The sequence below is a fragment of the Patiria miniata genome, unplaced genomic scaffold (assembly GCF_015706575.1).
Source record: "Patiria miniata isolate m_02_andy unplaced genomic scaffold, ASM1570657v1 HiC_scaffold_5, whole genome shotgun sequence".
Taxonomy (NCBI): Eukaryota; Metazoa; Echinodermata; class Asteroidea; order Valvatida; family Asterinidae; genus Patiria; species Patiria miniata.
In genome coordinates this window covers 12,797,426-12,930,395 of record NW_024037072.1, presented here as the reverse complement: position 1 = coordinate 12,930,395, position 132,970 = coordinate 12,797,426, and the positions used below count along the sequence as shown (strand labels likewise).

The window sequence follows — 132,970 nt, the reverse complement described above, 5'->3', positions numbered from 1 at the left end:
GCTGACTTCATTTTTGATCATATCAATGAAAGTGGAATTATGCATGGATACAGATGGATGCATTTGAAATGTCTGCAAGCTGGCAAAGTCGTTCAACGAGACACGGTTTATGCCGTTATGAAGATCCTAGATCCTGATGGTCTGCAACTTCGGAGAAGAGGCAGGCTCATAAGAAGGGAATACTTTGCAAGGGGACCCAACTACTTGTGGCACCTGGACTCCTATGACAAACTTAAGACGTATGGGTTGCGCATCAATGGGTGCATTGATGGGTTTTCGCGTCAGATAGTTTGGCTAAACGTATATCGCACGAGCAGCGATCCTAAGGTAATTGCTGGATATTACATGGAAGCAGTGAGCGCTATGGAGGCAGTGGCGTCGCCAAGGGGGGCCAGGGGGGGGGGGGGGCACGTGCCCCCCCTGGAAAACCTAGTGCCCCCCCCGAGTGCCCCCCCATCTGAGATTTGGGTTGGTAAAAAAATATATATATATTTTGTTATATTCAACTCCCATCATCTGAGTTGGTTAAATAGCAATTTCTGGAGATATCTTCAGATCGAATTTAGCATCAAATGTGGCACCATTTTGCATCTAGCCCATCCTCCGTATGCGAAAATTTTCCAAAGGGGAGGGGGGCACCCCTTAGACCCCTCCCCCAGGACGGCGATCCGTATCCACCTAAGTGCCCCCCATCAAATGCTGGTGCCCCCCCTGTGCCCCCCCAGACTGAAAAGTCTGGTGACGCCACTGTATGGAGGGATGTCCAAGTATGATCAGAGGAGACATGGGAACCGAGAACGGGCGTGTGGCGATGATGCAAGAGTTCTTGTCGGAGCAGAATAGCTTCATATATGGGAAAAGTACTCACAATAGAGGCTTTTTGGTGTATGCTGCGTAAAGAATGCACACAATTTTGGATTGATGCTCTGAAGACATTGAAGGATGTTGGCGATTTCACAGGAGACTCTCTAGACACAGGTCTTGTCCAATTCTGCTTTATGAGTTTGGTCCAGGTGTGTTGAATTATTTCAATTTGCTGTTCGTCATCCTCATGCATGTATGCCGAAATTAGGTCAATGTGGAAAAATCTAATATGGTGCAAAGCCTGTCTTAACTGTGAGGACGGTGTAAAGTAATGCCGTGCACTTTACCCTTTCCATATGACTGGATATCCCTCTCTCTCTCTCAAAAAGGAAAATAAATATAGAAAACCCACTTAATACCACTAAATGGAGTTCCAAAATTATTGATTGTCATTGTGAAAGTCTTAAGTATGTGTATGGCTGCTGCAATTTTGACTACTTTATAATTATAATTCTAATGTATAATTCAATCAAAAGTTATGATGCTCGAACATACCGAATGTGAGTAAAAGATGTGATATAGCCTAAATTTCTTATTTGTCATTTTTTTGTAATAGAATGATCTTGATAGGATGTCGTCTGTCTGGAACTGCCATCGCATACGACGTTCAAAGAATCAGAACGTTCCCAACGGAAGACCTGTAGTTCTCTTCTCCATGCCAGAATTGTTTGGCCGACGTGACTACTTGAAGCCAGTTGACCAGGAACATATCGAAGCCTGCTGCACCGAGTGTACCTTCAGGGATGGCCTTCCGTGTGACGAGGAGTTATTTGAACTCTTCATTATTTACATGACTGAATATTCTTTGGAACATCCTGGCAATGTAGATCAGGCACTGCAGCTTTACCACGCGCTGCGTGATGCCATTCCACAGGATCTGGAACAGTAATATATAGACCTATATAGTTTCTCACAATACTGTCAGTGTCGGTGATACGTGCTGCCCAGAAACGACTTGTGGATCAGTAATGAGATGAATTATTGATGTTATATGAAAACCTCCAATTTGTAAAAAAGAAGCACATGTCACGAAGTAGACATCAATTACAAAAAGGCCATTAATGAACCTCTTAAAGTTGAAATTGGTGTACTAAGTTGTCAGTTTTCTGAAATCAAGTACATGGAATTATTGAAGTAATTGAGTAGGATAAACAGCCAACGTCAAGGATAAACAGCCAACGTCAAAAAAAAAATAGCCGATATCCCACTCAGCCCAGCCAGACGTTATTAAAATATCAAGCAACAGGTTTCATGTGTGTTGGTGGTGGTGAGGGACCTTCTGCTGAGCAACCCCAGCAAATAAGGCGAAGTACACCATGTCTGCACCCCTGGACCCATTCTTAGAACATAGACTCGAATGCCATGAATGACGTACAGACAAATCTATGTAGATTACACTACTAATTACATTCTTACCTATTTCTTAGTTTTGTTTATGTATAAGTCTATTTTCAGGGTTTTTTTTTATATATTTGATTGCAGCACTTTTGGAAAACTGCATTGTTCAAAGAATGTTCAAACTAACCACAAATGAATATACAGAGTGAAACCAACATTTCTAACGGAAATTTTCTGTGATTCCCAGTTTAATTGCCTGGCAAAAACTACTTTTATTACAATCCACGTCACTTTTTAATTAAAAACGATTAAATAAACACTTCACTTTTTTTATAATTTCAACGAGCAAAACCAAAACGCTATATCAAAACTTCAACAATATCTAACACGAGCAACTGCCTGCAAATGTAACACCTCAGTCACCAATATAATTATGCAATGAAATTTGGGACAAATATAATCTAAATGTGTGAGCAAAACGTCTTTGGAAAATCGAAAAGGTACGATTTGCTTTTCCTGTTGAATTTGTATTTCAACGGAACTAATTTACATTTTGGGCGAGTTACCTTTGCACAATTTGTACAGGACGCGGAATATGCATCGCCAAATTAAAGTGCTTTATAATTAGGATTTTGTGACGTATGTAGAATCTACAACTAAATCTCGTATGAACTTATTTATGAGGGACACATCATTCAAAGGAAACCTTTGCATCGTAGGAAAGAAGCAATATCAACAAAGTATGTTTTGTGGGATGGAGAAAAAAGGAAAAAAAATTATAACAGTAGTGCCAGCCTTTGGGATTAGCGAATCTTATACAGTAACAAAAAAATCATTTCAAAATACTACAACTACAGAACACCACATAAAAGAATGTATATCCCATGAACAGAATTTGGGATTTAAAAAGGTTATTTCACTACAATACAAATGGGAAATGTCACTGTTTATGAAGAATACTTGTCCTCGTTAAAACACATAAAGAACAAAATGGCAACGCTATTGAAAAATACAACTGTTACTGAAGGATATTTCTCTTAAAACATAAAAGAACAAAATGGCAATGCAAATGAAAAATACAACTGTTACTGAAGGATAGGCCTACTTAAAAAAGAACCAAAATTATGGCAATACAACTCTGACTGAAGGTTATACTGAAGGTTACTTCTCCTCAACCAAAATGGCAGCGCAAATGAAAAAAATACAACTGTTACTGCAGGATACATCTCCTCATAATACATCATGAACAAAATGGCAGCGCAAATGAAAAAAATACAACTGTTACTGATGGATACTTCTCATCATAATAGATCATGAACAAAAATTATGGCAATGCAACTGTTACTGAAGGTTATACTGAAGGTTACTTCTCCTCATGATGATACAAAAAGAACAAAATGACTTTTCGTTTCAAGCACGTACATACTACAATATACATGTACAAATCATGTATAACATAAAGCACACTTCCAAATCACCTAATTAACTACTACTACTGCAGTGAAACAAGAGTGCATGTATGGGGATTGATATAGGTTGCCTGTTAATGAAATAGAAGAAGAGTGACACGGCTTTTAGATGATGTCCATTTGCCAGTATCTGTTGCGAAGGAGGGTGGTGAATTCTGACTTCAATCTATATATATAAGAGAGAGTTTAACTCGGCCTCCGAGACGATGTTTGCTCATGAAAGGATCCGAGACCGCGGGCTCCCGCTGCGCCAAAATCGCTCCACGTCCGTGGAAAAATACGGAGGGTGTCTTCCGCCGGGTCGGACACTTCGGGTCGTCCTGATTTTCCCGTACGGACCGGCGATCCTTTTCGTCTATTTTTCGTGACTGCATTTTGCGCAGGAATTTGCCGTCGTGTGCGCTTTCACGTTGACTGCCTGGCCGCCCCCTGTGCTGGCTTTTCTGCGAGTCTAGACTGTGCGAGGTCAGCGAGGTCAACGTAGGGGTTTCGTTTACGTGTTCTACTCAGCTGTTCTGCAAAAGCGTTCCCCAAATTGTGGTGTGGGGTGACCTTGGTAAAATATTTTTTCTCCATGGTGCGTGGCCACCGAGTGCCCCTATTCTTTCATATGCTTCGCTTGCCGCCCCTGCGCCGAGTGCAACGAATACTCAGAAGGACTTCACATTAAGTATGCCTTGCGCGGTCTGACCAATCGAAAGTCTACACTGCGTAGTATTTCCGGGCTATGCAAAACTGTCGATGGCAACGCGTACTGCAGCCTGCTCCACACCCTGGAAACGAGGTTGGGTCTACCGTGCTCGCTATTTGCATGATTTGAAGCACAAGCATGTGAGTGACGTGTATAGTGCTCTGTTGCTTCCATCGTGTGTTAATACAGCTCCATGCTTCCACCAAGGCTGAGCGTTGTGAGTTCGCTGCCCGCCACAGTGTTGCGTTATAATTTCGGGGGCCTGTCTGGGATCAACGAAGGATCGATGCATTGCTTCAAACATCGCGATCTTAAACGCAGTCACACAAAAAATCAACGAAAATGTGTCCGATCCGGCGGAAGACACCCTCCACATTTTTCCACGGACGTGAAGCGATTTTGGCGTCGCGAAAGACCGCGGTCTCAGATCGTTTCAGGAGCAAACATTTCTCGGAGGCCGAGTAAAATTTGCTCTTATAAAGATGGTTGCCCCAAGTTGAATAACAGTTGACTCGACAAGTTCCTCGCAGACAGTCTCGCAAATTGTAAGACGTTCAAGTTTACGTTTGTTGAAGAGTCCAATATACTGAAACTTAATTATGACCTTCTTAATCAGCCTTCGCCTGTGTACTACGGCAAGCCTTTCAAGTACGTTTTCTCACAAATGCCACTGCCTCACAAAATGCCAATTTAACAGACCAACGGGAACATTTACAGACTGTTGCCATGGTACATAATTATCATGGGCGTCAATCGGTGGGGGACGGGGAACCCCTCCACCCCCCCCCCATTTTAAAGCGGTGGAGACTTTTTGGGTCCCCTCCCCCCCCCCCCCCCCCACTTTTCTTCCCCGAATAAAAATTGTAGCTACTACATGTATAATGATTCTATTACTCAGAATAGCTCATTTTAAGGACACCAAACTCAAAAATGATGTTTAAAAGATGATCTTTTGCTAAAAAAAATTGTTTTAGTGGTCAGAAATTGCCTCAGATCGCACCACAGAAATTGCTTTTCTATAACTGCACGTCTTCTCAACTAAATCCCCCAATTACATTCATCTCCCCAAATTTTCATCCCCAACTCTACGCCCTACCCGATCTATGATCGGGTAAATCAACGAGGGATCGATGCATTGCTTCAAATATTGTGATCTTTGAACTATGTTGGGTTGGAATAACGAAGAGTGCATAAATAATAATATTGGCGGTTGTTGGCTGTTTGGCCTTGCTTATATTATGGTTGAACCATGCCAACCTGAATAAAATAGTTAAATCGACTTTTTCCTCGCAGGTCTCGCAAATTGTAAGAAGTTCAAGTTTACGTTTGTTGAAGAGTCCAATACTGTACCTTCATAATGACCTTCCTCCATGATTCAGACTATGTAATTTTATGGTAACACACTCAACATTTTTATTGCAAATGCCACCTTTACGTTTTATTCCATTATGATTTATTGTCAAAACAGTACAATCAGCCTTCGCCTGTGTACTATACGGTAAGTCTTTCAACTCAGTTTTCCCACATTAACAAACGCGACTGCCTCACAAAATGCAATTTAACAGACCAACGGGAAAATTTACAGACAGTTATACATGCCATGGTACATAATTATCATGGGCGCGGCGTCAATCGGTGGGGGACGGGGGACCCCCACCCCAACATTTTAAAGCGGGCAATATCGTTTGGTTCCCTACCCCCACTTTTTCTTCCCCGAATAAAAATTGTAGCCTACTATAATATTCTTTTGCTCAGAACAGCTGATTCAATGACTCCAAACTCGAAATGATGTTTAAAAGATGATCTTTTGTTTTACTATCGTACGTGGTCAGAAATTGCCTCAGATCGCGTCACCGTAAATTGCTTTTCTATAGCTACATGTCTTCTCAACTAAATCCCCCATTTACATTTAACTCCCCACACTTTCAACCCCAACACAAATACGCCCTACCCGATCTATGATCGGGTAAATCAGCTTGTGTGATATAAGGCAGTGCCGCATACGAGCGCGGAATGTTCAGAACACACCCACATGTGTGTGCTGTGGGGCAGCGAATCTCTGACTCGGTGAACCTGGTGGTGATCTTCTCTCTGACCGCGAGGTCGGACCCTGTGCAAAATCGCAAGAACAGGCCGAGCAGATTCTGATCCATCTCCCTCACCAGTCTCTTAAGTGAGGATCTCAAGGCGCCTTCTTCTGTGTTCATTGGTTTGGGAAATTCCAATATGTTCAATACCTTCCTGGTTGATGGCTTCAGGTTGTCATAAATCTGACGGAGCTGGAGTCGTGAGAGGCCGAGAGATTTCAGCTTTGGTCGCCAACACAGCGCCACAAATAGTGGTACTTGAAGCATCTCCTTATTTGCCATCTCGGTAAGTGATTTCTCGATGTTCTCGTCTGTAAGGTTTCGTCTGGCATCGTGTCGTTCCATGAAATCCATCAAGTCATCTGCATCGACAGATGAAACACTCCTCATTGCATCTTCAAGCAGCAATCGGTCGACATCCGGGAGCAACTGCATGAACGCGTCTAGTGGGTCATCGGGTGTCCCAAAAAATGCCAGTTGCATGAAAGGCAGAGCAAGCCTGACCGGCAAAATTCCCTCCTGTCTGAATGCTAAGCGGATTACTTCTCCCACTGCCGACCAATGGACCTTGGTCATGTCATGGCGTAATACCGGTACGGCTACCGAGTTGCCGATTGTGTACTGCAAATAAAAGCTGTCGAAAAACTCAGTAAGTGCATCCCTCAAGACTCCTCCGTTGTCTTCAGCCATCTCTGTGCTTCCATCTGACTTCAGCATCTTCACTTCGAAGGTTGTTCCTCTCAGGTTGACGTTCTCCTCTTTCGAGAAAAATGTTACCATTTCTTGACAAACGTTGCCACGGATTTCTTTTACCAATGGCTGTGTTGCATTTAAGTCCAGTTCCACTGCTGCTGGGAAGGGGCCAAACTGAATGATACCGGAGTCGTCGTCGTTTAATCGAGCCAGTTGGTCCTCTTGAATGAATTCGTCAGGAATGTTATAGGTTGGTGGAGTGAGATTCACAGCATCCGAGTCCAACGTTGCAGCAAATACTGACTGGACATCTAATTCAACGCGGTCTTCAGCAGCTTCGGACAACAGTGGGTTGTTGGAGGGCGATGAGTCATCAGCAGTCTGCACGATGACTTCATTGTCAACTGTCATCTCATCACCTTGATTCAACGGACGGTATCGCTCCGAGTTAGGTTGCCCATGAGAAATGTGGTGGCCGTCACTTGTTCTCGGTACCTCCTGTTGGCTCGAATCAATGGCTGTTGGCATGAGGTTTTCCTCTCCTCTCCGACGTCTGTGAGCAAACATATCAGGTAAATCTTCCAGGCTGTCTTCTGCAGGGTCACTTGCTGACTTATCTTCATCCAGGTCTACTGATTTGGCCAGGAGATAGCATCGTACGTGTTTTAGACCAAGTCTGTCGATCAAATGTTGAATAGTCTCGTTCTCGTGAACGGGTTGGCTACCATGCACATCTGTGGAGACATCTAACTGGAAGTCCCCGAGCGAACCATGACAGTTTTTTCCATCTTGAAAAAACAAGGGGCAAAGGGTATGTAGCAATTTTCTTTTGGGTGTATTTTTGTCGACAGTAATGTGACGTATCCCCCCACCCATGGGGGCGCGTACCTGCTTGTACCTGGACTCTGTAGCCTCGTAAACAGAGAACCCGACTATTAGGGACCTTGAACTTGTTGATGCCTCTTTCGCTTTCTTGCCTCTCGGGCCCCTCTTTGTTTCTGCTGATTTCTGCGTGCTGTTTGACTGACCGCCGTCACTTGGCCCGGGGGCAGAACTCTCATATTCTTCCTCGCTGTCACTTACAAGTCTGCCTGTTTTTTCCCCTGACTTTCCTGCCATTCGGGACCTCAAGCTCTCGAGCAGTGTAAACTTCCTCTTCTGAGTTTGAGTTTCACTGTTCTCCTTCCGGACGAAAGCCTTAACGACAACTCGGTCACCCTTACGAGGAATGTACTCGCTGAGTTCTTCATCCGTCATTTCAATAATGACATCCTCGTCAATCTGAAACATACAAACAAACAAACAAACAAAAAGTAAAAACAAGAATCTTTTCTAGGCATTGATATACTCCGACTAGAAGGACTGACAAGGAAGACTTAGTCCCGTGACTTAAGAAAAAAAATGTGACATGCGGAATTCAAGCACAAATTGTGTGCTGTGGGTCCAAAATAATCGACAGCAGTTGGGTGTCAGGTTTTGGTGGACTAAATTGAGGTCAGGTCATAGTCAAAGTTTGCGCAAAGGGTCTCTGGTGGTTTGCTTTTCTGATTGGGCGGTCTTAACTGCCAGGTATATAATATCCTTTGATGTTATTCCAAATGTAAAATGTCACACTTTTATGTGTGGAAATTCACTTCAACCATAAACAGTATAGTTGACCAACTTTGACCTTAACCTAGACAACAATTAATATGAATTGGCATTCAAAATTGCGACCGGGTCGTACCCGATCACTTTACGAATTAAGAAGAACGGTCAGGACAGCTTTAAGAAAATTCTCAAGAGCCACCGTTGAGGAAAAGAAACGTCTTTTTTTTTATCAAGACTCAATTAAACAACATACAGGGTGTCCCAAAAAAATGGTGCAAGTGAAACGCGCCACGTTACCCAATAACCATTCAATATTTGCTACAGATGTTTATATCATCTTCATGATTACTTCATTAGCTTCGAAATGCCGCTTCTTTCATCGTATTTGCTTTAGTTCATGTAGAGATATGTTTGATTAACCACAAACACCTAAAATCAAGTTTGTGCCACTTTTAGAGTATGAATGCTTCTAAGCCCAAACGCTGCTAGTAGTTCACACATGAGAAGAAATCACCCATGTGTGAACTACTGGCACTTGCACCATTTATTTTGGGACACCCTGTATATTTGAATGAAATTAATGCCCCCCCCCCCCCACACACACACACATTTTTAGGACCATATACAAAAACCCTATGGATATCGTCTAAAAAGGTTTTCCTAAGAAACGTAACATATTTTCCACGTTGATATCATGATTTCTCATTAGAATTTCACTTTTGTTATAAGGAAATAAAGTGGAGGTATTAAAGTAAAATCTATACCGCTTGGATAATTGGATTAGGTCCCTCCAGGAATTCTGCTGAGCACCCTTACCTTTTCGTTCTGCATTTTTTCCAATGTGTCACGCTGCTCACCTCGGGCTTTAAGTACACCCCACAGCCGCTCAGACATGCTGAAATGTGCAAACAAAATTAATTTTGCAAACTCGCATTCTTAAATTTGTATCCTTGTGGAGACATTGCTTTGTTTGTTCTCGTGTACAAATAGAAAATAGTGTGGAAATCGAATTTCAAAATGCTCCTGTTCTAACCAGAATCACTCTCCTGGGTTGAAACTTCGACCCAATGTCCCTTTAATATATAAAATACTTCAATTTGCGACGGATCAACACACTTGAAAATTCCTAGTTTGTGAGTAAAATCAAAATAATCTATTTCGTGAAATCCTGGTGGATACCTAGTCACCTTTAGAAATTTCCTTGTGTCGACCTTTACAATCTTTTGTTCCATATTATACCCGGGTCTCCACTAGGATACAAATTTCAGGTCATGAAAATCAAAATAAGGGCCGGAAGCCGAAAGAGGTTTACAACTTAAACTTGGTAAAGAAAAAGGAAACCTAGCTGTCAATAATTACAAGAGCAAAACAATGTGCAATGAAGGCCTACAGCTACCTAGGCCAAGTGCCTCAATTTGACTGATGACACGTACATTTACAAGGCACATCCAAAATGCCTGGTACAAAACGAATTTAAGATGTTAATGTTAGTAACATACACTATGGGCTTGATCTCACCTGACGAGGCTTGCTACCAAGTGCAAATGTACGCGTCCCCAGTGTCGCCTTTACATACAAGTGGTAGCATCAATACGATCGATCGGACAGACAGACAAGACCGTGCACGCCCGGTCCCCGCTGGCTGTCGAGACCACGTGGTGAACACGAGATATTAAGTTGCGGGCCGCCACATAATAAGTTGCGGGCCGCGACATAATAAGTTGCGGCCGCCACATAATAAGTTGCGGCCGCCACATAATAAGTTGCGGCCGCCACATAATAAGTTGCGGCCGCCACATAATAAGTTGCGGCCGCCACATAATAAGTTGCGGCCACGACATAATAAGTTGCGGCCGCCACATAATAAGTTGCGGCCGCCACATAATAAGTTGCGGCCGCCACATAATAAGTTGCGGCCGCCACATAATAAGTTGCGGCCGCCACATAATAAGTTGCGGCCGCCACATAATAAGTTGCGGCCGCCACATAATAAGTTGCGGCCGCCACATATTAAGTTGCGGCCGCCAGTTATTAAGTTGCGGCCGCCACATATTAAGTTGCGGCCGCCACATAATAAGTTGCGGCCGCCACATAATAAGTTGCGGCCGCCACATATTAAGTTGCGGCCGCCAGTTATTAAGTTGCGGCCGCCACATATTAAGTTGCGGCCGCCACATAATAAGTTGCGGCCGCGACATAATAAGTTGCGGCCGCCACATAATAAGTTGCGGCCGCGACATAATAAGTTGCGGCCGCCACATAATAAGTTGCGGCCGCCACATAATAAGTTGCGGCCGCGACATAATAAGTTGCGGCCGCCGCATATTAAGTGGCGGCGATGTACAAAAAAATTCTGACGTGTTTGCAAAAAATATATTCATCCCTTAGTATGGAATTCCATCTCTGCCAAGTTACACGGCGCATATTTGGGAGATCACGGCGCATAGTCGCATAGTCGCATAGTCGCATTGTCGCATAGTCGCATTGTCGCATAGTCGCATAGTCGCATTGTCGCATAGTCGCATAGTCGCATTGTCGCATTGTCGCATTGTCTCATAGTCGCATAGTCGCATTGTCGCATAGTCGCATAGTCGCATTGTCGCATTGTCGCATTGTCGCATTGTCGCATTGTCGCATTTTCATTCATTAATTTTCCAGGGCTTCACCAAGAGGGCGCTGTTGTGCGGTGTTTGGGTGCAACTAATTTGATCGTCCTCCCCATATTCCAGTTGCTTTCGAGTTAGAAATCGTGCCAAAAGATGAATAGGCTTACATCTTCAGAGTATACATTAATGAATCCTTTTATGCGTTGCCAAGAGAACAGTATCCTTTTGAAATGCATGTACCCGCAAGCCTTAGGCCTAACGCTATATAGTCAATCGCCCGAATGTATCGATCGAAACAATTGGAGGGTATAGCTCCTATCCAGAACTAATAATTAATACAATAGATGACCGCGGCAGGACCCGCCCGTCACTAGTGTGATGCACCTGATTATGATAACAACGTTATGTTAAACGTACCCAGAGTGTTCCTTACCAAGTTGGTGATGTAGTATATTTGTATATTCCTGCTACTCAAAAAGGACTGTCTAGGAAACTTTCTCAGTTTTGGTGTGGCCCATGTTTGTTGGTTGAACAAACTGGCCCTGTTGATTTCAGAGTTCGAAATCTTGAAAATAACAAGTCACTCAAAACCCCTATCCATGTCAACCTAATGAAATTTGCTTATGATAGATTTGAGCGACCAACCAACGCAGAAACACCACCAGATCTTGAACAACAAAAACCAATTTACGATTTGGAAGATAAAGATTTGCCAGAATCATCTTTTGCACCTCTAAAAGCAAACCAAACTCAAGCTAATAATAATCAGATTCCAGGAATTCCAAGTTCTACTAAAGTCCAAAAAGAGTATGAAGTCGAAAGGATTTTACGTGGAAAGTTTCTAAATAACAAATTGTACTATCTAATCAAATGGAAAGGTTTCGCAAAAAGTAAAAATACTTGGGAACCAGCTGAAAACTTAAACGAAACTTTGCATGATTATTTGAGAAGTAATCCAGTAAGGATTACGGGTAAACCCAATAATTAAGTTGTATGTATATTTTTATGATTGCGTATTGTCCACGAGGCCTCGGCTCCACGTAGTACTACAACAAGACCCGGCCTGGAGCAGTGTCTGATGTCCTACCTTAGACGTTGGAAACCGATGAACCGCGGCATCGAATTTTCCATACGCGAAGGATGATGAAATATCAGCAGACGTGTTGGACAACTGACAAATATTAATTGATTTATATTGTATAACTGATATTAATTTATGTTGTATAACATTATTTAATGATTGTCCTTTAATGTGAAATTGGCAGGAGCCAATTTTAAAGGGGCGTATGTGATGCACCTGATTATTTTACAGTGCCTTCATTTGATTATTTACTTACGTAATTGCGGAACGAGTACATGCGCTTCCTAATCCGAATTCACTGTATCCCTTGGAATTTGATTATAACCCAGCTGTATTAATTCTGTATAAAACCCACGGTCTAGCCCCACGCTGGTTGTCCGTGTTCCAGAGGCGTGTGGTCACCCTAGCTCCCTGTAGACTGCAGTTTGTGTATTTATGGATTCGGTCTTGTTCTGTTTAATTAATAAATTATTTGAGTACGGAAAAAGTCTGTGTTCACCGTCTTTAATTTACCAAGTCCTTCATAGTAAATTGTCAACTTGAATCCTGGATGGCCGATTGAAGTTCGTCCATCACACTAGATACACACTACTAGAGTATTGGACACGGTCCACCGTACTTTTATTTCCATATTCAAACGATAGCCTGCCCCCTCCGACTGTTAATTTGTGAATACATATTTTTTAATTGACTTGTTGTAGTTGTAACTATTGCTATTATCGGTCGGATGTGATGTCACAAAATGGAATTCTGGCACCTGATTGGTCAGTTTGGCTTCTCCATGTTTCTCTCTTGAGTGAAAGTTTTCATTGGGTATGTCTATGACTATGAGTGAGCTTGTCAAATTCAACAGCTCCGACCGACTCAATACTAGAATAATCAGGGTTAGAATCCAGAAGAGAATAGAATAAATTTTAGCTTCTCAGAACTATGTTAAATGTTGCATCCTGTTTCATCAAGATCAAGTTGACGTAAAATATCGTCCATGATTGAAGCACAGCCTCAGCTTAGGCTAGAAAGCAGAGAAAAACACCAAGGCCGATCGAGCGCACCCTCATTTGAACTCAAGATAGGCCCCTATAAAATGCGACAATGCGACTATGCGACAATGCGACTATGCGACAATGCGACAATGCGACTATGCGACTATGCGACAATGCGACAATGCGACTATGCGACTATGCGACTATGCGACAATGCGACAATGCGACTATGCGACTATGCGACTATGCGACAATGCGACTATGCGACTATGCGACAATGCGACAATGCGACTATGCGACTATGCGACTATGCGACTATGCGACTATGCGACAATGCGACTATGCGACGGCACGACGCGACTATGCAACGGCACGACGCGACTATGCGACGGCACGACACGACTATGCGACGGCCCAATTCTAACAGTACAAAACAATGCGACGGCACGACGCGACGGCACGACGCGACTATGCGACGGCACGACGCGACAATGCGCCGTCGACGGCGCATGTTTGGGACTTGCTTGGATCTCCCAAACATGCGCCGTGTAACTTGGCAGAGATGGAATTCCATACCTTAGGGACTGGCACTATCCGGCTTCCGTAGAGTAGCACTCTCAGTCTTCCGTGATATGTTATATAATTGTTTTTATTTTTAAATATGTTTGGAGAAAAATATAAAGTTACTGTTAAAAAAACAGCAGGATTTTTTTCATTCTGGTTTATTTTCACAAATTTAGTGCCCTTTTGCAGTTCTTTGAACTAGATCATCAGGTTTTTTGTTTAATTTTTATCATCAATTTATTTGATGGGATATTGTAATTTGCGTGGTCATGGTTGCCTGTTTCTGCCAATTTGTGTTTGTTGAATAGAAGGTTCTATGATTTATCTTACAAGGTGATTAATTTGTATACTTTGTCAATCGCCCAACGAAGTGAAATGTAATGGATAGTTGCCGCACCACGAAATGACATATAGGGCCTACATGTAGATGATGCATCACTCGGTGGTGCAGCAAAAAAAATTATATAAGTCACTTCATGGTGCACTATTTACATGCAGCTCATTGTGATATAGACAATTTGTAATGACAGTGTAATGTAAGTAACCATTTGATTGACGATGGTATTTCATTACTATTTTCCTGACAGGTGTATTGAGACTGAGGGCTCCTAACTACATCAAGTTCACTGAAGGTGAACGTGCTCGCTTTGAGTGCATTGCTTTTCTTGAAAGGGAGGATCCAGAACCCGACTTCTCTTGGAAGATCGACAATGTGCGTGTCGTCAGCGACGTTGACGAAGGGGGACGCTTTGAGATCCGGAAATCCAAGTGGGATATCGGCTCCGTGCTTTATATGACCAACGTGGTCTTTAGCGACACTGGCAACTACACATGCACAGCAGTGAGCAGTGTGACAACAGTCCAGCATACCATACAGTTGAGGGTGAGAGGTACGTAAGAGTGTTGTTTCTACGAAAGCCCTGTAGTGCCATCAAGTATATATTTTGAAAAAGTGAAGTATATTTTTTCCAAGTTCGTTTTTACGAGATATATTTTTTCAAAGTTCGTTTTTACGACATACATTTTTTCCAAAGTTGATTTTTAAGAGTGGTTTTTCCAAGTTCGTTTTTACGAGATATATTTTTTCCAAGTTCGTTTTTACGAGATATATTTTTCCAAAGTTCGTTTTTACGAGATTTTCTTGTGTGCAAAGTGTCACGTGTGCGTTGGCGCTCATCACTTGTAATTTTGTGAGGACATGCGAGTTCTGGATCGATCCTAGCCTAGGCCTAGCCCACAGTACAGGCCCCTGAGGCACGCGGGAACGAAGCAAAGTTTAATTTGTGGGCTAGGCCTAGGATCGATCCAGAACTCGCATGTCCTCACAGAATTACAAGTGATGAACGCCAACGCGCACGTGACACTTTGCACACAAGAAAATCTCGTAAAAACGAGCTTTGGAAAAAATATATCTCGTAAAAACGAACGTGGAAAAAATATATCTCATAAAAACGAACTTTGGGAAAAATATATCTCGTAAAAACGAACTTGGAAAAAATATATCTCGTAAAAACGAACTTTGAAAAAATATACTTCATTTTTTTCAAAATATATACTTGATGGCACTACAGGGCTTTCGTATGTTTCTAATAAATATACTGGAAACATTTCTTAAAGTTTATTGTCTTAACCCTTACCACCCAACCCTTCAAAATTCAACTGCATGTTTTGTTGGAATCTGTTGGAGCGAGTGCTGCACTAGTGACGTATGGTTACAGCACTGTCATGTGACTGAAAGCACCCATACGTGAACGCAGTATGCATGTGTACTTGTACATGTACATAACATTGGAGGACAACTGGACGTGTTGAGATACTTGTGAGAAAGTACTTTTTTTGCAAACTTATACAAGTATTTTAAACTTGCATTTCAAAATTCAAATCAAACTTTAAACACTTATCTCAAAAAGTATGGCACGTACAAGGCAAAGTGATATATCACTTTAATAATCTTTGATTGACCTTTTCAGAAAAAAGCCCAAAACAAAGCATGAAGCGCAGAGAAAATGTGTAATCAAATGTACTTTGACCTGATGTTTCGAAAATAAGTCTGCTTCAAATTTGGTAACTATAGAAATACATGGTTTGTAACAAATGAAGATATGGCACTATGAATAAATATAAAGGTAATACCAAATCTAATGTTATTGTTGTGAGGTGAGGAAAAAAATCCATCTCATTTGCAACCATGAGCAGTTGTGTTCAGAAATATCACCGAAAAAGTCCAACATGTCTGCCCAATGTCAATAAAAAAAAAGTTCCAAAAAGACTAAATCATGACGATCATTCAACATGCAAATCTTTGCAGTTAACTTCAGTTTAAGTTTCAGTTGTTAAAGGTAAAGTTTTTCTGTTTTATTTTCTATTGGAACAATTGCCGACATGGCCGACAGGCTCAGCAAGTGGTGCAGGATATGCTTCCGCAAGACCCCTCTCTGCGATGATTGTATTAAGGTGTTGCATATCATACATATTACTGAAGATGATTTAAATGTCGGGACCCGCCTTCTGGTTGCCCGCCGGAAAGTGCTCCATTGGCTTCCCGCTTCAAGAGACTCATTTACAAGATTCTTAATGCTCAAGCATTTATATATTAATATTCTATGTGTCACAGATGACGAATTTTGTTTGTAATAATCTTATGGGTTAAGTTCAGTTGAAGTGGTATTTGGAAATTATTATTGTATAAGACGATTTGTGATAATTGTATAATTCTGGCGTTTATGATTGTATAAAACATCCCGGTGTATATTGAGCAATATTCGGAAATCCAAAATTGGTTTAAGTGAAACGCGAAACTAAAGGTATGAGTTGCCACTTTAAACCAGGGGTATTCGGATAAAAAGTATTTTGTTAAAGTTTCACACCTGACAGAGTTTTAGACATACTAGTACGGCCGTCGTGCCTATGTCCAGTATTTGGGTTAAATATGCAAATAGTTCAAGCGTAAATTGTCACGCAGACTACCACGCACGTATTGTGATGTATGGGATTGGTCGCCCAGTACCCATGCATGGGTGCGGCACATTCCAATTAAATATTTGTGGGTGTATAAAAGCAAGGTTTAGGGAGTGGCACGTCACTTAGTGGCAAGCAACTCAGCTCGAAGTCTCTTAGGGCACAGAGGCCCTTTTTGAATTGGATCTCCAGTTTTGGGGAAAGCCGACGGAAGTTTATGGTGCCGGCCGATGCCGATGATTGAGGACACCCGTTGGGCTGTGGGTTTTCCGAGGGAGCTCGTAATGCCACTAAGTCACGAGCCTTAAAAGCTAGATTTATTCTGTAAGTTGTGATTTCTTTAATTTAAAATCATCATTGAACACTTGTGAAATTTTGCGTGGTTGCAACTGAACTGTTTCAGGTTTACATAGCCTGCATGCACATAAAAACCTATTGATTTGGTGTTTATGTCAAAGATGTCTTTTCGCTAGAATTTTGAGGTTTCTTGGTGTTAAGATATTTCTAAAATTGCGGTTTTCTGACACTAAAGTGAACTGTATTTGTACGAGTGTATTTATTAGCATAAACACATGAAATTTCAGGGCTTTTTCGGTTGGGATCGGGACACCGTGATTCTAAGCCGGGAGTGCTGTGCCGACCCCCGTCCAAGCATGCATCAGTGGACCTGACGTCACCCGCTGGAAGCCGCCGATGCTCCCGTGTGCTGCTGTCCCCGTTCCATTTGTCTGTCCCGGTACCGCGATGGAGTTGGTGATGGGTATTTTATTTATATTGTATTAATTTCTCGATGTGTAATGTAAATTGAAACTATATTAAGTTAATTGTAAGTTTGGTTTATTTAAGTTTGGTTTATTGAAATTAAATGTTTTGAATTCGTTATAACTTGGTCGTGTCTTGCTTTCCTTTGTCGGTGTTGTACATTTCTGAGGTTTTCCTTAACTGTATCCTCTCGCATCGTCCCGATCATGGCGGACCTTGTGACACTATGCAATAAAAGTGATTAATTTAAAAAAAATACCCATTGATTACTCACTTAAAAAACAAGCCGACTAATTACTATGCCGACTTTTTTTTGATACAGATAGTAAACTGAGATCTTAAACTTCAAAGATGTACTGCAGTTACAGAATAAGAGATTTGTCTGTTCGTAAAAACTCAAAATCCCACGCGCCTGTTTCGGCAAATTGCCAATACCGTTTGCGCGAATTCATCTCTCTGTGAAAATATAAAATCCCACACGCGCGCTGTTTTTGCCCCATAGAAAACGTGATAAAGTTCGAATTTCTCTCTTCGTGAAAACTCAGAAGACGATTCAGGTGAAATTTTCCCAACATTGATTGTCATGATTTCGTTGATTTATCTGATTTTGCAAAAAAAGAATTTTGATTTTTTTTTTGGGGGGGGGGGGGTTGGGCGTAATAATAAGTCCCTTCGTGAACTCGCTCAAGGGCGGGTCGGGGGGGGGGGGGGCAACGGGGGCAATGGCCCCCACCGGCCCACCCCCAAACCAAACCATTTTGTTTAATGACGGTAATAAAGGCAGGCACTGCAAACACCATCTTTTTCTAAAAAAATGTGGTCAAAGTGGTCAGAAATTGCCTCAGATCGTACAACAGAGCATGTAGAATCCAATTTTTTTGGGGGGCCCTGAAGTGGTCAATTAATACATATTGTATGCAGTATAAGTAGTGTAATTTGTTTTTGCCAATTTGTGTTTGTTGAATACAAAGTGAGTCAAAAAAGCGAAACCCAAATGTCGGGACTATTGTTTTAGTAAACTTCTGCATGTAGCACTTTCAAAATCTAGGATATGAAAGCCCAAAATATAAGCTTTCTTTTAGTACTAGAATCGTTCAAATCACTTATGTTCTTTTCAAGTGACGGAGTTTTGAACACAACCACCGTTTTAAATTTCTGTCCACGGATCAGAAAAAAAGGCGTGCGTTCTTTCAGCAAATGGCAACTATATGTAGGGCAAAATGTGTAAATAATAAACCATGCAATAGAGAACAAATTTACTTAAACCAGTAAAACAAATTAATTTAAAACAAATTGTAGGAAGTTATAACAGAAAGAAATGGGTGTCAAGATAAAACTCCAAATAACCTCTCAAATAAGTTAGGTAGATGGTGGATTTGAATGGGATGGCTCCTCATACCAAAAGCCTCTAGCGCAAGAGATAATATTGCAGATTGACGTTTTGAAAGACAGCAGTCATCTTCAAATAGCAGGTCATGGTAGTCCCTGAACGTCAAAAGAACCATTCCAATTAATTAAAAAATGATATCTTATATGTCTAATAGATGCCGTTTTTTTTTCAAGATGGCTACCAGCCGCCATTTTTCCGAAACGTAATGAATACCATTTTAGCAGATTTGTCATGCCAGAAAACGTTGGAATCGACACCTCATTTATCGTTATGGCTCATCGGGTTCCCGAGATATCACTTGTTATGTATTTCAATTTCAATATGGCGTCGGCGGCCATTTTGAAAAAAAATGCTATAAAAAGTTTGCCGTCACTTTGGGGAAGTGTAGGAGCTAAATCTTTAAATTGGTCCTATTTGTCAATTTAAATTGGTCCTATTTGTCAAATCCATCAAGAAAAAAGGGTTTCCGCAACATGGTCTTATTCCAGAAAGATGACTGTACTACACTGATCAGTGAAGCATTTCACTGCCGTTTTGAGTATATGGCTGTCACCGTTATGCGTAGACATGAATACCAATGTATTCATTAGGTGAGCTACGGTGACGTCGCATTTAATTATTACTTTTACCGATAACCCAGGTGGTTCCGTTAATTCATTCTTTGTTACTTATAAATAAATACAAGCCTTACTTAATTTTCACTGGCAAAAATACTTATTAGGCCTATTTATAGAGAAAAGCCTGTGTAATGGCCCTTTTGGCAAAGTACGCCACAGAAACATATTTTCTTTTTAATTGCGTCTAGCGCTTTTATTTCTCGCAACATTGTTTACATTTGTAAGCAAACATACGTATTAATTACTGAATTACTTAGTTACATTATAGTACATTAATCAAAATAAGATGTTACAGAAACTTTTTCCAGAAGTTTTTGTTTTTCTTCTGTAGTTTAGCTCTCCAATAAAGTTCTCGAATGAAAGTGTCAAAAGTGTTGATCCACTTATTGTCTTGATATGTCTTTAATCTTACTTTAAATATGGAATACATTGCTATTGTTATAATTAATTTTATTTCAAAATCGAAGTCAAGGCTAGTTACTAAATTAAACATTTTTGGCAATTTAAAACAGTGTTTCGTTATCACTTGGTGACACTGTGCAGATTCATTCCAAAATTTTAATCTATGTGCACATGTCACAAAACAATGGTCGTAGTCGTCAATCTCGTTACATAAGCAACACAACGGACTATTCACAATTTTCCATTTATACAACAAGTTTTTAGTTGGTAGTATACGGTGTAGAAATTTGTAATTAAAGTTTCTTAACTTAGCTTCTTTTATATTTATAATTGTTTGTTTCCACACAGAATTCCACTGTATTTCTTCATTTGGTATATCTTCCCAGCGCTTGTGACTAACTGGCGTTTTACCCCTTTTATCAATTAAAACCTTGTATATATTTCTTTAGTTGTAATATTTTCTAAACTGCTTAAAGCATCATTAACGTAGACCTGCCTTTCAAAGGGAGTTTTGTTTTTATTATTTGCTAGGGTTCTCAACCATTCTTTTGGTATGGCCTTCTTTAATGTGTACATTTCTGCTAACCAGTATGTAGGTGAGACTAAGAATACGCTCAAGAAGCGTTTCTATGCCCATCGGTCAACGGTCAACACCAAGAAACTAGACACCCCTGTTGGTCATCACTTCAACCTGCCTAACCACTCCATTTCTGATATGATTTTGCAGGGCATTGAATCTCTTGGCCATCGCAAAGAGTCAGTTCGCCTCAGCAGAGAGAAGGTGTGGATGAATCGTCTTCGAACTATTCAACCACATGGTCTCAACATCCAACTTGGAAATGATTAATCCTTTTCTTCCTCCATTGTCCTCTGTTACAGATAATCCATCTGGTCTTCCTTGTTTGTGTTAACACATCTCCCACCATCTTTCATCCCTTTCCACCTCTATACTGTCCCCCCCCCCTCCCCCCGCATCATCCCTTCACTCTCACACTCTTTTGTCCGTTCCCACTCCCTGTGACCTTTGATCCTTCCCCTTTCTGGTCCCTCCCCTGTTTACACCAGACCCCTTGTGGTTTGCCATCTCCCTTTGTTTCTTTGTTCTCTCATCCACCCTCCCCTGCATCTTTCCACACCTTTCCCTCCTAATCCTCCTTTTGTGTTTCTTCTTTCAGCCCTGCATGTTTGTGTGCACCCCCATGTTAATGTATCTCTGTCATTTCTGTTTTAGCCTCTGAAGAAGAACTTGCTAAGTTCGCAACGTCAGGCCACATTAATTTTAAGATTTATATATTTCAGGTCCATCCAGTCAGTAAGCAGTTTGCAGCAGTTTTACTTTTTTTCATGTTTCTGCTAACCAGTTATGGTTTCTTAACGGTTTGATATACTCAGTTGACAATTCACCATTTTCGGTCAGAAGGTCATTAATGTAAATGATGTTGGATTTAATCCAGTTGCTTAAATACAATGGCTTGTTTTTATACTTAATATAATTATTACCCCAGAGTATTTGTGCTTTTATAGTAGTTGGCTGTAAATCGATTTGTACAGTCTTTGAGTTTAGTTCCTGCCAACAGAATATTAACTCTTTATAAAATTGTTCAAGATTTAATGGTGTTTCCGCAAACCTTTCATTATTTAGTATGTCCACCATGCAAAGCCTCAAATCTTACTTAAGATTTAATGTATTACATGAACAGCACTTTGCTTTTTTTAAATTCATATTGAGGACTGAAAGGTCTGGGCAACATGAGTTTAAACATAAATTGCAAATGATTTTCCATTTCCCAAGCTAATTGTTTAACAATTTAAATATCCAGTAACATTTAAGCGCTATATTATGAGATTGGAAGTCAGTTAGGTTAGGACCACCTTCGTTTAATTAAATTGCGAATCATTGTTTTTCTTGAAATTTTGTCTGTTTTGCCATTCCAGATAAAGCCACAGAAACATAATCTTTTAGGCAAAGTTAGCTACAGAAATTATTCAATTTAGTATTCAATTAACTAATTTGGCACTAAAATCCCATTGTATTGTATTGTATTGCGTTTGTATATTGTGTTTGTAATGTATTGTATTCGTATACTTGTTTGTAGTCATTTTTTATTGTATGCAGGACCCCAATGGGAACCAGTTTTTGTTTTGAACTGTTTGGGCATACCCTGGGTAAAGAAATGTAATGAATAAATAAATGTATTCGTTTTCAAATGAACCACAAAGCCTTGAAACTGACTACGGCTGGATAGCTCAGTTGGTAGAGCACCGGAACGGCAATCCTGAGGTCGCAGGTTCAAACCCCGCTCCAGTCAATATCTTATCTTCTCTAAAAACAAAACTAATTTATTTGCTGAGCAACCTATTTAATAGAATCATCAAAACTGAATTCACAAGCAATACAAAACTTCTTGTTTTATGTCAAAACATGTGTTTTCTTGTTTTATAAAACTGTGTTTTATGTTTTAAAAGCAACTTTAAATTTAAGGGGCCAACGATTACAAGCTTAGCTTCTTGGTGGGTTCCTCTACAGTTTCACCATCTGTCTCTAAAGTACCTTTTTGTATCATGATTACTATAATTAAAAAATGTGACACTGTGGAAAATAAATGAACAAATAAATGAACAGTGAACAATATCCTCGTCAGTTTCTCTGCTTAGCCGGGGTTGGCAGCTTTTGGGCGCGCGCGGGGCACTAATGAAATGTAATTGCTGTTAGTGCCTCCATTATCACTTCTGTTCAGACATTGGTTCAGATGGGTGCACACCGGTAAATCGATCCGCCAAGCTCATGAATAAAAGTCAAAATATTCTATATTAGAGAGTTCTGAGCGCCGTAAAATTGGGGAATTGAAGAGATATGGTAATGAACCTCTGGCCCGGACTTGGGGCTTCCAATTCTGAGCATTTTGGATGCTATTGGGCTCGAAAGTGGCGCTATTTTGCCATGCTGTGGAGGGATCGTTTTTCAAGATGGCTACTTTTCCGCTTTGGGGAAAATAGGGGTCGTCTTCTTTGCGTGAAAATATCTCGAAAAGTCAATGGTCAACCCACCAAAAATTGAAAAGAAAATGAAAGATGACACATTGATCATCATTTTTCTGTGTAGCTTGAATACCTGTGAGAGTTTTGAGTATTTTTAAAATAATTTTGAAGTATGGGCATTTAGCACTAATGTCTATGGGAGTTTATTTGCAGGTATGCATCCAGATAAGCTACGTCACACCAGAAGACATAATCAGAAACTGGTGATTGACGTGACATATGGCAATTTTGTGACGGTCCATAAAATAATGGATTATGATTGCTATCCGAAATCAAAATAAATTAAATGCCCGGCAACGAACACCCCACCATGACGGAACACAATTTATGTTGGGACCACAGAGCTGATATACAGTTCTATGGTTGGGACTCACTTCAACATTTCATTCATTGTTGTCCATGTACCTAGTTTAATTGCTTTCATTTTGTTGGAAGTTGTTTCCTATTCATGTACTCTTGTGTTATGCTGAGCAATCGAATGTGCCTGTAATTATGACTGGCCGTCGTTTGTTTTCCGCGGCGGCGCTGGGGGTGTGGGTGTGGGTATTTGTCCCCCCCCTTTTGTCCTTGCCCCCCCCCCCTTAGTCCCCCCCCCCCCCCAGTTTTCTTCGAACACTTTATCCACAAGCAGATTAATTATGTTTATTTTCTTCGCTGTTAAGATTCATACAATTTGGGGCAAATGAAAGCATTCAAACATTGGTACTTCATGACAAAACTCGCCACACTTGCATTTTTTATAGCCCCCCCCCCCAATTTCCCCCCAAAATTTTAGAGCCTGGCGCCGCCACTGTTTTTGTTTGTTTGTTTGTTTTGGTTTTTTTGCTTCCCGAAATCATCCCAGTCTGTAAGCTTAGTAGATGGCCAAACGTAACACAACCCATCCCGACCGCGGCCCAGACCGACCCGGACCCGGACCCGTTAACCATGCAGGGCGCCCTCATCAGCTAGTCTTCGCAACATAATTATGGGTGTAAGTTTTTGGTTGGCAATCTTTTAGGCCTATCAGTGAATAAATTAATTTTAAAAAAATCCTAGTTTAGTTATATCGTTCCAAGCTCATCGAAATGTGCCAAAGACACAACTCTTATAAAAAAGGAGAGATGATGTGTATACTAATGACGATCAAAGAAAAAAGAAGACGGGCCTTGGGGGGGGGGGGGGGAGGGAGGGAGGGGGAGTGTCATTTACTCTCGATGAATAAATAAATGAAACAAACAAACACAAAATACAGGTGAAAACCTGACACAGATAGAGATGCATGAATTTTGCCAGTTTTACGGTTCTCACAAATTAATCAATTTTGGGGTCTTTGGTAATGCGTTCAACGCATAGCATGGAAAATGCTAAAATACAAGAAATAATTTTCATAATACTTCCTCCGAATGTGGAAACACAGGCCTATATCATGCTTACTTTGGGCAATTTTGCCACTGCGGGTTTTTTTTTTTGGGGGGGGGAAGTGTCAAACTTTTCCGTTGCTGTTAATGTTCGGGCAGTACACCAGTTTAATAAAATTTACATAGGCAGGTGACCTTGTCTATCCTCTTCCAATACTGTCATGACTGTGCTTCGCTGTGGGTACCTGACTTTCAAGGTTCTGGTCTGGTCATGGCCTCTTTTCATTGCATCAAGAATAGGTCTGTGGATCAGACTATTTGATGTAGATCGATTCTTCATCATCCCGGCCCGGTGCTCTATCTTTCTCGCAATCTACATTTCTACTTCGTCATCTAAATTAGGTCGTTGGTTTTGGTCCCAACTTTTGACCTAAAGGTAGTTGTATTTTGAAGGGATTAAGCATCGATTCGGTGATTTTTCAGTCGCAGACAGAACTCTGGAAAGATGAGATTATTGGTGCTATTTGTAGGTGTGTTCGTGTCGCTCTGCACCACTGTTCAAGCAGGTAAGTCAATGTATTGACACAATTGAATTGTGACTGTACGTACATACATAATTTCATAGTCATACAGTCCAATTTAAATGTTGCATCCTGACTCCACTTTTTTCATCATATATATCTCAATGAACGTTAGTCATTGCAAACATGTTGAAAAGACATGTAGGCCTGTCTGGGACTGCGAAACATTTCCAATTTTGTGACAAGATAAGCCAGTTTGGTATCAAGATTTGCTGATTTGACGATATATTTCGATAAACGATAAACATTTCATCGTATGCGTGAAAAAGCATAGCATGTACCGGAAAGAATGTTGCATCCTGATGCTACTTTTGAAACAGAAAAAAAGACATTTTTTCGCTTATCTTGTACCTCAGAGAATATACTTTCATGTGAGAACTGTTTAGGAATAGGCCTTTGTTGATTAGCTGGAGTTACCCAGCCCTGAGTTTTATCATTGGGTTGTCATCTAGGGCTGGAGCGCATTTTTCTCAAAACTTGTAGTATTTGCAAAAAAAATTTGGAAAATGTTCAATTTTGTCCCCGTTACACACTAATTGCAACTGCAACTCACCCCAAACTTGCCTGGAATAACCATTACACAGGTCCTTGAAGTAAAAAACGATCCACGATGAAGATTCAGCCTACAATTGCAGTGAAAACAGGAGGAATAACCGCTAACTTGACAACCTTGCTGGATTGGCCAGGACCGCTATTGGTTTGTGCACAAAAAAAATTGTGTACAATGAATGGCGGTCGATTAACAGGCACAGAGAGCGATCGCTGTCAACTACTCGTTTTGCCGGCTGCGCTGGCTGTTGGCGCATGACGTCACGCGGAAGCATAACACCCGATGACTGTTTTATGCACTATTGGTTGCGGTTCCAGTACCAAAGCTGTGATGCGAGTGGTAAACCTTATACTAGTGCATGAAACAGTCATCGGGTGTTACGCTTCCGCGTGACGTCATGCGCCAACAGCCAGCGCAGCCGGCAAAACGAGTAGTTGACAGCGATCGCTCTCTGTGCCTGTTAATCGACCGCCATTCATTGTACACAATTTTTTTTGTGCACAAACCAATAGCGGTCCTGGCCAATCCAGCAAGGTTGTCAAGTTAGCGGTTATTCCTCCTGTTTTCACTGCAATTGTAGGCTGAATCTTCATCGTGGATCGTTTTTTACTTCAAGGACCTGTGTAATGGTTATTCCAGGCAAGTTTGGGGTGAGTTGCAGTTGCAATTAGTGTGTAACGGGGACAAAATTGAACATTTTCCAATTTTTTTTTGCAAATACTACAAGTTTTGAGAAAAATGCGCTCCAGCCCTAGATGACAACCCAATGATAAAACTCAGGGCTGGGTAACTCCAGCTATTTGTTGATAAAGTCTTTACAAGAGATATGTAGGCGAATGTGTTGCCAACCTAGTGAATTTTTACTACTCCTAGAACTATAGTTCTAGGAGTAAATTTTTACATGTCATTGCATGTTGAAGCCCTCAACCGACGCATGACATGTACAAATTTAGTCCCACTAACTGGGGCGCTAGAATGCCTTTTTTGACATTTGGGATGTTAGTCTGTCGTACTAGCGTCCCACTAAGGAAGAATTCTCAATGTTGCAATTTCCAAAGTTCACCACAAAAGTTGCCAAAAATCACGCAAAATACTTGACAAAAATATATCTTTGAAAGCACTGGCTTGTCCACATGTCAAAGACGAAGTAATGGGGCATCAATGATACTCACAATTATTTTTTGGGTTGCAAATTAATCCGTGAAAATTCAACCACTATAGCACAGATCTAGACATACAGTGATCATTCAATAAATGTACTAAACCATAAAGTATGGACACAAACAATATTTTTGCTTAAAAAACAGGAGGTTAATTGCAGGTTTTTGTTCAAGAAAATGTGCCTCTCTGTCCAGCTCCAAAATTGGCATCCACGTTGCCTCAGCAGGCAGCGAGGCGAGGATAATACCATTATGAGAAATGTTTGATCTTTTTCGAAATTGGGGGTGGGTTGGTCAAAGGAAATAACTGAATATCGAAATTCAGTTTTTAATTAAAGTTATTGGAAAAAAATACAAGAAAAAGGGGTAAAAATAAAATACACAGCAGCCTCTTCGAGATCGTCTGTCATGTCTGTCGTTGGACACAGCAAAAGCTAATCATAACGAAGCCGAAATAACCCTTTATTTTATTTTCATAACCCTTTTATATTTTACATCCATTTTCCATGAATGAAGTTACACCCAAAACTGATGAAAATTTTCTTTTAGATTATGCTTTACAGTTCTATGCCAATCTTGTCAATTTAGAATGTGTTTTGGGGGTGTTGACGGTGTGTTGACGGTACTATCATGTGTTGACGATGTGTTGACGGTATACATTCTTTCTAAATCGACTGTCAAGTTATTTGAGGATAGGCCTACTACATTCTTTCCTAATTGACTTTTAAGTTATTTTTAATCTCCAAAAGTGCTGAGAATCAAGAATTTTTTTTTTTAACCCTAACTGCCCTGAATCCTCCAAAATCCTTTTTGCAAATTGGAGGAATTTGCAGGATTGAGGTTACATGGCAAAAGTGCGTTGCTGATTTCGGAGTACGCACTGTGTCAAGGTCTTGGGCCGGACCTTGTGTTGTTTATGCTCAGCCGTGCATAAATTTAGTCCTTGATTATACTTGACATCCTCCGCACTGCTCCAGAATGTCACTGCCTCTGCCTCAGCCTATTGACAGACATAGCCGGAGGATTTTGCAGGATTCAGGCAGTGGTCATCCCTCCATGCACCATATTCAAGAAATAACGGAGGAATTTGCAGGATTGAGGCTATATGCTATTTTTCCATGAGGCCAATTGGAGGATTTTGCAGGATTGAGGCTACATCCTAGCAAAAAGGCCTAGGGAGTTAGGGTTAATGTTTTAGAAATGGAAAAGTTTCAAGGGGGAAGACGGTATCTGACTATGTAGAATGAATTAAGTTTGTGTGCAAAAATGTATGAGGGTGTATTTGGCCAGTGTAAAAATAGCTGTAACGGCATCCGTAACGCGATTTGCAACTGCTATCATTACAGCATTGCAAAAATACCATTGCAAATTTATATCACAAATATAACTGCCCTTCCAACCAGAGCGCTTTTAGTACTTTGAAGTAGCTCAGTTGGTTGAACGTTGATGTTGGACAAAGTGACACATTAGAAGACGCTTCATTCTTTCCCAACTTTAAAAATTCTGCATTTTTGTATACAGCCTATAGGTTTTAAATTTTTTTGTAAAAATCTTTATATTGATACCTTTTTGATGATTTATTTATTAATTTAAGCGTGGATTCTGTATATTTTTAACTTGAATACACATAATAATGCTTTCCTTTTTTTGGGGGGGGGGGGGTGGTTTCCACTCATGCTTTTGATTCAGAGCAGATGCTGTTTAAAAAGTACAGTGGCTCGATCTTTGAAATATCCAGGATTGATCATTTGTTACTTAAACCTAACCGCCCTGAATCCTTCAAAATTCTCTGCCAAAGTGGAGGAATTTGAAGGATTGAGGTTACATGGCAAAAGTGCGTTACTGATTTCATAGGGTGCACTTTGTGAAGGTCTTGGGCCGGACCTTGTGTTGTTTTCGCTCAGCCATGCATAAATATAGGCCTGGATTATGCTTGAAATCCTCTGTACTGCTCCAGGATGTCAGTGGCCAAGCCTCAACATATTGACAGCCACTGCTGCCGGATTTTGCAGGATTCAGGCAGTGGTCAGTCACCCCTCCACAGATCATATTCAAGAAATAATGGAGAAATTTGCAGAATTGAGGCTATGCTATTTTTTCGTGAGGCCAATAGGAGGATTTTGCAGGATTCAGCTACATCCTAGCAAATAGGCCAAGGCAGTTAGGGTTAATTGTATAAATTTTGTATACATTCTTGTAACAAATGCATGTAGCCCACTTACTTTTTAATAGATATCAAAATTTTTAGTAGGTCAGCATTTGTTGCACCAATTATGAAAAAAAAATCAGAATCATAAAATCAAGTTTTGGTGGACAAAATGCATATTTTGCTAGTAAATTTATACAATTGCTTTCATCTACATCCATACATAGGTACACCCTCTCCAAATACTACTGGTAAGTTAAAATAATTTACATAATGGAAATGAGACATGTTCCCATAAAAGATATTTGATTTTCATTAAATTGATTGTTCTGGCTTAGTGCATACATCATAAAATGTCTGGCAACTAATCACAAAAACTAGTCTAAGTGATGTATCATGACAAAAACATGCCAAAACAACCTGTGTAATATTATGAAAGGTTAATTTGAATGCAGCATTAAATTTGCAAAAACCCCAAAATGGTGGCTGCTATACTACATGTAGTACATGTACCTGTGGCAAGGCATTGTCCCAACAAGATGGCGCCTTGCATTACATCAGTCAACATGTAATTGAGGTCAGTAATTCCTTACATAAACAACACGTACCTGTGTATTTGTATTTCTGCGTTTATGGGAACAGGTCTCCTACACGGTCACGGGGTATGCACAAGCACAAATGCATGTTGGAAACATGTACAGAAATGCACACAAAAGTATTAAGGTGGCATTAAACATAAACAAGTGTACGTGTGTCATGTACATGTACTATGGTACATGTACCTGTATGCATTTGGCGTAGTGAGAAATATTTCATGGAGTGGGTGTTAAATGTTAAGTTTGAGAATGGTCTGAGACTGATGGTTCAAACCATGTCCACATACAGCGCACCTGTTTGCAGATACAGCGTTCAGGGCATTGAGCAGGTGTGCGGCTACACCCCTCCTCCCTTTAGCCCGCCCCCCCCCCTATATTTTGGTCGTGGACCCCACCCTCGCTACGCCACTGCATGAATGAACATGTTCTACTGTTTGGACACACAGGGCTACCATTGTGGTGCCTTTAAAATGTAATGACATTTTTCACACTTGTTGCAATTTTATTGTAAACGCTCATGTAGTTGTTTATGTACATGGTGTCATCAAACACCTTGCACGGTGTATTTTATAAACCTAGGAAGTACTAGTACAGTACATGTAGGTTATGGGTTTGAACGGCATGTTGCATCCTGTACATTTGGGTCATTCTATTAATTAAGGGTCCGAAGTGTGAGTGTTTTGTTCCCTGTTACCTTGGAATTTTGAAATTTTTCATTCGATTTTAATTTTGTTGGATAGGTACCGGTAGTTGGTATTCATAATCACTCTTGGAGGACAAAAGCTTACTTTTTCTCTATCGCTGAGGGCATGTGCTGTTCAGGTTTATGGTACAAGTTGGTTATAAATGGGCTATCTGTGTACTCGGCCAGTGGACCATTGTTAAGTGCCCTGTTTCAAGGACATTTCACATGTTGAATCCAATAGATTATTGGTGGGCGCAGACTACATTGGCTTTACACATGTACATCTAGCTTCCAGACTTATTAAAGGGAATATACATCATTTGCTTTTGCTGTAATTTTCAGAAATGGATGGAATTGGGGGGTTGGAAATATAAAGCAAATATAGTTGCACTGACTTTTTGGAGGTTTTGGGTTCGAAAATGCTATAAAAACCAAGAAAAACGATCATTTTCCTGTAGTCTGGTTCCCTGACTCCATATAAGAAGAAACAGAGCAGTTTACATACATTGGGGAATTGTAAGGTCAGGGAACCAGTCTAGCTGGCTCGTACTTGTTCATAGGTTTGTAATCGATTGCAAACAAGTGCAATGGTCAATTGGGGCCAGTATTTGAAAAAAAGCCAGTTGTTTCCAACGCTGATCGGCCGATCAGCGTTGGAAATTGATACAAAAATACCACTTTTCTTGAAAATGACAGTATACCAGGTGCCATAATTTTACAGGATGCTTCAGGCTGTCATTTACCAACATCCTATTAAGGTATTTCGCAAAAACTTGGTAGTTTTTTTTTTCGATGTTTGCAAATGTTGTATATTCCCTTTAAACTCCATGGTTCTTGAGTCTGAAGTGTTGAATGGTAACATGTAGCAACCCATGAAAACTGGTATGTGAATGACTATGTTTTCATTGGATTACTATCACTGTACATTCACAGAGGCCCCTACAATGTCTAAAGCATTGTGCCGCATATTATGCAAATCAACTCCCCGTGATGTACCGGTATTATCTGATTCTCAACACTACTACCCTAGCCTGCACATTGCATTCTCGACTAAAGCTGAAACGATACATCGATATATCGGTGCATCGCGATACATTTGTTCACGATACGATATATCGGTACGAATGTTTGATATCGATATTATTAATAATAATATAATAAATAACAGCGGCAGTGCACCAAAACAAAATTGCAAGCAACTGCGATGCATGAGAAGCATGAAATGTAAAAATAATAATGCGAAGAGTTGAAGTCTCACTTTTCCGAGCGCACACACGTGAAAAGTTCATGCGGACTCTCCGTCATGTCCGTTTTCTTCAGGTGGTGCATGCATTTCATGTACCGTAATTTTCGGAATATAAGCCGCGGCTTATAGTTCATTTTGCCCATGAAAATGGTTACTGCGGCTTATACGCAGGGCGGCTTATACGCCGAGCCTTGAAGAATAAAAATAAGATTCACATGTGTATTTAATGTACTGGTACAAGAAGAGATGTGTTGCTGAAATGAATTATCAATTAATAAAGTTATTAACAAACCGAAACCAAAACCGAGTGGTAAAAAGTACGGTGAAAGCTGTCTTAGACGCTTGCGACCAGCCGTACGTGATACCATGGAGGATTCCTCCATCGTGATACTAGTGCAGCTGCTGCCATGCAGCATGCTTAATTCCCCAGCGGACCACACCATTTGTGGTAATGAAGGGGTGGTGTTCTTTCTTGGGAACAATAATTACCAATATTTCCGCTGATTCAAAAAAGAAAAATGACGACTAATACTTGTTATGGTGTTCGAAATATTTCTTTATTAGATAATAAGTTGTTCAACGTCTCAATATATATATATATTTTTTCTTGAAATGTATTCAAGAAACGATGTAAAACTAAAAAAGGGGACTGAATCACCCCTTGCAAAATTAGTGGATTCGCCCATGAAAATGTCAGCATCGTTTCCTACGGCGCTACAGGACAAGATCTTTGGTTTTGATTTTTCGAAGAAAGTTACGATCGAAACTTGAACTTTCAACGTAACTACTCGCTAGTAATCACACAAATTTGATAAGTTTTGAGGTAAAACGGGACCTGTTTAATAGTCTTAGGGCAAAACAAATCAGCAACTGTTTCCACAAAAGCAAGATTTGTAACGCTCCAGTCAGACAACACACGGTGGGTTGCATACTCTCTCACGTCACGTGTAGCGGGAAAATGTTGTCATTCCCCGGCGCATGCTGCCGGGCCATGCATTAACTTTTAAGGCCGGGGACCGGACGGGGCAGCAAATGTTTTGGTCGTCACAAAGTGAAAGGGTTTAAGTACGAAGAATGCACCGAAAAGGCACAACACAAAGGGGGAATTCAAGGCCTTTTCATGTTTTTGTCCTGTCTGTCCTTGTTGATATCAAGGTGGGCCACCAAATACACACTGCAAGGAAAAGGGTGCCTAGGACAAATTCAGTTTCTTATAGGCACTTCCAGTGACATTGTATATTAAGCCATTTTACATTGTTATCAAGCGAAAATATAAGAGTTTTCACACCCGCTTCAAATGTATGATGCGATTACTGATTAGGGTTACGTACGAACAGGGACAGACAATTTGTGACAAATGTCCAGTCTTTTCGTACGTATAAATCCTGATTATAAAAAATCAAATTATTCTTCACATTGACTCTGAGTTTTCTAGGTTTTGACTGATAGCATTCCTCCAGGGTACATCTTTTTAAATAAGTCAACATTAGGGAATCATTAAATTTTTTGCTTACTTTGTGACTTTATCTATAATGTCTGTCCTTCGTTCCATACGCAACACTTTTAAACAATATCCACTTTTTTTTGTAAAATACAAAACCAGTTATATCATTTGCAGGTGAGGATATCTGTTCGAAGCTTGCAATGTTTACAGCAAAAATTGAGAGACCAAGATCGTAGTTTTATCATAAAAAAACTTTAGGTCTTCTCAAATGTCACACTTTTGGGCACATTAGTGTGACATTGCCCATTTAGGAATTTTCCGAGCGATAATACCTTAAGTGTTGTGGGTATTAAAGTACATGTTTAAAAGCTCATCATTTCTGCAGTTGGTGGTCTGTGCATTTCATGAATGTAATTGTATCCATTCATTGGATGTCTTGCTCATATCTTTCATTTCTATCTCTTGCTAATTTAGAACCTCCTGATGATATAGATGGTAAGATAGATGCCATAGTATTGGTGTACATGTATGCATCCCAGTTGTACAATTTCAATTTGTTATTTTTTCTATTCAGAAAATAGTTTTCAGATAACTAATTTTGAAAAGTGTGTCTTTTTTTGTGTCTTTCTAATAAAAATGTTGTGTATTGCCGTATACCCAACATGTTTCTTTTCAGTTTGTTTGTTATACACAATTTTATGAGTGATTTTAATAACTTTTTTTTGGGGGGGGGGGGGAGCACTTTTATGTTGGGAATGAAAAGAAGCAGCTTTATTTGGACCTGTTTGGTTATGGGAAAGGCCAAAAAAGGTACAAAACTTAAAGTTGAAGAATTTGGCTCTGTTTTTGTTTGTTTCCATGTTTAGATTTAGATGAACGCGTACTGGTATGTGACTTCTCTTCTGTGCATGACTTTCTCATCTCTAACCTCTTAACTAGAAGTTTATCTTTTAACTTTTGTCTTAAAGTGGATTTTCTTTGGAAATGGGGGGGCGGGGGGGGGGGGGGGGGGGGGCGGAGAATGGGGCGGGCTTACAATTTATCTTGAGTGCCCTGACTGGGAACAGTGCTTTGTCTCTTTGCAATGCGCATGAGTAAATATTTGTACTTTCATTGACACTGATGGAATCAAACTTACAAAAAAGTCCTAAGAGACATGCAAGGTGACACATAAAACTGTCCATCCGTCTTTTTCAAATGATTGTTTTGGTGTTTTCTTTTTCTATTTTACCAGTAAAACCAATGAAATGAAATTTAATTGACATATTTACAACATGTATGTTGAGAGAAATCTCTAAAATGTAATACTTTTGTTTGTATTGTTTTGTAGCACCGTCGGTTGCACCGTCTCAGATCCTAGGCATTGTAGGCACCGATGTGGAATTCCACTGTATGGCAACCGTTGAAGAAGGCAGTGAAATCTCCTGGAAGAAAGACGATGCCGCGGGCAATGAATTGTTTGAAATCAATGCAAATACCCCCGGGTTTGAGGTAGCCACTGTACCAAGTGAGAACGACACCATCCACAATATACTGAGGATCTTGGACATAAAGGTGGCCTCTGAAGGACACTATCAATGCGACTATGGAACTGGCCGGTCAACTGGTATCTTGGAAGTGACTTATGGTGAGACTTAATAGCACTGTCATGTGACTAAAAGCACATTATGTACATGAACACAGTATGCATGTGTACTAACTTTGGAGGACAACTGGACATGTGGAGATACTTGTGAAAAAGAAGTTTTTTTTGCAAACTTACAAGTATTTAAGACTTGCATTTCAAATCATACATGTTTGTGAATAAAATTTAAAAAACATAACTACAAAATTTGAAGAAACCAAAATCAGATTCGTACCAGCCAACCGACCCCGGCAAGCTCGCTAATCGAGTGGTAAGGCGTCTGCCCTAGTAAGCAGGAGGTCGTGGGTTCGAGTCCCACCCGAGTGAATTTTTTCTTGCAATTACTTTAACAACACTGAGTATAAGTAGGTGAGGACAAAAACACAATACTGAATTGACGTTGGACTATACACCAATATTTGTATTTGTTTCGTATCTAAAGAGGGTGTTGTGGAAATCAACGGCAGTCGTGTGATCGACGGAGAGACCGATAAGAAGTTCACTTGCTTAGTGAAGGGAGACCCTTCATATAACGTCACCTGGAAGAAGGGAACCACCGAGCTCCCTTCCAAAACTCTGCCTCAGATTGAAATTGAGGTTGGTGTCTTCCACTGTTTGGAGGTTATGTAAAATGAAATTCAATTCAATATGTAATATGTAATTCCACACTTCTATGAAAAATACAGCAGCACAAAAGGCAAAAAATATTGGAAACACAAGCAAAGTATGTTTTTTTTTAATATGCAATGCTCGTAGAGAACAACCAACAGACAGACCATTATCATGTTGCGGTCATCATGATTTTTTCCAATTCAAATCAATGTAAACGAAGCGAGGCTGAAAGGAAAACAGTCTGGTTCCTTTTTGCACAAAAAGCATTATCATTCAGTACTGTTATTGGATGCAGGGAACATGACTGAAATGTTGGCAGCATGAAAAAGGTCTATACACAGATGGACAGAGATGCGAGACAATTAAAAACAACCGTAAATGCCAGAAACAAAAATAATTGCCATGTAATGAAATTGTATTAGTATAGAGAATTAATATTTAATCAGAAAATTTAATGAGGGTCATTGTAGTTTTTCCTACGTACTTACATGTATTTCATTTTTTGAAATTAAAATCAGCCGAATGATAAGGAGCGCTATGGTTTTGAGCGATATAAGTCCCCTACAATTATCAGAGATGAAACTTTTCCGATTCTAATTGGAAATTCGTCTTTTTGACTTTTCCAACGAATATGTGATTGTTCACAATATTTGATATTATTTAAAGTGTAATTTCGTTTGGATTTATAAAAGAAAAAAAGAAAAAAAAAGAGGCCTGTCTGGAAATTGAGCATAAAGTGTATTGTACATACGGTACATGTACATACCGCAGGGCGGCCCAGATTTTGGACACGTATTTCAGTTCGGTCTATTTTCCGATTTTCTTTTCCCCATATGCCAGTTTCATCTCCGAATTACAGGATTTTCTGTGTTTGTTATTCACGAACCAAACATTTGTGATACGATACAGACATTCTGAATTGACTTAATAACACTTTATGCACTCTTGTCACTCTTATCTTTCTGATTTAGGGTTCTACCATGACCATCAAGGCGGCTAACGTAAAAAAAGATCGCGGTCCTTATTATTGCTCTGCTTTCTATGAAGGCAAAGAGGTTTCCGGTAATATTACTGTTGGGGGTAAGTGAAAACTTGTACTTGTACGTTGAATGGTTTAAATCAAGTAAACATTTCTGTTTGACCTTATGTTATAGCAACCATTCTTTTAATTTTAATGAAGTGAGGACATGTTATAATTGTTTTTATTTTAAAATATGTTTGGAAAAAACACAAGGTTACTGTTGTGAAAACAGCAGGATTTTCATTCTGGTTTATTTTCACAAATCATTGCACTTGATTGCAGTTCTTTGAACTAGATCATCAGTTGTTTTTTTGAATTTGTTTGATGGTATATTGTAATTTGCGTGGTCATGGTTGCCTGTTTCTGCCAATTTGTGTTTGTTGAATAGAAGGTTCTATGATTTCTCTTGCAAGGTGATTAATTTGTATACTTTGTCGATGGCTCCGCAAAGTTAAATATCATGGATAGTTGCCGCACCACAAAGTGACATGATGCATCACTCGGTGGTGCAGCAAAAAATAATATTAATCACTTCATGGTGCACTAAAATGACTTACATGCAGCTCATTGTGATATAGACAATTTGTAATGACAATGTAATGTAAAGTAACCATTTGATTGACGGTGGCATTTCATTACTATTTTCCTGACAGGTGTATTGAGACTGAAGGCTCCTAACTCCATCAAGTTCACTGAAGGTGAACGTGCTCGCTTTGAGTGCATTGCCATTCTTGACAAGGAGGATCCAAACCCCGAGTTCTCTTGGAAGATCGACAATGTGCCTGTCGTCAGCGACGTTGAGGAAGGGGGCCGCTTTGAGATCAGGAAATCCAAGTGGGATATCGGCTCCGTGCTCCATATGACCAACGTGGTCTTTAACGACACTGGCAACTACACATGCACAGCAGTGAGCAGTGTGACAACAGTCCAGCATACCATACAGTTGAGGGTGAGAGGTACGTAAGAGTGTTGTTTCTGTGGTTACGAGGATCTAATAAATATACTGGAAACTTTTCTTAAAATTTATCGTCTCAACCCTAACCACCCCAACCCTTCAAAATCCAACTGCATGTTTTGTTGGAATCTGTTGGAGTGAGAACTGCACTAAGCTGATCATGCTTTACATGGGGTCAGGTGTACCACCATAATCAGTCCAACAGTTTGGGTGTTGAGTTACCATATTGTGTTGGATTTTGCAAGAGTGAGAAAAGGTCCTAGTAAATCACTCAAGGGGGTTAGCTTTAAAATTACAAGGCATATGAGCTTCATTTGAGCCTTAAACTCGGATAGGTTTTAAGTTGTTTTTAAAAGGTCTTTCTTAAAACGACCTCCAGTGAATAGCCATTTTAAAGGGAAGATACAACATTTGCAAACATCACAAATGAAATGATAAAATTATCACGAAATACCTTGCTGGATTGTTAGTGAATGACAGTCTAAAGCATCCTGTAAAATCATGGCTCCTGGTGTGCTGACATGTTCAAGAAAAATGGTATTTTTCCAACGCTGGTCGGCTGACCAGCGTTGGAAATTTTTTTCTTGAACTGGCGATTTTTCAAAAACTGCTCCGAATTGTTCATAATTAGTTATTTCGCATTTTCTTTGCAATTGATTACACACCTGTGCAGGTGTACAAGTCTGCTAGACTGATTCTCTGACCTTACAATTCCTCAAAAGTCTATAAATTGCTCCGTTTCATATGTGGGGTCGGGGAACCAGACTGCAAGAACACGATTGGTTTTCTTGGTTTTTCCAGCACCTACAAGCCCAAAACGTGAAACAAGTCATTTTAACAATATTTGCTTTAACATACTTATCCTCCAAATCCATTTATTTCTGAAAATTGCAGCCAAAGCAAATGTTGAACATTCCCTTTAATCAATGAACACAAAATGTGTGCACTCTGGGACCAGCTTCAGTAGACTTGTCGTTTTTATTTTCCAGATCGTCTAGCTGCCCTGTGGCCCTTCATTGGTATAATGAGTGAAGTCATCCTTCTCATTATCATCATCTTCATCCATGAGAAGTGCACTCAAGGAGACGACATCGGTGAAGAAGATGAAGAGGACGAAGCTGCTGAACCGTAAGTTTTCATTTTTCTAACCAGTCAGTTTGGGATTGATTGTACTGGACCCAAAGCGCCTGACTCACTGACTGCTCGACTTATTGACACTCAGTTACTTGGAATACAGTTGACTCACGTTAGTACAAACTCGGCCGTACCTAGCCAAATTGTTTGTTATATCAGAATTTTGTATTGAGAGGAACATCAGTCCCATTCAATGTGCACACAAATGCACAGTTGGGACCAAGGCTTTGTGTTTGCTATAACCAGAATTTGTATTAACAGTGTTTGTACGAACGAGAGTCGACTGTACATATATTTATAAATCATGCTTCAAGGGGTGCAAGTGACACATTTAATGCTTGGCAAAGAATGAATTAGGACTGTGAAGTATGAGCTGTTACATGTACAAAACAATTTGTTTGAACACTTCCATTTGATAATTGTGAGGCGTTCTGGTAAAATGAGGCAGAACTGGGCTGAGGCCGTAGTGGAGAAAAATGAAGACAAAACGAATGGGGGTGATTTTTTTGATTTTCATTTTTATTGGTGGTATTTGTCATTTTTTGATCACTTCTGCACATATTTTACAGAAATAATATGAAACTTTTGGAATAAAAGTGCAGTGAAGGTAAAACACCTGGAATCTGTCATTTTCATGACTACAAAACTTCAAGGTTAATTAAAGGCCTTTTTCTCAGTTGTTCACTTTTTTGACATGTTGATGAATGCTAACTTTTAACAGCCATAACTTGTCAAGGGAATGTCCGATTGAAGTGCAACAAACAGTACCTTTGCTAATACCCACAAATTCTCACTTTGGCCTCCGCCCAGGTCTGTTTCGTTTTGCCTCACAATCGTTCATGTGACATTTGTTTGGACAAGTATAGTTCAAAACAAATGTCAGATGTCTGACCCTAATTTCATCGTCTGACGCTTTATGACACAATAACTTACCCCTTTTGCATCTTGTATTTTTACCCCTTCCGGAAAGCCCCATGACAAAAAGTTAGGGGTTTGAGCCTCGACTCAATTTCATAGAGCTGTTTAACAGTAGATTTTACCTTATCTTACCCCCACAAATGTTTGGTAATTTTACTAATTGGACCTCGAGCAATCGATCTAGCCTACGTATTTGCGACAATAAAATTTGCCTCTTAACAGGAGCTGAGGCATTAGGAAGACATTGAAATGTCTCCGTAATTCCACGTCTCCCAAAGGTATAACTTTGATGCTGAAATGTCGCCCAAGTGGGAGATACCGGTACTTTACGATAGTATGTTTAATACAAATTTGACAATATGAACAGTTTGAATATAATTTATGTTCATTTTAAATCATAACTTGAATGACTTTTCATGGTATTTGCCGTTGACGTCACTGACTCCTATTCCAACAACCCGTTATTTAATCCGGAGGAAATGAGCTGTTAACTTCCTGTTTACAAGTTAAAAAACAGTTCAAGTGTTAAATTACATGTTCCCGGGTGTTTGTTTGTTGTTTCCTGTACGACAAAAGGTCATGCCTAATGATCCGATGGATCCAGCTGTTTGAAACACTTTAGCATCAATACAACGTTCGTAAGGTAAAGCCTTACGTCTGACCAGCACAGAATATTCCATCTGTTCATTGTAATAATATCCTGATGGTGATCATAGACACAGATGTTAATATTATAAATTGTTTATTTTAATTGCACTCTTCACCGCCAGTGGCAGAGTTGTGAATACAATTTACATTAATAACACATTGATATTTATTCATACATTAAAAATGGGAAAGATATATTTGATTTCAAAGGGATAGTATTTCTATTGGTACATGTAGGTGTTGCTGGTATATTTCTGTGTGGTAGGGGATATTTTGATAGTGACTTCGTCTGACATACATGGGTTTGTGTCGGAACACTGCATCATAGCTTATTTGAAACACTCAAACACTGAACTCAACGCAATGCTTATTTTTGTCCTCTTTTTTCTTTGGTCGGGATCATTTTGTTAACACCAAAATTCAGATGAAATGTCAAAAATTCTGTGAATAACAAAATATTATTCACTCTTCTTCAGCATTTGAATCAAGCATGCAACTTTTCCTCAGATCCGCTGATTTCCTCGTTTTTGACTTCTCATGAATGCCATTACAAATTGAAAAATACTGTACAAAGTCTTGTGTGGTTCGGAGTTTCCTCATTTTTTTTCTAAATTCTCAGTTGCAATTCTGTTGAATGCAAATCCCCTAAATTTTGTTTCAAAGTTTTATTCTACAAAAAGGTAAAGGATTTCCTTTCCCTTGTTAAAACATGAAGCTGTGCATACCACACTTTGTTACAATTTCTAAATCAGGACTCGCATTTCAAAGGGGAAAAAATATTCGGGTTACCAACTTTTTGATAATTGAGTAAAGTCTTTTAGATATTTGGGAACCATATCAGTATTCTGTGTATTTGTGTTAATTCTGGTAATGCCTCATTCGCATTTATATCAGGCATGCAACTTTTCCTCGGATCAGCTGATTTCCTCTTTTTTTACTTCCCATGTGTGCCATTGAAAATAGAAAAACACTGTACAAAGTCTGGGAAAAATTTGAATTTCCTCTTTTTTTTGTGATTTCCCAGTTGCATGCCTGTTATATATAACCCTGCGGTATTTGTGGGTTTTTTTTCGTGAGTGATACTGTTCCTGTTTATCTTTTGTTTTTTTAAGGCATAAGGCCACAATTTATGCATATGATAACTCAACCCATCCAACCTACAGTACCAAATTGCCGACCTCAAACTTGTTATTGCCACATTTGAGCACAAATTGAAATGCCTATGCAGGTTTTGTGTTATTGGTAAATTAAAGAATTAAACGGTTAATTAAAAATTTGTTAAAGGTGTCCTAAAGTGAATATAAAAGACCAATATACAAACATAAAAAAGTAACATAATACAAATATTTACCATCCTACCTACCTGGATAATTCTAAGTACAATACCTTAAAGATAGAGTACATCATTTGTAATTTGTGCATTATGTTCGTTTGAAGCAACAAAAGTACTTTAAATCTAAAGACAGGTGCTTAAACCTGATAAGGTGTTTGCTCAGTGAATGCTGTATATCACAAAAAAAACACCAATATTCTAGGATCTCAATTTCAAATCAAAAGTTGCAGAGTCATGTTTTGAATTGTGCCCGAATTCAGCGTCCGGGACACATTGTCATTCAGCCAATTGCAGCCACGCGATGTCGCGCACTTAACTGATGAATTATAGCAACCGCGCAAGTGCATCGTGTCAATGCTTGCGCGGGCTTTGCAAAAATAAAAAACAAACTACTAACGGAAATTTCCAAGAATGTGTCTTTAGACGCATCGTTGGAAATGGCCTTCTTTCATTGTTTTCTCCAAAACAACAGCTTGCCAGAAAGAATAATTTCACAGGGAGTTTATCCCTTTACAATCTTTAAGCCAAGTATGCTTTTCAACAGTAATTTCACCAGTTACTTTTTGGATAAGGTGCAAATGATGGACTGTAGTTTTAAACACACAATTTTTCCTTTGGCCTATTTGTAGTATTTATGGGACATTTTGTGTAATTTTTCAGGATCAAAGAGAAGGAGAAGATAAGTCTTGATGGCGAAGGAGACATGCGCATGAGGAGTAGCAAACCCTGACTCATCAAAAGGGCGTGGTCAACGAAGCAGACTTGCGCACAGCAGATACATCCTCAATAAAGCAGACTTTGGTAAACCAGTATCATAATACCAACCAATAAATCACCCCTTGAAATTCTAGCGGCGGGTTTAGTTCCATATAGGGGGTTAATATCACCAGAAATTTTCTCTGTAAACCTTACCAAAATGTGAAGAAAAAAAACCTGTTAAATTTAACACAGTTTTCGTATTATTCTAGATATCTCAATGATCATGATGTAATTGCTTACCCACATCAACAATTGTCCCCAAAAGTAAGATAATCAGATTTACAGTAGAGCTTTTATCTGTGGTTACGGAGATTGTTCATGTATTGTCATCCTCAAAACTGAAAAGACTAAAAAAAAATACTCACTATAAAACACCAAATTGCAACCCCTGTGCTTTTTTGCAACATAAATTCGAAAATTTGAATGAAATCTTGTCCTGAAGGCCACATTTGGTACTTATACTTGCAACTCTCTCTAGAATATTTTCGAAAGAAGATTTTATTCCCACGAACCAAATCATTTGCCTTTCATTTGTGGATCAGTCATGTTTAAAAGGGAAAAAACGAATGTTGGAAAAAGGAACATACATGTACATGTATGCTGTATTTATGAACACTTTTTGAAAATGGTCAATTCTTACATGTGAAAATGCAATAATCTGAAAATTAATGAGACGTGCAAACGATTAAAAGGTCATCCGATGTTAAGCTTTGCCCCTTCCCAATGTATTTTATACATGTTATAGGGGCAAAACTCAATATTGAGGTTCCATATTATATGTAACAGGTTATCGCTCATTATCAGTATTAACACATAACATGTCGAGATTCAGGTTTTTTTTTTATAAATATTCCATTGGAGCACATGGCAGAGCTGTTGCCTACATGTATTTTAAATTTATCGCACGATATCCATATAATCCACCATCCGGAAATATGGCAAAGGTCACAATTCAGGAGTCGAACAAATATCCATTTACATGCAAAGATAGTGAACCGTGACTTCTGCACACTGAAACAAATGACGTGTTGTATGCATAATTTAATTGCAGTAGAGGGTTGTATAACATATGATGATATATATATGCACATTTTGTTCTTTTTTTTACTATACGTTGTTATTCCATACATTTCTCTATTGCATCATTGTGTGAAGCTTGTACATTGAACAATAGGCTAGGAATTTTTCTATTTCTGTCGTTTGTGGTGACGGGACTAGTAATAATATTTTTTTTTATTCAAAAGGTGTGTTTAATATTAGTGAGACTTAAGAATTTTGAACGGTGTAAAATAGTACACGTGAGAGATTGTGAGTAGTTGCGTGTTCATGTGAAGCATTTGCTATGTTAAACAACATTCTGTACGAGTCAAGGAACCAGACCTTTAGTGATACAAGAGTGTCTGGCATTTAGCCATCTCCAGCGACATTTACTGTACTAAAAGCTGCTATATGTGATGCGATCAAGCTAAATGAGTCGTTTGTCGGGAATTTTCATTTGGCATGTTTGGAGATTCAGGCCAAAGTAGGGCCACTTCATCACATCACTTCATCACATCTCTTGGTGTTCAGACCTCCATCATTTTTTAACTAAAGATGGCATCAGCATGCGGTTTTCACATCAGTAATGCTGAGATTGTGCTCTTTTCAAAACTGTTAAAAAAATGACCAGGGTCGACAAACGACTCATTTAGCTTGATCGCATCACATATGCTAAAAATCTCTTTAATACTAGACTAGTTGAAGGAACACGATAACTCCTTAAAGAACCAATTTCCTGTGTTAACCTAATGTGCAGGAAACTGTTCTCCCACCGGTCACATGTACATACGCCAACCACCTTTATTTAACAAATCTATGATTTTTTTTTAATCCCCAAATTCCGAATCATTCTCCAACGTGTCCTGGAATATGAGGACCACACTAAATGTATTGTATCTCCCTTCACTGCAAATGTCTCTAAATGGCCACACCTCCTTTCCCCATCCTTCCTTAGCTTGAACTACAATCTAAAGACAAACTCAATGTTCCCAATGTTCATTAACATCTCATTTAGGTTTCCAATTAAGGACATTCTCATGTAACCGGTGTCCGAATGGATTCGGTTTCTAATTGGCAATAAGGTGTGTCTGCTGTGTGACAAGTTTCGCCATGCCCTGTGGAAGATGTAGCCAACATGATGTAGTTTACTAAATTAGATCATATTAGGCTAGGGGATACCATGTAATTAATTATAGACCAGGGCACTATTTCACTGAGCTGTTAAGCAGACAAATATTGCTTGGCAAACTTTGTGTGATAAGCAAAACTCTGCCGAGTACCAGTCACAAGCAGTAAACATCATTGACATTTTTAGCTGGTAACCAGTAACTGCTAAGCAAATACGTTCTGTGCTTAGCTAAATGTTGAAGCTTTGCGCCTCCATAAAAGTGACCCTGATCCGATGATAATAATAGACCCTGATTTGTAGACCAGACAAATATCATGAAAGAATGAAATTATAAGGTGCTTGTACATTGACAAGAACTAATCAGAAATTTGCAAGATAAAAATGACTCTTAAAATCTTTGCATTCTAGATATCGCTGTTGAAAACACACTCTTACTTTGCACTCTGTACATAACAGTCTTTACTAGAAGATTTGTAGAACTTTGCACAGGTAGCTGCACAAAACGTTGATCATGAACAACGTACATGTATCTTAGCAAAAAAAAAAAAACTTTCAGTAATAGATTAGATTTCCTACAGCGATACATATTAAAAAATGTTACTGTACATTGATGAATGTCAATAATATGTTTGTTATTTTTTAAATTGCATTGGCCCTTGGCTGATTCCTTTAGCATTAATAGATTTATGACGGTTTGTACACTTACAAAAACTATTGAATTTTTTCATGTATTCTGCCTAGTGTTGTTGAACAGAGATATTGACAAATTGGGGAACCTCTAACATGTAGTACTAGATAGCCCTGCTGGTATAGAGCACCGAAACTGTAATCCGGAGGTTGCAGGTTCAGACCCCTCGCCATTCAGTATCTTTGTTCAACTTTATATTTTTTTTATGAAATTCTTTAAGGGTAGATCATTCGTCTGATACATGTACTAAGTCCGTCTTACATCTATGTACATTTTCCAGCTACTTTTCTGATAAAACTTGCAGATAACTTTATCATCTTTATTATACTCTATTCAATTCCAACAGGAGGTTTTTGTAAAGGATTTTGCGAGATTGAGGAAAGTAGAGCCCAGCCACTGCTTCTTTACATGGGGCTAGATGCTGAATTGGTTCAAGTTTGAGAACATGTGACACTGGGTTCATGTAGGGTACAGTGGTTGATTTTTGAGACTTTTGGAAGGTTCCTAGCCAGAAAAGAAAGGCCTGGGAGTCATCAAAGAATGAAAGAAAAAGTTGTTTTTATTCAGTTAAGTAGTCATTAGGATCGGCACAGCAGTCTTTTATTAATCCCTTTTTGGAATGGCCATGTTTAGCGCGAATTTGGACCTCGCACGGCTTTATTGTCATTATTCCTGAGTTCATTATCTTATGAATGAGGTCATTTTGCAAACCAGGTTTTGCAGTATTTTCATGGATATTCTGGTCTTCATGTCCCTTTTTTTCATTAAAGGAAGTTGTCATTTGCTTCCACGGCATTATATTTTTTTGGCAGATTCCTCGACACTAGTTTCTAGCAAATTAAATTAAGGTTATAGGGTTATATGTTAATTAACATGTCATATTCAACTCTGTTTATGGTTTGGTACACGGTTTTTTTTATGTTGATCTGTCACAGTGTTCGCTTTGAAAAGAAAAAAATGTAATGAATGACCAATCTTGCACCTCTCTATATACATGTACCTCATAACACTTATACACCTGTTTCTGTAACTGCACTTTCGAATTTTCGCTCTCATAGCATTTTCATTGTGTATCTAAATGTGTAGTGTGTAAAGGATTATTTCAATAAGCCACTTGCGTGTTAAATTTGAATAAAATCTGGAACGCTGACTTAATACAATGCTTTGCACGTTTTAACCTAGCATTCTCCCGACCAAAGAGACTGTTACTATATCACGTGATTCGGGGCAAGCCTTATGCCAGCAACCCCCAGCTCCGGCATGGTCTGGTGTCTGTGTGCCATTCTCACCCATTGTGAACGATGTATTGGTGCTGAGCGTCTCTTACGTAACTATGCAAGAGCTTGCCCCGAATCATGTGATTAGCAACAGTGTCTTTGGTCTGGAGAATTCACAGTTAAAATGTGCCAAGCATTCTGAGCAAGTCATTGTACCAGACGTTTTTCAAATGTAAATCCCAAAGGGTATAGGTTACACGCAAGTGGCTTATTGGTATGTACATGTACATGAAGCAATTTGTGTGATTTAAGTGTGAAATACATTATTTTATATTTCAATTTTAGTATGACAGGAACAGTTAGATAAGAAGTGATCTTAAAACTGCGGGTCTAGTGGCGAATCACCATGCCACTGATATTAAGCTAAAAGAGAAAACGACTTTGGATTTTTATTATGGCAATAATTTTTAACACAATAGTCAAGTTGTTTACATATTGATCCTTGTTCAGCAAAAAGCTATTATACACAATTAAAAGATACAAACTGTACTCATGCGGTGCATAGTTAGAAAATATTGCATCGGGTTTTGTGTTTGGATTAAAAAATTAATGTTTTTTTAAGAGTAGTTAGATTTTTTTCTCATTCTAAGGTTGTGGTAGGCCTACACGTTACCAGTTAAGAAAAACTCAGTGTTAGCACCTAGCCTTAGGGAGTTAAGTCTTGAAATAATTGTATGTAAATTGTGTATGTCTGGTGATCAGTGAACTAAATATTTGATTCAAAGTATTTATAAGCTTCTTTTAAAGGTGAGTTAATTAAAAGCAAAAAGAAATGTTTAATCAACAACTGTGCACACAGGAGATGCGGTTATTGGTGTCGTTTTCATTTTCGTATTAGGCTACTGAAAGTGTTTAATCTTAAAAAAAAAAAAAAAAAATACCGGAAAAAACAAAGTCCTGGTTGCAAGTATTGACTCGAATCGTTGATGTTGGAGGTCTAATTCGCATTAAATGTAGGGTCTATCGAATAAAATAGTTGTCTTTTTTTCCACGGGTTTTACGAGCGCCTGTGCTTCGCTTGATTATTATTTTAAAAACGCGTGAATGGAAAACTCTCACCATGTTCGTGGACTTTTATCCGTTGGGTTTGAGTCCCCTGTGTGTTGTCTGTCACCACAATGTCATTCGGAATCGTTTAAAAGTAGCGGTATCACATCCTTTGGTGAAGGGAACTCTGCTGCAACGCTAATACAAGTTTAATGTCCTGGTGGTCAGTCAACTTTGCTGCCGAGAAAGGGGCTCAAGGGCATGCAGTTGCCCACCAAAAAAAAAAGGTCGGAAATAAGCGCTCGAGCGTACACTGAATGCCGTATTTCCTCGACGAAGGAAATATTTCAACAAGCTAAAAAAAATCATCTTGAGTCCTGTATCTTTTTTTCAAAACAAGGAGGATTGTGGGATACCAATGCACATTGCGCAGTTTGTTTTGTAGCCCCTCCCCCACCCCGTCCGCGACATGCTTAACTTTTGACCAATCAGCGTCGGCCTTTTTTCAGTCAACAGGTGCAAACGTCGCAGCGGTCCGCTGTCAATATCGATCGTCTGCGTTCCGGAGTAAAGTTGAATTTTCGTTGGAATTGGTTTAGATTAGGTGACCCTTGTGATATGCATGCCGAACTAATGACACAAAAGAAACGCTGTCACAACTTTATTACAAAAAGGTCTTCCGTTTTCAGTCACACATCTAGATTGTGTTGCAGTATAGGATGTACAAAAGTTTACTTACACGACGGCTATTTGTTTCAGAATGAAGTTCGTTTGATTTGCTTTTGATTTTTTTTTAAATTAAAATATCAAGTCTAAATATTTGATAAAAAAGTGATTGTATTTGCAGTTTCATAAAGGTGCTGTTTGTCTACATTATCCAAATCATAAAAATGAAGTTCTTCAATTAGACATGATACGACATCTAAGAGCGGCAGTCCTATCATCTTCTTAGAATGACAGTTTCCCTGATATTGTATTCCTGCTGCACCCATCTCGAGTATCTTAGCTTTTGTTTGAACTATCTTTTCCCTTTTTTAAATTCTTTTTCGAAATATTAAGTTCATTTACTAAATTGCATTTTTTTAAAGCAGCTCAAATAATCCTCTGGAGCTGGACAAATTATCTTTGCGAAGTTTTTTTTTAATGGCCCTATACCTTAACCAAAAACCGTACTTTTCAAACAAATTTTAAAGAAATGTCTGAGCTATAAAACGAAACTGGTTTCATATGACATACGGACCTAGGCGTTTCGGACCTAAAATTGTAAAAGAATCGATACCTTGTAATCGTATCGTATACTAACTGACTGTAAATTGTCAAAAAAATGTAGTTCAGCAGTTTTGATGTGTAGCATCATTGATCATACAGGCAGTGGGAATTTATCCACGGCACTATAAGGGCAGGTTGTCGGCGGGTGACTCGGAGTATGGGACGGCCCCTCGTTGACTTGAAGTATCCGCTCACTAGATTCCTCTTCCAAATCATCTTCACTTTGCCCTTTGCTTTCTCTGTTATGTTTATAAATTGAAACAAAGAAACAAAGTTATTAAAAAGGAAAAAAAATATGGGCGTTGCTGGGATTTTTTTTTGTAGAGAGGGGCAAAGACCTCATCAGAAGCGTTGAAAAAGTCGCCGGCTGCGGAAAAATCGAAGGGGGGGGGGACATGGTTTGACGCCTGGAGGCGCTGTTCATAACCGTTTTAACGTATTTATGCACACACACACACACACACAAACAAAACGTATTTGGGTCCTTTCGGCAGTTCCTAAAAATTCCCCTACATATCTGATTGCTTTGTTCATGTTCTAGTTTCAATGTCCTACTTCCAATCTGCAATAACAACGTTCAGCTTAACTATTTTGGACACTCGGACTTCCTATAGCATCCATTTAGATTCGGCACACTCAGCTTTGTTAGCCGAGGAAAATCGTGACAAGTGGGGGAACATAATCTAAATTAGAACAAGACAGTCATGAATGTCGCGCACGCACGAAACTTTCCTCCGCTTGAAAACTCCAGCATTTCAGTTCTTTTAGCCTAAAATATAATTATCTGTTAAGTATCTGCATTGATTTGTAGAATCCGGAAAATAACGAGAATATGGACAATAACACGCTCTACAAACAGTAGGGCCATATACAGATACATGATAATCAGGATGATATTTTTTCAATTGATAGATTGTGCATGTTGAACGCTGGGTTGGGTTTAAAAGTTCACGCGGCCGAGGTAGTGTATAACTTTTGGCAACTGTTAACAAAATCCCGTCACATCAACTCAATGATGACAAACTTAGAAAAAAAATATCGCATCACTGATATCAGAGGAAGTTGCAATTACCCAGTCAGACATCACGCCGCAAGTGTTTTGCATGCTTAAAGTCTTTGCACTTCAGACTGGTGCCGGGAAGTCTGGTGACCACCTCTAACTTCTGCACATAGTTCATTATCCCCCAGAGTGCAACATGAGTTTGATTATCACGGTTCTATTTTTTTTTCCCGGAAAAATGACTCTCACATCGAAAACTAATTGACATTGCCTTCTCTCACAGGATCCTTGGCTTATAGACGTAAATTGGTTAAATTTCCTTCTAAATGGGTTCGTGTCTTTTCGCCAGAAATTTAATTAAGATTGCGTGCAATCCGAGTTTTGTCTAGAAGACTAGAACTACTGTCTATAACACGATTCGTGACGTTCCAGATATTACATGCTGGATACAGCCGAAATTATAACACCTCACCCACAGATTCTGTGTCTTGATTGGCCGAGAGCGAGTCACATGTTACTTTCTAATTTTGCTATCTTTCTGTGCAAGGCCCAAAGTACTATACTATTAGCAACCAAAGTACTATTTCCACGGCGTGGTATTTGTGTGCAAATGCATGCTGGTGTGCGCGTTGTGCGTATGTGCGTAGCGCGTATTATTCCAAAGAGAGCGCGCCGCAGACTTGGGTTCAAACATTTCGTGAAGGGTTAGTTTTTAAGAGAGAAATACATTTTCCACCAATTTTGTATTGAAATTGAAGTTTATTTCAACTGTGTTCAGATTTAAATAATGTAAAATATTAAAATCAAGCAGAATCTGTGGGTGAAGTGTTATAAAACAAATATTGAATGCTTTATCTCGTGGTGAAGTAAAACTAGCCTCCCTCGGTGATCCATGGACCATTCTATTTTCCCTCGGCTTCGCCTCGGGAAAATAGAATGGTCCATGGATCACCTCGGGAAGCTAGTTTTACTACACCACTCGAAGCATTCAATATTTGTATACTATGGGCGCAATTTTCGCAAAAAAAAAAGGGACAAGCATATTCTCTCGCAACTTCTTGTGCACGAGTGAAATGAAAGTAAATTCAATATTTGGTTTTGCAGGTAATGCAACTTAATAGCATAGCACAATTCTAATCATGTTGATCCGCGTGAAACGTCTTGAGTGAAGGCTATACGTTTTATATTGAACATCTCACCCGAAGGCAGATGAAGACGACTCGGGAAGCGGGAAGAGTAAGTTTGATGACATGGCGGAGCTTTGTGACGCAATGTTGTGATGTCTGAGAGCAGCTACTAAAACCTTGGATGTCTTCCCGATCTTGTTGAGGCGTCTTAGTGCCACTTCTTGCATCGTTTTTCTCATGGAGGGAAATTCTCTGAGAACCTGTTTGATAAATTGTACGAAATTGATTTCAAATTAGAGCTTTTGACTTATGTAATGCATCATTCAAATCCAATTACAAAACATGTAGGCAGCCATTACTGACATAATCTGGCAAATGGTAGACAAATTTTGATCAAATGTGGGGTATTTAATGTTCAGTTTCACTCGGAAGCAATAAGGTTAAACTGTGATTCAGATTACGGGAAGAACGATGGTGCATGGATTCCTTCGCCAGCTATTATACATCAGCCTTTTTATCATCTCCAGTGAGTCAAGATCTGTTATTACCACAATCATGCTGTTCAAAGGCATTGCATGGTTTTTCAAAGCAAGCCAGACGTATCTTTGGTAGTCTCTATCGTTTCTGAACTTTTTGTTAGCGTCTTGAGGGAGAATGGAAGGCAATCACTTGTCTGAGACCCTTTTTTTACCTTGTGGAAATTCTCCACGCCCAGTGAGAAGAGAGCGCAATAACCGTCGGTCCGTACACTAGCAACCCTGCGTTCCTCGGTCAAAAGACAGATTTCTGACCAAAATAAGAGAGAGAACTATTATTTTTAAAAGTCATATATTCGAATTCTGGCAAGTATTTAACGGTAACAATATTTTCTGTTATTCGCTATGAAAGCCACTGGGCTGTGGAGTGCCATGGCCTAGTGGTCTGGAGCATTGAATTTGTGGTCTGCAGGTAATTCTGCAGGTTGTGGGTTCGAGTCCAGCCTGGGGTTATGGTGTGTGTGCCCTTGGGCTAGGCGCTTTGTCACTCATTGCTTCTCTCCACCCAGGAGTAGATGGGTATCTGTGAGGGCAGAGTTGGTTACTGTGAGAGGTTGATTGCGGCCAAGAGCGCTGAAATGGCTGCCTACTATACCGGCCGTCTATGCTCCCCAGGGAGTTGAGAAGGTTTCAGTATGGTTTGCCCATTGAACAGGGGTAATAATAATTGTAAAGCGCTTTGATACCCCGTTTAAAAGCGCCATATAAATGCCCTTTATTATTATGAAAGACGAGAATCCACTTAATGATAATCAAGGATCATGAAATCAGTTTCAATATTTTTACAAACATGAAATAATAATTATGAAATTATGATTGAATGACCGACTGTTCGCATCTCCGATCTCAAACTTTGTATGTTAAGTCATCATTACGTAGTTTTCTGCTCTGCGATAAAATTTAAATCTTTTAGAAAAATACATTAGAATAATAATAACGTACAATAAAATAACGTCCGTATATTCACGTAGCCACAATGACGAAATTGAGATTCGATTTGAAAAACGGTAAAACAGCGCCATTTAATCATAACTGCAGGCTTTGATAATTATGTTAAAATCAACTTTTCAAAGTATGCGCACCTCCAAAGTACGATCCATCGCTCAATGTGGTGGCGATTTCCCCGTCTGACGTTATCACATCCACCACGCCTTGTTGAATGAAGAACATCCGATCCCCGAATGTGCCTTCCCTGATGATGTAGTCGCCTGGCTGAAAGACTTCGAACATGAGGAGGACCACCACACGAGTGACGAAGTTGGGATCAGCATTTTGGAAGAAGGGAACGCAGGCGACCAGGTCACGACAGTTGTAGTTGGCAACATCCTGCAGGAAAGAGGAGGGTTTCAACCGTTTGGTTTGTTTTGGAACCTCTGTGGAATTTCCACTTGTTGAGTGTTTTCGATTATATAGGCCTATATATTTTTTAAGTCGAAGCAAAAGAAATGTAAATCATAATAGAAGACGTTTAATAAGCCTCTGTACTGATGACGTCGCACTTTATTTACGTGTGTGCTTTCCTATGGTGCTCAGTGGACCGTGGGCCCCCACTGGCTCCATAGGAAAGTGCACATGTAAACAAAATGTGACGTCATCAGTACAGAGGCTTGTTGTAGATTTCTAATGCTGACTACTTTAAATCCATGAAACTCAGTTTACATAGAAAGACGTATACATAGGCCTATTTATTGTAATTTAGCTTGGTATTACTTTTACTTTTAATATGACTGTGCACAAAACAAGTATTTCAAGTTAGATTGATCACAGACCTCTTTAAGTTTGACCGAGATCTCACTGAATATAACCTCCTCGTTGAACATCTTGCCATGGTAACGGTAGTCATAGTAATCAGTGATGCGTTCCCTCATGTCGCTGGGCAACTTGCGGTAGGCCATGTACTCTTCCACTTGTTTCAACTGTATTGACAAATGTAATTAGAATTTAATAATTAATTGAATTACATGGCTATTCAAATTAATTCTTTTGGACGACGACACGTTGAAAAAAGATCGTAAAAAATGATATCGAGTGGAAAAATGCTTATTTCTTATACAAACTTCAAATAAGTGAGGTAGAATTTGGAGAATTATTTGGAATCTATAAGTGGTTATTGAAAGCTGTTAGATTTGATCTTATTTTATCATATTTAACCCTTTATATTGATTGGTACATTCCACTAACCTTTTCTCGGTACTGCCTACTGGACGAGTCCATTGACTGGATGAGGTTGGTAGCATGACCGATGAAGAGCGCGAAGCAGGATGCTCCAATGATCATACTAAACATTGTGAGCCAGAGATCGGTCATACTTTGTGGCGGGAAACGTCCATAGCCGATGCACAGCATGTGCGACATTGCTTTGAACAAGGCCCACGTGTACTGTTCCCACCAACCGGCGTGCTGATTCGAAAATAACGTGAGACCAAAAAAGAACGACTTGACTGACAAACTTGCCCACAGACATATCGTCACCGACGCCACGAAGTAACACTCCACGTGTTAAACCATATTTTTTTTTGGTTTCAGTTTGTTACATTTTTAAACATTATTCATCAAGGCCTACCATTGCACAAAGTATCAAAGCTTCAAGAGCTTAATAAGTACGCTAATAATCCATGGTAACTTTTGCGCGAAAGCGACAATTTTCGTTTTCACTCAAGTTCCATTTACCATTGTAATGCATGGCGCGCACTCTGCTCAAGTGCGAGCATGAAACGTTTTCACGAAGTAACACTCTGCTTGTTTGAGATCACGCGCTCTGATCTCCGTTTCCACGAAGTAACACTCTACTGGTGTTGTAATACATTGAAGGGCGCTACGTCGTGAAAACGAAAATTTACAGTTTCGCAGCTTTTTTTGGTTTCACGAACTAGCACTAACCTTTTTTTCCTCTTATTTCTTGTATTTTTAATATACAAACGGGTCAAAAACAGCAAATTTAATAACATCAATACATCAAGTGTCCACAACGAGAAACCAAACTGAAAATACTCTGCAGTTTTGACGCAAAGTGTTGGTATAGAATGCGTTCAACTTTAGATGCCGTTTTCTCCGATTGCTAGTTTTTACTGGTAGGTCTATGTACATGAGTGTTACTTCGTGGTGTCGGTGATGTACACACAAGCAAAACAAAAACTTACTCTGAAAATGCCGGACATAAAGTCCGACAGATGATCGGCCATTGTGAATAAAGAAAAGACCCATTTTGTAACTTGGAGCTTCAATCTTCCTTATGTTTCGATGGAATGTTGCAAATCTTACTCAGCTATGTAGTTCGCATTATAGCCTTGAAGATTGTTTGTATTCACCAAATTGCTATATTTTGTTAACTTTTGTTAACTGAATGCTTCGTTTGTAACTGCGTTTAGAGGTAATGGCGACGTTATATCGACTTCAATATAGCCGACGACGATGGAGTCAGTTTTTACATTCTTGACAATGGAATTATGTTCCTCTATAAATAAATGACGTCAGTAATCAAAATATGGCAAATCATTCTTGGTAATCTTGACCACGCTCACCTCTAGGTCGTTGATGCTGACCCAGCTATCTTGAGGAAATTCCTGCAGCATCGGCACAAGAAACTGGAGGCATCCGTTCCAATGACTGACGAGTATCATGATACCGATGAGGTTAACAATGCGAATCACGGCACCTGCTACGTTGAACACCTGACAGGTCAAGGAAGAATGATGATTATTAAGACTAGCGGTCACGTTGTCAAATCAATGGATGTCTTCCGTATGGAGCACATCAAAGCAAGAAGGCCTATGACAGTCCGGGTAGATTACTCCATCAGCCAACATTACTGCATGTTTCAGCGGTGTTGTAGTCGAATTCATCACAATGCCTCACAAGTCCACCACAAACCTCCCAGTACCAAGCATAATCTGAATGTGAGCTAATTACAAATACAGCCTTTTACCTGTTCCCATTGTCGAACGAATCGCATCAGCCTCGAAAGACGCAGCAACCGAACAAGACTAAGAAGCTTGGCCAGTCGGAAGATACGGAAAGCTTTGGAGACTTCGTAAAGTTTGTTATCATTTCCGCCGTCGATGGCTAGAAAGATGCAGTCCATGGGGATGGAGGAGACAAAATCCACGGTGAACCAACTCTTCAGGTAGTGAATTGCAATTTTCTTGGGTTCCAGTATCACCTTCCGAGAATAAACAAAACAAATATTGGTAAGTGTGTCCCAGTTGTCTATTATCATTCATCACGCGTTCATGGCGTCTGGGTGCCATACTTTGAACCGTTGGTCAACGATAATAATTCTCTGGAAACCGATATCGATCATGTTTGGAAAGTTTCAAATGTTTAACAAAAGGAAACCTAAACAAACCTTCCAAACTGAACATATATAAAAAACACAATTTATTTTCAGGTCGGTCGTCTTTCTCTTACGCCTTCACAACTCCAATTCGGGTGATCCCGAGGATTATGTACACCAGAAAACTCACTAAATTTTGATGGTCTGAAATTTGTAATTTTGCACCTGTTCAGCAGTGTTGAGGTCCATGTAGCCAGTTCTGAGATTGATGATGACATCAAGGATGAAGAGAGAATCCGAGGCACAGTTGAAAGTTGACCAGCTCTGGCTCAGCTTCTCTTGGTAGAAGAAGGCAATGATGACAGGGAGGGTCACCAAGTTGGCTATTAGCAGCAAGACCATTATTAGATCCCAGTAAAACCTGCAACAAGAATTGACACAGTATTTCACAACGGAAACTTATTTTTTTTGTAGTGAAAAGAGTGAACTACATGTACATGTAATGGTACAATCATTCTTTGAGAGAACATAATGTAAGTTATGTGTTGGGAATTATCAGATTTTTGTTGAGAAAGACAACGTATTGGAGATCCAAACTGTCCGTGTGTACAAATGTATTTGTTTTTGTTTCTGTTTTGTGTTTGTCCGTTCAAGGCATCTCGCCACAAACCTAGGCTTCCAGAAGATGCCTCCATACCTTTTTATATTTTCACCTTTTTGACAAATAATTTGTTGATTTATGTACTTAATCGTGTATTCTATGCTTGTATTTATCATTTTGTTATGGAAATAAATGTGAGTTTTGAATTGAATTGAATTGAATTGAATTTGAACTGAGATCCAATTCCAAATGATGCTACTGGTGGGATTCAAACCTGTCCACAGGAGATGGTGCAGAACGGAGTTCTAAAAGGCTCTATAATAATGCTTACCATGATTTGTTTTTAAACCAGATTTCAAGAAGACTGAGTAGACCGATTTGTTTTTTTGGGACTTCAGGAACTTGCAGGATGTAGGGCCTAGTGCAGTTAAAACTTGTGAAAGCGAAAAGCGGAAGAGGGAGTCTTACTTGAATGCACTGCACGGATGAACGATGAGAAATCCAGCTGCCTTCAATCTCTTCTTTTCGATCTGTAATCCCTTTTTGCTCCCAAAAAGCTTCATGGAGAGCCGGTTGTCAGTCGGCTGCAGCATCTGCCACAGCCGACGGCGTATGAACGTGTTCTTCATGCCGGACAGACCGTCACTTTCCTTGCGCGGCTGGGGTATCCCAAGAAGTGACAGACTCGCCTTGATGGATTCTTTACTGTTCTCCCTAGATCTTTCCTCACTACTTCCTTCATCCATGTTTTCAATATCGAACACTACGTGCCCTGGACCGTTCTCTCCCCCATCTCCCGACTTGGGTCCATCATGTCTGATGGAAGATTTGAGACCCGAAGAACTGACCTTAGAAGGATCTGATGAGGTTGAGGAAATTTGCTCCTCGACAGTCGGCAACTGATGTTGCGTTGAGTGTTCATCTGGCGATCTGACTGAGCCATTGGTGTTATCCCCCGTCGGTGGTGTCTGCATCACCTTGTTCGACCGCAGAGGTGGTAGGGGTTTATGATCGCCGACATTCATTTTCCCGCCGTTGGTGGGGGCGTTATTGACGGGCAAATTATCGGCACCGCCCTGCAGCGGCTGACCGCCAACTTGGGCTCCATCCGTCCGGTCCGAATAATGCGTTCAAAGGTGACTGTGCGCATAAAACATCATGAAAACGCACGTATCTAGGGACACGCGCGTCCACAGATACGCGCTGTGCCTGTGCGTGAGTATTATTTATCGAGTCCACGTCACAAAACTTCTGAAAACGTCACAATAAATTAGCATAATTAAGAGTACTGAGCTTCATCTATCATCGTCTATTCGCACTAAAAATCCAAACACTGAGGCTAAATGATAATTCCCAGTTATTGTTGGAGCAATTAAATAAATAAATTGAACTGTAGGCCCTTTCGGCATAAAACCTTGAAATACGAGGCAATTTTTGTTTTATGAATACAAACAGAATCAGGAGATGACTGACGTCACAAGTGTTAACTAGTTCTGGATCTGCGTGTACATGTACATGAACGGGGTCTGAGGAAATTCAGTTATTAAACACGCAGGCAAACGCCGTATTTTGTCATCAGAATAATAAAAAAATAACACTGGAAAGATCGTACTGAATACTCAGAGAACTAAGAGGGCATATAAAACATTTTATTCGTTGATAAACACTGACATTCATAAAAGAATTAATTGGACGGACACTGTAATTCACGCGATATACAATTAAAGTTCTAAATCACAATTACCATCATCATCAATCATCATCATATCCATTTAACCAGAAAATATAACAATGATCGTTCCAGTTCAAAAGTAAATGATAGGTTTCGAGCATTTAACTGCCTGTGGTGAATAGGAAAATCTACTTTACAATGCATCACGTGACTGTATTAATTTAAAAGAACAAGTATTTTGCCAAATATACCAAGCTATATCACAACACCCACTGGAACAGTACAGATATGCATGTACAAGAAACCTTTTACGATAGGCGTAGCCGGGGGGAGGGGGGGGGGGGGGAGGGGCGGGGAGAGAGAGAGGAAAAAGGGATGTATTTACCCCCCTCCCCCAAAAAATATTTTATAAAGACAGCCCTTTTCGATTCAAATGCCCTTGTTCACCAGCATTAACCCAAAAATCCCCCCAAAACCATTTTTTGTAAGAGTGCCTTTTTTGGAACATCACCCCATGGCACCAGCCCCCCCCCCCACTTTTTGATTTTACGGAGACCAAGCGTCCGGAGACAAAAACGATTCTACCTTTTAGCACGGATGTGCGAGTAGAAATTTGGACCCCCCAATAAAATTACCTTTTTACGCCCCAGATGATGAATAAAAGATGAATAAAATGGTGGGTATAATGCAATAAAAAATTACACTGAAATAATAAATGTCCATTAAAAATATTATGTACACTTCTCATGGCCATGGCTTTAATCTAAAACAATAACTTGAGTTTCATGCAAATTTATAATCCTAGCATTAACTTCAAGCGAAAGAATCATCAAATTAAATCAGCACTGGCACAGCCTGGACAATAGATAAACTGCCCTGTTACAATGATAAATACGTGTAGAAATTCAACGCACAAATATGTACACAAAAATATTGAAAGTAAACTGTCCTCAAATATTTAAGATTCCCTTGTAATTTTGAAAGTTACCCAAAGCTATTAAAATAAATTTTGACATTGAATCCCTAAAGCCAAAAAAAAAAAAGTCTTCGGTTTCTGATATGAAGCTTGCCCCAAAAGTGGTGCGACAATGCTGCTTTTTGTTTTTTTCTACGACTTTTTTCTTCTTCAAATGTCGGCTGATGTTGCAGATGACACTTCAATCCTCTTAAAACTCTAAAAAATATCCTTCAAGGTGGCACTTGAGGTGACCTGAGTAAGGCCATAAGGCTTGAAAATTCTGCACCCACTTACAATCTCGACTAACACAAACATTCTCTTCGGGAAATTTGGATAGTCAAGAAAAATCAGTGAAAACGGTAATGCCAGACCATACAGCAACATCGACACCATGGCTGTGCTGCCAGGCTGGTCATTAGTCTGCTCCCCTACACATTGCGCTAATTAAAAAGCGTTTACAGGTTCCAGATACATGACCATCACTTCCACACACACACGTCTGGCTTCCATACACACAATCACAAAAATACAACAGCGTCTGCAAGTGGTGCCCGACTATTCTGTGCAAAATATATGGAAGCCCAGAGAAGCCACATTAAGCTTATACTCGTTCGTAACCCCATCTAAAAACACGTTTAAATTGTGCAGCAGCAGGATTCCAGTCAAACCAGTTAGTTTGGCGGTTTTGAGACATCACCTTACATTGACATTTTTTTTAACAATTTTGCTGACGCGCATGGCTACGGCGACGCGAGCACATACCAGAAACCGGAGCCTTTTTTTGGGGGGGGGGGGGCCTAAGCTATACAGCATGAGCATCACATCCATGGGTAACCTTCCTTGTCATAGGGCTGTGCTTCGTTGAAATATTCGTCGATGGGTTTACTGAAGGATGTGTTCTTCTTGAACGGTGTGTCTAACGTCTTCATTTGTGTGACTCCCTGTGATGGAATAAAAATGGACATTGTTTTTTTTTATTAAAAATTAAACTTAAATAATGCTGATCAGACAAAATTCATGCTTTCAACATTCCCAGCATTTCACAGTGCTAATTGTTTGTTTGTTTGTTAATCAAAAGAAATTATTCCAATGAACCACAAAGGGAAACTGACTAGGTGAATTATAACAATTGAAAAGTTGAACAAAGAATTGACTGGAGCGGGGTTTGAACCTGCGACCTCCGGATAACCGTTCCGGTGCTCTTACCAACTCAGCTATCCAGCCCTATGTTGGTGGTTCCCCAATTAGTCAATATCTTTGTTCAGGGGAAGCTAGTCAGAAGCTAGTCAACTTTTCAAAAGAAATTATTTGAAGACAAATTGTGGCGAATATCTGTGGGGTAGAGTTGAATAGAAAACTGGACAGTGGTTGGGCAAAGTTTCTCAAAATACTTTAAATGGTGTAAGATGAAGAAATGATTATAAGTGGAGCTCAGTTTGTTTATGATGGCTTGATAAAATTAAAGTGCAGAGGAACATTTACAGGGTGAGTCAAAAAACACGAAACCCAAATGTCGGGACTATTGTTTTAGTGAAGTTCTGCGTGATGCACTTCCAAAATCTAGGATATGAAAGCCCAATTCATAAGTTGTATTTTTGGACAAGAATAATTCAAATCACTCATGTACTGTTCAAGTTGCGGAATTTTAAACACAACCACCGTTTTAAAGTTCTGTAAACGAATCACACAAAATGTGTGCATTCTTTCAGCAAACCAAAAAAATTCACACACATCCCTATGTGATTTGTTTTCGTTTTGCTGAAAGAACACTTACCTTTTTGTAATCCGTGCACAGAACTTTAAAAACAGCGGTTGTGTTTAAAAGTCCGTAACTTGAAAAGTACATGACTGATTTGAATGATTCTTGTACTAAAAGAAAGCTTATGAGTTGAGCTTTCATATCCTAGATTTTGAAAGTGCTACATTTAGAACGTCACTCAGACAATAGTCCCCACATTTTGGTTTCGTGTTTTTTGCCTCACCCTGTATTTATGTAACTGGTTTCCAAATAGACCCTGTGCGTTAGGGTGGAGTCAGAGGGAGTGGCTTTGTAATGCTGAGAGGCTTATTGCGTTTCTAGATTATCAGTTCTTAATAATCAATTCGCCTAAAATTTTAGTTAGTTATCACTCTTTAGTTTTCAATATTAGTTTTGAACTTTTTGACGATGATTCCTGTATAATGATTATTTCCTTCTGAATGCGTTACTCATAGTTTTCCTTGTATACACACCCACACAATGTGACTGCCTATGGTAAAGTGTGAATTGTTTTATACAGAGCAAATGATCATTACTGCCCAGCCACATACAAGTCTTGAAGCTTTCTCTGTTACAACCAAGTTACTTAACCAATATTTTAAGGTGTTACTCAGCTATAGTCACTTTATTTCTGAGAATACATGACTCAACTTTTACTTTCTGAAGAATTTCTTATTTCAAATACATCCTGTTTCCACAGTATATAAGTACTGCCCGCTGAGCAGTTCCTAATTCGACTCCTAACTCAGTTCAACTCATTCAGTTCATTTGATTTGATCTTTATAGTTTGCTTTAAAGTTTAGTTAAGCAATGTACTGTATATTAAAATAATGTTGTGAAATAAATGGTCATGGTAAACAGTCCTCAACCACGGAAGTGTGTATCGATGGAAATCACCACAATCTTTCCAATAATTATGAGCAGGGGTGCTGATAATAGGTAGGGATGTTTAGTTTCTCTGCCTGCTTCCTTTTTCCCGCCCCTCGCCTTTCTTATTATTTTTTAAAATTTAATTGATACATTTGCAACATATATATTGTCAATATGTTGTCTTTTTATTTGTTTCCAACAAAATTGTAGCAAGAAAGTGTGACAGCTTCTTTGGACACAATTTTGTTTCAGCAAAAGAGTTGAGAAAATGGAGGAATCCATCCGCCATCTTGGAAAATCCACCTTCTTGGGGAAAAAAAGGGGGCCCTGCCCTCATTTAAAAAGAAATATCCGGACAAGAAACTATTTTCTGTTTTTACGCAGTCTTCTAATTTTAATGAACATTCTACTTACAGGAATCTTCTGTTTGTGTTCACTCCAGAAGGTGACGGGCTGCTCGTTGGCAACGTTGTGTTCTAACTCCGGAGGCGGGAGCTCTGAGACGAATCCTTCAACATCAAAGTCTTTCTGCGTGACCGATTGGTATTCAGGCATCGGCGGTGGCTGATCCATCTCATCCTGAACTTCCTTGGCAACTTTGGCATACAGGGCTCGCTCCATTAACTCTTTCTTCTTCCCTGTGGGAAAAAAAATGCAAATTTGTTTGTAGGCCTGGGCGAGTAATGGATTTTTCTACCTGAGTACTCGCAAAGAAATTACTCGTGAGTAGTCGAGTACTCGCGAGTAGTTAACCAAATTCTCTTACAAGCAGAAAAATGACATGTATGTTAGTTTGACGGGAAATACAAGCAAATAGCATGCAAGTCACACCACATTCTTCAGTACTGAGATATCCTTACTGTGCGACGTTTTGAGTCATTTACTTGAATTTTCTTTTTTTTTGACGAATGGAATCCTAGGGAGAGAGAGGTGGAGGGAGTGATTCCCTGTTTGCAGGGGACGTATTAAGCTGTGAACCGTACACCCTAAATTGCTACTCCCAAGTACCTGCTTTTACCTAGCGCCAGGCCGAGTACTTGAGTAGATGAAAAACCACAAACAGAACAAAGAGTAGCAAAAAGCTACTCACAAGTACTCGAGTAATCAAGTTACTCGCCCAGCGGTACTTGTTTGATCAGAAAATTACTGCAAATGTTCAACAGTACTCCCAATGATTAAAAACATCGCTGTAAACAAATTGTAAAGATATGTAAAATAGTTCATCACTTTAGGGTATATTCAACCTGCAAATATTATTGAAAACACAACATACCAACTGAACATTAACAGCTGCAACACAAGATACCGACAGGAGATTCAGCATAATTTGACATCTTTCTCACACCATAATCTACTTGAAAGTATTCTTGCTTTACTTTTGGCATTTGAAAAATTAAAAAATGTTATGAGACAAATATAGCACCATCCTAACTAGTCCGAAAATTTGGGACTCTCAATACTGTGTACGAGAGTCCCAAAACTTAAGGTATTGAAAACATGCAATACAAGAAAATAGACTGGCACCTGAAACAACCAGTCTAACAACCCTTCAGTATTGCATCAATCAACTGGCAAGTCTGGTACTAGTCTCTATTTCCACACATTTCTCCATAGTCAGCCACCAGACTAATGACAATGAATGAAGAGGTCAGTCTTTTCAAACAGTTGGACCATGGTTGGACATGTACCAGTCTAGTCTTAAGCCTCATATTGAAATCACTTGACTTCCCTCTCATGTGCAAAATATTGAAGAAATTCTTCTTTAAAAACTGATTTGAGTCTTCAAACTTGGCTGGTGAAATACTGAGGACCTCTTCTTTGCCCAATGAAAATTTTGGAGAATTTTGCTAGCTACAGAGTGAGTAAAGATGACCTCATTTCGTTTTGCATGTTTTTCAGCACTCAATGTCCGAGTGCATTCCAACTATAGTTGGGATAGCCAGAACCATTGTTGAGACCATGGCTATAGTTGGGGCATAACGACAACCCTAACTTGGATTGCTAAAATTTGCATAACTCAGGCTCTTCTTACCAACAGTTCGGACTTTGAGTTTTTCTGGTAGCATGTATGACTCTGTGCATGTGGATAATGGTGTGCCTGCATCTTGATATTTTGGTGTAGACAGGATTGCACTGTGACCATCCTTAAACGGCAGAGATTTATTCTCATATTTCATGTTGCTGGGAACTTTGTCCAGGCCTCGCTCCTGCACTTGACGCTGAAAAAACAATAGTCACAAGATTGTATTTAATATTAATTAATACTTGTTATTGTGGAAAGAGTACAATATCCTTACACCACTTTTTCATCAGACATGTGTCATGTCATGTAAGCCTTTAGATTTCAGACAATCATTTTCTAAGTCCTAGGCCTTTGGCCCCAAAAAAAAGTCTCTGGTTTCTGGTATGGAGCTTGCCCAAAAAGTGGTGCGGCGACGCGGCTTTTTTTTTTTTACCTGATTTTTTTGCTTCAAATGTCGGCTGATGACTGCAAATGGTGCCCGACTAAACTTAGTGCAAATATATGGGAATCCAGAGAAGCCACATAAAGCTTATTCTCGACCATAAGGCATAACCCAATCTAAAAACACGTTAAAATTGTGCAGCAGCAGGATTCCAGTCAAACCAGTGAGTTTGGCAGTTTTGAGACATCATCTTTCATTGAAAAAAAAACTTTTTCATTTTGCCGACGCGCATGGCTACGGTGACGCGCACGCATACCAGAAACCGGAGACTTTTTTTTTTGGCCTTTGTAACTTTGATCATTAAAAATAAAAATATTGAAATATGTCTGAATATTTTTGTAAAACAGATCTACGTTCTTGTTAGCCCCACTAGTGTGGCCGTCGGTATGCTGCGCTGAACCAGTCGATCATGACGCTATCGGTCGATCCCACTGCAGTGCCACCTGTCGAACAACTTTGCTCTCTAAATAACATGAATAAAATTCACAACTCTGGACGATTTGTTTTTAAAAAGGTTTAGGAACTAAGCCGGACTCGGAGATATCCCACCATGCCTACAGAATCCACCCATCGTGCAACGCGATCGACCCATCGTGCAGATCGACCGATTGCGCCCAACATAAACATGTTGTAGACAGGAAACTGAACCCCCCCCCCCCCCCCAAAAAAAAACACACACCCGCAATTAATGCAATGCAATGGACATGATGGACAACTTACCTCCTCGACCCAGTTTTCTAGCAAACATTTTCCCTCTGAATTATAAATAGTTCTTGACGGATTTAGCACAGACATGATTGCAGTCAATGTTCACTATCTCAATATCCGAGAAATCCTACAATTATCGACTACCTCGGATATAAAAATACGTATTTAGGTTGTGTTCTTTTCAGCGAGATTGTCCAAGGATGATTACTGTTGCTATGCCAGTGTCAGGTGTGTACGAGGTCAACTTGGGGTCAATAATGAATGTCAGACAAGTCGACCGTTGAGACAACTCGACTCGAGACAAGTCGACCGTTGAGACAACTCGACCGTTGAGACAGGTCGACCGTTGAGACAACTCGACTCGGGACAACTCGACCGTTGAGTCTGCTCGACTTATAAATGGAAATGAATACACGTGGAGCAGAAAAAGTTGCACAAATCTGTGGCAAGACCGATCACGGGCGCGGCGCGGGCATACTCGATGTACAGAGGGTGCTCCGATACGTTGGCCGCCGCGTCGGGCGCGGCCGGTGCGCCTCGCCGGGCCCGGCACGCGGGCACGTCGACCGGTGCGGCAAATGGGCGCCGTCAAAATCCCTGGTACTTTCCCCAAAACTGGGCCCAAAACATGCGAGGCGACTTGTCTCAACGGTCGACTTGTCTTTCCATTTATCGCACATACGGTCGAGTTGTCTCAACGGTCGAGTTGTCTCAACGGTCGACTTGTCCCGAGTCGAGTTGTCTCAACGGTCGACTTGTCTGACCCCCGTCAATAATCATGCTTGAATGAACACAAAAGTCTTTGTCACATATATAAGTTTTTGCAATCTAATAAATATAAATTTATTTTGAATTATTAACAATAAATATCTTTATATAATGCTATTTATCAATGCAACAAATTAAAATGCTGGAAATTTGCAATTTAATTTTAAATACATTGAAATTTATTGTTGAATAATAAATGATTTCAGAACAAGCCTGTTAAAATTGTTTTAGAATGTCGTCGGCTGCTAGCTTTTTGGACCATTTGGATCAGTAACCCGAACGAAATTTCTTGGTTTTTTTTCATTCAATTTGCAGTTTTCCCTGTTGATAAGACACTAAATATGGCGTCAAAGGTTTGTTTCCAGTTGTGACTCATATCATTTAAAAATGCCGTTGTTATTACAATTATTAATTTACAAAACGGTCAAACAAGAATGTCATTTAAAAATTTTTTTTTTCAATCGTCAAGAATTAATTTGCACAATGAACACTGTAGTGACGAAGGAAGGAATGTAACTTGTTAGAGCGCCCTCAGTGTGGACAGGTTTTGTTATTGAAATTCAGTGACAGTAATCCTTGGGTTGGGATCGCATCGTTATAATATGCAAGGGCGCTGGATGGGGCTAATCCGTTCCACAAAATCTTGTGAATGTGAAGGAATAGTAGAAGTGTTGGGCATGATCGGTCGATGTGCATGATCGGTGCATATGCACTGCACTAGTATCAGTCAATCACGACGGTAGTATTAGTAGGCCCTATTGGTTGATATTTGTGCTGCCACCACTATTCAAGCACCTTCTCTTTCTAATTAATGGCTTTGGAGGATTTTTTTTAGAAAGGTAAGTGGGCCTAATTAAAGTCCGAGATATCCCTCACAATCCACTGATCGTTGCTGATGAAAAGCATTGCCGATCATCCGATCACACAGATCAACTGATTGCGCCCAACTTTAAGTTTAACACAATAGCTAATTAACAGTTCAATCACAGTAGGTAAAACATCTTGTTCAAAAGTTAAAGATTCATGCACACACCATCACACGGAAGGGTTGACCCACGTCAGCGTGTAAGCAGTTTGTCCAACGAGAGCTGAAAACGTGTTGACCGGGCATATAACATCATCATTTAATGAGCGTTCAAAGCAATTAGCCCCCACCGAGGGCGCTCTATGAATGCTCTCTATTCAAAAAGTGAAAATTCAAACTAATTAAACTTTCAAAAAAATTTGTTTGAATAAAGGGTTTAGCAACGAAACGGAGGCAAGAGAGTGGAAGAAGAAAAGGCAAAGAAGATGGAGACAAAACAAGAGGAGGGGGCGGGGATGAGATGAAGGCAGGAGGCGGATCGTCATGGGCTTGGAAGACTAAGACAGAGAATGCTAAGAAAGTAGAAGCACTACGAGAAATTGAACAACTGGAACAAAAGTAAGTAAAAACTTTAACTTATTTTACAATAACCCAAGCAAGTTTCTTGTTTGTTTTTTTTAAGACGTTCACCCTCAGGTTCAGTACTGTACAACAAAATAGGCAAACTTAAAATGGAAGTGCAAACATTTCTAGATACATGAAAAGTCATTAGGCCGAGTAAAAGAAAAACAATTTTTCTTCTGGGCTTTTTGAAAAAATGAAGGAGGCGTCCCCCCTTTTGTTGACAAGATGGCAGATTTTCAAAGATGGCGGATAGATTCTTCCATCATCGAGTCTTTTGCTGATACAAAGTGTCCAAAGGAGCCGTCATCCTTTCTACATAGCTACAATTTTGTTGGAAGCAAATAAAAAGACATATTGACAATATATTTGCAAAAATATTGCATAAGTATGACAAAAACAAAATCACCAAAAGGGGCCGGTCGAGGGGGGGGGGGAGGAGGAAGTTGGTGGGGAGTGGTAATAGTTTTATTTATTTTTTACTTGGACTTAGTCATCAGATTACCAGATCCAGATTTACAAATGACTGATGGCCAAACAAATTGTGCAATTGTTTCATGCGTTAATTAAAAGAAAACCAATTCCCAAATGTGTCACCAGGTGGGATTTGAACCCAGGCCATCAGGGTATGACAAGTAAGTTTATAAAAAGTTGTCTGTCTTTAGGCTGGGATGAAATGGTGTAATCATGGAAATTCATGTTTCAAGCTTGACAAACAGTTTTTCATTTATACAGGATTAATAACTTGGATCGGGAGAAGGGTGTGCATCTGTACAATAAACGCAGTGATTTCCGCAAGCTGTTCTGCACATTGGAAGAACAAGAACTCAAGCTGAACTCGGACAGAAAAACTGAAAGTAAACAATAATTATTCTGTCATCCAATAATGCTGTATTTCCATAAATTAGTTTTTCATTATAACTTTAAATATGGATTTTGGACATGACGACGTAACCTCAAATTTTACCTATAACACATCCAGATCTACCTACATTCCAAGTTCCAATCCAATCGGACTTACAGTTCTGAAGATATAGGACTGTAATATATGCACCTTTAAGATGACTCCACGTGACCCATGATGACGTCATCATGACACCACTCTTCTACATAGGTCTTACCAATAACGTCATTGTCCATGTTAAGTTTCATTGGGTTATGACTTTGTTTTATGTCAAAAGTGGGGGGCTGAATAAAACATGTACAAAGTCGATGGGATTTGGGTTGGAACAAAAAGAAAAAGAAAGAAAATAAATCAGAACAAAAACAAAGGTTTTTCCGCTTTTAAGCGAGCAAAATGTAACAAAGTCATTTAAAAGAACAATCAATTGCTACATGTGTCCCGTTAATAATGCTTTTTTCTCAATTGACTGTACAGAGGCTAAACTGCGTCAACAGCTGAATAAGATGCGAGGCAGTGTCACTAAGTTTCAACGAGAACTACACAATGTCAAACCAACACCTGAATGTGAGTGGGCTGCATTGTAATTCTCATTAGTTTTCATAAAGAAAAAACAGATACCAAAAATATGTATGAACATGTGACCGTGTTGTAAAAACAGTAAATTTGTGAAACTGCAGTCAATGAAAGAGCACTATGAGCAAAGAACACAAAAATAGAAAAGTTGAAAACTATTTTTGTGTTCATTGCAAGAGAATAAAAGAAAATAATAGACAGTCTTTTTTGTTTTGGTTTCTAGTTGTTGAGAAATTGAAGGAGATCATGGAGACGATCGAATCAGTCGTCAGTGAATTCAAAGAACAGCAAAAACAAATGTAAGTCTGACAGTAGTTGATAATTAGCAAGACTTGTTTCCTTTGAAAGAAAATCAAACAAGTTTGCAACACAAATTTGCAACACCTTTTCAGCATATCTTTAGAGATGGGAGAGTGGATGGCCATTCTCATTCCTGCCTCAAAAGTATTATTCTCCATCCTCGTAGAGTTAAGTATTTCTTGAAGGGGAAGGAAGGAAAGTCTGGCACGAGCCAACATGGCTCATCGGGCCGGCATTTATCTCCGGTTTCAGTGGCATGAAACAACTGAGAATATGTCTGTTCCCCCCGGATGGGATGCTTGTCCATGTCAGGTTACTCCCCAGCTAATGCTGTTACCCATTTGTACTCCTGGGTGGAGAGAGGCAAGTAGGGATGAAGTGGCTTGCCCAAGGACACAGCATACAGCCAGCATCTGGATTCTAACCCCTGATCCTCTGATCAGGAGTTACACATCTACATCTACATCTACGCAGGTACTCAGCAAAGTCCACTTCTGGATGTTAACGCTGAGGTGAAGTTTAAGGTGCATGTGAAGCAGGGGGAAGCTTGTGCAGAAGAAAAATTTAAGTGCGAGTAACAAAGCTCCAATCTTGGAGCTACTTGGCAGAGATGTGTGCCCTGAAGACGTCCACCTATGGAACTGTGATGACGTCTGCAGGGAGGGCATTCCAGAGCTGGACTGCTGTAGGCATGAAGGAGAACTTGTGGATGTCCTTGGAGGAATGGGTTGTGAGAAGCTGGTATCTTGCCGGATGGTAGTTTCGAAGTCTGGTATCTGTCATTGGGGTCAGGTACTGATATCTATTAATTGCGATGAGATTATTATATATAGATATTTTGTATAGCATGATTTTGATGGCTGCTTCCCTTCTAGATTGGAGTGAAGCCCACTGCAGGTTTTGTAGCATTGTGCTCACACTCTCAGTTTACCCTAACCACTAGGCCACACTCTCCCATGAGTATTTTCTTGAATTGCAAGTATAGTCTTTTGGAAATTATCCATTTTTGAATAATGTAATCCTAGAGGGAACAAGTTCACAGACCCTTCCTTAACTTCCTTAATTATAACTGCCTCCCATCAAAATTCCTTCGTCGGTTCTGAAATTTTCTGTTGTGCATTTTTCTTATTACATTGTATTGATCTTTTTCCCCACTATTACCTAGCTATGAAGAACTATTGCGTGAGGAACAGACTCTAAATCAAGAGGTGACGGCCCTGGAGAAACGTTTAGAGTCCTGGGCATCGGCACCACCTATTACCATAGAAACCAAGTCAGTGAAACCCAAGACTGTCTCATCAGCAAGGAACGTCATAGCTGATCTACCACCTGAGGTTGCAGCATTTGAGGTAAGGAGGTCATAGCCAGGGTTCGACTTAAGCGGTAGCCCCGCTAGCCAAATGCTAGTCAAAAAGGCGGCGGGCTAGTCAAACTATTCCTTAAGTAGCCCGGCTGGCGAGTCAACAATTATTGGGATACGGCAAAGATGAAAGGACAGGAAGAAATAAATCATTAAATTCAGAAAGCAAACCTGTATCTTTATCTGTGTCTAATTTTATTAACTGTTAAGGTTAAATTATTCGATCTGTTTATTGAAAACACTGACAAGATTGCCTCAGGATACACGTTTTATTTGTATGCACATTGTTGTTTATGAGAAACTAAAAACATGCGGGCTAGTGAAAATGCCCGCAGGCTAGTTAAGAGTCTGTTTCAGTAGCCCGACTGGCTAGTGAACAAAAAGTTGGGGTCGAACCCTGGTCATAACATACTGCCAAAACAAACCAAGTTTTTCTTTTGGGGGGCTGGGGGCTGAAATTTGGTTTATTTTGAGAGGTTATTTTTAGTGATGTGATTTCCTGAATTGTTAGTGGTTGGAGTAGGGGCTGGTTGAGGGAGGTGTGAAGAATTTCCAGGAATATAGCTCCCCCCACCACACCCGCTATTAAAAAACCTGTAGATCATTTTTCTGGAATTTAAATAGTTGTAGTTTCTCAATCTTTGAGAAAGATCCTTTCTTAATCTTTTAGAAAGACCCTTTCTTAATCTTTGAGAGAGATCCTTTCTTAATCTTTGAGAAAGATTGTTTCTTAAACTTTGAGAAAGATCCTTTCTTAATCTTTGAGACAGGTCCTTTCTTAAACTTTGAGAAAGATCCTTTCTTACTTTTTGAGACGGATCCTTTCTTAAACTTTGAGAAAGATCCTTTCTTACTTTTTGAGACGGATCCTTTCTTAAACTTTGAGAAAGATCCTTTCTTACTCTTTGAGATGGATCCTTTCTTAAACTTTGAGAAAGATCCTTTCTTAAACTTTGAGAAAGATCCTTTCTTACTCTTTGAGACGGATCCTTTCTTAAACTTTGAGACAGATTGTTTCTTAAACTTTGAGAAAGATCCTTTCTTAATCTTTGAGACAGGTCCTTTCTTAAACTTTGAGAAAGATCCTTTCTTACTCTTTGAGACGGATCGTTTCTTAAACTTTGAGAAAAATCCTTTCTTAAACTTTGAGACAGATTCTTCTTTAAACTTTGAGAAAGATCTTTCTTAATCTTTGTGAAAGGATAAAAAAATGTCAGACTGTCTAACTTTTATGATTTGCACATTTCAGGTCAATCCAGTCAGTAAGCAGTTTGCAGCAATTTTCATTTTTCAGTTGTAACCTTCACACAAAGTAACATTGTGGTTATTGTTTTCTTTGCTTTCTTGATGACAGAGGTTCTTACTACAGACTGGCGGACACAGAGGAGGCTGGGATGAATATGATCACGGCACTTTCCTAAGAATCAGGAATAAATTCAAGGTTAGATATCACAAATACACGACCAAAATTAATCATCAGTATCTAAAATCACTGAAATATCATCAAATCTCGCTCCCGTCAATTTCTTTGTTCAACTTTAAAGAATTTATTATAATGCGCATAGTCAGTTTCTCTTTGTGGTTTATTTGAAAATTTATAATAATAAGCCGTAACTGCTTTGAGTGATCTCCGTTTGCTATTTCCTGGGTTTGCAGCATTGCTAATGTTGCTAGCATCGTGACTTTGGGCGTGATCCCTGGCTACATGGCATATATGGGTTTATGGTGTCTGACTAGCGCCCCTTGAACAAAGACATTGACAAAATGGGGAACCCCAACATGATACTAGCTCAGGCCGGATAGCTCAGTTGGTAGGGCACCGGCAATCCGGAGGTCGCGGGTTCAAACCCCTGCTCCAGTCAATTTCTTTGTTCAACTATTATCACTGAAACATAAACATTTATTTGCAAGCATTTATGGAACTCAGGAAGTTGGAGAAAGAACACAGAATGCGTCTTTTTTTGTAATTTTGTTGTTCTATTTTCAAATTTAGGGGAAGCGTCAGTAGTTAATGTCTATTATACATGTACTGTTCTTACCATTTAAAAAAATCTTATATATTTGTTGAATTTTTATACATAAATGTAATTGCTTTTCTAACTCAGGGCAAGTCTGCCTTCTTAGACGAGGCAGCAACCTCCATCCCAGGTCGTAACATCACTGACGTACGGCAGCATGAAAACTGGTACCAGGAATATCTGACGTTGATGGAGAAAAAGAAAGATGGGATACAGAAATGGAAGATTGTCAAAGAGGTATTAAGCAGGATCCTGATCCTAGTAGACATTGGTGTTTTGGTCCAGTGGTTACGGTGTTCAACTCGTGTGCCGTGGTACATGGGTTCGAATCCTGAAGTGGAACATGGTGCTTGTGCTCTTGAGCAAGGCACTTTACCATTATTGCTTCGTCCTTCGGATGGGACGTAATGTAATGCACGTTAAAGAACCCAGTAACACTTATCGCTGAGAGAAGGGGTTTGCCCCGGTGTTTCTGGCAGTGGCTGCAATATGCGCCGCAGCACCTTGTAAATTCTTATAAAGGTGCTACATAATGAGTCTCATATTTCTCATAAACTTCATTTACCTGTCTTTAAAATTAGACATAATTACCAGCACCTTGAGTACCTAATTGTTGGAAGATACGTGCGCTACATAAGACTCTGGTATTATTTATCATACAATGTGTGTAGCTTAGATGGGATTGTATGATTGGAGGCATTTTAAGAAGTATGTTATCAATTCACTGAAAAACATGGCATGAACACATTCAGTGAACTTTATCGCATGAACATTCCAACTGGTGGCCTAAATTGTTATATTCTAAACTTAACAGGAACTTATTAAGTTCAACAAGCCATCTGATCAGCGGATATTGTTCTAGCTTAAAGGGGTACGTCGTCCTGAAATCGCCAACATTTTTATGTTTTATATTACTCATCCTAATTCAAAGGTCTGGTTGAAAGGGAACTAACCTAATGTCACACTTTTCCTGAGAAAAGATGAAAAAAAAAACTCGGTTGCTTACTTCTGACACGGCGGACATTTGGTGGCATACACATACGCAAAAGATGAAAAAAAAACCTGTTGTTTTCTTCCGACACGGCGGACATTTTGTGGCATACACATAGGTATGTTTAGCTGTAAATAGAAGTCTCCTTCATGCCCCAGCTTCTGTGTCCATGATGTTAGACGATTCAGTGTGGGAAAATATACAGTACATGTTGTGTGTTTGAGACACATAATGGACACAATTTCTCGCACGTCCACAGAATGCAATGCATTGGTTGGACATGTGCGACTCACTCGAATCACGAGTAGCACCCAAACAGCATTTTTTAGAGTCAAAGTTTTGACCACCAAAATTCGTTCTCCCAAGAATAACACAAAAAACGCCCAATTTTTAAAGGATGGTTGTGTAGACGTCTATATCTTACTTTTAAATGGTCTAATTAACACCATTTTGTTTAAAACGCGTTTGTTAGCCTAATTGGGTGCTTTCCAGGAGGTAGTGTCCCTTTAAGCTTAATGATCTTTTTTTGAGGATACTGAAGGGCCAGCATTTTGTCCTTTGACTGAGTCGCTGGCTGACTGACTGACTGAGTCTCAGAGTAGTCCCATTGTTTTGAGAAACCTTTGGGTATCGTTACAATTAGTTTTACTAATTCACCATCTTTTTGTCATTTTCTTGGATGAAGGCTCAGAAGGATGAGTGTTTAACTCAAGCAGCCGTGGACGAAGACGAGAAGAAGGAAGAAGAAGAACAGAAGACAAGAGCCAGAGCTCGGAGATTAGAAGAAGAGAGACGGGAACAGGCAGACAGACTGAATGCATGGAAGGTGAGAGGTCACTCAGCAATCAGCTATGTAGTAAACGATCACTACTGAATTAAACTTGGTAAATTAGATTGTGTTTATCCCTGCAACTTTCTGCATTATTTCTGGGTTCGATACTTGAACTTTAAAATGCATTCCCCGTGCTATTTGCAAGTTTCATCCTGAAAAAATAGATTGCTTTTCTAAATTGTTATTTTTCTAGCAATACAAAAGTTTGTTAACTTTTGAATGAGACATCAGCCTAAAAAAAAATCGGGCCATGTTTAGTTTTGATTTATTAATAGAAAACAAATTTCATTTGTTGAAGAGCACGGGAACGCAACTTAAAACCAACATTATTAAACTAACAAAATAGCGGCTCACCAGATGCAGCTGGCGGGGCACTGTCAGCGCCACCCTGAGCTCAAGGCTCACCAGGTGGTTCTGTGGGAGCCGAAACATGGCAGGAAGAGGCAGTGTAGGCAAGCTATGTCCTATGTGGGGATGCTGAAGAAAGACACTGGAGTGGAGATGGTCGGCGAGCTTGTCACCCTTATGGCGGACCGGAGGGAGTGGGGCAGTCGTATCGGAGCCCGGCTGTGGCCGACATGATGAGTGCTGGACCTTCCTTAAAACTATGACATTTGTTCATCACGGGGAGGATTGTGAAGACATAATTTCCAACATGTTTGTTTGCACTGATAACAGGTCCAGAAGGAACTGATGAAAGCCAAGGAGGAAGAGAAACAAATAGAGATAGAGATGAGACGAGCCAAGGAATATGAGAAGGAACGACTAAGACAGGTACAGGATAATATCATGTTAGATCTGACAAATCAAGGAGGGATGTGGCCAGCATTTCCACCTCCCCCACCCTCCAGAGAAAAGGAATGTGAGAAGGTCCAACAGAGAAAACTGAGATGCTGTAATTTTAGAATTTCTTTTAATTAATTTTGAAGTCAGGTCTGGAGCACAGTCCGATAATTAGTACAGAGCAGCTAGTTATAACTGGCTTGCAGATACATGCACATAGCATGTACATGTAGTTGTCTTCATCAGCTGAAGTAAGCTCCTTTTACTGGTAGTACAGCAGATTAGTGATAAGATTGTTCAGTTTGATGATAAAGGCATGAAATGTGGCACGCAGTCAGAGTATGTCATGGGAAAGATATTTGGCTGTAGGGCCATCACAGATTTGTCCTTTGAAAAAATATCATAGAATAACAAGACATTTTCATATTTTTCAAAATGGCGGCCATTGCATGTTATTCTATATTTATTTCAAAGGACAAGTCTGCGATGGCCCTATAGCCAAATATCTTTTGCATGACATACCCTGACTGGGTGCCAAATTTCATGCCTTTATCATCAAATGAACAATTCCATCATATTGTGCACCAATCTGCCTGACTATGGCAAGAAAATGGTGCCAATGTTAATTTGAAAAAGTCTCAGGGACTTTGCCCACTTAATAAGTACCTATTATTACATTTATTACATGGAGACATTTTCTACTGTTTATTATTGGGACTCCAATCATGTGGCTAGCTTGAAGTTCGGAATCAAGTTCAAGAGTACCTCCAGCGGAAACAAGAGGAAGATGCCATACAGCGGCTTGAGGTGGAGTCTAAGAAAGCAGTGCAAGAAGAAGAAAAGAAGACGATGAGTCGAGAGGAGAGAGTGAGATTCCTAGAGCGAGATCAGCGCAGACTGGAGGAGAGACTAGCCAAGGGAAAAGCAAAGGAAGAAGAGCAGAGGAAAAAGAGCAAGAGACTGGAAAGGTTGAAGGGTCAGGTATGGAGGGCAAATGTGTCATTTAAAAAATAACGCAAATTGGATAAACAAATATGAGATGGTCTGTGGTTAGGCTTGCTGTCATGTTATGAAATTAAGTTGCAGTTCACTTTTGTTATTTTTTTTGTTTATATCTAAGCGTCTTTTATGTAGTTTCTTAAAGCTATAGTCCATCATTTGCAGCCATCTGAAAAAGTAACTGGCGTATTATTGTTGAAAAACATACTTGGTTGAAAGATAGTAAGGAAACTAAACTCCCTGTGAAAGTAATCTTTCTGGCAAGCTATCATTTTGAAGTAATCAACGAAGGCCTTTCCAACCGTGCGTCTTAAGACGCACCGTAGGAAAATTTAAATTAGTAGCGCAAGCATTGGCACGATGCACAGGCGCGCGCGGTTGCTTTAATTCGTCGGTTCAGTGCGCGACATGGTGTATAGCTGCAATTCAAAACATGATTCAGCAACTTTTGATTTGAAATTGAGATCCTAGAATGCTGTTTTTCTCGGAATAATCAGCTGAAGCTGAGCTGAAACTTCATCAGGTTAGTAGTTCAGTATCCTTCATTAGATTTTGAATACTTTTGTTGCTTCAAACGAACAAAATGCACAAATTACAAATGATGGACTATATCTTTAATTTGTACCAAGGTTTATCTGTGATATTGAATGTTGAGATGTAAGTTTTGGCCATGCTGTCCACAGGTTGAGGTTCAAGTGGAGCGAGATCCATCCAGACTTTATAGATTAACTGAAGGTTGGAAGGAACGCAAGAAGGATACGACCTCAGCATCTAATGGACCCGTCTTACATATGCCTCATAGGTGAGTAACATCCTCCATATATTTAGGACAATGTGAGGTTTTCATTTTTGTATTGTGGAATGTTTCACGTTGGCGGTGTAAATGTTAATACCATTAGTTATCCCGCAAGCGCGAGTGGAACACAGAATAATGTCGTGCGTCTGTTTATCTTCTAGCAAACTTGATGCTCAGAAAAGATGGAATACGCACGATGTGCACAAACTTCTCAACGGTTATGCCATTACCAGTGCGTGCAGCAGGAATGGCGCGCTCATCTTAGAATAGCGCAGTTGCCATGGTTCGCCCAATCAGGATCAAGGATTCAAGTTTGCTTGAAGATAAATATCATGTACTGGGTTATACGGTAGTGCCAGTATCACAACTCCAGTTGTGCTGCCTATGATAATTTTTGGTTTTCCTTCGAATCACTGCAAGACACTTAAGTTCTTGTCCTTTTTTTCCCATTAAATTAAAATTATCTCAACGATGAACTCAGAGAAGAAAAATAGCCGATGAAAATGAGCAGCGACGACGTGGATTCGAACCAGGGATCTTTGTATTCGAGTTCATAGCTCATCCCGCTATCCACTAGGCTACTGTGTGGTAGCTTGACGACAACCGTTTTTAAAATGCTTTAATGTAACGGGTTGACTAAATAACAACAATGCTCTTGATATCATTGTTCTGTTCTCATGAATAAACATACTGGCCCGTTGACGTACGAATAACTTATCATAAGTGGTACCACTGGATGAGTGATACTGGCCCAACCCAGTTATACTGTTCTATGTTTCTGGCAGTGGCTGCAATATGCGCCGCAGCACCTTGTAAACCCTTATAAGGTGCAACATAGTGGGTCTCATATTTCTCATAAACTTCAATACCTGTCTATGATAATAGACATAATTACCAGCACCTTGAGTACCTAATTGTCGGTAGATACGTGCGCTATATAAGACTTCAGTATTATGTTATAACCATTGAATACTAATCATACTGTGTGACAGCTTGCGAGAAAAATTCACAAGGTTCCTCGGGTGGGACAAGAACCCAAGTCCTCCTGCTTAGTAGTGCAGACGGGGTTATCAACACAGATCTTGCCGGTGTTGGCCGGTTTGCCAAGTTTGCTCGCTCGAGGTCAATTTGTTAACTGCTTCGTGGAATTTTTTCTTGTTAAATTTACAGAGCTGTACCATCATGGAGAGCCGGCTTATAGCAACTAGGACAGAATCAACCAACCTGCATTGTGAACCACCTAGATGTGAAATTCAAACTTCAACCGAGTCTTAAGGAATGTGTACAGTATAATGAAGTGCCTTCCAACTCTCATCAGAAACTCTCAATCACTGCATTTTCAACAATTTGAGAATTGGATGAAGTTAAAAGAAACGCTCATCAAGGTACATGTGCAGTTGTGTGAATGTTTGTACAGTACATTTGTGTATTCTAGTTTTTAACATCTTTCCAGATACTATTAGTAACATGGCCAAAAGGGCGCATTCCGGATAACAGTGTCCCTTTTCAAGACTGTGACATCACGTCAATACTCAGATACAGTTATCTTTCTTGCTTGAATGGGTGCATGCAAGCGTTGACACGACCACACGGGCGTGCGGTTGATATTATTCCTCGGTTCATCATGCAACTGCAATGGGCTGAATGAGAATGTGTCCCAGACGCTGATTTTGGGCACAATTCAAAACATTACTGAGCAATTTTTGAATTCAAACCGAGATCCTAGAATGTTGTTTCCTCGGAATATACAGCATTCATAGAGCTAACAGTTCATCACGTTAGTTGTTAAGCACCCGTCTTTTAGATTTTGAGCACTTTGTTGCTTCAAATAAAAAAATATGCACAAATGACAAATGAACCCTACCTTTAAACACTGTGGCATCACATCAGCAGAGACATGAAGTTGACTCTTACTTGGATTCATTTATTTTTTACTTTTGCTGTTGATTTATAGCCTGACCTTCTTCGGACGTCTTGTTCCTTTCACAGCTAGATGCACGTGTAAAAAAAACAGGTGTAGCATTTCTGATCTGGTGCGCTTCTGGTACAGTCCATCATTTGTAATTTGTGCATTTTGTTCGTTTGAAGCAACAAAAAAGCTCAAAATCTAAAGAAGGGTGCTGAACAACTAAACCTGATGAAGTTTCAGCTCAGCTTCAGCTATATATTCTGAGAAAAACAACATTTTAGGATCTCGATTTCAAATCAAACGTTGCTGAATCATGTTTTGAATTGGGCGTGAATTCAGCATCCGAGACACGTTCTCACTGAGCCAATTGCAGCTACTCGATGTCGCGCACCGATCCGACGAATTATAGCAACCGCCCGCGCGTGCGTCGTGTCAATGCTTGAATAAAAAAACGAACTGAATAAAAAAACGAACTACTAGCGGAAATTTCCAACGGTGCTTCTTAAGACGCACCGTTGGAAAGGCCTTCTTTCGTTGATTTCTTCAAAATGACAGCTTGCCAGAAAGAATAATTTCACAGGGAGTTTAGTCCCCTTACTATATTTCAACCAAGTATGTTTTTCAACAATAATTACTCCAGTTACTTTTTGGATAGCTGCAAATGATGGACTCGGGCTTTAACGTTAATGCCGACGAAACTTCAAAAATTAAGTACCCAATTTTTGTGTTATAAGACAAGTCATGCTCCTTCATTATGAAGAGCAATTGAATTCACACGTACATGAAATGGTTTAATTAAGAATTACATGTGTACAATTTTGTCCCATTTGACAACATACATGTAAATTGTAATTTAATTGCAATGGAGCATTTTTAACTGCACTTGAAAGTCAGAAATAAATTTAAAGTTTTAACTGATGAGGTTTTTGAAATTTCATTTTTATTTGAGATTTAATTAATAAAATGGGTTTCATCAGTAGCAAAATTGGAAACCTTGCATTTCTCAAGATGTGATGAACTTAATAAAGTTCCTTTCCATGAATTATATAAATCAAGTACATGTATACACAGAATTCAGATTTACGCACAAGAAATGGGGTTCTGCTTGTGTGAATGATATATTGTTGTGTCGGTGCAAAAAACAACTGCCAAATTTGTCAAAATTCAGCTTTTTGTGAATTTTTATAAAGATTTACCCAAAGATTATTACAGGAGAGTTTCACTGAGAAATATTGCGTCATTATGACGTAACTGATTCAAGTCATAAGGACGTGTCTCGATTACGAGCCCGAACGTGCAAGCAAAAACGTATCTCAGCACGTTTATATGCAAAATGCCATACGGTCATGTTTCTACAAAAACGTATCTCAAAAGTCATCAAAATTCATGTTTTTTTGTACTGATGTGACACCCTTTAATTTTGTTTTAGCATTTTCTTGAAACCAAATTATCAGAATTAGAAAATAAGACAAATTATTTTTATTTCGTAATACATAAATAGAAATGTGGAAAATACAAAGAAACAAACATGAAGTAAATGGAAAATATGAGAAATATTCAGCTAGGGACTAACGCGTACACTGAATAAGATGCTACTGGGAATTATTAACAACTTGAGTTGGACAAGCTAAATACAAGTATGCTGTTCAATTTTGAGCTGTTTTTAGGGATACAGTAAAAGTACATGAATGTATTTCGTGACTTCACCTGATTTAAGCCCTACGTGCTATAAAAGTAATGGGGCATCATTGTGTGTTCATGCAAAAACGTCATCTCTCGATGAGTTACGTTATGACAAAAATATACATAGCGCGTCATTTCATGCAAAAAGGTGGCATGTTTATCTCATTCATTTAAAAGTTTCTTTTATCAAAAATCATGCGTGATAAATAGTTTAAACTATTGAACATGATTCTGAGTAAATTACCTTCCTGAGGTTACTTTAATCTTTTAATTTAATGAAATGCTAAAATTTAGCGAGCCAACACAACCCTAATGTGTATTTCTCAAAATTTAGTTACATTTTTGCACCAACGATATCAAAGATTAGTCTATGTAATGGTCTATAATATTTGAGCAGATTCGCTGATTAATTATGCAAGACAACCGCATCTTGACCTCTAGATTTTGACCAATCAGCAGGTGCTTTCTATATTCGGGTCTTTGGTCATTTACCAGTTGTTACGTCATAGACATTGATAAAATCAACCTAGACACAGAAACAAAGGCTGTGGTCATACGCTGTACAATGTATTATGCTACACAATACGCGCCCGACCGTTGTATTACATAACACTGCATTTGAATTGACCAATCAAACGTTTAGTCCCGATTTGGCAATGAAATTACGTCACAATTTAGTAAAGTCGAGGGATCGCATAAATCTGCATGCTTAGGTATACAGTCGACTCTCGTTATAACAAGGTCGATAAGACTAGCCAAATTACCTCTTTGTAACAGGAATGTTGTTATAAAAGGACAGCGAAACAAAGAAACACAAAGAGAACCTGAGATTTGGGACTTAAGAATATGCTCTTTATAAGCAGAACCTCTTTATAAAAGTGCTCTTTATAATGAGAGTCAACAGTAAACAGTCGAGTCTCGTTATAACAAACTCGTTCGGACCTAGCCAAATTGTTTGTTATATCAGAATTTTGTATTAAGAGGAACATCAGTCCCATTCATTGTGCGTATGTAAATGCACAGTCGGGACCAAGGCTTTGTTTGTTATAACCAGAATTTTGTATTAACAGAGTTTGTACTAACGAGAGTCGACATGTACAGTCGAGTCTCGTTAATACAAACTCGTTCGGCCCTAGCCAAATTGTTTGTTATATCAGAATTTTGTATTAAGAGGAACATCAGTCCCATTCATTGTGCGTATGTAAATGCACAGTCGGGACCAAGGCTTTGTTTGTTATAACCAGAATTTTGTATTAACAGAGTTTGTACTAACGAGAGTCGACTGTAGTCGACTCTCTTTAGTACAAACTCAGTTAATACCAAATTCTGGTTATAACAAACATAAGGCCTTGGTCCCGACTTTGCGTTTATGTGCACAATGAATGGGACTGTTGTTCCTCTTAATACAAAATTCTGATATAACAAACAATTTGGCTAGGGCCGAACGAGTTTGTATTAACGAGACTCGACTGTACATGTATCAGATGTAACTTAGGAGACTGAGCTCCGTGGATAACGGGTGATACTCAGACTAATCAAGAATGGGCCTGTGGGATAAAATACATTGTAAATCCCAACTCCGAGATGGTCAAAACAACCCTTTTTTCAACAGGGACTTGTAAGTGGTGAAAACTGTAATAGCAGTTTAAACGTATTACTAATGTGTTCCGTATACAGTCGAACACATTTACAACAAGGTCCTTTACAAATTACCTTGTTATAACAGGTACCTTGTTTTATCAGTAATGGAAAACAAAGACTTGGCGCCTAACATTTTCCTTGTTATAAGCAGGTGTTGTATTAACAGTGCTCTTCTTATCAAGGTTCGACTGCATAAATGTCCTTGACAGACTTTCGGGTTCAGGTTGCCTCGGTAAGTTGTTAAAAATATTCATCACTCTAGAAAAAACAGAATCTGAGATGTGTTATTATTACCATTTAACTTTTATTTACAAAGACTGACAGACAAAAGCATTTACAAATATGCAACAAGAATCATTCAATTTTACATATTAAATAATAAAACATTAAGACATGATTGTTTTCTTTTTAACTTTTGAACAAGCAAATGACAACTCGATGAGCTGTTCATCTGAAGTTGTGTGGGAAACTTCACGACAAACAACCTCATGTTTTTTTTTTCCTTTGGAGAATTAAATTGGTCTCGGATATTTAGCACAAAAGTCAGAAACGACAGACAAAAAGTTGGACGAGTAAAAATTCTAGAAGCATAATAAATTGCAGAAGTCAATTACGCTTGATCAGATGGGCTTTCGTGACACGTTATGTATTTAACCTCCGATCAGAAATCTGATTGCACTTGCAAAAGCTATTATACATGCAATGCTTACAAAATGTTAGGATTGAGGCCATAATTTTTTACTTAGGAAACTTCAGATCATGCTGTAGTGCGTCTGGTCATTTGGCACAAAATGTTAAGTCATGTCATTCAAATAATCCCACTCCACCCGATTTCAACAACATTGTACTTTCATGAAAAATTCTATCTATGCCTTTGGCCTCCATGGCAGTACAAGCATTGCTATCTATACAGGATTAAAATAGATTCAACTGCACTTGCTAACTTAAAAAAAGGACAACCAAGGGGAAAAAAATCGGAGTACCTCTTAGAGTTGCTTAAATTATGCTGAAGCTTGTCAATTTCTGGAGGGGTGTTATTTAATTAAAGACTATAATACACTACTATTTACTACTATTTACATGACCATTCATCTGGAGTGATTGGAAGCTCAGCAGTTCTCGTCAGCAAGATCAGTGATTACCGATGATTTCAGTTCTTGGGAGCTGCTGATGCTCATGAACTTGCTGCTGGCATACTTCTTCCTGACAGCCTGACAACAAATCAAAGATGGAGATTATTAAAACTTGTTACTAAAACGTATGATGAGCACCACTACGGGCGCAATGTTTGCAAGAAAAGGCTTCAGTTTAGAATTCAATGGCGAGATTTGTCGGGATTCTTCTGGATATCAGGATTTTTAAAAATCCCTCCCTGGAATTTCTTAGATTTTAGCATAAAGGTTTCATTAACAATAAATTTATATAGATCAAAAGTCGATTTTAAGAGATGCCTTCAGGTAAATACAAACATATATCATAGACCCAAGGTTGCTTTGGGGCATTTGGCAACTCTAAACCCTCTGCTGATTATTTTATTGATTTTTCCCAATTTCACCCTGAAGAATTACGCACAGAAAAGAGCATGCCAATCCAGTGACTAAGCACACAAATGAACTTCAGAGGGCAGAAACTGCATGAAATACTGTGCAAGCTGCAAGTCCTGGTAACAAGTTTACCATCTTTGATGCGTGCACCACTTTGCTTATTTTTCTCAACTGTTATGACCAAAATATGAACATTAGAATTCAAGTTCTGTGTACTACTCAAGTCTTGATTCAGCACGCCTTACCTGGAATTTGGACTTGGGTGCGTTGTTGAGGAGCACGGCCATCTTCTGCACAATTGGTGCCAGGTGGCCTTCACTGTAGGCACTGTAGTGAACCAGGGTTTTGTTCTGAAGAAAAGAAAAATGGAGGAACTCAAATAATACATGGCTTTTGTAAAATGCTCAACACTATGCAAACATACATTCTGTACAAAGTTGTCCTTTCATTCAAAATCAATCAGGTGACTGTTTTTGACAGTTAAGAGCTTCCAGCCTACATAAAGCAGGATTGACTGGCTACGACTGTTTATATAACTGGATGCAGTTGTGCATTGACTGTAGGTGATTAATAAGACGGCTATGCCACCAGTTTCCTGCTTTTGTCTGTTGACTGAATTTGACTAGTCACAGTGCTAGTCACAGAACTATGATTTGACTGTTGGTGACTAGCCTGTGTAAAAGACATGGCAGGGGAGATGATTGATTTTTTGGCACTGCTTGGCCGTTTTGACGAACTCGGAACTAAGGCATATAGCAAATACGCCCTTTTAATACTCTTAACGCCTCATCAAGTTTTCACCTACAGACTTGCAACTAGCGAGTCGTCAAGTACATTGTAATGAGAAGTACATGCTTCATAAGTTTTTCTAAATTTTCTATGGATATTTGGGATAAAATAGGTAATGAAAATCCGAGGTATATTAGCATGCATACCCATTCCATATCCTCATCCAGGATCTTGGTTGATAAGCAGAGGGCTGCAGCAGCAATCTCTGATGGATCATACTTGACAAAGCTGTACTCTGGTAACGTCAACTCCATGATGTACTTGGACAGCGTGTGCTTGTGACCATCAACCTGTTAGGAAAATTAAAAATAGAAATGTTGTAACCTTCAAAACATTGCCCCCACACAAGGATACATTCTTATAGCTTTGGAATTTAAAACCCTAACCATGCTTTAACAATTCAACAAGATTCTGCACAATTTATATGAACTCTTGAGGGTTACAGTTGCCAGAATTCAGAGATGAGCTTGTTTCTTCGAGCTTAGTCTTTGAAACGAATCCATATATTCACAGTCATTTTGGTGTTTTATGCAGATTAATCCTAACTCCCTAGGCACTTTTGCTAGGATGAAACCTCCATCCTGCAAAATCCTCCTTTATATCTTGAATGTGGTCCTTCGAGGGGTGACCACTGCCTCAATCCTGCAAGATCTTTCGGCAATCACTGTCAGTATGTTGAGGCAGAGCCAGTGATATTCTGGAACAGTGCGGAGGATTTCAAGTACAATATTGGCCCAAATTTATGCACGACTGAGCATAAACACCAGGTCCGGCCCAAGACCTTGAAATGGTGCATCCTCCAAAATCAGCCACACATTTTTGCCATATAGCCTCAGTCCTGCAAAACTGTCCGTTTTGTAAAGAGCATTTTGGAGAATTTGGGAAGGTTGGGGTTAAAATTAGATTTATCGAAAAGTTACGTTTTTTGTTTATTCCACTGTCATCTTGGGAAGCCCCATTTAAGTATGAATCGCCTTCGCAGAAAGATGCTGCACATATCCCTAAAATCATTCTTCAAGTTCAAAAAGTTCAACCCAAACAAAATAAGAATGTGACCTACCCCACCAGCCTTTGAGCAACGTCTGAGGAAGTGAATGCAGAGTGGCTTGCCCAGATTGAAGTCTAGTTTCCGGAGGATGTTACACTCCATGGCGCGGATCTGTGCCTTGCTGTAAGCGTTGTCCGTGATGTAGACAAAGTCTCCAATCTCTGGCGGGTACATCTCTTCATACTTGGCAGCAATCAACATGGAGGTCACACCAACCAGCTGGAGTTTGGTCTTGGATACTGCTTGCACCTGTGGGGAAAAAAACAATTCAAACAAATCATCGTTTCTATGCACACGTCAATGAAATTTTGTGCGAGTACTAATCAAATTTCTATGGTTGACAAGAACTTTTGCAAGTGAGCAATTACAGTGTTATGAAGGGAAGTGTTATGTCTGTGACAGCCAATTAACCATGATATATAATTAAAGATTCAGAGAAATGATCCAAATCTCCTAGTCTTTAATCTCCTTGACCATTACTAAATGATGGATGTAAGTGCATAAGATTTGCAAAACACATTTTCAGGTTTATTTCCATGAGCTCTTAAAAGCTGTTGTGGACATTACGTAATGCTGGAATAGACCCAACACATAATGACATCACACTTTGTTTACAAACTTCGCTTTCGTATGGGAGCCAGGTTGGGATGAGATCCACATAGGAAAGTGCACATGTTCACAAAGCGTGACGTCATCATGTCTCAGGTCCATTGCCCATGCTCACTTTCCTTTTGAACGTTATCTTGGTTTGCTTCAAACCGTCAACTAAACCGCTATCTATATTCTGTTAGTGTCCAAATGCAACAGCACAAGATGGGGGTCAGTGAACAAACAACTCGGCCAAAACTGTCTTCCTTCAACTTAGCCATAATTCAGGAACTTCAAGAATAGGTCTCGTTCAAATGACGTCATTTCCTACAGACCATTTACGTGCACCGGTATTATGAGTGTCAACTTGCATAATGCGCATCAGTTGCGTCGTATTTCGAACACATTTGGAGCAACAAGCGCGCGTGGTTGAAACATTTTCAACACTGTGCAATGCATGCTAGATTGCGTAAAATACGCAGTTGCATTTCTCCTACAGAAATGGCCGTCATTGAACGAGCCCTATTAAACACTGCAGTTACCAAAAAGCATCTGCTTTACAATTAAAATTGTAGCACAAAGCCCTACAAGCCTCGGATCCATAGAAACACTTGTATTACAAGGCGTTATGTTTAGAGATAACTACAATGTTTGTATACAGGGATGACATATGTACCTCTAGGTATCTGTCGAGGATCTGGATGGTAAGGAACAGTGTTTCCTGTAGAAGATGGAATCTGAGATGAACTTGGACCAGCCAGTCAATCAGGATCGTTCTCATACGATCAGTGATCTCTTGCATTGCCATGTAGTCTGACCTCACTTTGAACTCGCGCTGGAGAGACAAAAGTTGAAATTTTAGTAGAAAAAGTGAATAACTTTTGGACATTGTCATTGTGGAGTATTGTTTATACAAGACATCAGATAATTTGAGATTAGACATTTTTCCCTTAACAGAGTTGAAACTGTCGCATCAAAAATCCCCAAAAATACTAGGCAGAGGGTTCGGGGCAGCTGAGGGCCAAGAACAACGTAGGAATTTTCTGGGGGTTAAATCATGAAGTCTGGAAAAATCTCGCTGATAAGTTGCAAGTATTCAATAAGTATTGCAGATGTAAAAACTAAACAAGGTCAAACTTCAAAAACACCAATACATGTAATGATAGTTACCTCCAGATGTCTCATGTAGTGGTAGATGTCATTGACATATTCGCTGCACAGCTGTGGATTTTCATGGTCATCTTTGTCAATGTCATCGACGCCCATCTCAAGAATGTTCTGTGAGAAAGCCTCAAGAGCATTGCTGACTTCACTCATGTCCATGGGCTCTGGCGACTGGACCTGGAGACGTCAAATACAAGTCAGTTTGTTAGGAAATAGAAACCTAAATAGGTTCCTAAATAGAGATAGTTTTTTATTTTCTTCCAAATCTCTTTGTTTCGTTTTCCTTTACTTTTATTGGTGGCCAAATTCCATTAGCAGCTTTTAGGCTAATATTTTTTTAAAAAGAAAATACCAAAATTTTCAATTTTGCCCCATTTCTGGTTTTGTTTTTCGATTCAAATGTTTTTACTCCCGCCCGTCTCTTTGCTACATCCGTTACCCTTTCTTATATTTTCATTTTCATGTCAAATTTTATATGACATATTTTACCTTTTCCACAGGTTCTACATGGAGACCAATGACCGACTGTAGAGAGCTTGTAGCTTTGGACTTGGTCATTCCTCTCTTTTGTTTGATCTCCTGCAAAAATAAAGAAATATGCTTTGAAAAAGTTTGAAATGAAAACAATGTTTTAACAAGTATTGGAATTTCATAAAAATCACAAGACAATTTAGAAGCCATATCGCCTAAATGATGGGCCCATACCTTCTTAGCTGCAGCTTGTACATTGTTCTTTGCTACATTGCTGATGTTCTCCAGGGCGCCTCTTGTTCCCAATGTCGATTTGATGGTCTTTGTTGTTGCCCTGGTCACCATCTTTCCGTTCATTCTGGCGTCTGTGTTTTCACTGTTCAGCATGCCAAGCTTGGCAGTGCCAAGGATGTTCTGCAAAAGAAACAAGGTTCAGAACTTGCAATCATTCTTAAAAAAAACCCAAGGGATTACTTCGACTTGAAACTTTAAATAGTCGGTCGAATGAGTATCCCAATACTGTAATGATGGTCGCTTATTTTATTTCAAACAAAGATGGTGGTTTCCAGATGGATACCTGGCCAACTATACTATTGAAATTCAGAAAGATGAATTTTTGAACGAGAAACATTTCCGATCGTGGAAGAAACTTTTAAAAAGTTTTAAGTTAGACATGGCATTACAATCTTAGCCACATTTTGTCAAAAGTCTATGTCAAAAAATTGAGAAACAATGTAGTATCCAGACAACACTTCTTTGGTTGTGTACAAAATCTATGGAGAGTCGAGTCCATTTTCAAAGTATTTCCCAACAAAATTGGAAACCTCAGTCCCAGATTCACGTCTTTTCACCATTTTTGCAATAACTGACCTTCACTGAGATAATAGGCCTACATGATGAAAAAAGCAGCGTCAGGATACATGTACAACATTCTTTCCAAAAATTGCAACGTTAGACGGCTAACTTTTTGATTCGAGCATTTCAGGTCATTCCATTCAGTAAACAGTTCCAGTCATTTTTATTCGTTTTCACGTTTAAATTCTTTTTGAAAAATTACATGATTATATGACTTTTGTACACAACAACTTGGCCTATCGTAGCCCCATAAATGTGGCCTATTTACTGGACTGCCTCCGTAAACATAGGCCACACATCCACATGTACAAAAAACGTGTCGACTTTGCCAAATTTTGATTTTCACATTTAGGCTTAGTTTGTACATTTTTTTTGCTTTAGAAGCATTCTCACCCTCTATATAGGCTAATCAGAGAGTGCTGCCTTTTTCAGATGTTTATTTTTTGTGAAATTTCATGTTGAAATTTTGATACGCAAACGTGTGCAAATGTATCTGGAAATTTCACGAAAAATGGACATCTGAAAAAGGCAGCACTTTCTGATTAGCCTATATAGAGGGTGAGAATGCTTCTAAAGCAAAAAAAACGTAAAAAGTAAGCCTAAATGTGAAAATCAAAATTTGGCAAAGTCGACACGTTTTTTGTACATGTGGATGTGTGGCCTATGTTTACGGAGGCAGTCCAGTAAATAGGCCACATTTATGGGGCTAGGCCTATCGTTGCATCAGGAAAGCACATTTTCCAATATTTTTTATAAGTAAAATTAGGTTTGGCTTGCGCCCCAGTTAGTGGGACTAGTGTAGTCCAAGCTCCGTGCGAAGGCAAGATGGTGGACAACGGCAGTGCTGCTTAGAAATCATTTTTTCGCGTGAAAAAAACCCTCCATTTTCGTAAATGAAATGTAATCTCTGACCCACCGAAAATCTCTTTTAATCTAAACTTTATCAGTTCTATTCTTTTTTTGTCAATTTAGAATGCTTTTTGGCAGTGTTGACGGTGTGTACTGTGTAGTCGCTTCTATCTTGTGTTGACGCTAATTATTAGTACGACCCGCTAAATAAAGCAACAGTCCCAGACGGAGGTGCACCCTGGAAATCTCGAAATTTTTCAAAATCTTGAGAATAGAATGACGTCATCGTCGTAAGTGGCTGTGGACATGGTGGATCAATCTTGCGACGTCCCTCGATTTAGCGCTGGTCCCCGACCTGTCGTGCCTGTTCAGGAAAAACTTGAATAAACTGTCGCTGTTTAGTGTTAATAAAAACATTGAAAAATTCAGTCAATAAAGTGAAAATTACATGAACGTAAATCAAAATGTTTTTGTAACTAGATATTTGGGAATGGGTGGACACAATTTCTTTCATGTTTTTTGTAATGCATGTCATTTTTGGAAGTTGTTTCTGAAGGGAGTGAAGGTGTTCATCATGTTGTTGAAATGTTGGGGAAAAAATATGAAATTAATCAAATAATTTCTTTTTTTACCACAAAAAATGAAATAAATGCAGATTGGAGGTGCAATATTAAACATCTATGATTAACTGGTTTATCAATTTAAAATGACTCGGAACAATGTTTTGTTAATTTCCAAGAAAAAGCCCATCCATACGTTTTGCACACGCACGCAGACGAGAAACAAGAGAAAAGTTCATCATCATCATCATTTTATTTTTCACGAAGATAAGAATCTTACCGTTGTTCCTCTCACTCTCAGAGACATGTTGTAACCAATGCGAGTTCCGAGGAGACAAATTCAAGCTTCTTCTTCGATAAATCTCGAGCACTTTTTTTTCCAAAGTTCTGTAAAATCTCTTCCGCCGGGGTTTTAAATCTCCGTCCGTACGCTTCTGCAATGTTCAATGTGAGAAATGACCGCATGCAATATGCGCACGTAATGTACCTTTCGAACAGCCGCGGGAATAACGTGATTCGTCAGGTCGCGACAACAACGGCCGATGATTGGTCGGTGCTGCGTGACAAAACAGGTGTAGAAATGCAACGCCCTAGATACGGGCAGACGCTTCCATTTCAGACTTGGGGTAGGGCAACCTGAATAATGCGCTGTTTCGATCGCTTTCTTTCACTAGGGATGTTTACGTAACAAATTGAAAGGATGTGTAAATGCCCGAATCAGCTGTGGATTGATTGACGTAAAAAGGGAAAGCTCGCCAATAATGGAATGCGCAAAATGTGCCGCGGAAATAAATGAAGGAAAAAATCTACCAAAAAGTGGAATATTAACTAAACAAATTAACACTAACATAACGTAATGTGTTTTATGATAAATAAACATAGTTACCAAAAGAGAACCTAACTGAAGGTTTTTTTTTTAAACAAAAGGAATATATTAATTATCGCCACAAGTTTGACATGGAAAATGAAGCATTTGCAACATTACTGAACTATGGGGGAGGGGATATAAATTATAACTGGATAAATAAATGAGATTTGGGGCTTTGTAAGGTTTGGGGACACTTGTACTGCATCTAATAAAAATCTAAAAATATTGTGTAATCCAATATATGTGTTCACAGCAACCTAATTAAACTGGCCGAGGCCCATTGAGACACCCCCCCCCCCGGCTAAAGGCCTAAGAAGGCAACAATAGCTTTTCATTGTTTGAAACTATGGCCAAACCCATTGTGTACATGCCTCCTCCTGAAAATGAGGACCCTAATTTAGTGTTCAGAATATCCCTCAAAATGGACAACTTCCTCCCCCACAAATATCAAACTAACACCAGTACAAAGAAAAGCCCCAAAATGCACCAACGAACAAATGAACACTCCATACACGAACAAATAGAGAAAATAGATCATACCACAAAAAAACATTTCATGAAAATAAATACTTTTATTTCAGCTATGCATCATTGCCGGGAATCAATTATATACACTCAGTTGTTTTCTATATTTACACCTCTAAAAATAAAAAATAAAAATTAAATAGGTTGAAGAGTTTGTTTCGAAGTGTATTATTTATTTTATGTAAACCAACCCTGTAATAAACCACATTTTGATGGGTCTATGGTCTTTTATTGTTTTGAAGTACATGTACCCGATTTCATGGATAAAATAAACAAAAATCAAGACAGTGAATTTATTCTTCCCAGTGATCCAGTTAACAGTGTAAGAGCATACGGTCTACTAAATTTAATATTAAGTTACATGTACATGTACAATGTTTTCATCAAAATACGTACACAACTCTATCTAAGCCCTGAGTTTTTTGTACACACTTCACAGTGAGTAAGAAATTCAATACACAAAAGACTGGAAACAACTCTAAAGATTGGTTAGTTTTTCACTATTTTGCACACACACAGATTTTTATATGGTCAGGTTGCTTGGATCCGGTTTTTGACGAGATCGTGACTGATTGGTCCAAAGCACCAAACTTGGATAGATGGATTCTTCTAGCCCTAGAGAAGATATCTAGAAGGGGCGACACCTACATTTTTTGGGGAAGGGTGCCTCATTTGCATAAATCCTAGAGGGACACCACGTAACATATTTATTGACATATTTAGGATTTATGCAAAATAAATTGTATGGCCTCGTGGCCTGATGAACAGGGGTAATAATTGTGAAGCGCTTTGAGACCCATTTTAAGTGGAAAGCACTATATGAGCACCACACATTATTGTAAAAAAATTACAAATAAAAAAGCTTGAACAGCTACAATTTGACTTAAACATGTCAAAACTGCTGAAACGTTCTCCAGAAACAATTGGATCATTACAATTAAAACTAATTCTTTGTTTGACAAAAAAGTTGCACAAGACAATCACCACAAACATGACAAAGAACTTTAATGCTTTCAATTAATAATACTGTAAAGTTAAGAATTAAACTGCTTAAAATAATTCAATCTCTAATTTGGAATTTGGTCTCAAATTTTCAAAATGTTTTTGATTACTTTTATATGAACACAATGTTTCTCTTCTACACCGGATGAAATTATTTCTACAACAATATCTGCTCAACTCTACCATTCAACAAACATGTGAACCAGAAAAGGAACTCCACCATATCATTTTATATAACACCTAAAGAGATCCTTGTCAATTTGGTTCCATTTACCATGCATTTTGGTTCCGTTCATTTCGCTCAGTTGCACGCACGCCTCGATATCGACCGCGGGCATGAACTTCGCTATTGATATGAGATTGCAGCATTTATACGTGTTGATTGTACAAGACCGACCATACTGACCAAGACCTACACGAACCCTGATCTTATAATGATGGATCTATAATTTGTTGTGGATGGCTGTGGAAATGAAGTACAATTGAATTTAAGCTTAACTATTTTTCTATAAAATATCAAATGACAAGGATCTATTGAGGTGTTATACAGGGTGAGCAAAAAAAAAACCCCGAAACCAAATGTCGAGACTGTTGTTTTAGTGAAGTTCTGCATGTAGCACTTTCAAAATCTAGAATATGAAAGCCCAATTCATAAGCTTTCTTTTAGCACAAGAAACATTCGAATCACTCATGTACAAAAAAGGTATGCGTTCTTTCAGCAAAACGAAAACAAAATTGACACACATCCCTATGTGATTTGTTTTCGTTTTGCCGAAAGAACACTTACCTTTCTGTGATCCTTGGACAGAACTTTAAAACGGTGGTTGTGTTTAAAATTCTGTAACTTGAAAATTACAGGAGTGATTTAAATGATTCATGTACTAAAAGAAAGTTTATAAATTGGGCTTTCATATCCTAGATTTTGAAAGTACTACAAGCAGAACTTCACTAAAACAATGGTCCTGACATTTGTGTTTCGGTTTTTTTTTTCTCACCCTGTATAAAACAAGTAATGAATGTTTTTTAATTTGTGCAGTGGAAGGAATATTTACATTCGGTGAAAGATTGACTGTTCCATTCAACGAGGCAATAACGGTCAATCTTTCACATCATGAAACTATTCCTTCCATTGTACTCACAAATATTCATTATTTGTATACTATTATAAGACTGTGTTGATCTCATGTACGAAATATGTTTTTGCTGTTGGAAGGAGAAAGGGCTAGAGGTAAGCAGGAAGCAGTGGCGTTGTTTTTCTTACATCTTCAGCTGTACTCTGTGACACTATCAGCCATTTTGTAGGAGCGATATCATGTGTTTCTCAATCGTAAGTTGCACTGTATTGGAAGAACAGGAATTAAAGCAATATAACTGTAACAAACAACAAACAAAACTTCATTTTGGGGGACAATAAATTGCAAATACATTGTTACCTGAGGACACAGAAGCATTTTCCATCAAATTTCCACACTTAGGTGCAGAATAACAGTAGGAAATGAATCAGAGATTTGCAGTTAAGTCAGCACAAGTTTTCACAATTTCCCACAACTCCATCACAAATTAATCATTAGTCCTTCAGAATAAAACAAAGTGACTGGTAAAACAAACTGTGACAAGGGAATTATTTTGTTATTGTTAATCTCCACCTACCTTTGACAGGATTCCTTGAAATCTTATTTTTAACTGACTTGTGATTGACTTGTGATTTGACTGTGATGTAACATGAATGTGATATGTTATTTCACTTTTGATTTGACTTGAGAATTGACTTGGTGTGGACTAGTGTTTTGCCTTGTGATTTTGCTTGTGATTCGAAGTATACTTTGACTTGTGATTGACTTGCGATTTGACCTGTGCTTTGACTTGTGATTGACTTGTGACTGACTTGTGATTGACTTATGATTGACTTGCGATTTGACTTGTGAGTTGACTTGTGATGGGCTTGTGATTGACATGTGATGGACCTGTGATGGACCTGTGATTGACTTGCGATGGACTTGTGATTGACTTGCGATGGACTTGCGATGGACTTGCGATGGACTTGTGATGGACTTGTGATGGACTTGTTATGGACTTGCGATTGACTTGTGATTGACTTGTGATGGACACGTGATTGACTTGTGATGGACTTGTGATGGAGTTGTGATTGGCTTGTAATAGGTTTGTGATTGACTTGTGATTTGACTTGTGACTGACTTGATAGTTGACTTGTGAATTGACTTGTGATTGAAATTGTGATGGACATGTGATGGGCTTGTGATTGACTTGTGATTTGACTGTCGAAGGACAAAACTACGACTTGGGCATCGGTGTTCCCAACCACCTCAATGACCCAGGGTAACAGTAGGAGCAGAATGCAATACCTTCAACTGCTATTGCCCAGAGTAATACAGTCAACTCTTGTTAATACAAAATCAGCGAGACCAAGCCAAAATGGTTGTTGCATCAGAATTTTCTATTAATTAAGAGCAGCATCAGTTCCATTCATTGTGCGCATAAATACACAGTTGTGACCTAGGCTTTATGTTCACTATAACAAGAATTTGTATTTAATAAAATAGAATCTGTATTTATGAGAGTCGACTGTAGTGGGAATAGAATCATCACCTACCCTCTCTATGGCCCATGGCGACAGCAAGACTGACAGGGGTGTGTCCTCCTTCTGTCTGCACAGTCAAGTCAGCTCCAGCCTCCAATAACAAACGAACACAGATAGGATGGTTGTTATAGACAGCATACAGCAACGGCGTTCCTTCATTCTGGCACGAGAAAGCAGCAGAACAAAAAGTATTATTGACCCACAGAGGATTTTTGGTAAAGATTAGGCAGAGACTTACAGCGTGTCCCAATAAACATTGTGCATGAAAAAGTCGCTGATTCGCTAAAAAGGTGGTAATACTAGCTAATCAAATTTTACATTATTTTAAAGCCTATGGTCTTGTTTATAATTGGTGAAAATATCAAGAAAATCCATCAATGCAAACCAGAGATATCGTTGATTGTGTAAGGCTGTATTATTTTTCCTCCTGCACAACAATACATTTCAGCTGTCAAAGAAGATTGCATGTTCATTGTCCTTTTCAAATCTTTGTCCAAAACTAAACACTTGATATTAGGCATTCCAAGTGGTATAAGATTTGATTATATTATGTTATGTACCCAGAATGTTATCTGTGAACACCCTTGTCCAAATGCATCATAAAAGGCCATGCAATATTTCAAGCACTGCGTAACACATACCAATAACCCAATAATTCGTATATACAAGCAAATACTAAGTGCGGAAATTACATTGTGCAGGTCGAAAAATACATGGCCTCACCAAATCAAAGATATCTCTGGTTTGCATCATTGGATTTTCTTGATTTTTTCACCAGTTATAAACAAGACCATAGGCTTGAAAATGCTATAAATTTGATTAGCTAGTCTGACCAACTTTTGAGAAAATCAGCGATTTCTTCATGCACAATGTTTATTGGGACACGCTGTAGAAGGGGGTATTCAAGAACAAGACAGTCTCATTTCTGACATTCCAAAACAAACTGTAAACTTTATTCCAAATTTCGATCAGTCCTCACCCAATCGGCTTTGTTAACATCGGCTCCCTCAGTGAGCAGTGTACGGACGATATCGATGCTGCCCGCACTGCTAGCAAACGCTAGTGCTGTCTCACCATCTAGACTCTCCTTGGTCACATCAGCACCGTGAGTAAGAAGATGCTGGACGATATCTGTCTGCTGATGGGCACATGCCCACATCAAGGGGGTCCGGCCGATGGAGTCGAGTTCATCAATGTCAATGTCTTCTTGGAACTTTTCTTCAAGGGTGGCAATCTCACCTTGGGCAGCCAGCTGATGCACGCTGTAATCTGGGTGAAAAATGCGTGGGTAGGTATGAGTAGGCTGCCATTTTATTTCATAAGCGGCAAGACACTGGAAAATTCAGTTAGTTTCAAACATCTTTAGGTATGGATGGTAAATCAGCCAGCAAGCAGCAATCCAGCCTTGAAGCCAACCAGCCAACAAGCAAGCAAGCCTGAAAACTAACCAGTCACCCAGCAAGTCGGTAAACCAGCAAGCCAGCCAACCAGCAAGCAAACAAGCTCGGTAAGCCAGTCGGGGAGCCAGCCAGTCAGACAGCTGGTCAACAGTGAGCCTGCTGGGGAGCCAGCCAACCAGCCAGGACAGCAAACCAGCCTGTCAGCCAGCCAGCCATACTGGTAGCAGGGGAGTGAGCCAGCCAGCCAGCAAACCTGCCAGCCAGCCTGACACTGCCAGCCAGCCCAGTCAACCAGCCTACCAACCAGCAAGCCAGGCCAGCTGGGGAGTAGGCCAGCAAGCAAGTCAGTCAGCCAGCCAACCAGGCAGCCAACTAGCCGGGGAGGCAGCCAGCCAGCAAGCCAGCTTGCCAGCCAGCTAGCCAACGAGTGTTCTAAAGTTAAAGGGAAGATACAACATTTGCAAACATCAAAAAACGAAATGATCAAATTATCACGAGATACCTAACTGGATTGTTAATGAATGACAGTCTAAAGCATCCTGTAAAATTGTGGCTCCTGGTAAGCTGACATTTGAAAGAAAAATTGTATTTTTCCAATGCTGGTCGGCCGACCAGCGTTGGAGAAAACTGGTTTATTTTCAAAAGCTGCTCCTAATTTTTCATATTTAGTTATTACACATTTTCTTTGCAATTGATCACACACATGTGAAGGGGTACAAGCCTGTCAGACTGATTCTCTGACCTTACAATTCCCCAAAGTCTACAAACTGCTCCGTTTCATCTTAAGTGGGGTTAGGGAACCAGACTACAAGATTGGTTTTCTTGGTTTTTCCAGCATCTACAAGCCCAAAACGTGAAACAAGTCAGTGTAACAATATCTGCTATAACATTCTAATCCTCCAAATCCATTTATTTCTGAAAATTGTAACAAAAGCAAATGTTGTACATTCCCTTTAAAGCGAGTAAGCAAGATGTCATACTCACTATACAAACATGTAGGTGTGACACTCTGGACGTTACCTCGTTTTGTATTAGTCATTGATACCTGCAACTGAAATGAACAAAGCATCAAGACCTTTCATATTTAAAGCAAGTTTAGATATCAAGAATTGCTCACACAACTGGGTATCCCTTTATCCCAAACTGCCTCTGTAGGCATTTTTGAAAAAACCTTCCTGAATCAATTAAAATCTAAGAATGCCAATTGTCTAGTAATCCAATGGCATAAACTGTTAAAAACCAGATGTGACTCTTTAATCTAAACTTGGACTAAAGCTTGTCTTTGTCATTGTTTAAAAAGAAAGGATTTGACATGTACTTAAATAGGACAACATGTATATTGCATGTATAAACGACTATTTTAACAATTTTTTTAGTACAAATGTTTAAAAAGATGATCCTTACATAGAAAACACATGTCAGTTTCATAAGATGGAATGTTTGGTCACTTTTTGTCAGTTTTTGACAAAATTTTTCCATAGTAATAATATTTCCATAATTTGCGACACCCCAAGAAACCCCAAGAATGGAACATCAACAGATAAAAGTGATCTATGAATATGTAAATCTCACCCTAAGCGGAGAGTAGCTGGATTTACTGGATTTACTTGAAGATGAAGACCTGCTTGGACAAACTGGCTTCAGTGTTGGCAGTAAATTTCTGGTTTCTGCAGTCAAACATATATTCAAATCTTAAACAACATTATAGTCAATGAAATAAGCTCTTTATGTAGGTTATTTTGGGGTGAAGAAATTATTTAAATAATTGTTTTTTTTAATGTTTTTTTTTGTGTAGTTTTTTTTACCTTGGTTTTTAAGCCATCGCCAATCTCCATAAAAGGAGATTTTTCGCACTACGCCCACAAGGCACATGTCATAGACATGGCAAGAGGGGTGTTTCACAAATCATGAGGTAAAATTGTTGAACAAAATGCTTGGAAAATTGTGAATTTTTGACTTTTCTTGACTTTTTGACCGAAAGGTATTGATGAATGGGAATAAAATATGTGCATTTATTCTCTTATAAGGGTAACATCCATGAATGACCACTAGGTAATCTGTTACATGTACATGACGTTTGTTAATAGTTTGCATAAATGTTGTTGTATACCTGGACACATGACTGACTGGACTTCAAGGTCGGAGCTGGCTTGATCTTGATCACTCAGTGAATTCAAGACTCTATCAACAGCCATCATAGACGGTGGAACATGGACGATGGTTGGCTGATGACCACCACTGTAATCCAACGATGTAGTCAACATGGCTGGAATGGCCGCTGATATCGGAACTTTACTGTCCGAGGCGGCCACCGGATTGGAGTTGGCTGGGAGTTGAAAGCCAATGACCGATGAGGGACTGGTGATTGTGCATGATGAGACGTTATGCGTACAGACGCTGATACTAACAGGATAGGGTACGTTGGATTGGTCCATAGCTCCGGACTTGATTCTCACCTATACGTCATTAGGTAGCTGCGAAAAAGAAGAATATTGATTTTCAATAGAGTGTTTGCACAGAGCATGGAGGAATTGGAACAGGTCTAGGGTCTTTATTCATCTATGATAGCACAAGATATATTTTTGGGACTCGAGTCTTAATACCCTTCGCTCGAGTCAAGTCGAGTCTTCTGAAGAAGGACTGGAGTTGACTCGAGTCCAGTCATAATTTGCTCGCTGTGACTCGAGTCAAGTCGAGTCACCAAAAATTGTGACTCGAGTTGGACTCCAGTCGAGTCATTGACTCCAGTCATTACAACTCTGCATATAGGCCTTGGGCCCATGTAATTAATTTTTCAACGACTATATGGAATTCATTGTGAATCTATAAGAGATTTTTAAATTCCTGCATCAATTGAAGCGCACCGGTAACCGGTAACAATGTTCAAATCTTGGTGAAAACTTTTTCTTTTCATTTCCCAAAAGTAATTTTCTTATTTTTATTGTTTTATTATTTTGTATCAAATCTGACTTTTTATTGAAGTAAGGTTTGATTTAATTTTTTTGAAGGATTTTTTTTAAAGGGAAGTCAAGTCCGAGAACCAGGCATTTATAGGTTGATTTTTCAATTTGTAGTGAAAATATGAGGAAAAAGAATGTACGCACTACGCAGTGGCTATTGATAGGCGCAAATGTTATATAGATTTGCAACATTTGGTTTTAAGTTGTAATGATACTGTGATGGCACCAGTCGTTTTAATTTAAATTAAATGGTGGAGAAAATTATAAAAATTAAAATATAAAAAAGGGCAAAATCCAGAGGAAATTTTCTTAACAACAACATATGGAGGTTAGTCCCCTTTCCATTCTTCCAATCACTGAAGATGGAATTTTTGATGAAGATGAAATATCTACCCGAGAGAAAAAGGCTTCGTGAGTCGTGACAAACAAATAATTCTTTTGTGGTGGCCAGAATTTTTTGGCCGAGGCGAAAGTAATACTTTTTCCACTTGTCATGCAAATTTTCTGATTGTCAGACTAATTAATAACATTGTGATTTATGTCTACCGATTCACTGTAAATAAACGAACACATTGTTTCGTTACCTCAGTCATCTGTCTGTAGAACAATGGGAAAAAAACACAATTTGTCTTAACATTTCCGTCGTAAAACAAAAAGGCTGAAAGTATACACATAGAATGGTACCTAGGTTATCTCCAGGTTTTTTTCGCTCAGTAATCATGGAGGTGTAGTCAAGATGCCAGATGCTTTCAACCTCGTTACCAAATTGTTTACTCAAATCACATATCCCAAGAGTTTTTTGGGGGACGAGGAAACTCGTGTACAAAAGCCACTTCTGTCTGGAACGCGGAAGTTGTACCGCATAATTTTTCTCCTCTAAGTTCCCGGGCTCTTCCTTAGTGACTCAGTTCGTTTGCGGTGTGACTGTGAATTTATCAGCAAATTCTTGGAACTCCAGGTGCGAAGATTGATGTAAGTGTCTTATTCCATATGATTTGTTTAGATTTAAGTGGATATGTTGATGAGAAATGTATCATGTCTTTTACTAGTTTTACTCTTTGTCAAGTCGGTGACATGACACTGACAGTGACACATTATAATTTATATACCGCTGGCCGCCCCAACCGCTTGTCAGCATATTTTTTTTCCCTAGGCTATGCATTTTGTGCACTTTGCTCAATGCACACGTCTTACTAATTATCTAGTAAGACGTGTCTAGTAAGATGTTTGTGCGCAGGCGCGAGCGGGGTGGACCGTCTTTTCCGAGCGGTACAAAATTAGCAGCAAAATTTTAAGTTGTGAGTGTTCTACGTGGTCAAACTACAAGGAATTTTGCTGAATCTTCCGTGGTAGGATATCGACATGTCTCCCACCTAATCTGAGAAGTTATTTTCCCACATGGAAGAAGATTTTTGATAGATAAACTATGGCAACTTCAACGGCAATCAAAGATGGCGGGCATAGTCAGCTGACCGCTGGCGGCGCTGCTTCTTCTGCAACGTCAAACGTCAGCAGCAAACCAAGAGGTCGATCAAAGAAAACAACTACTACTAAGGCACCAGATCTGAATGAGGATATGTGGGATTGTGATACCTGTAAGGCAAGCTTTACTGACAAGAAGAGTAAGTTACTGCAATGTGATTATTGTGATAACAAGAGATGTTTGAAGTGTCTGAAAATTTCGGAAGCTACATACAAGAGTCTAGGTGACAGACCCGATTTTCCATGGTTCTGTGATAAATGTGTGGTCAAAGCAATGCGGTGCATTAAAGAGGAGAAAGAAATAGAGGATCGATGCAACACATTCATTAATGAATTCAGAGCAGAAGTAAACTCTAAACTTAGTGAGATGCAGTCTGAAATTGATGATATCAAATCTAAGATCAGCTGTCCTCAGGATGCATATGAGAGTACTCTAAACCCTGTGCCACCATCAAGTAGGCCTACTGCCAATCAAGAAGCCGTGATGAATAACATTTTCACCAACGTGAATGACAGATTAGCAAGGAAGAAGAACATTATAATCTTCAATCTCCCCGAGAGTACCAGTATTTACAAAGAGGAATGCAATAACCAGGATGTAATGCATGCCAAGAAACTTTGCAAAATCACCACAGATACTCACGAAGATGACACATCGGTTACAGTTAAGAGACTCGGCAAGAAACTTCCAAATGAAGAAAGCATAAGTGAAACCTCTAAACCAAGACCAGTATTAGTGTCCTTCCAGAAGGAGGAAGAAAAAATCAAAGTCATGAGAAACCTGTATAAATTGGGCAACGCAGAGGCGTCATACAATAAAATAAGTGTCAGGCAAGATATGACAAGACAGGAAAGAGAGGCTGATAGAAAGCTTCAAGCAGAGGCCAAGGACAAGAATGATGGAAATGACGATCCAAATTTTCTCTTCGTCGTGAGGGGCTCCCCCTGGGAAAGGAAGGTGCTAAAAATACCAGTAAGGAAGAAAACCGCAGAGGGGTCGCAAAGCACATCAAAACAGATGGAGCACACCACAAATGCAATTTAATTGTATGGTCTACTAATGCCGATGTTCTCACACAATACAAATTTCAAGAACTGGTTGCTAGGATTGAAGTAAATCCTCCTGACATTGTTGCCATATCTGAAGTTAAGCCAAAGAACTATAGATACGAGCTGTATTTATCTCAGTATGGTATACCGGGATACAACATGGAACCACTGAATCTGAAGGAGGACATCGGCAGAGGAATGTTACTATATGTACATAGCTCTATTCAGCACAACTTTATTGATTTGCACCAGTTTAATGTTAAAGAAGCACAGGGTGTTGAAGTTAAGTTGGAGAAAGGAGATTTGTTTCTTTTTTGCTCTTTGTACAGAAGTCCAAACTCAAGCAATGATAATAACAATGACATTAATGAGTTTCTTAAAGTAATTACCAACAGAAACTACTCACGAGTTCTGATCACAGGTGATTTTAATTACCCTGGAATTGACTGGTCTACATACAGTACAAATACAAATGAGGAGGATAAGGAATTCAAATTTGTGGAAGCTGTTAGGGATTGTTACCTGACACAACATGTTGAGGTACCAACTAGAGGTAGGGGCACACAAACTCCCTCCCTATTGGATTTGGTGTTTACGAATGGACATGATATGATCAACTCGGTAGATTGTGAGGCACCACTAGGGAAGAGCGACCATGCAGTGTTGACGATAGATTTCAAGTGTTCATCAGATAGAGATACGGCACCGAAAGTTAGACTTTGTTACGACAAAGGGAATTACGACAAAATGAAGGAACTGTTAAACATAAACTGGGAGAAGGAGTTTAAGGATTGTAGTAACGATGTGAATTCTCAATGGGAAAAATTCACCCGAAGGTTCCACGAAGCTGAGGAGGAATGCATTCCTAAAAGGATCATAAGAACTAGTTCTAAACGGGGTACAATACCCTTGGATAGGAAAACGTTGGGCAAGATTAAAAAGAAAAACAGACTTTGGAAAAAATTCATCGACTCCAAGAGTGGTGAAGTCTACCAAGAGTACTGCAAATTACGGAACCAAGTGAGAAAGTGTACTAGAAAAGCTAAAAAGGAGTATGAAAAGAACCTGGCAAGGCAGGTTAAAAGGAACCCTAAAAAGTTTTGGAGCTACGTTGGAGCGAAAACAAAAGTCCGTGCAGGGATACCCAACCTATCCAAATCTGGTGATGAAAAAGGAAGTGACTACACCGAAACTGATGGGGAAAAGGCGGAAGTGTTGGGTAACTACTTTACTTCAGTATTTACGCGAGAACCAGATGGTCACTGGAACTTACCGGAGTCAGTCAACATGGCCCATGAACTGGAATCTGATATAAGTGTGGAATCTGTGTACAATGTGTTGGATAAACTAAAAACATCTAAGTCGCCAGGACCAGATAAAATTCATCCAAGGGAGTTATACGAGTTACGAGAAGTATGCAGTAAACCTCTGGCGATTATCTTCAACACTTCAGTACAAACAGGGATCCTACCCGATGATTGGAAGAGGGCCAACATCACAGCCATCCACAAGAAGGGTAGCAGAAAAGTGGCAGGCAACTATAGACCAATAAGCCTTACCAGTGTGGTCTGTAAAGTCATGGAAACTCTTATACGGAACTCACTTGTGGATTACATGAAGGACAACAATCTCTTCAGCTCCAAACAGTATGGGTTTATCAGTGGCAGATCAACCGTTTTGCAACTTATCACCTTACTAAATGAGTGGACAGAGATCCTGGATATTGGTGGAGCAATCGATGTGGTATATTGTGATTTCATGAAGGCTTTTGATAAGGTCCCCCATAGACGTCTTATTGATAAACTGCAATACTACGGTATTCAAGGGCCAATTCTAAAGTGGATTGAGGCCTTTCTCAGTAATAGGAAACAACGAGTGGCAGTAAATGGTGCATACTCCGAATGGTACGATGTCCTGAGTGGAATACCCCAGGGGTCGGTTTTAGGGCCAATCTTGTTCGTCGTATACATCAACTCTCTACCAAGTGTGATAGAAGACTCAGCAGTCTACCTATTTGCAGACGACACCAAGATATTTAAATGTATCTTAACCGAGGAGGATTGCGACAAACTCCAGGATGACATAAACCGCCTGGTGGGATGGACAGAGGATTCACTGCTTAAATTCAACCCAGATAAATGTAGCACTATGAGGATCGGAAAAACCAAAGTAGAAGATCAACAATATACCATGGGAGAGAACAGACACCCACTGAAGCAAGTCAAGGAAGAAAAGGACATTGGGGTCATCATCGACAATAAACTATCCTTTGGAAGTCACATGTCTACAAAGATAAATAAAGCAAATTCAATCATGGGTCTAATTAGAAGAACGTACGACCATTTGGATGAGGATAGTTTCCTGTTGTTGTATAAAGCTCTGGTAAGACCTCATCTCGAGTATGCCAACCAAGTCTGGGCACCACGTCACAAGAAACATATAACCGAAATGGAGAATGTACAGCGACGTGCAACCAAACTTATCCCAGGTCTCAAGGACATGTCATACGAGGGAAGGCTAAAACATCTCAAACTACCAACCTTGGCCTATCGGCGCATACGAGGAGATATGATAGAAATGTATAAAATACTTAGTGGAAAGTATGACAACGACGTCTCCAATTTCATCCCCCTAAGCTCCAGTGTGACCAGAGGCCATCAGTATAAGATAAACAAGGTCCGGACAAGGTTGGATGTCAGAAAGTACTCCTTTGTGCATCGATGTACTGACACATGGAATAGCCTACCAGAAGTTGTGGTTTCAGCTCCTAGTACAAAGTCCTTTGAGGGCAGATTGGATAAGATGTGGGCTTCACACCCCTTTAAATATGACATAGACACCCCAGTATCCACCTCCACACTAGGCTTGCGCACAACAGAACTCAAATCTAGTATTTATGAAGATCTGATCCTAGAGGCCACACAAGGCCTTTCATCAGAAGAGGACCTGTAAGTACCTGTAAGTATCTAGTCTTAGTTTGTCCATTAATACTTACGCAATGAAATCATGTTGTTTTATTTTGTAATTACTAGTAATTAGTAATAAAAATCACGTTCACTTTTGATAATGATATTGTTGGTAGGCCTATTAAAAAAGGTAAATTATGAATTGCAAATAAATTTGTTTTAATTATAATTTTTTTTTAAATTGAAATTTAAATAATAGGCCTAATGTCGGAAAATATATTGCAACCTGACGCCACTTCCACGATTGTGTACAAAGTCTATGGAGAAGTCAAGAAAATTTTCCAAGTATTTCCTAACAAAATTGGAAATGTTTCCCAGTCCCAGATTCATATCTTAATTTTTATCATCGTTTTTGCAATGAATGACCGTCATTGAGATGATATTATTATTAAATATATGAAGAAAAAAGTGTCGTCAGGATGCAACATTTTTTCCGTAATGTCAAAAAGGATGCAGTATCATCATGGTGTCTCTTGTAAAAAATATCTGAATTTGGGCTTGAGAAAGCTGAAAGTTAGCTTTTTATCATATTCATGTTTGTCCACACAATGTCAGTTGTGAAGTCTAAACTGTACTTTATTTTTTCCATCAAATATCAAACACATAAATATTTCAGTTTACGTAGTGGATATTTTGGCGTGACCGGCATTATACTTCCTAATGCTAATTTGCTGTGAGTGGGCTCTGAGAACTTGTGTCAGTAGTTTTGATGGAATCACTGCGAGGCACTTAGGTTCTCGGACTCTTCATTAGACTTTTCCCTGAAATTAAAAAATTCCCAACTATAAATTTGGAGAAGAAAAATACTCGATGAAAAATGGGCATTGGAGGATTCGAACCAGGGATCTTTCAATCCATGGCTGGGGAAAATTCGGCCAACCGATCACCACTTACCTGCTGCCAAACATCCAAATTTTCACCTCACCTTGTGATTTCAACCAAGAGGAATCCAGGAAACAGTGGACATGCGAAAAAAATTAGTAAAAATGTGTTTTTAGAGCACATTTTGCATGCACATGTAGTGCAGATCTGAGTTGAAGCAGCCGGTCAAAACTGATTGAAGTGTCTGGAACAGCGGTACGTTATACGCATGACATCGATAACCATGACGTCGCATGATAGTGCAATACGTCATTATGAATATTTATTTTCTCATGAATATTTAGTTTATTTCAATGGATACTTCAAATACGTCCAAAGATTGATCATTGCAACAGCGATCGTGCGCGGACTAGCGGTTAAGAGTCTCGTGTATCAAGCAAGCGTCCGAGGTTCGAATCTCGAAGAAGTGAGTGACTGATTGATAAATAGAAATTAAGGAAAGGAGAGGGTGAGAGTAGAGGAGGGAAAGTGGAGGGAATAACCATAAAAGATCTAACTTTTGGCGCTAGAAAATTGATTGAAAAAAAGTGGTGATTGGGTAGGCGAATTTTTCCCATGGCTGCAGCTCGAAGACAGCTGCTGGCATTTAAAAACAATACTTCCATGTGAATTGTTTTCACAACTTTTACCAAACATCCGTACGTGTAGATACACTCTGTTTGGAAAGATTCCCATACCTGGTCACTAATAACTTTCCCTGAAGTGACCTGTAGTCATCAGAAAATGGTACTACATGTTTGTCCTAAAAAATTAGATTTATCCGGGAAAATATAGGAAGCATTTACTGAGAAAACACTTAGAAATTTTTCAGACCAGCCTCATAGGGTTTGTGCACAGGGTGACAAGTGATGTCCAGGTATGGAAATCTTTCCCTATGGTTTTCAACTTTTCACAGGTATCATATATCTACATGTAGGTGTCACATGACAAACCAGAATGAATCACTTGAAATTAATACCTTCCTCAATGAATTCTTCCTCTTAATGTTTTCCCAGAACTCCTTTCGGAGGATCCCAATGTTGACAGGTGAGGGACGACACGGCCATCAAGTATGAGCAGGCACGGCAATGACTGGGTAACGCGTTGGGACGAAACCCCTCACAGAGACGCAGTCAAACTTGACGACAAACCGTAAGTCAGCGCTCACCTAGTCAGTCATCATCTGTTCCTTCTGTCATTTCCCCCTGGAATTTTAATCTGATTTCCTCCACTTTCCCCCTTCCTTCTTCCTGTCAACCATGATGCAGTTCATAGGGGGGTTGTGGTGGATAGCTGACTGTGTAGGTATCGAGTCGATTATTCATTCTCGTCATGGGGAGGTGGACAGTGTCCTAACTATTGGACATCACAAGACTGACCAGTGTCCTGATGAGACAAACGGATCATTGGTGGACGATACTAGGCCTACTAGGACTAGTGTAGACTTTTCTAGCATGGGGAAGACTGGTGGAAAACAGTGCGGTGGAGACCTGTCTACTGGCAAAGGGAGTTGTTCTTATCTCATGCCGTGAGTAGTGTCATGCATGGCTACAACTCAACCATAAGTTTGTTGGAACCTTTCGTTTGGGATTTCAACATTGGGACGTCAACATCGGGACTTGCTAAAGTTTTGGTTTTTTTAACTCTCTGCGAATGACAGTTTCAGCTTCGAAACTCTGTCCTGTAATTTCTAACTGTTACTGGGATTACACAACTAAAATGAAATATGCCCAAACTGAGGGTTTAAAAAAAACACTTTAAGAGACTGGCATGACGCTGTGTTTAAGGCTTTGTTATGAATTGACACAAAATTAGTGTGACCTTTCGGACAGTCCAACTTCAAAATAACTTCGCTTTGGAATATCCAATGTAACAATGTGGCGTTTGAAAGAGCAAGGTCTATATTTTACCAAAAATGCCTGATTTATGTATACATGTTCCATGTCACAAATAGTTCTTTGCATTGTTGTTGCACAAGCTTTTGTTCTTCCATGTTTGAAGCTGGCTTGCAAGAACAAGCTGCAAAGATGAAATATTTGGATTTTCCTACACAAATGTATGTACACTTACATGTATGTATTGTTAAGTACTACAATGTATGTGTAGACTGTATTTACATGTGCAGAAGGGCAATTGCACCGTCGCTCACGTTACATTTATATGCCATGAGGCTACTTTGACCTCTCACTGCTTCAAAAGTATTTGATCAAGCTGAATCCAACCAGTCATACAACAACCTTGGGGTAAGGGGTACTCAAAAATGGAAAGAAAAATTCAATCCATTCATTCAGTTTTTGAAAACGTGTTTTGTTGGTCGTCACTCACCAGTTACAAAAAAAAGGACATGGAAAATTGTCCTGCAAGTTTGTTGTTAAAGTCTTCTCAAACTGCAGCCTGCAACACAGAAGTAACATTATTTTACCTTTCATTCAACCCATAGCCAGATATAGAAACCCATTTTGAATCAAATAAGTGTATAATTTAGATGCAAGGGACATTAGAGTACAGGGAGGTACCGTCACTCATGTTACATCACTCACGTTACTTCCTCTTCCTGGTTTCTAACATGGCATAAAATCTGATTTTGATGAACTGCAAAATAATGAAACTCTTTTCTTATAATATATGAACCTTTCTCTCTGCCTTAAACACAAAAACTCTCAATAACAGTCACATTTTGCATGTTAAGCATTTTTTTTGTAAAACAAGGCGCCAAAATGACTACCCAAACAAAATCCACACCACTCAAATGAAAGATTTTGTTGGCCCCGTTAATTTGACACCACATGTGATGTTTCGATGCTTGTAGTTTTGAAGTTTTTATACAGTTTCCACTTTCCATCCATGTCCACTTTTGCATGGAATTGCCCAGAAACAGAAACAGAAACTCCTACACGTATCTTTGAAACATTTAAATTGATTAAAAACCTTGTATTTTTAAGAGAGTAGATTTAGGTCATGTAGGTGACAGTATGAGCACATTGTGCATTGCGTAATTTGCATCAGATGATCTATTACTGTACTTACAATGTAGTTACACATACGTAACTAGTTGTTTTAGGTTTACAAATGCCTAACTACCCTGCTTTAAGTAACATGACTTAAAGGGAATATACAACATTTGCAAACATCGAAAAATAAAACTACCAAGTTTTTACGAAATACCTTACTAGGATGTTGGTAAATGATAGTCTCAAGCATTTTGTAAAATTATGGCACCTGGTGTGAAGTAATTTTCAAGAAAATGGTATTTTTGTATACATTTCCAACGGTGGTCGGCCGACCAGCGTTGGAAAAACCTAACTATTTTTCAACTACTGCTTCAAATTAACCATTTTGTCAGTCCAAATTTTGTTTGCTATTGGTTACATGTTTCATGAATGGGTGCAGGCCAGCTAGACTGGTTCCCGTGCCTTACAATTTTCCATCATCTATAAATTGATCCATTTTATCTTTTGTGGAGTCAGGGAACCAGACTACTTAAACATTTTTGTTTTTCTTGGTTTTTCCAATCTTTTCGAACACAAAACTTCAAAAATGTCAGTGTAACAATATTTAATATATACTAACCCCTCAAATAGTTCATTTCCTTAAATTACATCAAAAACCAATGATGTACATTCCCTTTAAGAGTGCAGTGTCTCGAATTGACAAATAAAACAGCAGTGTATGTATTTGGCAAGAGCTCTCATTTGGTAGTACACAAGTGTGACAAATTAGAGGTCAGAGTTCAAGTCCTGTTCCAATGAGATTTTTTTGTCCTTGCAAAAGAAAAGTACTCAGATATATCTGATTGCTCTTCTTTTGAAAGTACAAAAAAACTGGTACAAAAAAAATTTAAAAATAAAAACCGGTAAATTACATTCATATCTGTAATGTACCGTACATGTATGTAGTAACTAATATCCATTTTCCTTTTTGACTTTCCACACATATTCTTCAGGGAGAAAAGTGAATTTGTTTGAGAAAGAAAAGCGAAAGGGGAAGTTGGATATTTTTTCAAGAACAATCGTTTGACGTGAAGGTTTTAGTAATGCGAAGATTTATTGGGCAGAAAAGTGATAATATCGCAAATGACATTCGCGGGTACTGTAGAGTACGTCCTCTAGAGACTCTGAGCCAGGCGCTGGCTGTCTTTGATCAGGTTCATGATTACGCTGAGAAAAGTCAAGGATGGTGCTGCAACTGGAAAAAGTGTAAAAGACGGAGTTTTAAAGTTCCTTTCAATTGTGAGAACCTCGCCCTTTGTTCAAAACTTCATTCTTCATGATTCTTTTTCCCCGTGTGGTAATAAACAGTTTCATATCAATTTATAACAGGAAAGCAAATTTAAAACACTATGAAAAATATGAAAATGAAACATAGTTGGGCCAAAAACAAAAAAAAAGTCTGCTTCCGGTTTCCCTCCCTACCCTATTCTGACAGCCCCTACCCTAATTTTTTCTTGTGAAAACTGAGAAAAAAAACCACCCAAACCATCAATTACTACTTTTTACTCTTGACTACACGCAGACACCTCCGCATTTTTCATACACAAAAAAATTTCAAAAAACCCCCAAATTCCCTACCTACCTACCCTATATTCAAATGCCATAATCGGAAGCAGAACAATTTTTTTGGCCTTATCCTAAACAAATAAAAAACAATTTATGAACATGCAAAATATGATTGAAAAAAAAACACCCCAAAATGTGTGTACTGTACCAAAAAGCTTACATGTAGTTCATTTATGTACACCATGCATGTATGTACATGTACCGCTATTGTACCGGTACTTAGTTTATCTTTTTATACCGGTAGTGTATGTTCCAATGGATGTACATGTACATTTCAAAAAGGAAAAGTGTTGAAAATGACCTATAAATATGCTCCCATTATACCGGTACTTGTACCAGTGTGTTTTGCCCCAGAATTGTCACGGTACACTGAATGCTGAAATTTATGCTAGGGAGAGTCCCACATATTTGTGTACATTGTAAGTAGTATCAGGAAATTTGACATTTGATGCAAACACCCTAAGTAGAGTAAAACTGCACAATTCTCAAAATACTTCCCCATAATAAAGAATCTGTACCTTTAGTGTGTTAGTTTGGACACAAAAGGTGAATACACTAAAATGATGAGGAAGTTCCGTTTGGAGGAATTGTATTGAAGTTGTGAATGATTTTCAATGGTATATTTTTAAATAATGGAATTAGATTGACCTGTGGTGAATGTGGTTCAGTGGACAGGATGAAAAGAGAAGAATTTCATTTCAACACTTTTTTTTTACCAAAGCCTAATTCAATGGATTTCCTCTTTGATCCAAATACAGGTACATGTACTACATGTATGTTGCTGCTTGTTCCATTAGGCCTATTACTTATCAGATGAATGCTTTTGTCTGTTCATAGCAGCTCCCCCCCCCCTCACCCAATGAATTTTAACTAGTGGTGGGAGATATCAGAGTCTTCTTGGGAGATGTTCCAGTTGTTTTCTTTAGCCTGTGCTAAAAAAAGGTGGAGGGCTTAATTTTGGATTAATTAGGGTTGGTTTCGAATATCCGGTTTCAAAAATCCGACCCAAATAGGTGAATTCAAACCGAATTTAAAAAAATCTAAATGTTGGGAGTCAGGTTGGTGAAGGGGTACTTTCCTCGCCTTCCACCGCTGTGACCTGGGTTCGAATCCTGCCCGGGCCAATATGTGGATTGGGTTTTCAGTCCCTGCCTGATTCCGTGGGGTTTTCCCGGAATATTCTTCTGGGGCTTTCCTCCCACCTCTAGAACTGTAATTTCTCCTCATTGTCTCCTCTCTACAGGTTTCTTCAGGCTTGCACACTACAGTGTAGGCCTGGGCGACTATTGAAATTCGCGGTGACTATCAATAAATAGTGCGACTAGTCGACTAGTTACGACTAATTGCATTGTTTGTTTATCCATTAAAACCACTGATAAGGCGTTCGTGGATCTGCGTTTGCATAAAACAAAGGGATACCCACACGCTAGGCTTACCACACGCCGGCCCCACACAGCAGTACAGTACCTAGGGCACTTTTGAGGAATCCTTGGTTTCATTACCAGAAATAAATAATAATGATAACAATAAAATAATTAATCCCACCACTAAATGTACCTGTTTTTAACCAGAAGTTGAATTGTCATTTCATTACGTGGACGTATACCTGTATGTATGTACATGTATGCTTTGGATTTGTTTAGTTATGTCCTTCTTTCAAAAGAAAACAAAGATTTCTGGGACAAACAACACAAGAAAATTACAAAAACCATACTAAGTACAGATTTTTTTTAGCCTTCGTTTTATTTTATGACGGCGGTCTAAAATTACCCAAATGTTCACACGCTGTCTGAAGAATGTTTTGTCAAGGTAATTTGAGATAGCTGGTGCCCATGCAGATAAGTCATGATTAGATGTGTAATGATGATGGGGACCAGGAATGAAACATTTCCCGTGGAGCTACGAGATGAGTCACTACGGTATATACCTGTAGTTAGTTATTCTCTGTTCTACATTGTATAGTGTCCTTCATTACACTACAGGTAATAATATGCACCTGTGCTTGTCCATTCGCTTCCTGTCTGAGAATATAATGAGTATTGCACAAATTTCATTAAATTGTGCATTGGATGGACTATCTATAAAACATGTAAAGGACTAAAATGTGAAGAGGCACTTCAGGTTCTATTAACAAACTACAGATTTTGCAAAGTGCATTTGAAGTTATATAAAAAATATTGATTTGAACATTATGAAATTCTGTAAAATACTGTTAGAGGCTGATCCTTAAAGAGCTATAGTCCATCATTTTCAGCTATCTGAAAAGTAACTGACATAATTATTGTTGAAAAACATACTTGGTTGAAAGATAGTGAGGGAACTAAACTCCCTGTGAAATTAGTCTTTCTGGCCTGCTGTCATTTTGAAGAAATCAACGAAAGCAGGCTTTTCCAACTGTGGGTCTAAAGATGCACCGTTGGAAGTTTCCGTTTGTAGTTCATTTTTGTATTCGGCGAAGAGCGCGCAAGCGTGCACGATGCATATGTGCGCGCGGTTGCTATAATTCGTCGGATCAGTGCGCGACATGTAGCTGCAATTGGCTCAGTGAGAACGTGTCTCGGACACTGAATTCAGGCCCAATTCAAAACATGATTCAGCAACTTTTGATTCGAAATCGACATCGTAGAAGGCTGTTTCTCTCGGAACAATCAGCTGAAGCTGAGCTGAAATTTCATCAGATTTATAGTTGTTCAGCACCTTTTTTTAGATTTTGAGCACATTTGTTGCTTCAAACGAACAAAATGCACAAATTACAAATGATGGTCTGTAGGCCTACCTTTAAAGTATTCAACATTAAAATTGCTGTAATTTTCAGAAATGGACCGTATATGGACGGATTTTTTTAAAGAGAGCAGTCACTTCAAAAGTAGGTTTTTAAAAATGTTTTACGGCAAATATCGTTCCACTGACCCGTTTTAAGTTTGTTTTCATAGATGGCGCAAACCCTCAAGAAAACTATTGTAAGCTATTGTAGTGCAGTTTCATTAACCTGCACTTCAGACGAAACGGGACAATTTAAAGATGTCAGGGAATTTTCAGGTCATTGGGGAACCAAAGCTGGCTTATGGCCATTCACGGGTATGTTACTGATTGCAAACAAAATGCGGGCTAACTAAATTTGGACAATTGGGGGTAGCAGTTGAAAAAAAAGCCGAGTTTTTGTTCCAACAGTGGTTGGCCCAACAATCGTTGGAAAATGAATCAAAATTCTACTTTTCTTGAAAATTACGGCATAGTAGAGCATACCAGGCGCAACAATTTCACACAATGCTTTACAGGTAGACTATTCAATCAAGTAAGGTATTTCATACTAATTTGGTATGTAGTTTCATTTTTTAATGTTTGCAAATGTTGTTCCGGCACATTACCTTTAAAGGGAGAATACAACATTTGCAAACATCAAAAATAAAACTACCAAATCATTTTGAAATACCTTGCTGGACTGTTAGTGAATGACAGTGTAAAGCATTCTGTAAAATCATGGCACCTGGTATACTGTCATTTTCAAGAAAAGTGGTATTTTTGTATCAATTTCCAACACTGGTCGGCCGACCAGCGTTGGAAAAAACTGGCTTTTTTCAAATACTGGCCCCAGTTGACCATCGCACTTGTTTGCAATCGATTACACACCTATGAACGGGTACAAGCCAGCTAGACTGGTTCCCTGACCTTACAATTCCCCAATGTATGTAAACTGCTCTGTTTCTTCTTATATGGAGTCAGGGAACCAGACTACAGGAAAATGATTATTTTTCTTGGTTTTTATAGCATTTTCGAACCCAAAACCTCAAAAAAGTCAGTGTAACTATATTTGCTATATATTTCCAACCCCCCAATTCCATCCATTTCTGAAAATTACAGCAAAAGCAAATGATGTATATTCCCTTTAACCTAAGACAGATATTTCAAGGACTTTTACTTTTAGTGGCATAATGATCCATTTTTAACAAGTTTAAATTCTCTTATTTGACGGGTTCATTCCATTATTACATTTGTGGCTTGATATCGTTGGGTTTGCAGTATGTTCATTATAATAACTCTACAGTCCTTCCTGATCTTTTTAAATACACTCGGAGGTTAAAGTAGATTTGGGAGAGGTAAAGGAGTAGAGCTCGATCAATATTAATACTTGAACTGGGAGGATGGTGCCTCTTTAATATTGAATGTCTCATTTGTTTCCTGCAAAGCGGAGAGCTCTGGAAGGTTCTTGACAAATTCGCACAGCAAGCAGAGTAAATTATTTACTTTCAGAAGTCCGGACAATTTTCTTAGTGAAGTGGGACTAGTTTCAGTCCAGAGATCATTTGCATTTAGTTGCATCTAGCCAAAGACATTTTGCAAGGAAGTTGTGGGGAAAACTTCCTGAATCCTTCACATTCCAGCTTGTACCCTTTTGGCTCATCCTTATACATGTACATGTGCATACATCTTACACACCAAACACATATAGCCAAGGAGTTAAACTTAAGTGTTGAGATCCGGAATCCATCAAAATCCCCCAACTGCTCAATATGGAGGCATCCTGAATCCATCAAAATCCAGCAGTACCGCTGGGCTTATTGTTCTGAATCCGCCGAATCCTGAATCTGCCGAAATCCTCCAAAAAAACAGGGGTGTGGATTTTGATGGATTCAGGTACGTTAGCGTTAAAGCTATAGTCCATCATTTGCAGCCATCCGAAAAAGTAACTGGCGTATTATTGTTGAAAAACATACTTAGTTGAAAGATAGTAAGTGGACTAAGCTCCCTGTGAAATTAATCTTTCTGGCAAGCTGTCATTTTGAAGTAATCAACGAAAGAAGGCCTTTCCAATGGTGCGTCTTAAGACACACCGTAGGAACATTTTAATTAGTAGTTCGTTTTGTTATTCGGCGCAGCGCGCGCCAGCATTGGCACGACGCACAGGCGCGCGCGGTTGCTATAATTCGTCGGATCAGTGCGCGACATCGCGTATACATGTAGCTGCAATTCAAAACAATTCAAAACATGATTCAGCAACTTTTGATTTGAAATTGAGATCCTAGACTGCTTTTTTTCTCGGAATATACAGCTGAAGCTGAGCTGAAACTTCATCAGGTTAGTTGTTCAGTATCCTTCATTAGATTTTGAACACTTTTGTTGCTTCAAACGAACAAAATGCACAAATCTTTAATGATGGACTATATCTTTAATGAATGTTAACTCATCAGCCAGTGTACATGTACATGTATTTTACATAGAGAAGAGAAATCCTTAACAAACTACAAAAATGTCTGATGTTCTCTTAATGTACCTTAGTACATGTATCTAGTAAGTCATGTACATGTACAATGTAATTCAGTGTTGTATGCCTGATAGTCATTACTCATTTTTGAGACCACATCCGGTTGTATCCATCAACCTGCTGACAGGTGCACAACCTTTTAATCAATTAAGAACTGACTGCACAAGGGACCCCTCTGTCTTGTCAATTGGCAGTGTATGGAAAGCAACTGGGGCCAATTTCACGGCGCTGCTTAGCACAAAAATTTGCTTAGCACAAAAAAAAACTGGCTTATAAAAGCAGGTTAACAGCCAAAACTCCACGTAATGTATATTGCTCGTGATTAGTATTCAGCTGTTGTTTGCTTAGCATGAAAATCACATGGAGTTTTGGCTGGTAACCTGCTTTTATAAGCCAGTCTTTCTTTGTACTAAGCAAATTTTGGAGCTTAGCAGCACCGTGAAATTGGGCCCTGATGTGTACATGTTTTAAGCATTACAATGTTAGAACTCAGATTACAATAAAATTGAAAACCCTTAGTTTGTTTGTGGACATAAAAAAAACTCTTATGAAAAAATAATTGTCAAATTTTGATAAATTTGCTATGTAATGTTGGAAGAATTATAGTTTTACAAAAGTGAAAATATTTTTGATAGTCCAGAGAAACCAAAATGTTTTTGTTTTAATTGGTACATTGTAATACATACATGTAATATATATTCTCATAACAAACCCTCTTAAAACATGATATTTATATGGATTTTTGTTCAGGGATATAACCGTAATGAAAAACGAATGTTTGTAGTTGGAGCTCGTTATTTCCTCCATGACGCATGGTATCCTTTCCCTTCCTGTTGTAAACCCATTAGTAGTTTTTATGTCAACAGAGATCAGGTATGATTTATAATTAGAGTGGGTGTTCCTGTGGTTGCAAGCCTTATTGTTCCTCATCTGTTGTCAAAGGCAATTTCCCTACAGATGTTCACAATTTGGGTGTGTTCGGCAGATGTCCTAGAACTGATAAACACTGAAGAATATTTTAAGTTAGAATGAATGTTTGTTTTTAATGTTAAAAAATGTGGCAGTGAAAATTTGAAGACAGCGTAGGCTGGTCAGCATGCAAGATACATGTAAATGTAGAGCTAACTTGCGTGTAAGATATTTATACTTTCAAATATGACAAATACATGTTTCAAATATGACAATACAAGTTGCACAGTTTGCAGTAAAACTATTAACAATACAAATACACAGTTGGATTGACCGAATTTCTGACTGACATAATTTTGTACCTTTGAGGGTTTATCATCTCATGGGATATCTCTTGTTGTCATCATCTATTATGGAATGTCTTTAGTTTATCAGAAATTTTGGGTGGGGGGGGGGGGGGGGTCCACAAACATTGATGGGGGAGTGGTCATTTAATATTTGATTATTGGCATGCATACACCATATCATGAATTTTGCTAAAATTGAGCTCAAAAGATTTTGTTTCCCCGTCCTATGTTAGCTTTTTTTAGCTTGGTCAGTTAACGCATATTTTTTTTTAGCTGGGTCAGGATTTATCATGAATTGTGGAGCACCATGGCCCTGTGGTCTGGAGCATTGAACTCGCAGTCCGCAGGTAATTCTGCAGGTTATGGGTTCAAGTCCAGCCTGGGGTTATGGTGCGTGTGCCCTTGGGCAAGGCATTTTGTCACTCATTGCTTCTCTCCACCCAGGAGTAACTGGGTACCTGTGAGGGCACAGATGGTTTTTGTGATTGATTTTAGCTGCCTTGCACCGAAATGGCAGCATTGAGCTGTATACTCCCCGAGGAGCTGAGATGGTATTTGGAATATTTTATTGGGCCAATGAGCAGGGTAATAATGGATAGGCTGAGCTATGTACTTTAATTAATGATTTTATGTATAATACTTGATAAACACAATGTCTTATATTGCACTTTTTTCTTTTCTCCCTTTCTTTAGATGGTTTCACGGGAAAATCACGAGGGAAGAAGCCGAACAGCTACTGGAGCCATGGGTAACCGGGTCGTTCCTAGTGAGGGAGAGCACGCATTACCCGGGAGACTACACACTGTGTGTTTGCACCGACAACAGAGTGGAACATTATCGAGTGATAAAGGATCATCAACGGAAACTGACTATCGACGAGGAAGTCTTCTTTGATTCGTTGCCGGAGTTGGTTGCTGTAAGTTGGTGGAAATATTCTTCACTTTGTTTTATACATGTACATGTATGCGTTGCCGGACGTCATGGTTTTTAATGTTTTTGCTGCACCCGATTTCACGAAGGGCTGCGACGTGTCGCAACTTGAGTTACGACGTGCAACACCATTTCACGAAAGTTGCGATGTGTTGAACGCGTCGTAAGTTCCTTGACAACAGCTTAAAACACGTCGCAAGTTATGACGTTTCTAGTGGTCATCGCAAAAAAAAGAAAAGTCCCTTTCTTAGCCAGTTTAATGCCATAAACATTACATAAACGAGATTATAATACCAAGGCAATGTGTGTAAAGTTGTAAATAGAAAACTCATTGACTAATTATGAATTAGACTGGAATATCGCAGTTGAAATTTCAAAGTAGCTATACAGTCCACTGAGAGCTTGTTTTCCTTCAAAGTTGCGACGCACGACCACCATTTTGTTTTACGTTTTAACAAATTTTGAGCTGAGATCCGATGACTCTTTGTTGAAAATCAGACGACTATTTACTGTACACTGACTTAATACCTAAAACAGTCACCGAGTTGTGCTATAAATACACATACGACGCGTCGCACGTACAACGTGTTTTGTGAAATGGATCGCAGGACGCGTTGCAGCTGCGACGCATCGTAGAGATACGACGCGTCGCAGCGCTGCGATGCATCGTAAGTTACGATGAGTTTCATGAAATCGGGTGCTGGTCCCAGAGAGTCAGCCTAGTGTTCTCTTTGTACCTATACAACTAAATGTCAGTTGTCACTTGATCTGGGCAGTGCTATCATATAGGATTCCTTGGCAATGCCGATGAATAGGCTAAGTCTAGCTCATTGTGTAGACTAATTGCACGAAAAGACTTCCCGTGAATAGCCATTCGGAATCAACTGAAGGGAATATTGTGTATTTTGGATTTCGTGAAGCATTTGTCTAACCTAAGTCATATTTGTTGTCTCCCAATAGCATTATACAGAGGATGCTGATGGACTAGTAAGCCGTCTCATTACTCCTGTCAATAAAGCTGGAGGTGACGGATATTCCAAACAATTTGAAAAAGGTAAGATTTAAACCACAAAAAAAATCCTTTAACCCTAACCCCCTAGGCCCTTTTGGCCAGGAACCATCCTCAGTCCTGCAAAATCCTCCAGTTGCCACCATGTAAAAATTGGGTTCAGCCTCAATCCTCCAACATCATCTGTTGTTTCTTGCATTTGTTCAGTGGAGGGGTGACCATTGCCTCAATCCTTCAAAATCTTCCATCAATTACTGTGGTTGAGGTCACATTCAGGGTGATATCGAGCATAATACATGATGCGTCCCAACTGGCTCTCATAGGAAAGTGCACATTTAACCAAAGGGTGATGTCATTAGGTCTTAGGACTATTATACAGGACTGAACATAAACAATGCTGGGTACAGCCTACGAACTCGACACAGTGCATCCTTCAAAATCAACCAATAATTTTTGCCATTCAGCGTCAATCCTGGATTTTGGAGGATAGAGGTTAGGGCTAAAAAAAAAAATAATATGAATTGAAGTGAATTACCATATCAATGCATTATTTCATTTTTATCGTCATTTTTGTTTTTTTTGATCGGGATTTTGCTCCATTTCTGTTTGGTAATGCATCAAACGGCTCAAAAATTAATTGAGTATCAATTGTCATTGAGATATTATATGCAACGCTGTGGTCCAATGGTTACAGTTTTTCTTGCCGTGGTACGCGGGTTCGAACCCTGACGGGGAACATGGTGCTTGTTTTCTTGGGCAAGACAGAACACCATGGTCCAGTGGTTACGGTGTTTGACTCCCGCACGATGGTGCGTGGGTTCAAATCCTGCCAGGAACTTGGTGTTTGTGCCCTTGGGTAAGACACTTAACTACAATTGCCTCTCTCCACCCAGGAGTATTAATGGGTAACCGTGAGGGTCAAAGACTGATTGAGCGCTGATATCAGCTGCCGCGTGGTCCCATGGCCTGGTGAACGGGATAATAATTGTAAAGCGCTTTGAGATTGTTGACACGATGGAAAGTGCTATATAAGCACTAGGATTATTATTATAGGCACTTTACTACAATTGCCTCTCTCCACCCAGGAGTATAAATGGGTACCTGTAAAGGTAGAGACTACAATACGCTGATCTTGAGCTGCTGCAAAAACTGGTCTCATGGTCTGATGAACAGGGGTAATAATTGTGAAGCGCTTTGAGACCTTTGGTACCACATTATACACGTAAAAGTACCACTAAGGAGACAGGGTATTGTAATTTCTTTGAACGGTGGGAGACATCGGTCATAAGGGAGACATTTTCATGTCTCCCTAATGTCACAGCCCCCCTTTAGAGGCACAATTTTATTGTCGCAATTAGGTTATATTTGTTGCTCTTGGTCTAATCAGTAAACATACCAAAATTCGTGGAAAAGGACAAGGGAATATCGAGTTAGGGCACTTTTAAATTAAAATTTTTTTGTGCACAAGTCTATGGGGATGTCTCCCAAATGTCTAATCCAGGGTAATTATTGTTATTATTATTATTATAATTTCAAATTACAGAAGATTATCTAGTTTCCACTAAATTGAGGAAACACTTTAGTATTTAGGATTAAATTACGTGTACAAATATTTCAAAAAAAGGATAAAACATTTATATATTTGTATGTGTCTCTTCGAATTTCTCCTCTCTCCAGCTGGCTGGTCTATTGATAGGAAGCTCATCACATCTGGTAGAGTCATCGGCAGAGGCAACTTTGGAGGTAACTTCTCTATCTTTAAGTCTGAAGGAATTTGAGAGGAATTTAGTTTTTCACCTTGACCAAAGTGTAGCACTTTTGTACTGGGACCATCTTTGAGATAAGGCTCTTTTCATGTAGATATTATGTGGTAGAGTTTATATAGAGTGAGATCTACCACGCCACAGTTATCTATTTTTGTTAGGATGCAACCTCAATCCTGCAACATCCTCCAACTGCCTCTATGTGAAAATTGCATACAGCCTCAATTCTCAAAAATCCTCCATTATTTCTTGAATGTGGTCCTTGGAGACGTGACCACTGCCTCAATCCTGCGAAATCATCCAGCAATCTTGGCCAATATGTTGAGGCAGAGCCAGTGACATCCTGGAGCAGTGCAGAGGATTTGAAGTGATAATCTAGGCCTAAATTTATGCACGGCTGAACATAAACAACACAAGGTCCGGCCCAAGACCTTGACACAGTGCAGCCTCCAAAATCAGCCATACTGGGTACATTTTTGCCTTATAGCTTCAATCCTGCAAAATCCTCCATATTGCAAAGACGATTGTGGAGGAATGGGAAGGTTAGGGTTAAATTCTTGCAAGAAACTTCACAGACTTTTGTCAATTCGTGCTGAAAGTCAAAACCTATATCTGAATGCGTAACGTCCATAACGGTCGCTTAAACTGCTTCTATGTTATCAATTAATTCATTAGTTAACCATGCAATGTCATTCATTAAGGCCCAAGCTAGAGTTGTACCGAAAATATAAAATTTGATTTCACTGCAAGTATTTTATTTTGTTTTAAAATTGATCTGTAACGATGGAATCGCCAAAAGTGAAAAAAAAAAATCCTTTAGTCTTCGTACGTTCTCCTTGAGTTGTGAAAATAAGAAATATGTGATGTGATCAAGCTAAATGAGTCGTTTGTCGGGAATTTTTATTTGGAGATTCAGGCCAAAATAGGGCTATTTCGTCACATCACTTCATCACATCTCTTGGTGTTCCGACTTCCATAATTTTTGAACTAAAGATGGTATCAGCATGCAGTTTTCACAGCAGTAATGCTGAGATTGTGCTCTTTTCAAATCTGTAATAAAAATTTTTGACCAGGGTCGACAAACGACTCATTTAGCTTGATCGCATCACATATGAAGACCATTACATGACATGCTTCTTGTGACTTAATACTTGCTACTTGCAACAAGTCATTCGGTCAGCAATTTGACCTAAATAATTCTTGTTTTATTCCTTTTGCAGAGGTGAGAAAGGGAACGTACATGGGGAAAGACGTGGCCATCAAAGTGACGAAAGATGACAAGATTCAGGCGCAGAGCTTTCTTTCTGAAGCATCTATCATGACGTAAGTTCTTGCTCTTGTGCACCAAAAAAATGTTTATAATAATAATTATAACTTTATTTATTGATGGTAGCCATGTCACCTCGGGGATCGAGTTTAAATTGTTAAGGCAGGAAGGGTCGTAATAAAATCTATTACAGTTAATTGTGCTGTCTTCAGAGCTAGTACTGGTGCACATTGTAACATAACTCAATGCCATGGAAACTGAAACTGAAACCTAACACAAAATTGAGATTTCTTATTTGTGTACAACATGAAACTTTTAACTGAATGGTCTTCCCCATGCAAATTATGATCCAAAGTGAGACTTTGGACCTGTCCTTTTAATATTGTTATTTGATCAAATTAAAATTTAAGTTCATTAACCGCGTATGGATACAGTTACATGTAGCTATCCTTGTAACCGTATGTAATCATTGCACTTTTCAGTCAGAAATTGTGAAGTAAGTTTTTTAATTTGTAAATTTGTAGCACTTACAAACTGTGTTTTTTACCTGAAAACTAATCTAAAGTACAATTGTGTGGGCAGATAGCAGTTACGGACAATCAGCATTGTAAAATTTGCATTGCTCGTGCGCCACAAATGCACCAGTACTAGTTTATTAATCCTAACCCCCTAGGCCCTTTTGAGTAGGAACCATCCTAAATCCTGCAAAATTTTTCAATTGCCACCAAATGCAAATTGGATTTAGCTTCGATCCTCCAAAGTCATTTGTTATTTCTTGAATTTGTTCTGTGGAGCGGTGACCATTGCCTCAATCCTTCAAAATCCTCCACCAATCACTGTTAATGGGTTGAGGCAGTGCCGATGACATTCAGAAGCAGTGCAGATGATATCGTGCATAATGCAGGACTCAGTTATGTATGGGTAATAAACAGTGCAGGGTACAGCCTATGAACTTGACACAATGCATCAACCAAAATCTACCGACAGTTTTTTTGCCATTCAGTCTCAAACTTTGTCTGACCAGAGACCGAATAATTTTTTTGTGGCCTTATATGACAATTTTTTCTGGCCTGTGTCACCTTGCAGACAATTAAGGCACGACAACTTGGTTCAGTTGATCGGCGTATCACCTGGAACTAGCATATGGATAGTACTGGAATTTATGTCCAAGGTGAGTTCAAATAAAGATGATGATGTTACCAGTCACAAAAGATTAAAGGTCAGCACGATGAAGTCAGCAATGAGACTAGTAGTTTGCCATTGCACTGTGTCACATGAAACATTGAGTTTCCCTTTGTTTCTTTTCAGAAAAATATAAACTCACAAAAGAGTTAACTTATCACAAGGTGCAAACGCATATTTACCAGGGTTTGACCTTAGCGATAGTCCGCTCGCCAAATGCGAGTAAAAACAGCGGCGGACTAGTCAGAACCATTCCTTTAATAGTCCGCCTGGCAAGCCAAAATTATTGTAAATAATATTGCTGTTTATGACATTCTGGTTCAAAAATGTAAAATTTCTATTGCGGACTAGTGAAAAGGCCCTTGGACTAGATAAGAGTCTGTTTCACTAGTCCAGCTGGCTATTTAAACAAAAATAAAATAAAGGGCGAACCCTGATATTTACTCTTACCGTTACCAGTCATTCTATCCCCTCAGTAAAACTCCATATCAGGAGTTTTAGTGGATATTTATTTTGCTGCCTCCTGGCGAGAGCTAGCCCATCGTCCTCTGTGTACCTGACTGACTCATTGACCGACTCACTGACTGTCACTTGTGAATTAGACTTGCTTACATGTCTCGCCTTTGCCAAAAAGTTTGAAGAACAAACACCCCGTTATGCCAATGAACGGCTAAATCTGGCCCATTGCATAGGCCACATGCATGACAAGAACCATTCTGAATCAATTGGATAGAATGTTGTGCGCTTTGTGACCAGCTTTAGTCGTCTTGTATCATCTTGTTTTAATATGTAGGTGATTAATGCATTTGCTTCTATTTTACTATGACTTACTTTGTTGAATCGAGAATTACTTCAAAAGTCACAATTGAAAAAGAGCTGGAATACTTGATTCTTTTTCAGGGTAATCTACTAGACTACTTGAGATCCAGGGGAAGAACAGTTATCAGACAGCTCGACCAAATCAATTTTTCTTTGTAAGTATTAATTAAGTTTGATTAGCAATGAAGAGTATGACAACTCTGGCTGTCAAGTTGGACGTGGACGAAACTATGTTTGCTGCCTAAAGATCTTCCCAAAGGATGGAGAATGTTATTTAAGGTGTCCTGACGAATTTTCAACTAACGCTTTAAAGGGCCCATGTAATGTAATTGTTTTAATGCAATCCTTGAAAAACACCTTTGTGTCCCATTTAACCTAACTTTCCATTTTCATGTTGCCATTTTTAAGGCATTTTGGTGCCTTTTTTGGTTATTATGGTGATGCAAATTTCCATGTTCATGAGCAAAAGTGTGATGTCATTTTAGGCAGAAACCTTAATGTTCCAGCTATTTCAGCACCAATGTTTGCCAGAATTTGGGATATTTTGCTGTCGTAAATGTTCTTTTCTTTCGTGATTCATTGTTTCAGTACATGACAGTAAGCCAATGAGCAAAATTTTCTCACAAATGTTTTCAATGAGCAAATTTTGGGTTCACAATTTGAACAGAAAACCCCTAAACTGAACAGTGTCTTCCTGAAATGACGTCACAGCAATAGCAGCCTCATTTGTCAGGATAAGCATGGGAAATGTTTAATGTTTTAAAAAGTGCACTTTTCAATAAATTTAACCAAAAAGGGATGTCTAATAGTTTCATACATTTAAGACAAGTATAAAATGCACAAAATATGTTCCCAAGTAAAATTCATGCCATGGCCCTTTAAATATTGAGAGGAAGTTACAAGGCACATTCATATTTTCAATGTTATTTCAATTTATTTCCCGTTTATTCAGGCATATAGCATGTGGAATGAATTACCTTGAAGAGAGGAAATTTGTCCACCGAGACCTTGCGGCCAGAAATATCCTGGTATCGGAAGAAGACGTCGCCAAAGTCTCAGACTTCGGTTTGGCTCAACATGACAGAGAGAAGGCCGAGAAATCCAAGATTCCTGTCAAATGGACGGCCCCGGAGGCAGTCAGGAAAAAAGTAAGTACCTAACTTAGGCACCGGCCCAATTAGAGATCATTGTACAAGGATGAGTGATTTATAAGACGTCCAAAAAACCCCAAAATGTTTAGAAAGAGTTGTGTTGGTCCTTGTTGTAAAATTATAACATCTCATTCATCAAAAGCAACCTGACGAGGGACTAGAGTGAGGGTAAGATGGGATGAAAAGGATAGTTATTATGATAAAGTGAGTTGCTTAGGGACATACGCACTAAAACAGAACCACATTCTTCAAACCTTAAGCTAAAACAAAAGTTGAAATTACTTCCTATCTGCTATACCATGTACAGCAATTTTTATACTCTTACAGCTTATTTTTGCAATTCAAGAGAAAGCAGATGCATTGAAATTAGTGGTGTACATTTACGGGTAGTACGGGAACCCCATTGAAGTAAAACACGGGTAAAGAAGCCCAACCCCAAAATTGAAATCTCAGAAGTTGTCTGAAGGATTTTATCCGCTCCGTTCACAAGTATCCCCTCACCGGCAAACAAAGTACAGTTGGGGGTGACCGACCGACGCCATCTTGCCTGACTGCAATTTTGCCGCAAACCGCGGCCGTACCACTGCATGTACATAGTACAAATCCCCCGGTGTACGTGCGTCACACACATGGAACGGTGCAAGTCAACCAGCTAAATGTCCCGCCCATGCATGGGACGTCGTTGCTAGGTAAAAAGGCGCCCTCTTTCGTTGGCGCACAGAGCCCATAGCTTAGCAGTTTGAACTGCAACTTTTGAGAGCGTTATCTGTCGCGCATTAAAATGCACATACAACGAGAAATCTGTTTTTGGTTTTCCGTGTAGTCTGGTTTTCATTTTGAAAATTCCCCACAAATGGCATTCAAAACCTTTTTCATTGCCTTAGAAGTTACTAAGTTATTTGCAAAGTTGGGTATGAGTACCCAATCCTATAATCTTGAACTGGTTCCTGACATCAACGGTCGAGTACTGGGATACGCGGTTCCTATGCACACCCCATCTCGAACTGATCCTCTATGGGTGGCATGGATGGCTTGTGCGTAAAGCGCTCGCCTCTCACCAAGGTGACCATGGTTCGAATCCTGGCCACGGATCGCATGTGAGTAGAGTTGTGTGTTGGTTCTCTCCTGTGCCACGAGGGTTTTATTCCGGGCCTCCCGTTTTCCTCTCTCCGGAAAAATCAAACACTTTCGATCTCAGGCTGTGCTCAGTGGTCATATATGGGTCGATGTGGCCGGCAGCCATAGGCGCCTTTACGTGCCAGCGGCCCGACCACGTTGTAGCCGCATCCTTCGCAATTCAGCATACCATTATTATTATTATTTTTATCTGTTTGTTCATACAGTTTTATATGTTTTTTGGGGTTTTTTTGGTAGACATATTCCACCAAGTCCGATGTCTGGAGTTATGGCATTCTCTTGTGGGAACTCTACTCCTTTGGAAGAGTACCCTACCCTCGTGTGGTAAGTCCAAACACTTTTGAGATTCCTTTAGGTGTTTTAGATTCCTGTCCTAAAATACATTTGGTTCATTCAATAAATTGAGGGTCCACAATGTGACATTTTAGCTGCAGAAAGCAGCTCAAGAGATCTCTCTGTTGGTTGGTTAGTAACAAACGTCAGCACATGCCTTCTTTGGCAACCAATCACCTTTCTCCGTAGGCCTTCGCAACAACATGTGCTACAGGTTTCCATTGACCAGTACCAGTTACCAATTTATTGCAGTCGTGGAAAATTGGGTCACGAGGTCACTCATGTCGCGTTGGGGTTAGCACTGTACTGCTCACAAATTGGGTGTTCCGCATGCTATAAAACGCTCCGTGCACCAACTGACATTCAACAAAATAATGGGAATCCTTTTTGATTGACAGTCACGACCACGTGAGTAGTTGTGCATTATAAGAACAGACTTGTACATGAGTTATAGTTAAGTGTCATTAAGAATAACTTTAAACAATTTTTTTTATTTGTTGGGTAGGTAGTTTGCTATTCATAATCACTCTTGAAGGACGACTGCATTAAAAAGTGTATTAGAATTAGTAAATAGTCCATGTCAGATTTTACAGGGACAGGACAAAAAGTGGACTCCAAATTTATTGAATATCCCATAATTTGCCAAAATTTAGTTCATTAGAATTAAAGCCCGAGTCCATCATTTGCAGCTATCCAAAAAATAACTGGCGTAATTATTGTTGAAAAACATACTTGGTTGAAAGATAGTAAGGGGACTAAACTCCCTGTGAAATTATTCTTTATGGCAAGCTGTCATTTTGAAGAAATCAACGAAAGAAGGCCTTTCCAACGGTGCTTCTTAAGACGCACTGTAGGAAATTCAACCTAGTAGTTCGTTTTGATATTCGGCGAAGCGCGCGCAAACATTGGCACGACGCACACGCGCACACGGTTGCTATAATTCGCCGGATCGGTGCGCGACATCGCTTAGCTGCAATCGGCTCAGTGGGAACGTGTCTCGGACGCTGAATTCAGGCCCAATTCAAAACATGATTCAGCAACTTTTGATTTGAAATCGAGATCCTCAATGTTGTTTTTCTCGAAAAATGCAGCTGAAGCTAAGCTGAAACTTCATCAGATTGGTTGTTAAGCATCCTTCTTCAGATATTGAGCACTTTTGTTGCTTCAAACAAACAAAATGCACAAATTACAAATGATGGACTGTACCTTTAAGTAGTGAAGGTGTGCGGTAACACCATGTGGAAATCTCTTTTTGGAAGATGGGTGGTTCTGAAAAGATTCGGTTGGTTGTAAAACTTGACGTTCCGATCAGTATGCTCTGATCGTCTTCAGGAGAAGAGACAAGATAGAGTGCTTTCTAAGTCTTTTTTTGTTGTTGTTTGTTTTATTGACAAACTTTAGCCTGCAGATGACGTCATAAAGTTTGTGGAAGACGGTAACCGAATGCAGCCGCCTGACGACTGCCCCGACACCGTCTATGACGTCATGAACAGATGCTGGAAGTTACAGCCAGAAAAAAGACCAACGTTTCGCCAGATCGAATCAAGAGTAATGGAACTGAGGCGCTTACTAAAAGAAGAACAGCGAGGGATGGAGTCAGCGTCTTAGAAGGCCGAAAGGTCAGACATCAAATCGTGGAATTATTGGTCTTCTGATGCAACTTGACACACGGCCAGTCTGATCAAAAAAAATGTGTGCGTTTTGTGATTGAGAAGACTCTTTATTTTGACCATTTCTACGGCATGTCCCTACATGCAGCTGTGTTTTTTTTTTTTTTTACTGTTTTGTTACTTATTTTCCCCACAAGTGAGACCCAGAATGCTCCAGGGTGCACCGTGAACTCTTTCATTCACAGAAACGTTGGAAGTTGTATTCTTCTTGAAATGCACCTCAGGAAATTCCCAACAAATAAAAGCCAAAAACAAAACGATTACATGAGCTTTTTGTGCTGTCATTTCCCCATCAACGTCAGTTTAAAAATTCATTATTTTGCCTCTAGATTTACGTGCCTCTGTATTGTTAAGGCATTGTAAAAGATAGTCATTCTGCAAACAGTCTTTATTGCTGTTCCAATGTGATGGGTTTTTTTTTATATCAAGAGTGTTTGCTTTAAACTCAAACACACAAACAAGGAACAGAAAACTTTTCAATAAGTTGGTCATCACTTCCTCTTTAACCGTTTTAAAGACTAGCTTGAAGATTTTGAACCAATAAGCACCGTCGATATTGGAACTTTCATTAATCAATATATTGGAAATTCAATATCGAGAATATTCGATATATCGATTATCCCATGTAAATGTAGGTGCACTATGATAAAAAAAAAAAAAAATCTGAAGTCCCAATTTTCCGTGTTTTTTTTTTCTGGAGCATATTGCTCAAACCTTTTAAACCAAATCTCAGCACTGAGAGTTTGTCCAGAACGGGCGGTTTCTTTTGAGGTTTCACATTAGGGAGACCGCAAACTCCAGCAAACGCAGAGCAGCACAGCTTGCTACCAAATTTTATTTCATTATACAGCGAATGTTAAACACAAAGTAAAAGCACAAACAGGAGATTTATTTCGAAGATCATTTGATGCATTTTCGATAAGTACGATATCATTCCTTAATATCGAAAGTTTCGATATTTCGATATGATTTAAAAATTGCTATCGGCGATATTGATATAAAAGTAATATCGACTAATCGAGTAATACGATATATCGACGGTGCTTATAAATCAGCAGTTACTTTTTCATTTCTGTTCTTAAAAAAAAAAAACCCAAAATGCACTCGCACTGTTTTTTTTATCAACTATAAAGCAATGTTTGATGTTTACTTTCTATTCAAAAGTCAATATTGACTTTTTATTTGAGTAGCTTTTCCTATTTCATGTTGAGAACTTAGCAAAATATTGTTTTTGTAGCGAAACTAACTTAGATATCAGGCTGGCCCTGTTCTTAGCATGTACTGAGATTGAGATGATTGATGCATGGACTGTCAATGATAGTACAGTAGTACTTTCATCATCGTCCACCTGCAGTGGCCCAGGTTCATATCCCACCTTGTACATCATGAATATCGGCTATATCAGGAATTTTCCTTGCTTTCCTTTAAGGCAATATACATGTACAACATTATGCAAACATCTAAAAACTACCAAATTATTATGAAATACCTTACTTGACTGCAAGTGAATAACAGTCTGAAGCATCCTGTGATTTTCAAGAAAAGTGGAATTGTATCGATTGCCAACAATGATCGGCTGACCAACGTTGGAAAAAAACCTGACTGCCCCAATTTAACAAATTTTAGTTAGTCCCCTTTTTTTTGCTGTCGGTTACACATCCGTGAACGGGTGCAAGCCAGCTAGTCAGGGTCCCTGACCTGACAATTCCCCGACATTTATAATTGCTCAAGTTCATCTGAAGTAAGGTCAGGGAACCAGACTACAAGACCAGCATTTTTTTCTTGGTTTTTCCAGCATCTATGCACAGAAAACTTAAACAGGTCAGTGTAACAGTATTTGCTATAAAATACTTACCCCCAAATCCATCCATTTTTGAATTACAGCAAAAGCAAATTTTTTAAATTACATGTAATTTTAAACTGAAATGTTTCTTCCTTCTTATTTCTCATTCAAACTTGGGATCTGAGTGACAACGGGTGTCAATTTCAGATAAACAGAAGGATAAGCAGAAAGCAAAATGTGCTAAGCCAGAACCAGATGGGAACCAGTCACATGCAGCATACATTGCATGACAATTTGGCTGGTAAACGGTTTTTGCTCAGCATACATTGTCTGCGCTTAGCACTGAATACGGGATATTCCCAATACAGTGCGCCACCAAGAGGTTGCCGCGGAGGGTCCATTATTCAAGTTTACGGTCGACAAAAACATGGCGGACTTGCTGCGATTTTGGACGAATGTCAGTTGACAACTTGAGGAAAGTTTTGATAGATCGTGGCAAAGCATTCTACCGCCTCACAGAAAAAAACACCATCTTGATAAAAAGAAAAAGAAAAGAAAAAGAAAAAACCTTGAATCGTACGCTTACGAAACTACTGATCGGACAAACTTACAATTTTACGTCACGTGTGTCTCCCACAATGCACTGTGAAAAATTGACTCTTGGTGGACTGTGGTTACCTCTTGAGGGCGCACTGTTTTGGGAATCGTCCGTTTTGTTTGTGCTTAGTACTTGGCTCCAGTGGAATTGGCCCTAGTGCTCAAGCGCTGGGTTGTATACTAGAGCTGGGCGTTGACGAATAATTTGGTATTTGATTATTTCAACTTGGACTTGATTTGATTGAATATTCAAATATTCAATTTCAAAATGTACTGATCAAGTAACAAATGCACCAGCCTAAACTGGCCGCCAATCAGGTTTTGTGCGCACCTGCCCTTGTAAAAAAATGACAAACGAGCTTTTGGAAATAATGTACATGTAAAGAAAAAGTAGCAGAATGGCTGATATTTGAGCGATTTTAGAGAAGAAAGTTAAAGCTAACATTCCTCAGTGAAACCTCAAAAGTCTTGTGTGAAGTGGCTTTCAATTGATTTATACGATTGATATAACATCGCGGACAGTTTTCATCATCTGCCCGAGACCGCTCACATTTTTTTCAATATTTGAATCATAAAACTGCCATTCAAATATTTGATCAATGATCAAATATTCAAATATGCAGTTTAACCGGCACAGCCCTACGTGTACCCAGAATAATGACCGCTTACTCACGTCCAAGGTTGTTAACTTTCCTTCCCCCTTCTTCCACAGCTCCCACCAGGATGGGTCTCATCCTGTGTGGATAGCACCATACCTCATTTGCCTCCAGATAAATGGAGTAAATTCAAAACATTTGAATTTGACAAGTCCAAAGTGGAGAGTGTCATGTTTGTGCAAGTGTGTAATTAATATAAGATCCAAATTATAATCTGAACGGTAAAAATAATGGATGCTAGTGTATTCCAAACTCGCAGTTTAATGCAATAACTGGGGATGCATTTAATTTTGACAGAATACCGTTAAGCAGAAGTTGATGCAGGATGGATTTTTTTCCCAAGTATTTTCGTAGAACATTATTTTATTGGATTTTTGTACATTATAATCAAAATGGTGTGTATCCACTCACTATGTAAAATGTTTTTGTTTTATATTCCACATGCGTAAGAAAATTTCAATCATGTATGCCTGTATGTTTTGTTACAATATTTTCCTTGTCTTTTCCAAAAACCTGTTATCATTTCACAATATGTTCTTTTTACAGGTTGTCCCACAAAAAGCCTAATGGTTGAATCGGGCATGTTTTCAGAAAAGTGGGGGTAGTATTCAAAATCGTGTCTAATGTATTGCTGAGTAGAATAATTGGTCTTCCTAATGCTTTTAAGTTGGTTTCATTAGGATGTTTTGTTCAAAAGATACAGCAATCACAATACAGGACTTGAAAAACCACTTGGGCCACTTGTTTTATTTATCAAGTTTACAGATCGAAGCTGGTAGAATAAGTCACACGTTACTCTTGAACAAAGGTCAAAAATCCTTTGGGTGTTTCTCTAACTGCGCTTTCTCGCTGTCAAGGAAAGTGGTCCAAGACGATTGTCAACCCTTGAGTTCGATGAAGCATAGCGTTTGTTCCAATGCATCGATTTGAATGAAATAAAGTTTGTATGGTAGATTGGTTATCTGACTTTAAGAGGTAATTTTAAAATATTCCAAAACTCACATGCAATATATCTTTATTAATTAGTTTTTGACTTTCTTTGTGGGGCAACCTGTATAAACCTTTTTATTTTAGAATCAGTGAGCAGAAGTTTAAGATTGATTCTGTGCTGATGTTTAGCAAAAGTAATTTTGAGCCAAAGTTTGATTTTGTGCTTATGTTTAGCACAGTAATCACAGCTGTATATATTTGCTACTGCCATGGAAACTTTCAAATGCTATTCCCAATCTAACATGCAAGTTCACGATAAAAAGTTGTACAAAAATGTGTATAAATTAATTTTCTTTCTTACCAATGGAAACACTATATTTCTGATTTCGAACGGAATTCATCATGATTCTTATTCATTTTACAATTTTGCTCACTGAAAACAGCATTTTAACCTTAACTTTTGCAGTTAAAAAAATTCAAGGTTTGAAATTTCACGGGGAAGAAAATCATGAGTTTTGAAATTTCGAAACTGTTTCCATGAGTATTTCTATGCTGTTCGTGATGTGCAAGAAAGATATTTTTTACTGTATTTATTGTGAGCATCAAGTTAGATATTGAAATAATCTCTTTTAGGTTGGACGTTTGCAACAAATTTGTATATTTTGCATTAAAATCAAGACAATCTTCATAAGAACATTGTGCAAGTGAGCCATTTTGAAGTATTTATCAAGATGGTTCTTAATTTGCTTTTTACGTTTCTGTTCCATGTTCTTTAAAATTCATGCTTATTTCAGTCCCTAACTTTGCGGAATTTATGATGTGTTAGTATGTATGTGTGATAACGTTTTTTATCTTCAAATTAGACCTTTTTTTTAGCAGAAGATACCATGGTTCTATTTTTGTACTAGTCTATCTTAGAATAATTAAGAAGTGATTGATAATTAAGCATTTTTTACTTGCCAATACTCAGAATTAGAAAGAGAAAACTGTATGTTTTGTTCTTTTGTCCTTTTCTTTTGCTGTACTTTTAATGGTGCATAGAATGTGTTCTTTTTATGTTGAGTTATAATTTTGCAAGAAACATGCCAAATTCATCATACCTGTTACTAGGGCTGTGCATTCGGAACCAGGTATCCAAATACCGGTACCCAACTGCTGATGTCAGGAACCGGTTCCAAATTATGGGATCAGGTACCCGTAACCAACTTTACAAGTTACTTAGTAACTTCTCAGACAATCAAAAAGAAGGGTTTTGAATGTCATTTGTGGAGAAATTTCAGAATGAGAACCAGGCTACATGGAATAACAAAACAGATTCACCTTGATGACGCTTGTGAAAAAGCAACATCGTACAACTCACTGAATGTACTAGCTCACTTTACACGCTAGTATTTTGCTGCATTGACGCAGCGATGTGGCAGTATTATCGTGTGGACCTTTATGTACAATCTGAACAGCAGCATCCGAGTTTTACATTTTGGGGTTAGGTTTCTTTCATGTGTACCTGGGTACCCGTGTTTTTTTCCAACCGGGTATCCGATTCCTGTACTATCCGTAAATGCACACCCCTACCTGTTACAGTCTGTTCAATATTAATTATTCTGCTAAGACAGAATATTTCTAGAAGAAATCTATCACAGGACATTCACAAGTCAAATCACAAGTAAGTAAGGGGGAATGGGAGTGCTGAAGGAACGCCTTTTTGTTGTAGTTCATTTGAGAAGCCTCTTAAGATGAATGTGACATGGGACATGTGATTGACTTGTGAGGACTTGTGAAGGACTTGGCTACATCTCGGCGTCAAGCTGGAAATGGGTGAGAAGATCTGATTGGAATAATAATTTTGTTGAAGAAAAGTTTT

General features: G+C 39.1%; 9 protein-coding genes and 1 long non-coding RNA gene across 13 annotated transcripts; 5 read left to right on the top strand and 5 right to left on the bottom strand.

Annotated features, from left to right (window-relative positions):
- The first annotated feature begins 875 nt into the window (after positions 1 to 875).
- Positions 876 to 2,116, top strand: LOC119741751. The gene is made up of 2 exons (XM_038217633.1): positions 876 to 1,013; positions 1,421 to 2,116. The coding sequence occupies exons 1-2, from the start codon at positions 888 to 890 to the stop codon at positions 1,751 to 1,753; spliced, it is 459 nt and encodes a 152-aa protein (XP_038073561.1). The 5' UTR covers positions 876 to 887; the 3' UTR covers positions 1,754 to 2,116.
- Positions 2,117 to 3,694: 1,578 nt separating this feature from the next.
- Positions 3,695 to 9,579, bottom strand: LOC119740701. The gene is made up of 3 exons (XM_038216079.1): positions 9,549 to 9,579; positions 6,339 to 8,423; positions 3,695 to 3,742 (listed from the first exon to the last, which is right to left on the bottom strand). Exons 1-3 carry the CDS (start codon positions 9,561 to 9,563, stop codon positions 3,695 to 3,697), a joined length of 2,148 nt encoding a protein of 715 aa, XP_038072007.1. The 5' UTR covers positions 9,564 to 9,579.
- Positions 9,580 to 16,347: 6,768 nt separating this feature from the next.
- On the top strand, positions 16,348 to 17,806 carry LOC119740455. Its single transcript, XR_005272680.1, has 2 exons — positions 16,348 to 17,248; positions 17,509 to 17,806. It is a non-coding gene; the product is annotated as an uncharacterized LOC119740455 (long non-coding RNA).
- A 6,973-nt stretch (positions 17,807 to 24,779) lies between these two features.
- Positions 24,780 to 42,887, top strand: LOC119741944 (basigin-like). 4 transcript variants are annotated; one of them, XM_038217906.1, is made up of 9 exons: positions 24,780 to 25,040; positions 29,139 to 29,162; positions 33,357 to 33,377; positions 34,213 to 34,509; positions 34,949 to 35,103; positions 36,090 to 36,198; positions 36,793 to 37,095; positions 38,084 to 38,222; positions 41,788 to 42,887. In XM_038217906.1, exons 1-9 carry the CDS (start codon positions 24,980 to 24,982, stop codon positions 41,855 to 41,857), a joined length of 1,179 nt encoding a protein of 392 aa, XP_038073834.1. In that variant the 5' UTR covers positions 24,780 to 24,979; the 3' UTR covers positions 41,858 to 42,887. The 4 variants fall into 4 exon arrangements, with proteins under 4 accessions (XP_038073834.1, XP_038073836.1, XP_038073835.1 ...); XM_038217908.1 differs by lacking the exon at positions 29,139 to 29,162; XM_038217907.1 differs by lacking the exon at positions 33,357 to 33,377.
- A 4,792-nt stretch (positions 42,888 to 47,679) lies between these two features.
- LOC119741943 (potassium/sodium hyperpolarization-activated cyclic nucleotide-gated channel 1-like) lies at positions 47,680 to 56,836 on the bottom strand. The gene is made up of 10 exons (XM_038217905.1): positions 56,280 to 56,836; positions 55,436 to 55,631; positions 54,863 to 55,096; positions 54,459 to 54,608; positions 53,119 to 53,337; positions 52,707 to 52,853; positions 52,020 to 52,263; positions 51,093 to 51,187; positions 50,474 to 50,661; positions 47,680 to 48,513 (listed from the first exon to the last, which is right to left on the bottom strand). Exons 1-10 carry the CDS (start codon positions 56,834 to 56,836, stop codon positions 48,366 to 48,368), a joined length of 2,178 nt encoding a protein of 725 aa, XP_038073833.1. The 3' UTR covers positions 47,680 to 48,365.
- A 2,391-nt stretch (positions 56,837 to 59,227) lies between these two features.
- On the bottom strand, positions 59,228 to 64,491 carry LOC119741942 (sperm-associated antigen 8-like). The gene is made up of 4 exons (XM_038217904.1): positions 64,256 to 64,491; positions 63,103 to 63,289; positions 61,485 to 61,708; positions 59,228 to 59,382 (listed from the first exon to the last, which is right to left on the bottom strand). The coding sequence occupies exons 1-4, from the start codon at positions 64,328 to 64,330 to the stop codon at positions 59,260 to 59,262; spliced, it is 609 nt and encodes a 202-aa protein (XP_038073832.1). The 5' UTR covers positions 64,331 to 64,491; the 3' UTR covers positions 59,228 to 59,259.
- Positions 64,492 to 65,218: 727 nt separating this feature from the next.
- Positions 65,219 to 77,504, top strand: LOC119741762 (coiled-coil domain-containing protein 112-like). Its single transcript, XM_038217647.1, has 13 exons — positions 65,219 to 65,364; positions 66,250 to 66,434; positions 67,173 to 67,294; positions 67,816 to 67,905; positions 68,138 to 68,213; positions 69,380 to 69,563; positions 70,929 to 71,015; positions 71,680 to 71,829; positions 73,269 to 73,409; positions 74,094 to 74,189; positions 74,934 to 75,179; positions 75,881 to 75,999; positions 77,164 to 77,504. The coding sequence occupies exons 1-13, from the start codon at positions 65,353 to 65,355 to the stop codon at positions 77,192 to 77,194; spliced, it is 1,539 nt and encodes a 512-aa protein (XP_038073575.1). The 5' UTR covers positions 65,219 to 65,352; the 3' UTR covers positions 77,195 to 77,504.
- Positions 77,505 to 81,728: 4,224 nt separating this feature from the next.
- LOC119742066 (G2/mitotic-specific cyclin-B-like) lies at positions 81,729 to 89,647 on the bottom strand. The gene is made up of 9 exons (XM_038218084.1): positions 89,375 to 89,647; positions 87,065 to 87,244; positions 86,849 to 86,938; positions 86,366 to 86,536; positions 85,872 to 86,030; positions 84,620 to 84,856; positions 83,706 to 83,849; positions 83,016 to 83,120; positions 81,729 to 82,437 (listed from the first exon to the last, which is right to left on the bottom strand). The coding sequence occupies exons 1-9, from the start codon at positions 89,399 to 89,401 to the stop codon at positions 82,336 to 82,338; spliced, it is 1,215 nt and encodes a 404-aa protein (XP_038074012.1). The 5' UTR covers positions 89,402 to 89,647; the 3' UTR covers positions 81,729 to 82,335.
- A 2,782-nt stretch (positions 89,648 to 92,429) lies between these two features.
- On the bottom strand, positions 92,430 to 99,149 carry LOC119742068 (ankyrin repeat family A protein 2-like). Its single transcript, XM_038218086.1, has 7 exons — positions 99,033 to 99,149; positions 97,599 to 97,962; positions 97,061 to 97,155; positions 96,473 to 96,539; positions 95,068 to 95,357; positions 94,101 to 94,248; positions 92,430 to 92,826 (listed from the first exon to the last, which is right to left on the bottom strand). The coding sequence occupies exons 2-7, from the start codon at positions 97,921 to 97,923 to the stop codon at positions 92,777 to 92,779; spliced, it is 975 nt and encodes a 324-aa protein (XP_038074014.1). The 5' UTR covers positions 97,924 to 97,962; positions 99,033 to 99,149; the 3' UTR covers positions 92,430 to 92,776.
- Positions 99,150 to 99,255: 106 nt separating this feature from the next.
- On the top strand, positions 99,256 to 128,604 carry LOC119742067 (tyrosine-protein kinase CSK-like). Its single transcript, XM_038218085.1, has 11 exons — positions 99,256 to 99,420; positions 105,824 to 105,959; positions 116,576 to 116,798; positions 117,773 to 117,866; positions 119,499 to 119,564; positions 120,805 to 120,907; positions 121,938 to 122,022; positions 122,934 to 123,007; positions 123,805 to 124,000; positions 125,378 to 125,464; positions 126,875 to 128,604. The coding sequence occupies exons 2-11, from the start codon at positions 105,880 to 105,882 to the stop codon at positions 127,079 to 127,081; spliced, it is 1,215 nt and encodes a 404-aa protein (XP_038074013.1). The 5' UTR covers positions 99,256 to 99,420; positions 105,824 to 105,879; the 3' UTR covers positions 127,082 to 128,604.
- The last annotated feature ends 4,366 nt before the right edge of the window (positions 128,605 to 132,970 follow it).

Coding starts and splice junctions, on each gene's coding strand:
- LOC119741944 (XM_038217906.1), top strand. CDS start 24,980: ATGAGATTATTGGTGCTATTTGTAGGTGTGTTCGTGTCGCTCTGCACC. Junction 35,104..36,089: donor TGCCTCAGATTGAAATTGAG/GTTGGTGTCTTC, acceptor TTTCTGATTTAG/GGTTCTACCATGACCATCAA. Junction 38,223..41,787: donor GAGGACGAAGCTGCTGAACC/GTAAGTTTTCAT, acceptor GTAATTTTTCAG/GATCAAAGAGAAGGAGAAGA.
- LOC119740701 (XM_038216079.1), bottom strand. Junction 3,743..6,338: donor CACTGCCTTATATCACACAA/GCTGATTTACCC, acceptor TTTCATTAACAG/GCAACCTATATCAATCCCCA.
- LOC119742067 (XM_038218085.1), top strand. CDS start 105,880: ATGAGCAGGCACGGCAATGACTGGGTAACGCGTTGGGACGAAACCCCT. Junction 122,023..122,933: donor TACTGGAATTTATGTCCAAG/GTGAGTTCAAAT, acceptor ATTCTTTTTCAG/GGTAATCTACTAGACTACTT. Junction 125,465..126,874: donor GAGTACCCTACCCTCGTGTG/GTAAGTCCAAAC, acceptor GACAAACTTTAG/CCTGCAGATGACGTCATAAA.
- LOC119741943 (XM_038217905.1), bottom strand. CDS start 56,836: ATGAATGTCGGCGATCATAAACCCCTACCACCTCTGCGGTCGAACAAG. Junction 55,632..56,279: donor CATCCGTGCAGTGCATTCAA/GTAAGACTCCCT, acceptor TTCTTGTTGCAG/GTTTTACTGGGATCTAATAA. Junction 53,338..54,458: donor TCAGCATCAACGACCTAGAG/GTGAGCGTGGTC, acceptor TTTTCGAATCAG/CACGCCGGTTGGTGGGAACA.
- LOC119742066 (XM_038218084.1), bottom strand. CDS start 89,401: ATGTCTCTGAGAGTGAGAGGAACAACG. Junction 86,939..87,064: donor TACAAGCTGCAGCTAAGAAG/GTATGGGCCCAT, acceptor TTATTTTTGCAG/GAGATCAAACAAAAGAGAGG. Junction 84,857..85,871: donor TCCTCGACAGATACCTAGAG/GTACATATGTCA, acceptor TTTTCCCCACAG/GTGCAAGCAGTATCCAAGAC.
- LOC119741762 (XM_038217647.1), top strand. Junction 67,295..67,815: donor CTCGGACAGAAAAACTGAAA/GTAAACAATAAT, acceptor TTGACTGTACAG/AGGCTAAACTGCGTCAACAG. Junction 74,190..74,933: donor AGAAGGAACGACTAAGACAG/GTACAGGATAAT, acceptor TCATGTGGCTAG/CTTGAAGTTCGGAATCAAGT.
- LOC119741942 (XM_038217904.1), bottom strand. CDS start 64,330: ATGTCTGTGCTAAATCCGTCAAGAACTATTTATAATTCAGAGGGAAAA. Junction 63,290..64,255: donor TAGAAAACTGGGTCGAGGAG/GTAAGTTGTCCA, acceptor TTGTTTTTTCAG/CGTCAAGTGCAGGAGCGAGG. Junction 61,709..63,102: donor ACTCAAAGTCCGAACTGTTG/GTAAGAAGAGCC, acceptor TTTTTCCCACAG/GGAAGAAGAAAGAGTTAATG.
- LOC119742068 (XM_038218086.1), bottom strand. CDS start 97,923: ATGGACCAATCCAACGTACCCTATCCTGTTAGTATCAGCGTCTGTACG. Junction 97,156..97,598: donor CCAGTCAGTCATGTGTCCAG/GTATACAACAAC, acceptor GTTTGACTGCAG/AAACCAGAAATTTACTGCCA. Junction 92,827..94,100: donor CGCCATGGGCCATAGAGAGG/GTAGGTGATGAT, acceptor CTTCCAATACAG/TGCAACTTACGATTGAGAAA.
- LOC119741751 (XM_038217633.1), top strand. CDS start 888: ATGCTGCGTAAAGAATGCACACAATTTTGGATTGATGCTCTGAAGACA. Junction 1,014..1,420: donor GCTTTATGAGTTTGGTCCAG/GTGTGTTGAATT, acceptor TTTTTGTAATAG/AATGATCTTGATAGGATGTC.